This window comes from Danio aesculapii, chromosome 6, assembly GCF_903798145.1.
Source record: "Danio aesculapii chromosome 6, fDanAes4.1, whole genome shotgun sequence".
Lineage (NCBI taxonomy): Eukaryota > Metazoa > Chordata > Actinopteri > Cypriniformes > Danionidae > Danio > Danio aesculapii.
Window position 1 is genome coordinate 53,027,031 of NC_079440.1, and position 134,531 is coordinate 53,161,561.

The window sequence follows — 134,531 nt, forward strand, 5'->3', positions numbered from 1 at the left end:
TTTGTTTTGGACCCGGTTGTGGTATTGTTCAGATGGCATGTCAAACAGACACGGGCGCTCCTGCCAAATATACACTAGTTTTTCTTCCATTTCTTGGGTCCAAATAAACGGAAAATGAGCACTTTTAACTACTCCCCCCACCTCCCGCTGGCCTGCAGATACTCACACTAGTGGATGCTGCTCTCTCATTGGTGTCACATTGGTGTCCGATGCTTTTATCAATCAGAACACATTTCACAGGTCGCCGACAGGTCCAGATATTTAGCATGCCACATACGCTTTTGGATTACCCCCATGATATCGTTGGTCCTGTTTTGACCATTGCTTGCCTGACCAAGCTGTAAATAAACGAGAGGGGCTGGATGCAGACCTGGTGCAGTGCAATCTGAGCTGCATCCGATGCTTTTTAATGGGCTCACCTAACCCCACCCCTAACCATACGCCAGTGACGTCACTCCACTGAGTGCATTATGTCTGACATTGCATTGCTGAGTGATGCAATCTCAGCTTGCATCATAAAGGCTGAATCCAGATACTATTGAAATAAACTGCATTTTGACCCTCAAATCTGTTGTTATCCTGACCATTGTTACACAGGGAATTCTGGGAAAGTGAATTTTGCGTATATTTTTACCGTACATATTAAGAAAACTTACTGATAAACAGGTTACGGATTTTTACCATAGCATTTTTACAGTTTTAATGTAATGTATTCATAATTCTAATAAATTAAACATATTTAATACAATAATGGGTGGTTCATTCCGCTGTGGTGCCCCTGATAAATCAAGGATTAAGCCAGAAAAAATGAATTAATGAATAATTAATACAATAATGATTGATGACTTTAAAGATGATATGCGATTTATTTCTGAATAATTTATAACATTAATTTGTTAAATAGGTTTAAAACTGAATTGATCGACAGCCCTAAAATATATACAACTGTCATGCATGTAAATCTATTAAAAAAATGTTTTATTCCAGGGATTGAGAGCTGAATTTGTTGAAGGTAAACAACAGCGTGACAGGAAGCTGGTCTATCAGTTACAGTCTGCGACTCCTGATATACGCCAGCATCTCAGGCTGATGCACAGCAGTGTTTTCTCACTTCACCATTACTGTTACTATCAGGGATTTACAGGTTTCTGAGGAAAAAGCTGTGGCCGCTGGTGTGGCAATAGCTGAGCGCTCAATGACTCTCAGTTAATCTCCATTTATCTGCTGCTCTTCCTGTCCTGCAGCGTCACTGTATTATCAGAAGCAACAGCCAGACCACAACATGCCACCATAAAGCCCACTTTCAACACCTTACACTGGAGCTCAGTGTGAGAAAAACTGCTGTCCATCATCAGCTGAATCAGCGAGGTCAAAAGTCACCAAAGACAAGAGTCTTACTATTCCTGACGTATCTGTATAAGGCCAAAACAGTGAGAACAGAGGGCTATTTTAAAACGAGCTGCATTTGTGTGTAGCAAAAAGTTGCAGAAAATGTTGATATAATCGTCACATTTTATTTTATATTACAATAATAACTTTTAATAGACTATTAACTAAGATTTTAGCGCAATAACCTACTTATTAGCTGTTAATTAATAGTATTTGGGTTTAGATATTGGGCAAAATTAAGGATGTATAAGATCATACTCATGTTTATTAAGTGCTAATAAACAGCCAATAATTAATCAATAGGCAGATAATAAGCCTCTTACATATAATATAATATAATATAATATAATATAATATAATATAATATAATATAATATAATATAATATAATATAATATAATATTTTAAGATACAATTATTGGTATTAATAGACTATTAACTAAGATTTTAGCACAATAAACTACTTATTAATAGTTAGTAAGGTGGTATTTGGGTTTGGGTGTTGGATAAATTTAGGGATGTGAAATTAAATTATACTTCATTTATTTATGGGTTATAATAAACATCTTACTATCTATGTAACATCTCATGCCAATAAATATCTTATTAATAGGCAGGTAAAAAGGCAGTAGTTAATAGTGGTAAATGGTACTTAAACTTACTTAGAGTTACATAATATAATATAATATAATATAATATAATATAATATAATATAATATAATATAATATAATATAATATAATATAATATAATATGTTAAAGTACAATTTTTGCTATTAATAGATTATTAACTAAGATTTTAGCTCAATAAACTACTTTTTAATAGTTGTTAAGGTGGTATTTGGGTTTAGGTCATGGGTAAATTTGGGGATGTGGAACAAAATTACACTTTATTTATTTATACATTAAAATAAACATCTTATTATGTATGTAACATCTTACATATCTATTAATTATAACTATAGATTTGTTATTTATTGTATAATATATTTGCCACTTATTATTTAGATTTAGTCCTTATTATATTTAGACACATCCATATTATATGTGTCTCTTTTATTCCTGCTTATGTAAAGCACTTTGAATTGCCACTATGAAATGTGCTATATAAATAACTTTGCCTTGCTTTTAAGAGCAAAGATGGGTCGAGGATTGACAGTTTGCCAACAAATACATGAGAAAATTATAGAAATGTTTAAAAATAATGTGCCTCAAAGAAAGATAGAAAGACAAATGGATATTTCACCTTCTACAGTGCATAACATCATGGAAAAATTCAAGGAATCTGAAGGAATTACTATATAGGTACCTATACTTCGTCTTCTACAGCAGACTTGCAGTTTTTGTCTTTGTGGAAGTAGAGTCATACAAAAACATGTGTGCGTTATTATCAATTACAGCATACTATATATATATATATTTTCCACATGTATATTTGTCCTCCATGATCCATGATGGTTCATTATTTGTAGCCCATACCTCACGCTTAATAAGTATATAAGTGTAGCTTATTTTTCTAAAAGTACTGTTAAGTGCACTAGTTTTTGCTTTAAGCACTTCTAATATAGCGATTACAACAAGTTTCGAACATAATAAGTGGTGTCCTGCTTTTAAAAGACCATTAACTTTGCTTATTAAAAGTTTCAAGTGGAAATGCTCTTTGCTCACTTTATGATTATCTTTATAAGTCTGTTTCAGTGTGTTCTTCAGTCCTGATAAGCGCAAAAAACTCATTAGAAGAGAGTAAAAGTTAACGATTTCTGTAAGCGGTGCTGATGATGCAGTCTTTCACACAATAGCATGCTTTGTCAAGTAAGCTCAAGTCATTTCAGTTGCACGAAGCTGGACGGCATATGGCAGCGATTTTAGAGATCGCTTGAAGCAACGCAAATGAGTGATGCAAGACATTTAAACACACTCCTAGACATCAAGAAGCCTCCTGTTGAGTTTAACCAACACTAATTGCACAAAAGCACAGAAAAAAACTTTCTCTGAGGTCTATTCTCATTTTTATATTGGACTGTGTCCGGATAAACCTTTTTTTTTTGTGCGAAATGTAATGACTATTACATCATTAATCTTATATAACATTATTTAGAAAAGACACTCATAACAATGTCATTCAGTGTAGAATTAGTTTATATTGACCTTATTCTGCTTGTATTTGTGATTGTTTTAGAACTTCTGATTCAGTTGCCTATGGGAGTAATGACTATAGGAATCATTAACGGCAGAAAACGGTCAAAATACTTGCTCTACAAACAAGTGTGTTCATGACAATGCATAAAAAGTACAGTAATATAACAAGGAAATATGTGTTTTTAACATCAAGCAGCACAACAAGCTGTTTTTAACATTTAAAAATCAATGGAAGTGAATGAACCCAAAGGTCTAGAGCCAAAAATATTCCAATGGCTGCGTCCACACGTACATGAAAAATAAAGTCGATAGGAAAAACAAAATATGGGTTACACTTTATTTTAAGGTGCTCTTGTTACAGTGTAACTACTCATTTAACCACTATATTAACTAATTACATGTACTTAATATGGTTAGGGTCAGGGTGAGGGATGGTTTCATGGGATTGTTTAATTAATTGTAATTACAATACACTCAAATTTTTTTGCTGTGTGTTTAAAGTACTAATTCAAAATGAGCTGAAACAACACAATTATTGAAATCTTTGCGGGGCAACTTAATTATTTTATGTTGAATGCACTTATTAATGAATAAATTAAATGAAAAGTGGGTAGCACAATCGCCTCACAGCAAGAAGTTCGCTGGTTCGAGCCCCGGTTGGGTCAGTTGGCATTTCTGTGTAGTTTGCATGTTCTCCCCATGTTTGCGTGGGTTTCCTCGGGTGCTCCGGTTTCCCCCACAAGTCCAAAGACATGCGCTATAGGTGAATTGGGTAGGCTATTTTGTCCACAGTGTATGTGTGTGAATAGGTGTGTATGGATGTTTCCCAGTGGTGAGTTGCAGCTGCAAGGGCATCATCTGGGTAAAACATATGCTGGATAAGTTGGCGGTTCATTCCGCTGTGGCGACCCCTGATGAATAAAGGGACTAAGCCGAAAAGAAAATGAATGCGTGAATGAATTTTTAATTGAACTCTACTGTGGCGACCCTGCTAGTCAAATTATTATAATTTTTTATTAAAAAAGTAAGATCAGTTAAAAAAACATTTGCCATAAACTTGTGCCATAAAATGTGTGAAAGGCAGGCTCCAGTATCAGCATGGCTGTGCACTGGACAGAGTTATAGAGGAGCAGCTGCTGAGAAAGGAAGCAAACGGAGCAGTGTCGTAATGCTGTGCTTCTGTCTGGAGTTCACTGGGTCTTTGATACACTAAACCTCATTCAGAGGCCTCTAGAGGGCAACATCTACAGGACATTCCAATTACATGCAGTTCAGTTTATTCCAGCACAATGGCCATTTCCCAAATTCTTTGTGCATTTACAATAAGAAATAAGAAATAGAGTATTTCTGTTTAACAACATATGAACATATAAATGTTACCATAGATTAATAAATTATATGATCATTTTCATTAAATTATGTATAAAATATTACGTTCTGGAATGTGAATGTGAAACACAGCAGGCAAAAATACCTTATGTTCATGCAATGGGGTATATCCACACAGACTTTTAATTTCAGTCAGCCAGCCCCAGGGCTTCCGGTAAATGGTCATCCCATACCAAATCGGCACATTTAAAAAACAGCAATCTGTTTGAGATATGATATAAAGTGGGTATCAGACCAAACAAGAAGTACTGCAATAAATTATATTTTTCCGCACCATGTCTTTAAAATATGGAAATTAATTTCACCCCAGTATTTTCAATGGAATTTCTGCACTGACCTGCGACTAATGACAGCGCCTGCATTTTTTAAAACAGTCTTTTGTCTCTTTTTACGCTTTAACAACCAAATGGATGCTTGAGTCTGTTTAACTGGTTATATTTGAATGACATTACAGCATCGATGCTGTAAAAAGAACCTTATGAAATTGAAAATAGTCAAATAAAGCTCCTACCAGAAGTTCATCATTGGCTAAAAAACACTAGCTGCGATAGCCCATAGTCAGATTTTAGATTTTGGGCTTTTCTACTTTTTTCACCCCAGTCTAATGAAAAAAATAATCTAAATATCTAGTAGAAACATTCAAGATGCATTTTAATGCTTTTTTATTATAATTTAATTATATTGATTGTAATCTACAGACACACATTTTCTCAAAAATATTTATTGTCATAAATCTATATTTCAGCATATTTGCATACGTAAACTACATTTGAGAACTTGTAAAAAACGTGTTTGCATTTATAAATACAATTAATCAACTAAGGAGGTAAAGTAAAAACTATTATTTAACATGTTACCCTATTCATCTACAGTATCTCACTCTAAATATCATCAAATGTAATATGAGAGCATGAAAACGCCACGACACATATTGAAGTTGCATTATAAAGAACGTGTATGGGAACTATTTGCCTCTTTGTTGCAGGCAGTCTGAGCGCAGCGGTCGTCAAGAATGCAGGATTCCTCCCATATGTCGAGTTTGCGGGAGACTCATAAATCATTCCCGCCACCTGAGAGAAAGGGGTTTACCCTGCACGTGTTCAGCCGGATGCTATTCTTTTGTTACGTAACCCACGCCTATATCGCTCTCATATGCTTCTTAAATTCACATTAATATCCCCTAGCGTCGCGCAATATCAGTGTGTATATAAGGAGTGCCTGTTTGAGAACAGTATGTCCTTCAGCTCCTGTACATACATTACCCGCCAAAACAGACCACAGTGCAATGTCACGTGCTTTCGCTCTATTTTTTATAGACACTACTATGGTAATCGCATAGCGAAGCCGGCATTTGTGAAGTGGCGCACGTGTGTGAGCTACTACCCTCCTTCTTTTTCTTGGAATTGTACGGTTCATTGAGTGCACGAGCGCTCCGCCGATTTCTAGAGCGGACCTATACTCGTCTCATTCCGCGTCGGCTGTTGCACCGCTTTTCCGTGAGGGATTTTATTGCACATCGAACTACGGACTATAATTAGGCATAATAACACCAACGGTTTTCATTCAAGATTTGTCGAATGAGTTTTGGCGCGAGTTTTCTGAGCGGAAGAGTCAAGGCTGTGCGTCGCCCTTTAAGATTAAATGGTCTCCATCCGTCGCCACACCCACTGCCACCCTCTGTCCGCGTGGGCTCTGACATGCCGCAAGGAGGATCTGTGGACTTTCAGCGATTTTACAGATAATTTTACGAACGGTTGTTTTAGATTCGCCGACGTTTTCCGTCTACTTTTATCATCACAGTGTTGAAAAAAAGGTAAGGGCGCGACTTTTGGGCTTTCCTACATGTGTTCTGTCTGTCTACCGGCTTCCTCCCCATGATCGTGCAACGTTAATCTCTCGCATATCTGTGCATGAAGTGCTTTACTTGTGAAGGAATTAGAGAAATGCACTTCAAACTTGCGTTTATGCCGCTTTTTAAGGGAGTTGTGCGACTTTTCATCGGTGTTTTTAACAATTAATGATGAGTTTTAATGCACATTGTGACTGGTCATCTATTTAATCACTCACGCGCATTGGTTAGCTTTTATACATTATTCATACAAGAATGCGTTTGCGTTAAGCAGTTGAGTTTTTGGTAGTTCATGCATATTTGAACTTTTGTTTTAATGCATTTTAAGCTATTTTTGCAGAAAACGTGGACATTAGTATTAATATAAAATACTTTGATCACTGCAACGAGAATATAGAAAGTGTCTTTGTAGAGTTCTGACTAGAAGTATATATTTCTAGTAAGAACCCTACAAAGACATTTTCTATATTCCTGTTATATGTTGTAAATACATTTATAGTTAAAATATTTCCTTAAATCTAATTGTTTATACGTTTTCTAAAAGTTTAGACCTGATTTCACTTTTTCAAATGTGAGGAATTTGGAAAGGACGAAGAGTCTCGTGCGGGACCTTTCCAGCTGTTAATGACATCACTATTCTGACGAGCCCGACTCCACCCACGGGGCGGTGCAAATATTGTAAACAAGAATAAAATCAACGCGCGAGCCGGTAAACTTTACAATCGGCAGTGCTCGACAACAACGCACAGCAGGCCGTTTAGAAACAACACGCCCGCTGAAAATTGGTGGACTTTTACTTTTGGATGCGCATTTTCTCTCATTTTAAAGGATTCTTTTCTCGTGCGTTTTTCTAACAGGTTCTGTCAAGATGCTTCAGGCGTGTTCTCCATCGCACGACTGGTTCTGCGACTCCGAGCCGTTGCTGTTTGACGATGAGTTCTGCATGAGCCTCATGAAGGACCTGCAGTGCATCCCCACACCGCCACAGTCTCCTCCCATGAAACCCGGCCTCGCAAAGAACATGTCCACGGTGGACCAGCTGGAGTTAGTATCTGAACTTTTAATGGAGGACAGCGACTTTCTCCAACTGGACTGGAACTTTACCGGACCCGCTTCTTCAGCAGATGACCCGCTTTCAGAGGACTGCCTGTGGCGCCCCGACGGGGACAAACAGACGGATGATAAACTGTCCGCGGTGCTCTCCACGAGTCCCCTGCTCTCCGACATAGACACGCAGATTTTCGCGGAGATCGCCGGCTCTACGCTGGACTGCCACACCGCGGCGCTCGCCTGCCAGGCACTGGAGAGCGAAGACTCCCCGCTGGACAGCCAGGAGCAGATCGAGTCCACGTCTGACTACGGTTCACTGTCCACGGGAGGAGAGTCATCCACTAGCGATTCTGGTGAGTCTATTGTTACCTTTACAGTGCTTATCATTGCTGGGTGTTAAAGTAATCTATTGCAATTTTAAGCCTATCATGCTTAAAAAAAAAGAGCATAACACACTTTAACACGACTTAGTTTATTTAAAAAAACAAATTGACCTAAATGTATTTAATTTAAGTGATTTTTAGATCGAAATATAACTTTTTTGCCCCAACACGGTGTGTGTGTTTAACACTGATATTAGTGTAAAGCTCAGGTTGTAACGGTTGTTGTGCTCCACAGAGGAGGAGATTGATGTGGTGACGGTGCGGCGCTCCAGCACCCTGACCCGCTCTCAGCACCAGCAGCAGCTGGAGGACAGCCGACGGGAGCAGCAGCGTGCACTCAAGCGATATCACTTTGAAATCCAGCAGCAGCACAACTACGCCGCCCCACGGCCTGCCTCTCCTCCGCCCCCGCCCTCACCGCCTCTCAAGCGCACTCGGGGCTCTGGGGACTCCCAGCGAGGTATGCAGATCCCCGGGCGCTCTCGCGGTCTGGTCGTCCGGCAGCCAGTGGACACGGAGGATGAAGAGGAGAGGAGGAGGACGCACAATGTGATGGAGAGGCAAAGGCGCAACGAGTTAAAGAACTGCTTTCTCAGGCTGCGGGACAACGTCCCCGAACTGTCCAACAACGACAAGGCGTCCAAAGTGGTGATTTTAAAGCGTGCGAAAGAAAGCATCAGAAATCTGGAAACAGAAAACCAGAGACTGACCAGCAAAAAAGACAAACTCAGAGAGCGACAGGAACAGCTGGAAGCCAGACTGCAACAGCTGAAGAGACATTGAGCACCCGGGACTAAACTGTAGCCACTTGATAGTAGTCGAGTGCTCTGCTGGTTTGAGGACTGAAACACATGTGACTGATTGTAAAGAGCGCAGCAGCATCTCTTGAAGAGATAGTGGAGGTTTTTCTCGTTTAGCAAACGTGCATGGTCAATGCAAGAAACGTTTTCAGTGTTTTGGCTTGCGTAAAGTCATTTAGTTCATGAGTCTTACTATTATGAAAGCGTTTCATATAGTGTATGGTGGACGAATAATCAGTTTAATGCATAGTTAGCCTTAAAGTCCACACACATGTTCTACCTTGACGTTCTTGGCATTCATGTTATTTCTTGTAATGTTTTGGGCTGGATCCAAAGGATGTTAGAAATAAGGGGTTGAATGTATCATTAGCATATGATGATGTTTGTTTTTCATAGAGAAGGTTTGCATTTAATGTTGATGTTCAAACTGGAACTATAAATGTAAGAATTTCAGGTTTGGAGTTGAAGAGTTCATACACTGTTTTGGACTCCATGTGTCTTTTACAATCTGTCAGTTAATGTATGTTCCCTCCCATTTCTTTGTTTATCTACCTCTGCCAGGAAATAGTCTGGCTATTTTATTGCCTTCATAATGGCAAAGTGTATATAGTTTCCTAAGTTTTTTTTTTTTCTGTAAATATCTCGTGTTAATTATGTATAATAAATTATTTAGTCTTTTTCTTGGTTCAATTTTCAGGTTTTTTTGAAAAAAAAAAAAGTTTGTTCATTTTTCAACTTCACTTTGTTATAAAAGTAATAAAAAATGAGCAAGATGTCATGTTGTGTTTGAATCTTTTCATGAGCACCATGCTAAAACTCGTCAAGGTGTGGTTTCTTTACAGGTGAATTTCTCACACACAGTTGCACAATGCAAAAGCTTTAAAAGTGCAGCAGGAATGTTGATGGCATTCAGGTGAAGGCGAGCGCCTGCTGACTGACATTTGCTGGAAGTCAAAAGTGTCTAATTGCTGAGGGTCAATAAAACACTAAAATGCAGGAGGGTCATAAACTCCTAAATCTTCACGAGACTCGCCCCACGTAAACTACTAAACTTACTTCATAGTAAATCAAATTAGGAAGCACACATTTCAGTGTAATGGCTAAAATAATGTATTTTCCAAGACAACCCTCAAAGTTCTCTGACTCAGATTCTGTGTTTTCCCAATAGACTATTTGCGTGTGCAGTTAAGTGAATGAATATTTGAAAGTCAAATCCTAAACTAGTATTCAAAAATGCTGGATAAATGTTTGACTCACTGGCCTAGTTGCCACTTGAAGAGCAGTACAGCTGCCTGAATAATTTAATGAAAGAAACAATGCTGCCTCATTTCACACTGTTAACCAACAATACCTTACTAAATTGCAGCATTGTTTTCATCCATTATAATAAGAAGAAATGTTTCATCAGTAAATCAATATGTCATGTGAAACGGAAGCCTGGGGAAATGATGCTGATAATTCAGCTTTGCATTAAAGGAATTAATTACATTTTATGTTTTCTACACACTGAACTTCAACTCTTAAAAACTAGACTGACACCGGTTTAGTTTACTAGAACTTATCAGAAACAGAAAATATCTTGTTTCTATTTTATATTGAATTCAATTCATCTTTATTTCTATAGCGCTTTTACAATGTAGATTGTGTCAAAGCAGCTTCACATACGAATCTTTTTTAAATATTTCCCAAATAATGTTTAACAGAGAAAGGAAATTTTCACAGTGTGTCTGATAATATTTTTTCTTCTGGAGAAAGTCTTATTTGTTTTATTTCGGCTAGAATAAAAGCTGTTTTTTTTTTAAAATCATTTTAAGGTCAAAATCATTAGCCCCTTTAAGCTGTATTTTTTTTTCAATAGTCTACAAAACAAACCATCGTTATACAATAACTTGCCTAATTACCCTAACCTGCCTAGTTAACCTAATTAACCTAGTTAAGCCTTTAAATGTCACTTTAAGCTGTATAGAAGTGTCTTGAAAAATATCTAGTCAAATGTGAATTACTGTCATCATGACAAAGATAAAATAAATCAGTTATTAGAAATGAGTTATTAAAACTATTATGTTTAGAAATGTGTTGAACAAATCTTCTCTCCGCTAAACAGAAATTGCGGGAAAAAATAAACAGGGGGCCTAATAATTCAGGGGGGCTAATAATACTGACTTCAGCTGTATCTCTGGTTTTATTACATGTATATACATCCTGGGGTATCTCTTCAAGCAAGAAAAACAAGGGAGTAAAAGATAGATCTAACTGCATCATTTTTATTATCTCAATCTTTACCTCTTGCCAAAATGCAAGTATCTTCAGGCATTCCCAAAATATGTGTGTGATTACCTACATTTCTTATCTTTTCTGCCAGATTAAATTATTTTCCCATTTGTTTCCAATTGGGTAGTTTATGACTGCAAAGAACACAAGTGTTGCTATTGTCTTCGTGTCCATTTAACCTTTTAAGTTCCTTGCCATTCAGATAAAGTAAAAAAAAAAGAAAGAATTCCATTGAAAAATGACCAAAGAGCACCACAGGGTTAAAGTGACCTTTATTGCTTTTCTCCGAATACCAAGCAAGACCGGGCCAAAGAGCTGACTGTTTTGCAACAAGTGTCAGAACGGGTTTTAGACCTCCATCACTTACTCCTCTTTCATCTTTTGTGAGTAAACCTGTTGGGTCATGGATGCTTTGGAGAGAATGAAAGCAAAGCTTGTCTCCTCACAATCTGCATTGTCAAGTCTCCATTCACCCTTTAAATATGTAAATGTGCTGTCATCTAGACAACCGGCCCCTCAAACGGGCTCAAGTTGTAGACGGAAAGGTGCTAAAGAGACCAGGCGGGTCAAAGCCAGAGTGTTACCAAAAAGACAAGATCTAACAGCAGAAAATGCCATGACACTTTAGTTTATTACCTGCCAATCATTAATATTTCTAAGGCTGTATATTAGTACTAAAGTACATATTCTGCATAATCTCTTACATGTTCCTTCAGCTTAGTCCTTTTATTCATCAGAGGTCGCCACAGTGGAATGAACCGCCAACTTATCCAGCATATGTTTTACACAGCGGATACCCTTCCAGCTGCAACCCAATAATGGGAAACACCCATACACGCTCACATTCACACTCATACACTATGCCTTATTTATTTAGTCCAGTTCACCTATAGCACATGTCTTTGGACTGTGGAGGAAACCAGAGCACCTGGAGGAAACCCACGCCAACACGGGAAGAACATGCAAACTCCACACAGAAATGCCAACTAACCCAGCCAAAGCTCGAACCAGTGACAGTGATAACCACTGAGCCACGGTGCCACCTCTGCATGATCCTATTCCACATATTCTCTAATAGCTAAACCTAACTACTACCTTAATAATGTTTAATAAGCGCAGGAATCATTCATCCAGTTGTCTGAGTTGGTGCATTGCAGTTGCAGTAATATGTGCATTTTTAATTTGCTTATTACTTTTTCTAGTTAATATCTTATTAAGACATCATGGCTTGTTTTTGTTGTTATTAATGTCTCATGTTTACTGGTATATAACCACCAGTTTATGAACAATTGTATAAAAGTGATCATAAAAGGTTAATTTAAATATTTAAATTGATATAAATAAATGATTTACTTCTAGAGTTGGGTGTAACGTGTTCCACAGTGATGCGTTACTGTATTCTAATTACATTTTTGGGGAACGCAGTAATGTAACGAATCACATTTTAATTTTGTGTCATTTGATTACAGTTACTAAAGTCACTGTAATTGTGTTATAAATTTAGTTTTTGAAAGACAAAAATGCTTTTTTAAATAACGTTTTCCGCTGCAACATTGGTTAATAGGCATGCGCTTTTAAATTGCTAGCTGAAATGGCTGCTGTCGAAAGTGGCTGCTTCTTTAAGTGGAAATACAGACATAACATTGATTTCACTAAGCATAAAAACAAAAATATTGCTGTGAAATGCAATCTTAAGAACTTTCGACTGCTTTTAACTCGACCGGCAACTTGTTTAAGCACTTGAACAGAAAGCATTCCACGATAATACCTGTTTCCAAGGAGGACACTGGCACCCAAAAACACGGCAACCCAACTCAGCCTAAACAGGCTAGATTGACATTTTTTTGCAGAATCGGGAGTGAAGGGATCTTCTGAATGTGAAGAGAAGCGTAGCTGCTTATGTGGTTGTTCACATATTGCATATTTGCGCGCGCATATTACGAGGGCTCGCATTTCCCAGGCACACCCACTCGAGTCACGCGACAAGAACTGACCGATCTGCTTCATACTATGGAATTTACACATTTAGATAAACTAATTACCTTAGGCAAACACAGAACACCCCAAAACTGCAGTGCTTTTTCATACTATGGATGTCAGTGGTTTCAGGTATCCAGTTTTCTTCTTTTGTGTTAAAAAAAAAAAGACAAACAAGTTTGGAACAAGTGAATGATGAGACGTTTTGGACGAACTCTTTATGTCTTTTGAATATGTCAGGCTGCTGTGATCAACCCATTGTAATGTTTTTGAGTGAAAATTAAATCACTGAAAGAGCTGTAGTTTATTTTGTATTTTCATAGGCATATTTTACATGTTTTAAAAGTAACTTCAAAGTAAAGTAATTAGTAATCAGATTACATTTATCATGAAGTAATTAGTGATGTCATCAGATTACAAGTTTCCGGTAGTAATCAGTAATTAGTTTTTTCAAGTAACTTACCCAACACTGTGTACTTCTGGACTTTCTAATCATTAATATTAATAAAAACATTTTTTATAAGTATCAAACTAGGAGTTCGTTGAGGCAATAATTCATAGTAAATGATTTGTTAATCATGAAAAATGTAACTCACTGAAAATACTCCCTCAAGTCCAGTTAAAATCATGCATCTCTAAATTTCATTCATTCATCCACTCATTTTCCTTCGGCTTAGTCCCTTATTTATCAGCGGTCTCCACAGCAGAATGAACCCCCAACTAACCTGGCATATGTTTTATGCAGCGGATGCCCTTCCAGCCGCAACCCAGTATTGAGAAACACCCATACACAGTCACATTCACACACACTTTTACACTACGGTCAATTTAGTTTATTCAATTCACCTATAGCGCAAGTGTTTTGACTGGAGCACCCGGAGGAAACCCACGCCAACACAGGGAGAACATTCAAACTCCACATAGAATTGCCAACTGGCACAGCCGAGACTCGAACCAGCGACCTTTGTGCTGTGAGGCAACAGTGCTAACCACCAAGCTATCGTGCTGTCCCCATCTCTAGATTTCTTAAGGATTTCAGATAGTTTTTTTCTTCTCTCAATTTAATTGCAAGCATTATTGTGGTAAGTGTTACCTTGCATCAGCTGTAGATGAGCACACACATGTCAGTGCATGTCATGCTGGCATCCTGAGGCTCTTCAGTATAGGAAGGTGTAAAACGTCCTGACAGAGATTCCAGAGAGTTTCATCTTTAACCCTCAGCCCACCAAGAACACTGGGAACGGCCTCAGGTCTGATCCTACAGGACAGAAAAAGATAATAACAAAGATAAACATCTGTTTACTTTATCACAACCATCTCTCTAGTGCTTCCACCTATCCAGACAAATCATCTTTTGCATATCAGGTTTGTTCAGTGAGTTAAAAAAATTCTCACCATGATACCACAGAAGACTTTCTGCATGGGTTTTTTTTAGAGAATGGTTATAGAACATTTTCATCTATATGTAACAAAGAAATGGATCCTAATCCTTTGACTTAAATTTTTAGTACAGTGCCAAAAGAAATGCCAGCTAATCATGCAGAAATCAATTATTATTGGCCAGACGCCTGAGCCTTCTCAGGTGGAAAAAAGCAAACCCACCATCCCAAAAACACTGGATATTAGACGTGTTATCAAATCTTGAACGCAAGCACCTTAAATACACCATCCGGGGCTCTAGAAAAAAAACGTTTTATGAGGTTTGGCAGCCTTTTCTATCCTACATTGAATGCTCAGGGGTTATTATATCCTAAGTGAAAGCTTATCCTCAATTTAATTATTTTATTTATTTGTTTATTTACTATTTTTTCTCCCTCTTTCTTTATGGTGTGTTATTATGTTGTTTAATATGTGTGTTGTGGGAAAATTGAAGACTTGAAAATAAATAAAAGTATTAGAATAAAAAAGGGATTCATTATTAAAGGGTTAGTTCACTCAAAAATAAAAATTCTGTCATCATTTACTCACACTGGGCTTGTTCTAAACCAGTTTCTTTTGTTCTGTTAAACACAAAAGAAGATAAATTAAAGACTGTTGAAACCCTGTAACCATTGACTTCCATTTGTATTTCCTACTATGCATGTCAATGGTTACAGTTTTCCAACATTCTTCTTAATGTCTTTTTTTAAACTCAAACTGGTTTGGAACATTTTTCAGAATATCTATAAAAAATCTAACTGGTCTGGAGAAAGTTTCCACACTAAAACATAAACATTAGGGTTAACTTTTAACATTTTAAAGCGACCGGCTGCAAAGGAATTTTGAGTTTTTAAACTCCAGTGGTTGAAGTTGCACCAAATTATTTTTTTAAGTTGTCTACTTAGTCCATAAAGTATACTTGACTTAAACCAGTCTTTTCAGTCAACTCAAAATAAGCTAAAAAAAATAAGCACCTAAACCACTCAAGTAAAACTGAAGTTAAATAAACTCTCAATTTCTTTGCAGCCAGTTGCTTTTAAAATTTAAGTTAACTCAACTTAAAAATATTATTTGGCACAACTGCAACCACTGAAAATTTCTTTGCAGCCAGTCGCTTTGAAATTTTAAGTTAAATTAACTTTTTGTTTAGGGGTGTCACGGTGGCCCAGTGGGTAGCACGATCGCCTCACAGCAAGAAGGTCAATGGTACAAGCCCCAGCTGGGTCAGTTGGCATTTCTGTGTGGAGTTTGCATGTTTCCTCCACAGTCCAAAGACATGCACTTCAGCTGAATTAAATAAACTAAACTGGCCGTAGTGTATGAGTGTGTCTCAGTGTTGGGTTGCGGCTGGAAAGGCATCCGCTGTGTAAAACATTTGCTGGATAAGTTGGCGTTTCATTCGGCTGTGGTGACTCCTGATTAATAAAGGGACTAAGATGAAGGAAAAGTGAATGAATGAACTTTTTATTTTTTGCAGTGCAACATTCTTTTGAATATCTTAAAAAAAAACTTAAACTAGTTTGTAATAACTCTAGGGTGAGTAAATGATGACAGAATTTTCATATTTGGGCATTTTAACCCTTTAAAAGAACTGTTTAAATTAAATTCCACTAAAACGAGGATTTAAACTCTTCTTAATGCACCATCAAAGCCTATATGAACCTTTATCTTTAAGATTTAAAAATGCTAAAGCTTACGCAATCATCAAATTTGCTGAAACACACCCAACAAACCATTTTGCAGCCTGTGTGAAAGTGTATTTATCAGTGTTTGGGTTTCGGCCTGTTGGTCTGATGTGGATTGACACTGTTGTGTTTGCTTTCATCACACTGACGTGTCTCTGGCCATATGTTCCCTCGCAGGAAGGTGACAAGAGACAGGAGCCATGTTTGCCAGAGACATTCCACTGCCTTCCTACTGTCATTAAGACATGAAAGCAGATTTAAGAGCTGAAACGGCCTCTTTAAACACTCTTGACCATTAAGGTCACACACACACTTTCATTCGTTATAATAATTCATGCTGGAGAGGTCAGAAAGCGCTAGCATCCCATATAATGATTGAAAATTCATGTTATGAAAATTATACATTTATGGCAAACTTCTTTTTTTGGTCTGAAGATAACACAGTGAGGTAAAGATGCAAGAAAATGACCATGGTGAGAAAAGGCATCCAGTCTCATGTCACTTTCATTCATATAACTTTATACAAAATAAAAGCTTCTTTAGTAGCAGAATAGCAAAGTTCACTTTATTTATTTGCATTCTTCTTGATTGTGTTAGCATGGGAAACATTTCATTTTAGCATTCTATCAGTATTATGAGAACGATACTTCTGAAAGCTCTGAAACATGTAGTTACATTTAAAAAAATATGGCTTTTGTTGGATCAAATATGGGTTGTTGCTATAGGAGATACAGCTGTGGCCAGAAATTACTGAGAATTATGTATGTTATTTATTAAATTACCCATTAATAGGGTATATGCCGAAGCATGCTAATAGGACTTTTAATTTGCCAGTAACCTGGGTTAATCGTTTCCGGTGAATTGTATGCCAATGCAAAATCGGCACTTTTTTTTCTTTAAAAATCAGCAATCTCCATTGGCTGAGTGATATCCGATATAAAGTGGGTCTCAGATTGTACAAGTAGCACTGCATTAAATTACATTTTTCCCCGTCATGTCTTTATAATATGAGCATTTATTTTACCCCAGTACATTCAATGGAGCTTGTGTGCTAGCCTGCCAATTCTGACGGGCGTGTGCGAGTAAACGGCTTTTTGTCTCGTTTTACGCTTGAGCAACTAAATGAATGCCAAAGTCTGTTTAACGGATTGTATTTGAATTACACTACAACATCGACGCTGTAAAAGGAACTGTATAAAATAAAATAAAAACCTCAGAATAACAGGTCACTGGAAGTTTATCAGTATGGGAAACGCACTAGCTCGGCATATACCCTATTGCATTCTATTAATGTCTACCCTTACCACAATCCTAAACCCAACCACCACAGTAATGTAAAAACTAATTATACAGAGTATTATTTATATTATTTATTAAATTACCCATTAATTGTACTTTATTAAGGTTTACCCCTATCCCAACTATCACAGTAATGTACAAACAGTCATTACACCAAGTATTATTCATATTATTCATTAAATTACCCATTAATTGTATTTTATCACATCTACATCTACCCTAATCCTAAACCCAACTATCACAGTAATGTAAAAACAGTAATTACACCAAGTATTCTTCATATTATTCATTACATTACCCATTAAATTTTAGTTTATTTACGTCTACCCCCCTAACCCAACCATCACAGTAATGTAAAAACAGTCATTACACCAAGTATTATTCATATTATTCATTAAATTACCCATTAATTGTATTTTATCACATCTACATCTACCCTAATCCTAAACCCAACTATCACAGTAATGTAAAAACAGTAATTACACCAAGTATTCTTCATATTATTCATTAAATTACCCATTAAATTGTATTTTACTACTGCTTACCCCCACCTCAACCCAACTCTCACAGTAATGTAAAAACAGTAATTATTGTACAGTGTCACACAAATGATCCTATATTGATGTGAGTATCCACAGCTGTATCCCTTCTAGACTTTACCTCGAATATGGGCATATTTTTCCAACAAAACACTCCGTAACCCTACGACTGGGTTTATCCATATTGGGTTAAAATAACCCAGCATTTTTTTAGAGTGTAGACAAATGTCCAACTAATAGCACAGCCTATTATTTTGTACACAAAGTACAAAACCAATAAATTATGAATGTTGCCTTGGGGGTGACACAGTGGCTCAGTGGTTAGCACTGTCGCCTCATAGCAAGAAGGTCGCTGGTTCGAGTCTCCTGCTAGACCAGTTGGCATTTGTATGTGGAAGTTTGCATGTTCTCCCCATGCTGGCGTGGGTTTCCTCCCCTTCCAGCAGTCCAAAGACATGTGCTATAGGTGAATTGAATAAACTAAATCGGCCGTAGTGTATGTTGGGCGGGGAGGACTAGCCTTAAAGGCCCAGTACACCAAAACAGCAACAAGCTTTTACCAACTATAAAACAGAAACATCCGAAAGCTATAATAAATAATCTGATGGGTGTTTTGAGCTGAAACTTTACAGACACATTCTGGGGACACAAAAGACACATTAAATCTGGAAAAAGGGGTAACCTAGGTGCCCTTTAAATCAAATCTGCTAATGGGATAAGCTAAATCTTATAATCTAGATATTTGCATTTTCTGTTGGCAGATTATTTAGCTTCATTTTTTACATTTTTTTTTTACATTTTTTACTTCATTTTTCACTTAAATTTGACATATTATTTCTAAAAATAAAAAAATAAAAAAACTTTTTTTTACTTGTAAAATGCTTCTTGATTTAAGAATTTTTAGATATTTTTACGCAAAACATGACAAAAATTCAAGTAGAAAAGTAGAAAAACATTTTTATCACTTAAAACCCAAAAATATGACTTATGAAAGCATTTTTGACAAAAACCAATTAACAATTGAGGTATTTCTTGGGAATTATATAAGTGATTGACACATGAATTAGTTTTTGAGACATTCAGTTTTCTGAAAAAACACATTTTGAAAAGTAGCTGTCAGTGAAGCGCTCGAGGTCTCAGCACAAAAATCCCAAACAGCCGGTGAAATGGACACGTTTCCCGACGCGTGAGGATTTGGCAGTGCTGGACAAGGACAGGTGTGGGGTTTGGGTTTGAGGCTGGGGATTCACCCTCTGGGCCTGGTTGAAGACCACCACCCTGATGCATGTGTGGAGCTGGGAAAGTATTTTGGGGACAGTTTGAGATCAATGCATGTGTGTTCTGAGCATGATTTATGAAGACACACCATGCACAAACCACAGGGCTAAAGTTAGGCAATTCCACAGCACATCAACCCTGCGCTCAAAACCATCATCAGAAAACACTATAACTAGACTCAATAGAGAGTATCTCAAAGAGGCCATTTGCACCAAACACATTAACATAAAGAGATTGTTCAATCAAATATCAATGATTTAATCACCTTAATGAGTTTCTTTCTTCTGTTGAACCCAAAAGAAGATCAACTGAAGAATGTTGAAAATGGGAAGCCATTGACTTTTGTGGCGCGAGATGAAAATACGATGGAAGTCAACGGCTACTCTCACTTTACCTAAACAATTCATTCTGAATTAATGTCATTGCGGCTATTTCTCATGTTAACATGATTGGATTATGCTCAACCTACTTGAAATTGTCACTCTTTGACTGCAAAATATGACACACAATCGATTTGTGTTGAGACAATGTGAAGGAATTAAGTTACCTCAGATTTTACAAATTTAAGTAGATAACAGTTGAACATAAAACAATTAAGCTGTCCCAAAATAAATCTCAGGAATTTTGCTTCATTCATTCATTTTCTTTTCGGCTTAGTGCCTTTATTAATCTGGGGTCGCCACAGCGAAATGAACCGCCAACTGTTTTACGCAGCAGATGCCCTTCCAGCTGCAACCCATCACAGGCAATCATTCACACACATACACTACGGACAATTTAGCTTACCCAATTTACCTATCGCGCATGGGGCAAACCGGAGCACCCGGAGGAAACCCACGCGAGCACGGGGAGAAAAAGCAAATTCCACACAGAAATGCCAACTGACCCAGCCGAGGCTCGAACCAGCGACCTTCTTGCTGTGAGGCGACAGTGCTACCCACTCCACCATAGGGCTGATATTCATTATGGTATAATGTCTGTTTCCAAAATTATTTTTAAAAATCCTCTTTTGTGTTCAACAGAAGAAAAAAAGCTTTTTAAAAATTGACTGTAAATTTACAGTAACATACTGGTAACTGAAATTCAGAGCTGCTATATAGATTTTAGAAGTTGAGTGTTCACCCAGTCAGAGGTTATTTACTAACTTAAAGGTCCCATGAAATTAAAATACTTTAACATTTTTATTTTCCTGGGGTGTCACGGTGGCGCAGTGGGTCGTACGATCACCTCACAGCAAGAGGGTCGCTGGTTTGAATCCTGGCTGGGCAGTTGGCATTTCTGTGTGGAGCTTGCATATTCTCCCCGTGTTGGCATGGGTTTCCTCCGGGTGTTCCGGTTTCCCCCACAGTCCAAACACATGCGGTATAGGCGAATTGAATAAGCTAAAACTGGCCGTAGTGTATGTGTGTGAATGCAAAAGTGGGTGTTTCCCAGTGATGGGTTGCGGCTGAAAGGGCTTTCGCTGTGTAAAACATGTGCTGGATAAGTTGGTGGTTCATTCTGCTGTGGCGACCCCAGATTAATAAAGGGACTAAGCCGAAAATAAAATAAATGAATGAATAAATTTTTATTTTCACCATGTTCAAGTGCTTTTATAAAAAGGGGAGGAGCTACACTATGTCCCACCCTCTCTCCATGTTTCAGTTGAGATTATGTTAAACATGGAACAAAACTGCATATTTCAAAGCACTGCACAGGACTTTTAAACCAATTTTAGAGCACCAATGGTTTAATTTGTCAAGCAGTACTTAGAAACAACAAGCCATGATATAATGTGTTTGAACAAGCTGAAATCAGTTATAAAGCACTTGTTTTTACTAGGGATGCTCTGATTGATCATCCTGAGATCGATATCGGCTGATAATCACATTAAATGACTCGATCAGTACTCGCTAATCTAACCGATCTCATGAACTGATCACAAATGTTTGTTCATGAGTTTACAAGCAGAGGACACATAAGAACTTAAATATTTTTACATATCAGAACTGAACAGAACTTCTATGTTTTCAACAATATTGTAAATTCATTAAATCCTGGCTGGAAATGTTACTTTTTTACTCTTTACTTGAATATTTAATGATATAACTTATTGTAATTTACTTATTGTAAAAAGCAGTAGTTTATGGACCCATTTCCTCTGCGTAAAGAAGTGATGGATTTATAGGTGTGCATTTTAACTTCTTATGCACTCCAAACTTCATTGACATTGAGATTGCTTTATTAGTGATTTTTCTTGCCAATTTTTACATCTTTTTTAATCTATTTTGTTCTGTAAAGCTGTTTCTGACCATGACATGTCCATACTAAATGGTTATAACTGACACGTTTAAGAAATTGTATGACTGAAAATGTGCTTTATGCATTATAAAGCTTGAAGCATCAGAATCGGGCCGATCACCATGAAAAGGAATCAGTACTTGGTATCGGCTGCAAAAATCCTGATCAAAGCATCCCTAGTTTCTAAACAAGTAAAAAGTTGGGGTTTTAAATAACTATTTAAAATAAATGTTTATCCAAAGAATTAACATCATGTCATCATATACTCAACACCATTCATTGTTAAAAAACCTGAATGAACATTTTAAAAAATATATTATAAAGAAATTTCGACTGTGTTTGTTCATATAAGACAGCAGTGAACCCTGCTGACCTTGAAACAAATCACTGTATAGAAAACAAAAACAAATTTTAAAAAAAACTACTTTTTTTAAGTATCTTGATTCACTGAACAACAGAGAGAGTCATTTGACCTAATGTATCCCTAAAAGCTTCAGGGCAATTACTTCCATAAGCAATCACAATTGACCTATTTATGCACATTATTGCACATGATTCATCGGTTGAATGTTGTTTTGCAATCTTATCAAAAGCTTTCACAACCTCTCCCTTTCCAACTACCTGTCATAAAGTAATCGCCTGAAACAATCCAATAACCACAAAAAAAATAGAATCAAACATTTTCTCTCACTATATATATCATACTACACTCTGAAATACATACAGCGGGGAAATAAGTAATGAACACGTCACCATCTTTCTCAGAAAACATATTTCTAAAGGTGCAGTTGACTTGAAATTTTCCCTGGATGTTGGTCACAACCAAAGAAATCCATACATGCAAAGAAAACAAATCTAATTAGTTTACAAATGAAGTTAAGCGTAATAAAATGAAACGACGCAGGGAAAAAGTATAGAACACATGAAGAAAAGAAGGTTTAGAAAGCGAGTGAAAGCCCAGACAGCGGTTGAAATCTCTCATTAGTTCTTCAGCAACCTTCTGCCCTTCCTCATTGTGAATTAATATTAGCTGCTTCAGTCCAACATCTACATCAGGATGATGAAGATGAAACCAGTGTGGACATTTCAGCAAGACAAAGATCCAAAACACAGCCAAGGACACTCTCAAATGCTTTCAGAGAAAGAAAATAAAGCTGTAGAATGGCCCAACCAATCACTTGAATCCAATAAACCCCACAGAAGCATCAAGATGTTTACACTCTGTTAAAGTCTGTGAGTCTTCTCCACATGAGAAGTGTCTTTAAGGTGCCATCACCAAAAAAGACTGTAATATAAAGTATTAAATATGTTTCAGTAGTTCAGGTCTTTCTCCTTGTGTCATTGTATTGTTGTTACACATAACTATATATTTTTTCAGCTTTTTTGTTTTGTTTTGCATTATTTTTATGTTTGTATTGTTTGTGTTTTTACCGAAATCTGGTTCAATTCCATGTCAACAGCTCCTTTAGAAATATTATTCTCTGGAAAAAACGTGACACGTTCAATGCTTATTTTCCCCACTGAAATACAACTAAATTAAAATGGACTGTCTTCATGATGTCACAAAAAATTGTTCCTATTTCACCCTTCATCTCATAAAATATACTGTTAAAAATGTACAGTAAAATTTACAGTAACTTACTGACAATTTTGTTTGCCAGTAAGAATGTAAATTCACAACAAACTGTACATTAATTATAACAATTTACTGTCAAATTTACAGTAACTTATTAGCAATTGTGGTTGCCAGTAAAAATGTAAATTTACAAACACATAGGTAATTAATTACAATTTACTGTCAAATTTACAAGTTACTTACTGACGGTTTTGTTTGTCAGTAAAACTGTAAATTTACAAACACACTGTAAATTGATTATTACAATTTACTATTAAATTTACAGTAACTTATTGGCAATTTTGGTTGCCAGTAAGAATGTAAATATACAAGCACATTGTTAATTAATTACAATGTAATTGTAACATTTACAAGTAACTCACAGGCAGTTTTGGTTGCCAGTAAAACTGTAAATTAACAAGCACACTATAAATAAATAATTACAATTTAATGTCAAATTTGCAGTTATTTACTGGGAATTTCGGTTGCCAGAAAGACTAAAATTTTTAAGCGAACTGTAAATTACTAAATATATTTTCAAATTCACAGTAACTTACTGGCAATTTTGGTTGCCAATAAGAATGTAAATTTACAAGCAAACCATAAATAGATAATTAAAATTTACTGTCAAATTTACAGTAACTTATTGGAAATTTTGGTTGTCAGTAAAAATTTAAATTTACAATGTAAAAATACAGCACAACTGTAATTATTTATTTACAGTAATTTACAATTTTACAGGCAACCAAAATTCCCAGTAAGTTACTGTAAATTTGACAGTACATTTATTACAGTCTAGGTCATATTGTTATGTAATGATTCTCAAGAACAGATGTTATGATTGGTAATTGATATATAAGTCTTCATCTTGATAATTCAGATATGAATCATTCACTTAGTGTTTTGACTCAGCAGGTAGATAAAAAGTATGGTTTTAAAGGGACAGTTTACCCAAAAATGAAAACTGTCATCATTTACAGTACTCATCCTTTACTTTTTTCCAAACCTGTTTGATTTTCTTTCTTCTGATGACAACAACAGCCATTGACTTCCATAGTATCTTTTGTTCCTATGGATGTAAATGGCTGCTGGTTTCCAACATTCTTCAAAATATCTTCCTTTGTGTTCAACAGAAAAAGGAAAAACTCATAAATGTTCAGAACCACTTGAATGTGAGTAAATGGTGAGGAGATTTTCATGTTTAGATGAACTATCTCTTTAATACAATAACCTAGGACATAATCTTATCAGCTCAGAATCAACTAATGCTCATTGTCACAGCGATTAACAGTTTTAAGAAATTAACAGCAACTTCCCTGCAATTTTGAAACAAAGTGGCTTTATCTTAATCCCAATTTAAGTGCAGAATGATTTACTCTCAACACACCTCAGATCCCTGCCTCCAGTGTAAAAAAATATTGACAGTCTAAATGAAAGATTATCTGAGGGTGTTTTACAAGAAAATACTATTTAGGGTTAAATTTTTAGTTTTTTTTAATTAGTTTTATTTACTTTATTTAAGAAACCTTTTCTTGAAATTAAGATAAAAAAAAAACAATTAATAATTTTTTAAGCTCTAGTTTATTTAACAGTGAATACAGACCATAAATTTAGGTGCATTTAACAGTTAAAATAAGAGTTTGATCACCAAATATAATTACACTGTTTTTGTAAATGACACAGTATTTAACTGTAAGCTGAACTGTATTTTACTGTTTGACTGTTATGCAGTATGTTACTGTATTTTAAAGTTGCATCGTTAAAATTACAGTACATTTTACAGTAAAGATATACAATACTCTACATGCATATTAGAGATTGTATTTAACTGTAATATTAACTGTATTATACTGTAGAACTATTATGCAGTATGTTACTTTTAAAGTTGCATTGTTAAAATTACTGTACGTTTTACAGTAAAGATATACGATACTCTAAATACATAGAGCAAGATAAGTTGTGCTGTAAATGTAAATACAGTATTTTTGCTGTAATTTATTTACAGTAAGATACTGCAGATTCTACAAGACATTGTTAACAGTGCACCATTAAAGATTTATGTAAATGGCACAGTATTTCACTGTAATCTGAACAGTATTTTACTGTAGCACAATTATGCAGTATGTTACTATTTTTTTAATTTTGCATTGTTAAAATTACTGTATATATTACAGTAAACATATACAATACTGTAAATGCATATAGAGCAATGTAAATTGGTGCTGTAAATGTAAATACAGTATTTTGCCGTACTTTATTTACAGTAAGTTACTGCGTATTCTACAGGACATTGTTAACAGTGCAGTATTAGCGACTTTTTTAAATAACACAGTATTTAACTGTAATATGAACTGTATCAAACGGTGGAACAATTATGCAGTGTTACTTTTAAAATTGCATTGTTAAAATTACTGTACTTTTGACAGTAAAGATATACAACACTGTAAATACATAGAGCAAGATAAGTTGTGCTTTAATTGTAAATACAGTATTTTTGCTGTATTGATTTACAGTAAGTTACTGCAGATTCTACAAGACATTGTTAACAGTGCACTATTAAAGATTTTTGTAAATGGCACAGTATTTAACTGTAATCTAAACTGTATTTTACTGTAGCACAATTATGCAGTATGTTACTGTATTTTAAGGTTGCATTGTTAAAATTACTGTACATTTTACAGTGAAGATATACATCACTGTAAATACATAGAGCAATATTAGCTGTGCTGTAAATGTAAATACAGCATTTTTGCTGTAATTTATTTACAGTAAGTTACTGTAGATTCTACAGGACATTGTTCACAGTGCACTATTAAAGATTTTTGTAAATGGCACAGTATTAACTGTAATCTAAACTGTATTTTACTGTAGCACAAATATACAGTATGTTACTGTATTTTAAAGTTGCATTGTTAAAATTACTGTACATTTTACAGTAAACATACAATACTGTAAATGCATATAGAGCAATGTAAATCGGCTGCTATAAATGTAAATAAAGCATTTTTGCTGTAATTTATTTACAGTAAGTTACTGTATATTCTACAGGACATTGTTAACAGTGCACCTTTAACTATTTTTTTAAATGACAGTATTTAACTGTAATATGAACTGTATTCTACTGTAGGACAGTTATAAAGCAGTAGTAGATTGCTGTTTTTTAAAGTTGCATTGTTAAAATCACTGTACATTTTACAGTAAAGATATACAATGCTGTAAATGCATATAGAGCAATGTAAATTGGTGCTGTAAATGTAAATAAAGCATTTTAGCTGTAATTGATTTACTTTAAGTTAATGTATATTCTACAGGACATTGTTAACAGTGCACTATTAACACTTTTGCTAAATAACACAGTATTTAACTGTAATATGACTGTATTCTACTGTAGGACAGTTGCATTGAGAAAACTACTGTATATTTTACAGAAAACTTTTATAATTTTTTTTGTTTCTATATACCTAAAATGTGTATTAATGTATAATGTATATATATTTTTTGTCATTTAGTTATAGTTAACTACCATAATCCTGTTCCGTAGTTATATGTATCCTTACATTTTGCAATATTTTGGAATCCAACCATATAAACAACTAAACAGCCAACATAATTAGACTAGTTAAGTTCTTTATTGGAATTAATGGTTTAATTTAGAACTTGAACATATGTGGAACCTTTCAAATGTCCTTCATTTTCAAGAGTCCTTCATACTAATATTCAGTTGTTAAATTTTTTAATAATAGAAAATGGTCCTTTTGAGGTTGTGTAAGGAACAAAAACATTTCTTTAAATGCAGTACTACAAAACCCCCATTATACAAACCTGTATTTTAAAAGTGTACCTTAATGTTAAAGATCAAATGTTTACCATTACTATTTAAGCCTTGTTTAAAGTTAAGACCAGTACAAACACACACACCCTACACATTGATAACGTGCTTGTAAATGGCCACAGAGCCTGTGGTCAAAGATCAGTAATCCCAGAGAGATGAGCACACGGGTGGACTGAGGTTTTAGGGTCGCCTCCTAATGAAGCCTAATCCCCCGAAGGCCAAAGGTCAGCCTGTATCCACTTTCCTGACCATCAGAAGCCTCTTTCTTTTGTGCATGTTAAACCCCCTTTTATTCGTGCCCTCGGAGCATAATGAGAGTTCAGTCACAGCGAGGTTAATTAGGCGAAGAAGCCGATCGAGTGTCTTTAAACATTAATGGAATTTATGTGGATTTACTGCCACGACGTCCAATCGTGTCGCAAAGATTCTTCCGCGCAAAAGCTTTCAGGCTGACAGAGGAATGATAGAAGCTTGTGTTGACATGTTAACAGCTTTACGCAATATATTACTTTTTTTACATTCTTAAGTGCCAAAATGCTGTTCAACCAGTCAGTCACACGGGTATATCACACAGTCATGTGCACGTGCAAAATAAAAGAAAAAAAAAAGAAAAGGAAAACTCACTCTTTTTCATAGTGAATGTGACATTCATGCTGGCTGTCGTGAAAAAAGATGAATGGTAAATCACTGGAGCTTCCAGGAATCTTCCAAGAAGTGTGATTGTTGGGGAGCCGCGGGGCCCCTGAGCCTCCAGCATGAGGCCTTTGCTCGGGGCCGCTTCCTCCACTGCGGGGGTGCAGATCTGAGCTCCTGGAGGTGAACGCCTCTGTCAGATTCACAACAGCCTAAAGCACATGGACGAACACAGACACACACTGAGGTCAGGGCACACTGAAAAACTAGAACAAAAATGACTAGATTCTAGACTAGACTAGAAGTTCTATATTATACAAATAAAAGTTATGCAGTTTTATTTACAAATATAATATAATATAATATAATATAATATAATATAATATAATATAATATAATATAATATAATATAATATAATATAATATAATATAATATAATCTTTTAATTAAAAAATAATCTATAATTTAACTTAATGCAACATAACAACCAAAATAACATTACGTAACTTATCGCAATGTAATTTAATGTAACACATCTTAACGTAACTTAACAACCCAAATAGCATAACTTACCGTAACATAACTTAATTTATCGTAATTTATCGTAATTTAACATAACTTAACGTTACACCAAAATAACGTAACCTACTGTTACTTAATGTAACATAACTTAACGCACTGTAACCAAAATAACATAACTTACCATAATTTAAAGTAACTTAATGTAACAACCAAAATAACGTAACTTAATGTAACAACCAAAACAACTTCACATAACTTAGAGTAACATAACACAACATAACATAACATACTGTACGTAACATAATTTTACGTAACATAACTTAAAGTAACATAACTTAAAGTAACATAACTTTACGTAACGTAACTTTACGTAACATAACGTAAGTTAACATAACGTAACAACCAATAACATAACTTACCATAAACTAACGTAGCATAACTTAATGTAACAACCAAAATAACATAACTTAATGTAACAACCAAAATAACGTAACTTAATGTAACAACCAAAATAACGTAACTTGACATAACGTAACATAACACAACATACTGTACGTAACATAATTTTACATAACATAACTTAAAGTAACATAACTTTACGTAACGTAACTTTACGTAACATAACATAAGTTAACATAACGTAACAACCAATAACATAACTTACCATAAACTAACGTAGCATAACTTAACGTAACAACCAAAATAACATAACTTAATGTAACAACCAAAATAACGTAACTTGACATAACGTAACATAACACAACATAACAAACTGTAACATAACATACCGTCACATAACATAATGTAACGTAACTTAACATAATGTAACATAGCATAACGTAGCGTAACATAACGTAACGTATCATACCCCAAAAAACGTAATTTAATTTAACTTAACATTACATAACGTAGCATAACTCAACTTGACTTATTGTAACATAATATACCATAATATATTCTATACTTCCAAAAAATGATGAATTATTTTAAAAATATGGACAAACTCAGCCACTGCTTCAAGCTACATTGGGTTTGTCCATAATTTACCAACATTTGGGTTTAAATAACCCAGAAATTTCTATACTGTTGAATATTGCAATATAGCACAAACACAAAAAAATAACGTTTAATGACAAATCTTATAAATAATCTGTAGTTTTGTATCTACAGAGCTTCCTGCAAGCTTAAATAGTTTACATTTTTGGGGGGGTGCCAAATTAGGCAGCATTATTTCCCTTCATTTCTCTGAGTGAAACACATTAGCGGGTAAAAAAAAAGGTGAGATTTATATTTCATATCAGATTTCTGAATTACAAATTTAGAAAGAGGAAGCAAACCAGAAATGCACGGCAAAGAAAAGAAAAGAGAAGTGATGGGGAGGTGTGAAGAGAGAACAAATATTAGAGTTTATCACTTCTCTGATGCCCTTTAACGGATTAAAACTAGTGTTATGGTTAAAACAACAATGCAATGTTTCAGGTCTGTTATGGTTCACGTGTGTTTGTGTGTGCAGGAGTTACACATGATTCTAGAGTTTTGCATCATTCTGTTGACACACACACATACATTCACACACCCAGTATATTTGTTCAAAGGTCAGTCTTTCCTTAATGGAGGCAATTTGCACACTGGTACAGAGTGTGCGACCTGGTCACAGGCAGCAGAGGTAAGATTATATGAGTGTTTTACTAGGGTAAGATTGGTTTAAAGATGTTCTGTTCTACCTCCATGTCACTTCTTGTGCTTTCTCAATTAAAGCAGTAAAGGTAGATTATAAGGATGCAATATTATGACATGACAAACTGTATATTGCTAACTGTTAGCATACAATAATATCAGTAGTAAGCAACATTAAAAATAGTTTGACTGTTGGAGGACTGATAAAAGAATGTTGAAAATCACAGCAACATTAAAATTATGCTAAAATTAACTGCAATATATGAAACAGTCAAATGCATCATTAAAATAGCAGGAAGTGTCATAATTATAGTTATTTTCAGTTTAGAAGTGGGGTTTTTAGTGTGAATATTCTTTTAGATGGAGATATTAACAATTGCAGCCAATATTTAATTTTTGTTGTTGTTGTTGGGAATTTTAAATTAAATGTAGCCCATATATAGCTTTATATTCGTAACAAAAATGAACATAACTTAATAAAAACCAAACATTTCCACAATATAGTGAAAATACAACATTAGTAAAGAAGAAGATAACTCTGAAAATGAAATAAAACAAATTAACAAACAAAAAAGCAAGGAACATCTCTTATGAGTCCACCTTCAATGTCTTTTTCTGGAGAGTTAAGGTGTGGAGAAGCCCCAAAGAGTACCACCCAAGAGTGAAGCACTGAGGTAGAATAGTGATGGTTTGGGCTGCAATATCATGGCATTCCCTATAGGCCCAATACTTCTGCCAGATGTGCATGTCACTGCCAATGACTATCGAACAATTCTGGAGGACCATGTGCACCCAATGGATCAAGCATTGTATACTGAAGGCACTGTCGTGTATCAGGATGATAATGCATCAATACACACAGCAAAAGTGGTAATGGAGTGGTTTGATGAACATGAAAGTGAAGTTGAACATCTCCCATGGCCTGCACAGTCACCAGATCTAAATATTCTTGAGCCACTTTGGGATCTTTTTGAGGAGTCAGGAAATGTTTTCCTCCACCATTATAAGTAGTGACCTGGCCACTATTCTGCAAAAAGAATGGCTCAAAATCCCTCTGGCCACAGTGCAGGACTTGCATCTGTCATATCCAAAAAGCTACTAATAAATCATTGTGGTCTAAAACCTAATCAGTTTCATTGTACAACCCCTGTATATTCTGAGTCTCTTTGTTAAATACAACCAGAAACACCGGTTAGAAGAATTCTTTTTGGTCTAGTTATTTAAGACATGATAGACTGAGTTGAAAAGAGATGGAAGAATGAGTGCTTTTGGCTATCAGTGAAACAGCGCACTTCTGTCAGAGGTGTTTCAATATTTTTGAACTGATAAAACTGTGCTTACTGAAGAACAACTTATAATTTAGAATGATAATGATAATCCTAAACACACTGCTAATACAGTTAAATCCAATTTGCCACAGCCATATCACCCTGCAGCCCAAGACCGGTTACTCGCTGAAGCTAAGCGGGGCTGAGCCTGGTCAGTAGCTGGATGGGAAATCACATAGGAAAACTAGGTTGCTGTTGGAAGTGGTGGGGGCGCTCAACATGCAGTCTGTGTGAGTCCTAATCGCCCAGTAAAGTGAAGGGGACACTATACTATCAGTGAGCGCCGTCGTTCAGATGAGATGTTAAACTGAGGTCCTGACTCTCTGTGGTCATTACAAATCCCATTGCACTTCTCGTAAAAGAGTAGGGGTGTAACCCCATGTCCTGGCAAATTTCCTCTATCATGGCCTCCCAATCATCCCCATCCACCAGATTGGCTCTATCACTGTCTCTCCACTCCAATAGCTGGTTAGTGGAGAGTGCACTGGCGCCGTTGTCCTGTGGCTGCCGTCGCATCATTCAAGTGGGTGCTGCACAGTGGTGGTGCTGTGGAAAGACCCCTCCTCATGATTGTGAAGCGCTTCGGGTGTATGGTCATACACAGTAAATGCGCTATATACATACACATTACTTACTTACAATTTGGAGAAGAAACAGCTAATGAAATACAGACAGTCATGAAATGGCCTCCACAGAGTCCAGACCTAAATATAAGAGGTGGTTTTTAAAAGCATAGTTTTTAAAGTTAGTTTTAATAGGACAAAAATGAAAATGTTCGCACAATTCACTCACCCTCAAATCTGTTTCTAAATCAGTATGAGTTTCCTTGAACGCAAAAGCAGATATTTTGAAGAATGTTGGAATCCTGTAACCATTGACTTCAACAGGAGGAAAAACAAATACTATGGAAGTCAATGGGTACAGGCGTCTATACCTATATTCTATATTAAATAATAAGTAAATGAAGAGTTCAGATACAAAAACCTCTAAATGCCGTCAGAAATTATCTTCTAAAATGAGCATTTTTATCAATCTCCAGTGTATAGGTTCAGTAATTTCACTTTCATGGCAAATAATAAGTTCTTTTCATGGTCTTTAAAGTGAAATAACTCAACATAAACAAAGGAGGCTGAGAATAATGCTCATTTTTGATGGAGATTTCAGACGGCATGGTTTTTGCATCTGAACTCTTCAAGTAATGGCTTGTGTTTGGGTGAACCATCCCTTTAACAGAGGCAAAATTCAATTTTGTGTGCATTTTTCCATTATTTTATGTTTAAATTAATAGAGACTGAAAATGAAATATGGATACAGTTTTGTAAAGTCTTAAACAAACAAAAATTGTATATAAAAATTGAGTACTGCTGAATACTGCATGTTGAAAATGTTAAGTATGATGGAAACTTGCGAACAATGCTTTGCTTGCATATTATTAATTATGTTCATTTAAAATAAGTTCATTTTCAATGACACAAATACAACTCAGCCACTGGCTCTCAGCTAAAGAGACCTGTTTTTTGCTCGCTCCTCCATCAGAGTGTGTGTTCCCTGGAGTCTCTGGCAGGTTAATGGCTCATGACAGCCGGAGGTCTCGCTCTGTCAGCCAGATCTGCAGGGGTCTGACCAGCGCCTCTTCAGGGGAATTGTTGTGGTCGTTCAGCCCCCTTCCCTCTCAGGCTTTAATCCCACGGTGGGTCAAGGTGTGTGAGGGGGGAGAAGAGGAAAAGGGAGAGCGTGTGAGAGAATGAATGCAGGAGCAGTTGCTGTTTCTAACTAATTATAACTGCATGTCAATGTAATCGCTGTTCTGCACGCCACCTCAGAGACACTTCCACACTTCATCAAGAATATGTGTGTGTGTGGTTATGTAACACTAGAGTACAGCGTTTTAGAAAAAGTTGAATGCACAGCCATGCATTGTAAATATGCAAAAACAAATGTTCTGGATACACGCAGAGAAAAGAAGGATTCATCCTTGTCAAGAGTCTGCACTTATGTATTTATATATATATATATATATATATATACATAGCAGTTTATCAGTTTAAATTAAGTAATGAAATCCATATCTGTGAAGGATATGTTAAAGTAGTTGGGTAACGTAGGTTGATTTAAAATTTAAGATCATTAATAAATATTATTTATATATATATATATATATATATATATATATATATATATATATATATATATATATATATATATATATATATATATATATATATATATATATATACACACAACCTGACAAATAATAACTTGACTTCTAGTTGATCATTTGGTATCAGAAGTGGCTTATATGAAAGGCAAAGGCCTCTAGATTACGCTGATTTTACCTAAATACAACATGATCATGTCTTGATTTTTAATTATTTAATTAGGACAGTAAGGTCTGACTTTGCTTAGACAAAAGTCTTGTCACTTAACAGAAATAATGTCCAGTATAGAATATAAAGTCATGGTGCAGTGAGAAACAGAATTAATATTATGTATGACTCCCATGAGCTTGGACGACTGCATCCATACATCTCTGCAATGACTCAAATCACTTATTAATAAAGTCATCTGGAATGGCAAAGAAAGCGTTCTTGCAGGACTCCCAGAGTTCATCAAGATTCTTTGGATTCATCTTCAATACCTCCTTCATCTTACCCCAGATTTGCTCAATAATGTTCATGTCTGGTGACTGGGCTGGCCAATCTTGGAGCACCGTGACCTTCTTTGCTTTCAGGAACTTTGATGTGGAGGCTGAAGTATGAGAAGGAGCGCTATCCTGCTGAAAAATTTGCCCTCTCCTGTGGTTTATAATGTTATGAGCAGCACAAATGTCTGTTGATGTTGCCATCTACTGTGCAGATCTCTCGCATGCTCCTATACTGAATGTAACCCCAAACCACAATTTTTCCTTCAGGAAACTTGACTGATTTCTGTGAGAATCTTGGGTTCATACTGGTTCCAATATGTCTTCTGTAGTATTTGTGATGATTGGGATGCAGTTCAACAGATGATTCATCCGAAAAATCTACCTTCTGCCACTTTTCCAAATGATCAACTAGAAGTCAAGTTATTATTTGTTGTTCTAACAACTGGGATCGATGACCAGACTTTTGTTAGGTAGTGTATATGTGTGTGTTTACAGTTTAAATTATCAAAGGTAATCTGTATTCTTTAAGGTTAGTTTAAGGTAGGTAGGTTAAGAAAATGTAAAAATGTACTTTTTATCAGATTTTTCCTCTTAGCTGTGTGGTTGCAACATTTTTCTTGGTGCTTTTAAAATACTTTAACAGCAATTCGGTTAAATTAGATTTTTAAAATAAATAGATTAACAGAGTATTAAAAGATCAATAAAACGAAACTAAATAAAACCTGCTAGGTGATATAAAACTAGTAGCCTCTTTTAAAGAACTTTTAAATAACTTTTCTTTGTTCTTTAAAGAACTTTTCAACCTGCTTTAACTAATAAAACATACTTTTGCTGGTATAAATGAATGCATTACAGTTGATTCCTCAACAATAAGTACAATGTATGACTTGATTAAGACTCTGATGTTACCACGTCTTCAATGGAATTCAAGAGACTCTGCACTAGTCTATTATTTCCATTATGCGCTCCTTTCTTCCTCTTTGTTTCTAAAACACAAAGGCTGGATCCAGCAGCTTGAGCTAGAGTCAGTGAGTTCTCCAGCTCTGTTTTTGTTGGTCAGCTCGGGCACCTGTTAAACATTGCCCAGGACGGAGACATTCTGTGAGGCTTTTCCCAGAAACTCAGCTCTCTCCAGTTCAGCTGAAGAAACACTTTTCTGCATGTATGTAAGCGGTTCAAAACAGGGGGGCGGAGAAAACAGCCCCTTTCCAGCCAATCAGAGGAGAGGGTGTGAGTCCAGGCACGTGGCCCTCAGTCCAGGAAAACTCACAGAAGCACAGAGACATACTGTACATACTGTACATGAAGAAACAACGGCTACTCAGAGGCGGGAGGATCGCTGTGTGCTCATGATATAGAGAATCATAACTGCGGGATCATGTGGGGAAACGGATAAACCTTTTTTTGCATACATTGGAGGTTCTTTAATAGCACACTTTAACATTTCAGCGGAAACTGCAAATCCTGTCATAATTCACTCACCATAATGATGCCATTTGGTCTTATTTCCTCTGCAGGACACAATAGGAGATGTTTAGCAGAATATCAGAGGATCTCTTTATCTTATGAAAGTGAATGCTGGTCATTGGTTGCTATTGTCAGGAGCTGAAATACAGACAAAAAGCACAATAAAGAAACATTAAAATTCATGCCTTTTTATTTTAACTATGCATTTCCACACCTCCCTTTAAAATGCACCATTAAAATCCACAGAAAATGCTTTAATTTTAATTTAACAAAGACTAAAAAGCACAATAAAGAAACATTAAAATTCATGCCTTTTTATTTTAACTATGCATTTCCACACCTCCCTTTGAAATGCACAATTAAAATCCACTGAATATGATTTATTTTTCATTTAATATTTTATTTTATTTTATTGATGCATTCTCAAACATCTCAATAAGGGATCATCGTTAACTTTTATTCAACTTTGTTTGATTTTAGCTCAGCAAAACATCAGAGGATCTTTACATTATGAATGTGATTAGAAGAGAGTATGGTCGGGAGCTGAAATACAGAGGAAAGCACAATAAATACATTAAATTTCATAAAACATGCTTTATTTATTTTAACCAAGCATTCCTACACCTTCAATATTTAAATTAAATTTATTTTTAATTTGTTGCATTGTATTGTATTGTATTGGGGGTGACGCGGTGGCGCAGTGGGTAGCACAATCGCCTCACAGCAGGAAGGTTGCTGGTTCGAGCCTCAACTGGGTCAGTTGGTGTTTCTGTGTGGAGTTTGCATGTTCTCCCAGTGTTCGCGTTGATTTCCACCACGTGCTCCGGTTTCCCCCACAAGTCCAAAAATATGCTCTATAGGTGAATTGGGTAAGCTAAATTGACCATAGTATATGTGATTAGTGTGTATGGGTGTTTCCCAGTGATGGGTTGCAGCTGAAAGGGCATCCGTTACGTAAAACATATGCTGGATATGCGGTTCATTTCGTTGTTGCAACCCCAGATTAATAAAAGGACTAAGCCCAAAAGAAAATGAATGAATGTATGAAGTTGGCGGTTCATTCCGCAATGGCAACCCCAGATTAACAAAGGGACTAAGCCGAAAAGAAAATAATTTATATTTTATTTTATTGATGCATTCTAGGGTTGGGTCAATAGACGAAGCCATCATCCATCGTCAATGGGCGATAGACATCATATTGCTGAGCCGGCATCATGATCCTCTGCCCCATCCCAATTGCAGCAGCAGACCGCTTACGAAAAATACACACTTAGGCCCTGTTTACACTAATACGTCTTAAAAATGGCATTTTATCTAGCATTTCTAAAAGGCCCTTTGTCCACACTATCCCACTGAAAATCCACATCACATGACCACACACACACACTGTCATGCGCTCTAGCATATACGAATGTCTGAGCTCCAGGCAGTCAGCGGGTGCTTTGAGCACAAAACCCCAGAGAGCAGGGCACGTTGCGCAGTAACGACACAGCTCATTCTGCCTATTCATATCAGAGTCCCGCAGAAAACGTGATTGACAGGTGGTAATTTGTGTTTAACTTAAATTGATTTATTTATGATTTGTTTATGGGTAAAACAAAGACGATGCAGGTCAGGTAGTTGAAACGGTAGGCTACCAATAATTAATTTGTTATGAATGAATTAATTATTCATAAATAATTAATTCACCGCCGCCTACGATGACATCAACATTAACTTTTATTCAACTTTGTTTGATCAGAGGATCTTTACATTATGAAAGTGATTAGAAGAGAGTACGGTCAGGAGATGAAATACAGAGAAAAACAATAAAAACAACATTAAAATTCATAAAACATGGCTTATTTGATTTTAATCAAGCATTCTTCTGATTAAAATGCACCACTAAAATCTGATATAATTTAATTTTAATTTCTGATTTTACATTTGCATTCTTATACAACACTGTAAAATTGTACCATTTGTTTTTATTTCATTATATATGTGATTATATCCGCCTTTATTTTTTTTCTGCAACTATGCACTCCCATACCTTTCATTAGGAAAGTCTATGGCTAGATAATGACGGCCTTGAGTGACATTTTTAATTACTTCAAGGAAAAACAGCTTACACAGGCCGCTCTGCCCTTGTTTTGCTGTAATTTCAGCGTCGTTCCAGCATGTGTGGTCTGCGAACGGCCAACAAGCCTGAAGATGGAAGCCTTGAGAAAATCTGGGTGACCAAAAAAAGGCAGTTTGGATGAAAATAGCAACATCTCCTAACCATTCTATCATAGCTCATTTACTTTGTCATCATAAAGTTATGGTTATAAACAACATGAAACCATCTGTATCAGTCAAGCCACCGCTGAGCCTCTGTGTTTTTAGCTAAACTGTACTTTACACAAACCTACGCAGGTCTGGTTGCTCAGGGTGCTGTTACGTTTGTTGTTTACAAGGTTGTTGTTAGGTTAGGTGATTGCAAAGTGTTCTAGGGGTTGCTAGGGTAATCTACACTCACCGGCCTCTTTATTAGGTACACCTGTCCAACTGCTTGTTAACGCAAATTTCTGATCAGCCAATCACATGGCAGCAACTCAATGCATTTAGGCATGTAGACATGGTCAAGATGATCTGCTGCAGTTTAAACTGAGCATCAAAATAAGAAAGAAAGGTGATTAAAGTGACTTTGAACATGGCATGGTTGTTGGTGCCAGACGGGCTGGTCTGACTATTTCAGAAAACTGCTAATCTACTGAGATTTTCTCACACAACCATCTCTAGGGTTTACAGAGAATGGTCAGAAAAAGAGAAAATATCCAGTGAGCGGCAGTACTGTGGGTGCAAATGCCTTGTTGATGCCAGAGGTCAGAGGAGAATGGCCAGACTGGTTCGAGCTGATAGAAAGCAACAATAACTCAAATAACCACTCTTTACAACCAAGGTACGCATCTCTGAACACAACACATCCAACCTTGAGGCAGATGGGCTACAGCAGCAGAACACCACACCGGGTGCCACTCCTATCAGCTAAGAACAGGAAACAGGCTACAATTTACACAGACTCACCAAAATTGGACAGTAGAAGATTGTAAAATTGTTGCCTGCTCTGATTAATTTTGATTTCTGCTGCGACATTCGGATGGGAGGGTTTAATTTGGCATCAACAACATGAAAGCATGGATCTATCCTGCCTTGTATCAACTGTTCAGGCAGGTGGTGGTGTAATGGTGTGGGGGATATTTTCCTGGCACACTTTGGGCCCATTAGAATCAATTGAGCATTGTGTCAACGCCACAGCCTACCTAAGTATTGTTGCTGACCATGTCCATCCCTTTATGACCATAGTGTACCCATCTTCTGATGGTTTCTTCCAGCAGGATAACGCGTCATGTCATAGAGCGCAAATCATCTCAGACTGGTTTCTTGAACATGACAATGAGTTCACTGTACTCAAATGGCCTCCACAGTCACCGTTTCTCAATCCAATAGAGCACTTTTGGGATGTGGTGCAACGGAAGATTTGCATCATGGATGTGCAGCCGACAAATCTGCAGGAACTGTGTGATGCTATCATGTCAATATTGAGCAAAATCTCTGGGCAATATGTCCAGTACCTTGTTGAATCTATGCCACAAAGGATTAAGGCAGTTCTAAAGTGAAAAGCATGTCCAACCCGGTCCCAGTAAGGTGTACCTAAAAAAGTGGCCGGTGAGGGTACATTGTTGCTTTTCAAATCATCCCTATGCTTGAAACCAATCTTCATTGCAAGTCAATAACACATTTTTGACAGTTTTGTTAGATTTAGAACAATATTTCCCAAATGATGGTTAACAGAGCAAGGCATTTTTCACAGTATTTCCTATAATGTTTTTTCTTCTGGAGAAAGTCTTATTTGTTTTATTCATTCATTCATTCATTTTCTTTTTGGCTTAGTCCCTTTATTAATCAGGGGTCGTTATTTGTTTTATTTCGACTAGAATAAAAGCAGTTTTCAATTTTTAAAAACATTTTAAGTTCAATATTATTAGTCCCCTAAAGCAATATTTTTTCCTATAGTCTACAGATCAAACCATCATTATACAATGACTTGCCTAATTAACCTAATTACCTCTTTAAATTGCACTTTAAGCTGAATACTAGTATCTCATGTCATCAAGAGAAAGATAAACATCAGTTATTATAGAGAAAAGTTATTGAAACTATTATGTTTAAAAATGTGCTGAAAACACTTGGGGGGGCATGTAGGACATGTATCTCATGTCCTCGTAAAAGGTTCACTTTCATTGTTTCAGAAATGAGCCCTAAATTAGATCTGGGTCTTATCGGTGGGTGTTTTAGAGCCAAAAACTTCCATTGCTATCATGTATGTCAGATGACGGGTCTTGTTTTTGCTAAGGGGCTTCCCCCTTATCACGTTGGTGTCTGACGACTCATCTCTACCCCATGATCCGACCGATACAGTAATTGATCTGAATCCTTCGCGGTTTGCAAAAAGCACAGGACACATAAGACACCACAGCATGATTAATGAGTTCACTGAAAGCCTTAAAACATCACAGACCATTCATATTTAGACCAGTTTAGATGGTATTTTTAGTTGCAAGTTCTTGTCATGCACAATCAACTGTGAAGGCACAGTCAGACTTGGTTAGATGATTGGACTGATGGCAGATCACAACACACACATAGGAAGCCAAACACTTTGAACTCTTCTGGTAAGAGGGTGGGAGCCTCAGTTGGCAGATTACTCAACCAGACTGCCATTAGATTGGTGCCATTCTCATAAAATACTCTTCTTTTCTTTACTTGTCAAGATCAAACCAGAGATGTCTCACTTGACAGTAAGCCTAGAAAAACGTTGCACCACTCGCTTCCTGAAGATTATTCTGCATTGAAGGCTCAGTTTGAACATGGAGTTAGGCACCATGTCCATCACAAGGTGGAAACAGTCTCTGCAACATTTCGAGATGGTCCAGTTTAGATCATTTCCAGAGGAAGTTAAAAATGCATTCAATCGAATGCATCTGAACGACCACAAAAGAGATTCATTCATCCATTATTTATTAGGGGCCACCACAGTGGAATGAACCACCAACTATTCAGGCAATTAGTTTTGTTTATGCAGCAGATGCCCTTCCAGCCCCAACCCAGTATTGGGAAAGCACAAAGGGATTTAAAAAACATAAACAGGTCTCATTTTAGATTAGATCACAAAACTGCAAGAATCCACTGTTAAAAAATCTATCTGGCTTTAATTTTTTTATTTATTAAATTATCTTTTCTTTACGTAACTTAAAAATATTTAGTTGAAATCTGATTATCGTATTACAATAAGTTAAAGTAACACAAAGACATTTGTTGTTATGGCTTTTTGTCAAATAATTCTTTACAGCGTACAAAGTCACTATGTCCATATGGCTGAACAATAAGATATATAAATGTTGATTTGATTTGTTTATTAATCATTTACTTACTCATTCGGAATGAACTTAAAAACCACTGGCAACTTTTAAATAACTGATAGTTTATAAATAACGCAATACTTAATGTAGTAATGAAAAATGAATTATTAATAAAGTATGAAAATACAATCATTAAGCACATTATAAATGTGCTTATAAGTCAAGCATACAGCATTTGTAGCTGTATTTATAAACTGATAAATAATATAGTCTATTAACATACAGTTAGTACTTAACAAATGACACATTAACAATTAGAAAATGCTTATTAAATGATCCATAGTGTGCAGTTATAATGAAGTGTTGCCAAATTTCGTTTTTGGAAGTACACTACCTGATGATAGCCTTGTCGTCGATCTCAGATTTAAGGGGAACAAATAATACCTTGACTTCATAACTTAACATAACTTCTAGCTGATCATTTGGAAAAGTGGCAGAAGGTAGATTTTTCTGATGAATCATCTGTTGAACTGCATCCCAATCATCACAAATACTGCAGAAGACCTATTGGAACCTGCATGGACCCAAGATTCTCACAGAAATCAGTCAAGTTTCCTGAAGGAAAAATCGTGGTTTGGGGTTAAATTCAGTAAGGGGACGTGCGAGAGATCTGCAGAGTGGATGGCAACATCAATAGCCTGAGGTATCAAGGCATTTGTGCTGCCCATTACATTACAAACCACAGGAGAGGGCAAATTCTTCAGCAGGATAGCGCTCCTTCTCATACTTCAGCCTCCACATCAAAGTTCCTGAAAGCAAAGAAGGTCAAGGTGCTCCAGGATTGGCCAGCCCTGTCACCAGACATAAACATTATTGAGCATGTCTGAGGCAAAATGAAGGAGGAGGTATTGAAGATGATTCCAAAGAATCTTGATGAACTCTTTGCCATTCCAGATGACTTTATTAATAGTCATTGCAGAGATGTATGGATACAGTCCTCCAAGCTCATGGGAGTCATATACAATATTAATTCTGTTTTCACTGCACCATGACTTTATATTCTATACTGTACATTATTTCTGTTAGGTGACAAGACTTTTGTCTAAGCAAAGTCAGACCTTACTGTCCTAATTAAATAATTAAAAATCAATTCATGATCATATTTTATTTTAGTAAAATCAGCATAATCTAGAGGCCTTCGCCTTTCATATAAGCCACTTCTGATACCAAATGATCCACTAGAAGTCAAGTTATTGTTTTTTGTTCCTAAAACTTGGATAGGCAACAAGACTTTTGTCAGGTAGTGTACTGACATTTTAATACCAGAACTAGACAGGTCACATTGTCCCTGCTATGCATCTTAAGAGCTTGCTTTGATATTTCATTAATCAATACAAAGCAACCAAACATTTTTACGTGCTTCTTAAATATCAAAACATTTTGTAGATAATTATATATATAATAACAGGTTTTCCCAATCAGCTTTGTCCTGTTTTCAGCCACTGCAACAAAAGCCCACATTCTAAGGTCATTCCGATCTCAATTTGGCCCTGAGTCAGCTCCTGCTAACGTCATTTCATTCAGATTTTCTTTTTTTTTTTTTGGACAGGATGCAAGTATTATAGAGGATTTCTTAAATTACCACCACTGAATTATTACAATATCCTGAAAAAAAAGCCATGATTTATTGAATATTTTTATGACAGCTTAGAAATATTGAACATCTAAACGTGATGTTAATGCATGAAATAAAAATATACTGGTAACATTTTACAGTAAGGTTGTATTAGTAAATGCTAGTTAATGCATTTACGAACACGAACTATTTATGAACAATACTTGCACAGCATTTATTAATCATAGTTCAACATTAACTTCAACATTCATGCTTATTAACATTAGTTAATTCACCGTGAGTTAACATGAACATTGAACAACTGTATTTTCATTAACTAAGGTTAACATACAAACAAATCCTGCAGTAAATGTATTGTTCATTATTTGTTCATGTTAGTAAATGCATTAACTAGCATTAACTAACACAACCTTATTGTACAGTGTTACCAAATACTACACGTTTTGGAGATTCTATCTATAAATACAGTTTTCTGCAGCAAAAAAAAAAAAGAAAGTGTGAAAACCAGTCTAAATACATGCACTTCCTGTTGAGTGATTTCTGTTAAAGCAGAAGGTAAAAAAAAGAAAAAAAGACAAATCAAATGATATGATGTAATTGTAAGTCTCTTGGGCCTTAAACTTTTACATTTGGGATGGAAATCATGCAAATGAGATAAACACTGGTATAAGCAACAGGAAACACTTCTTTTTATGTTAAAACCCATTTGGGGAGCTTCCCCTCAAGTTTCCTGTGAGCAAAGTGCAAGCACAAGGGCTACAGCAAAAAAAAAGTACGGGGTGAGAACCTGCATATGACATTCATGTGAAATTTCCCTAAATAGCTCCATTGCGTGGGGTGTGCTCAATTCTTGAAGCGCTTCAAGTGTTTTAGAGTGAGAAACCACAAATTTGATTTGTCCCAAGAAGAACTGTAAGCCACATTTTACAAGAACATATATATGCATCTGCACTATCGGCATTATCTGCTTTGGGAAATCATTGCCATTTTAAATTTGAATAAAATAGATTTTTGTCATCATCCTTTAAGCATGGAGTTGTACATGCTTATATAATTATAGAATATCATTAATATCAATATCAATATTGCTTATATAATGCTTTTCTTACTTAAACTTTTTTAATCTTGTTTCCAGTCTAAATATCTACAAATTCTTAAATCAAGCAGCATTTAAGTAAAAAATTGTCTTGTTTTTCTAAATAAAACCAACATAGGCTCATTTTGAAAACTTAGCCCTGTCTACATTTCTGGAGATCGCAAATTATGTAGCAAGAAGTTCGTATGGCTGCATTTTGTCTTTAAAACGAACGTTACGAGGTGGTATCGCGCTTACCAGCTGACCGCTTACCTCCATATGGATGGCTTTCCTGCTGTAACCAGCTTGTCCAGTGGCTCGCAGCATACGTTGGCAGACTTGAGACACAAAAAGGAGTTGGCCACATTGACAGGGTTTGAGTCCGGTGAAGAACGGTTCTAGAAAGCAGGTAAGACAAACAAAAGCCAAAAAAATTAAATAAACTGTGATTTTGAAAACACTATTGGTTGGGTTTAGAGGATTCAGAAGGTGGGTCAGACAATCGGTCAGTCAGTCGACAGCGACCTCTGGTGGAATTACACGAGAACAGCAGGCGCGAATAGCACTCGTGAGAGTTATTTGGGATCTCAAAAAGCGTACACAGCGGCCTCTGGTGCATTGGTGAAAACAAAAACAGCAAAGAAAGTACCTCCAGGGATGTATTTGGCGCTCTCCAGAAATATATATAGCGGTACATAATCAGAATGAGTCTGGGTTGAATAAAACTTTGAAATAAGATTATTTAGCTTACGTGACCGGCAGATTATTTTGCTTGTTTCAAGGAAAAACACTTCTTTTTGACATTTCATTTCTAAGAACAAGTTAATATTTTTTGCTTGTCTAGAAAATGCTGCTTGATTTAAGATTTTTTTTGGATATTAGGACTTGAAACAAGACCAAAACACCAAGTAAGAAAGTGTTTTGCATTGTTTTATTAACCAGCAACAAGTTTATTCATTTATCCATTCTTTTTCCCTCTGCTTAGTCCCTTATTTATCAAGGGGCCGCCACAATAAAACAAACCGCCAACTATTCAAGCATATGTTTTTTACGCAGTGGATGCCCTTCCAGCTGCAACCCAATGCAGGAAAACACCCGTACACTCACATTCACATTCGCACTCATACACTACAGCCAAATTAATTCATCCAAACTCAAGCAAACTCCATACAGAAATGCAAACCTGCCTAGCCAGGACTGGAACCAACGACCTTCTTGCTGTGAGGCGACAGTGCTAACCACTGAGCCACCATGCCGCCAGCAACAAGTTTTTAACCATTTAAAATGTTAAGTATGATCACATATTCCTTTATATATTGTTATAAACACAAGGCAGAATAAGCATTAATGATGATCAAACATGATTTTACCCATAATTTGGCATTTCAGGTACACAAATGCTATTAATGATCACATTTTGGCCTTGCATTTAGGCTCAATGAATTTAAATTCTTTTGTAATTTCACGCAGACACTGAATATGCATGTAAAAACTGTCGCCTCACAGCAAGAAGGTCTCTAGTTCGAGTCCCGGCTGTTTGGAATTTGCATGCTCTCCCCATGTTCATGTGGGTTTCCTCCGGGTGCTGGTTTCTCCCACAGTCCAAAGACATGCGGTATAAAGGAACTGGATAAACAAAACTGGCAATAGTGTATGAGTGTGTGTGTGAATGTGAGTGTGTATTGGTGTTTCCAAGTCCTGGGCTGCGGCTGGAAGGGCATCTGCTGCGTAAAACGTTTGCTGGAATAGTTGGTGGTTCATTGGTGGATGAATAACGGACTACGCCAAAGGAAAATGAATGAACGAATGAATGAATGAAAAGGTTACCTAATAAAACAGAGGATATTCCTATGAACATATGCTTTACTGTTGTTTATGCATGATCATTTTCTTGCAAAATAAGTATTTTGTTTAATTTTATTTTAAATGTGTTTACTTATTTATTTATTCATTTATTTGTTTATTTATTTATTTTGTGTTACTTTTTTCACAAATAAATATTAAATATCATATATTTATATGATATCATTCATTAATTTTCTTTTCAGCTTAGCCCCTTTATTAATCTGGGGTCGCCACAGTGGAATCAACCGCCAACTTATCCAGCATATGTTTTTTACGCAGTGGATACACTTCCAGCCACAACCCATCACTGGAAAACAGCCATACACACTCATTCACACACATACACTACGGACAATTTAACCAACCCAATTCACCTATACCACATGTCTTTGGACTTGTGAGGGAAACCGGAGCACCGGGACGAAACCCACGCAAACATGGGGAGAACATGCAAACTCCACACAGAAACGCCAACAGACTCAGCCGAGGCTTGAACCAGCGACCTTCTTACTGTGAGGCGATTGTGTGCCACTGCTTCGCCCCTTATATGATATCATATATACAGTATATTCTATATTAAATAAACATTAAAATCACTCGCATCCAGAATAATTCATTTGTATATTTGCAATATATTTGTATATTGCAATTTTACAAGAAGCAGGCGACAAAAAAATGGGATGTATTATAGAGATTTAATTATTGTTTTTATCTTAAGTTAAAAAAAATCATTCACACTTTATTTGAAGATACAATTCTCACTATTAATAAGCTATTAATTAAGACTTGACCCTTAATAATCTCCTAATTTGCTTCTTATTAATAGTTATTAAGGTAGTGCTTAGGTTTAGATATCAGTTGGGATTAGGGATGCAGAATAAGATCATACAGAATATTTAATTAATAAGTACTAATAAACAGTCAATATCTTAATAATAATAATAATAGACAGGTAATAAGCCACTTAGTAATACTGAGAATTGTTACTTAAACTTTAAACTATATTCCCCAAAATGTCCATTACTTTACTTCCTGAATAAAACCGATTTACCGGCGTTCATGCATCAGAGCTTTCTGTTAATTATACTGCAACTGTTTTGCATAACACCACGTCAAGACGCTCTCCAGATTAACGGTTTTGGTTTGCACATGGCCCCCAGTTCCGTTACATCTATGAGTGATGTGTGTTTCCATCGCGCAGCCTCTGAATAGGAGGATTTCCCCTTGTTTTTCAAAGCTACACTCATGACTCACTCTTTTTCACTCGCTCTCTCCGTCATTCCATTCCTCGCTCTCTCTCTGTCTGAGGGGGAGCTTTTCTTTGTTTTGTCCTCTGGAGAAACAAGCAATGGGGGAGTTTCAGGAGTGAAATGACTAAACTGTAAAGGTGCAAATGTTTCACTGTAGGCAGGTGGTTAGATGCACTTCAGTGGTCTCAGATGTGTGACAGTCTGTGTGTGTGTGTTTGCTTACGTGATGTTTGAATCATGGGAATTATTTACAGTTGAAGCCAGAATTGTTAGACCTCCTTAATTATTAGCCCCTCTGTATATTTTTTCCTCAATTTCTGTTTAATGGAGAGATTTTGTCAAGACATTTCTAAACATAATAGTTTTGATTAGAGGTGTCCAGATCCGATCAGATGATCGGAAATTGGGCTTGATTATGTGGTTTCAGACTAGATCAGAATCGGGCATATATACAGTTGAAGTCAGAATTATTAGCCCCCCCATGTTTTCCGCTACATTCATTCTTTCATGGCGGGGCGGCACGCCAAAATTCATCCCGCCACGGCTACATTACAGCTTCTAATTCAAAACATTTCATTTTTTAAATAGCGGGTGATAATCGCACCAAAATGTATTAAAGGGTAAGTGAATTATAACAGCGCGAACTTTTCTGTAACCGTAGTAGTGCTGTGCGTCATTTGTTTAACCCTTTAAGGTTATGTGCTGACTGACTGACTCACTGACAGGTGCATGATGCGTGAGGCCAGCAAACACGACGTATAGCTGTTTCACTTTACTTCAGGACGCATTAATGGCGCTCTGTAGGTCTATTGGAGACATTCACAAATATTCCTAGCAAATCTAATAAATGTTGGAGACATACTCGTTACATAAACGCACTAAATCGCACTTCAGCAGCGTTCATTTGAGAGCGCACAAGAAGATCTGGGAAGATTGAGGGGGCGTGCAAGAAGTTTTGTTCACGAGCAGAGGAAATCGGCATGCAAGAAATTCGCATGCTCGTAGGCTATTACATAAATGCGATCTCGACTTCTAATACTGCGCTCACGACATTTGTAATTGAAATAACGCCACAGGTAGTTTGTAGATCTGTGTAAAAAAGGCCTGCCGCCACAGCTGGAAAGAATCCTGGAGGAAACACTGCCTCCCTGTTTATTTTTTCCCCCAATTTCTGTTTAACGGAGAGAAGATTTTTTCCAACACATTTCTAAACATAATAGTTTTAATAACTCGTCTCTAATAACTGATTTATTTTATCTTTGCCATGATGACAGTAAATAATATTTGACTAGATATTTTTCAAGACACTTTACAGCTTAAAGTGACATTTCAAGGCTTAACTACACTGTAAAAAATACGTAATTTTATGGTTTATTTCAGGCAGCTGTGGTGCCGGAAAAAAACGTAAAATAACAGCTGTTAAAATACAGAAATTTACTGTAAAATAACAGAGGTTAAATTACAGAATTTTACCAGAAATTAAAATTTAAGCAAATTTCTGTCTATTTACTGTCCGTTATTTTACAGTAAATTTCGGTAATTTAACGGCTGTTATTTTACGTTTTTTTTCCTGGCACCCAGCTGTCGGAAATCAACCGTAACATTACAGATTTTTTATACAGTGTAGGTTAATTAGGTTAACTAGGCAGGTTAGGGTAATTAGGCAAGTTATTGTATGATGATGGTTTCTTCTGTAGACTATCGAAAAAATATATAGCTTAAAGGGGCTAATAATTCTGACCTTAAATGGTTTTTAGAAAATTAAAAACTGCTTTTATTCTAGCCAAAATAAAACAAATAAGACTTTCTCCAGAGAAAAAAAAATCAGTCATACTGTGAAAATTTACTTGCTCTGTTAAACAATTTGGGAAATATTTAAAAAAGAACAAAAAATCATAGGGTGGCTAATAATTCCGACATCAATTGTATGTATGTATATATGAAGAGTTCAGATGCAAACGCCGCTAAACGTCACTTCCGTCAAAAATGAGATAATGACATTGAGTGAATGCTTTAGGCACGTAGTACATGTTCAACAAATAGATTTGATTCAAATCATCTAAATCGCAGCGTCAGCTCATTCAGAAATATAGTTTGTTGGCAAAAGCCTCTAAACGGCACTTGCCTTTGACAGTAAAAGCACCACTGATTCGATCCAAGACCACTGACGAGATGATCCCAAGGTTTCCATAATCCTGGACCAGGCCGTATCCTGAGCAGCTGCTGTGGTGGTCATGGAGGAGTGGAGAGCATGAGACTGATTCCTGTGAGGTTCCAGGGACAGACAAGTCTTGCGATCGTCCAGCTCCTCCAGCACCTTGACTGCAGCTCTGCACAAGACGCTTGGCCATAGGAGAAATGGTCGTGCCCAACTGAGCTTCTCTCGAGGTTTTTTAATTCTTCACTTTCGCCAATTGGTGAAGTTTTTTCCTCGCCGCTGTCGCCACTAGCCTGCATTGTTCGGGATCTGTAGAGCTGCACATCGATGGATTTACTCTTCAGTGTTTGGACTCTCAGTATAAAAACTGAACTGAACCGTTTTCAGATGTCTTAGTTTTCCCCCATCCACATTGAGATGGAGCAGCAGTGTTAAGATGAAAACGGCCTCTTCAGCGTTTTCATAACGCTCCGTTTTCAGCGCTTGAAAACTCCGGCGTAGTGTGGATGGATGGCATAACGTAGCAAAACTTATGCTTTTTAAAACTAAAACGTATTAGTGTAGACGGGGCCTAAGTCTGCGGTCTGGAGGTATTACAAAGTTGATGATGACAACATTGCCATAGCAAACTGTGAGATACGTAAACTTGGGATGGCAAGAGGTGGAAAGGAAGAGGCTACAATGAACACAACAAACCTGATAAGGCACCTGACAAAAACAAACACCCGACACAATACAGCAAGTTTACCCAGGCAACCCAACCGCAGACGAGTCAGCTCACACTGCAGGAGAGTTTGAAGAGGAGAGAAAAAATGCCCTGTGACAACGCGAAGGCACATGATGTCACAACCAAGATAGCACAAATGACAGCATTGAGTGATCTGCCAATCACCTTTATGGAGAACTCTGGATTTCATATGCTTATGGACCACGTAGAACCTCGATTTGAAATTTTTAAAATTAATTATAGTAGTATCGGGTCGGGTTTGACTCAGATCCAAGGGCAAAAAACCTGATTGGGACCTGATTCTTTTCATGATGACAGTAAATAATATTTTACTAGATAATATAATTCAGCTTCAAGTGACATTTAAAGGCTTACCTATGTTAATTAGCTTAATTAGGCAAGTTAGGGTAATTAGCCAAGTCATTGTCTAACAATGGTTTGTTCTGTAGACTATCGAAAATAAAATAATGCTTAAGTGAACTAATAATATTGACCTTAAAATTGTTTTAAAAATTAAAAACTACTTTTATTCCAGCCGAAACCAACAAATAAGACTTTCTCCAGAAGTAAAAATATTATGAGAAATACTGTGAAAAATTCCTTGCTCTGTTATTCATCATTTGGTAAATAATTGAAATAGAAAACAAAATCTCAGGGGAGGGCTAATAATTTTGACCTTTAACTTTATATATAAAAACAAAAACTTCCAGTTGCATTACAGTAGTGTGAATCTTGTCCCAAGTAAAACTACGGTAAAACTTTACAATAAGGTTCCATAAGTTCATATATTTGCTAACATGAATAAACAATAAACAATACATTTACTGCAGTATTTAATCATCTATACTTGTTAATGCTAGTTAATGAAAAAGTTGTTCATTGTTAGCTCTCGTTAACCGACAGTGCGTAAACTAATGTCAACAAGCATTAGTTTGCAGTTTGGACGACATGGTGGCTGAGTGGTTAGCACTGAGTTTGTATGTTCTCCCCTTGTCGCCGTGGGTTTTCTCCAGGTGCTTCGGTTTCCCCCACAGTCCAAAGACATGCGCTATAGGTGAATTGGGTAAACTAAATTGGCCATAGTGTATGTGTGTGAATGTGAGAGTGTAAGAGTGTTTCACAGTAATGGCTTAGGGCTGGAAGGGCATCCTCTGCATAAAACATTTGCTGGAATAGTTGGCGGTTCATTACTCTGTGGTGACCTCTGATAAATGCGATGTAGCAAAATGATGGACATCATAAGTTAACTTAATTCCTTTCATATCGATTCCCTCATAATGGATTGTGTGGAACCCAGTGTTTTTAAAGTGTAAATTAGTATGAATATTGTCTTGAAGATTACAAAGTAAGACTTAACATTTGTTAATAATGTCTAAAGGCATGAGATTTACCTGTGTATGCTTCACTGCAGTGGAAAAAACAGACTTTTTTATGAATAACCGTCCACATGTTTTTCTCAACTTCTTCAGCTTGTTTCTACATCTGCAAAGATCAGAAGAGCACGATAAGAACTTCAGCCGTCAAGAATGTGACAGGATTCAGAACAATTTGCCTACAGGGGATTATTTTGTGGACATGTATGCAAATAGAGAAGATTGCGCAATAAAGATAGCAGAGAGCTGTTTATGACTCAATCAATTTACCCTCAGGCATATTCAAAGCACCATCTGATGCTTCGTTTAACGGTTTATATTTAATATATTTAAATAACATTAAAAAACAAAAATAATGATAGTTTTACTACTGAGATGTTGAATGCTTGATTCTGATTGGCCAATGAACATTACCAGGTGTACAATTATTTTCAGATAAATGTAATTCAGATAGAAGTAATTTTGACTGAATTACAGATCCATATCACTTTACACTGAATGATTTCAGCTACTTTAAAGTCTACAATGGTCAAAAATAAAATCTAAACAAACAAGAGTTTGGATGTGTTGCGTAAGAAACTAGTATTACACACAGGAGCAACAAATATCTTAAAATACAATATCTGAACGTTGTGCGTGTCATTGTGTGTGGTAGCTATAGTATTCATTCATTAGTTTTCCTACAGCTTAGTCTCTAGAGGTCACCAGCTTAGAGGTCTAGAGCTTAGAGGTCACCATAGCATAATGAACCGCCAACTATTCCAGCATATGTTTTACACAGCAGATGTCATTCCAGCTGCAACTCAGTACTGGGAAACACCCATTCACACTCATACACTATGGCTAATTTAGTTTATTCAATTCACCTATACCTTATGTCTTTGGACTGTGGGGGAAACCGGAGCACCCAGAGGAAACCCACGTCGACTCCACACAGAAATGCCAACTGGCCCAGCCAGGACTCCAACCAGCGACCTTCTTGCTGTGAGGTGATTGTGCTAACCACTGAGCCACCATGCCACCCCGTAACTATAGTATAGGTGAAATAATTAACTGCAGTACATTGAACTATTTGAATATAATGCACAACTGAGGTGTAATGTCAATGACGTCGCATCAGTTGTGCATTATTTTTCTAATTATCTTCTAATAAATGATTCCTTACATAACTGATTGTGACTTCATTTATTTAATAAAGTAAACTATTTATTTCCTTCAAAATTAAGTCTGATACAATAAATGACAATATATACACAGTTATGAAAATGGTTTTCTAATTGTGTTTCCAAGCAAAACTGTAAATATAATATTATATTATATTATATTATTATGTTATATTATTATATTATATTATATTATTATGTTATGTTATGTTATGTTATGTTATGTTATGTTGTTATGTTATGTTGTTATGTTATATTATATTATATTATTATATTATATTATTATGTTATATTTTATTAGCATTATATTATACACAATCCCCTCACAGCAAGAAGGTCCCTGGTTCGAGCTCCAGCTGGGTCAGTTGGCATTTTTGTGTGGAGTTCTGTGTGCATGTTCTCCCCATGTTAGCGTGGGTTTCATCTGGGAGCTCCGGTTTCGCCCACAAGTCCAATAAATGAATTGGGTAAGCTAAATTGTAAGTAGTGTATATGTGTGAATGTGAGTGTGTATTGGTGTTTCCCAGTGATGGGTTGCATTGGAAGGGCATCTGCTGCGTAAAACATATGCTGGATAATTTGGCGGTTCATTCCGCTGAGGCGACCACGGATTAATAAAGGGACTAAGCCGAAAAGAAAATGAATGAATGAATGAATGAATTATTATATTATATTATATTATATTATATTATATTATATTATATTATATTATATTATATTATATTATATTATATTATATTATATTATATTATATTATATTATATTATATATGAAATTGTATGCATGCATATTGATTTTTTGACAGAAAAATGCGAATTATATTTGAATACATATATAATATTCATTTTATTTTCATTTGTTATGACTGCAAATCAGTGTTGTTCTACCAAATATTGATTTTTTATCTCTTCTGAAGTTCAGTGAATCATTAATGATAAAAATTAATATACACATGCCTAAAAATGACACCTTCTTTGTTATTTTCTGCAACAACAAGAAATATTTTGAGAGAAATATTTTGAATAAATATTATTGTTCTGTAAAATTTATGTAACCAACAAGGATTTTTTTTAACATATATTCCTATTTCTTGGTATTTTTTCACGTCACGTCTCTATTTCTGAGTTGAAATCAACCATTTTTCCAAGCACATGTACATGCTGTGCATGTCACTGAATTAAAGGGACCAAACAGACCTCCTAAATACTGGGGCAAAGTTCAGTAGTGCATGATTACAGTAGTCAGCAAAGCTTGGTTTACGTTCCCTGCTGATTGATATGCATGTGTGTGTCTGACGTATCACTATGATTTCAAGGCCAGATGAGGTTTTCTGAGAAGAGCACAAACACGAGTCTCTAAAGTGTGTGTGTGTAGTTTTAAAGCGAACTTTACTGATCAGGTTATTGTATAAATGCCAGCTTGATAAAAACACACAAGTGCAAAGATAGTAAGAAGTCTTGGCTCTGCTGCATTACAGCGACTTGGTTCCATTCCAGTGGTTTGTTTCAGAGAAGTCTGTTTTCTCTGTATTCACCATGTGGCACACAGAACCTTATCATAAAGGTTAGTGAGAACGAGTCCTTATGCGAGTCCAGCATATTATCACTGGATACAGGGTATAATTTTGGAAGATTAATTCGACCTGATGTCCAGCTAGTTCCTCGAATGCTGGCTGATGGCTTTCCAGCAAGTTTTGGGTAACACACTGCTCTATATTTGTGAAGCGCATTTCCCTGGTAATAAGGACATTAATTTTCCAGCATGAGCCACACTAAGTTTGCTGAAATTTAAGCTTGGGAAGTGTTTGTTAAAATACTGATTTGGCAATGAGATATGAAAAAAAGACTTACGATCCTGCTTCTCATACAAACTGATCTTGTTTTAAGAGTTTTTAAATCATTCATTCATTCATTTTTCTTTCAGCTTAGCCCCTTTATTCATCAGGGGTCGCCACAGCCGAATGAACTGCCAACATATCCAGCATTTGTTTTACACAGCGGATGCTCTTCCAGCTACAACCCAGTACTGGGAAACATCCATACACACTTATTCACACACAAATACTACGGCCAATTTAGTTTCTTCAATTCACTTATACCGCATGTCTTGGACTGTGGGAGAAACCGGAGCACCCGGTGGAAACCCACGCGAACACGGGGAGAACATGCAAACTCCACACAGAAATGCCAGGACTCAAACCAGCAACATTTTTGCTGTGAGGTGACAGTGCTAACCACTGAGCCACCGTGTCGCCCGTTTTAAAATAATTTTAGTGGAAAAGATACAATAACTCTTTAAAATATTTTCTGTGTAAATTCACCTTTAAAAAGTGATTAGTTGACTTTCAAAATGATTAGTTCATTTAGTAAACCCATTGCTTTTGCAGTAATTGCTTTTTTAACAGGGTAATTAAGCCCTTTGTTTTAAAAGAGATTAGTTGACTTTAAAAGGGTGATTAAACATATTGCTTTAAAAGCAAGTAATTGAGTTTACTTTAAACAATTAATAAACACATTTCTTTAAAAGTAATTTGTTGAGTTTACTTAAAATAGTGAGTAAACTGATTATTTAAAAACAATTAGTTGAGTTTATTTTTAAAAAAAATGAGTAAAACCAATTGCTTTTAAAGCAATTAGTTGACTTTACTTAAAAATAGGTGATTAAACTTATTGCTTCAAAAGCAATTAGTTAAGTTTACTTTAAGATAGTGAGTAAACTCGTTGCTTTTAAAGCAATTGGTTGTCTTTACTTAAATAGGTGATTAAACCCATTGCTTTAAAAGCTATTAGTTTGAGTTTACTTAAAAAAAGGGAGTAAACCCGTGTTTTAAAGCAATTAGTTGACTTTACTTAAAAATGTGATTAGTTAAAAAAGTAATTAGTTGAGTTTACTCAACAAGTGGGTAAAGCTGTTGCTTTTAAAGCAATTGCTTTAATTAAAAAAAGTGAGTAAACGTATTGCTTTAAAAGTGATTAGTTGACTTTACTTTAAAAGGTGAGTAAACCCATTACTTTTAAAGTGATAAGTTGACTTTTCTTAAAGTAGTAAGTAAATTAGGGATGCTCTGGTCAGGATTTTTGCAGCCGATACCGAGTACAAGCTTTATAATGCATAAAGCACATTTTCCCTCCAAGTATGATACTTCAGTGGAGATCTCTCCTTACCTAAGAGAATACATTTAGCATAATGCATATAATCCTTTAAACCTGTCTCTTATAACTATTCAGGTTTGAACATGTCATGGTCAGAAGCAGATTTACAGAATATAGTATATGGCATAAATGTAAAAAATGGTAAGCAAAATGAATAACAATGCATTTGAAAACATTGCAAATGATAAAAGAAGAATTCAACATGTCTCAATCAAGAAAAGGTTTGGAAAGCATATTTGATGCATAAGAAGGTAAAATGCAAACCTAAAAGATGTATTACTTCTTTACTAAAAGGAAATAGGTCAACAAACTACTGTTTATTGCAATAAGTAAATTACAGGAAGTTATTAAATTATTATATTATAATTATATTATGAAATACTCATTAATATGCGTGAATATTCATATACATTTTTTACATGTATCTAATATTTTCAGCCAGGTTTTAGTGAACATGCAATATTGTCAAAAGCAAAAAGGCCTTTAAAAATGCCTAAATACATGCAAGATCATTCAAATATTTATCTCCAACTAACTCAAACACTTGTGATCAGTTCATGAGACCGGGCAGATCAGCGAGTATCCAGAGTCATTAAATTGTGTCATTAAATGATTATCGGCCTATGCTAATCTCTGATCGATCGATCGATGCATCCCTGGAGTAAACCCATTGCCTTAATTTTTTATAAATATGCACAGTCATTCAATGTTTTAAGTCAACTTAAGAGTTCCAAGCTACAATGGTTTAACTACATTTTTAAAGTAACTAAGTGAAGTGATTAAGGTCATTTCAGAGTCAGACTGAGCTCTTATTACTGAAGATTAAGACAAAAACTAAATCTAAAAATGTTTATCAATGGATCCTTCACAGGAGGTCAGTTGTGATTTCCTGTGGTGAGCAGAATGTGTGTGTTGTGTGTTTCTGGCACGTGTGTGAGCTGTCAGACTGAACATGTGCGAGGAGAGATTTGTGGGAAACGTCCAGTGACAGCAGCATGAAATGGCCTGAGTGACAGTGAACAGCTGAGGGGCATCCAAGCAGACAAAAGGACAGTATATATATATGTGCGTGAGTGTGTAAGATGAGTGTGTGTGTGTGTGTTCAAGCATCTGTGTATCTGCCTATGTCTGCTGTGTGGCAAACCATTTCACATTCCTGGGACGCAGTTGTGTTTTGCGTGATTTATAGTTCATCTGAATTTGGTGGAGAGTAAAAGGCATAATTACAGAACGTTCTGTACAGGAATTTTATGTATGGAAATACAAACGGTCTGGGCTGCGGATAAAAGGGGATCATTCACTTAATGACGGGCTACAGGAGATGTTTTATTTAGAGAACATCAAACTGAGCTTGGTGCGCAAGGTTTGGCTAAAGTGCTTATTATGCAAATGATCTTTAAAGGGACAGTTCACTAAAAAAAAGACACTCAGCCGTATGTTGTTCCAAACTGTAATTCTGCAGAATGTTCCAGGCTGCTCGTTTCCATTCAGTGAAAGTACATAGGGATAGAAGCTAAAATGAAAAAAAATAAAATGCAATCAAGCAGGAAAATTTTATATTGTTAAATCAAACTGAGTACATTCATTTAAACCAACAAAATGGGTTAAATTAAGTAAAATCTATGGTAGTTTATTTGTACCACAGGATTTACAAAAGCAACCCAGGCTCATTCTGATTACGTACCCCTATATACATTTCCGGAGAGTGCCAATTACGCTCCAGGAGCTACGTTTTTTGCAGTTTTTGTTTTTTTCGCGAATGTGCCAGAGGTCGCTGTTTGAGATCTCAAATTTCTCTCGCGAATGTCATTCGCACCTGCTCTTCTCACGTAAATCCACCAGAGGTCGCAGTCAATTGAATGACTGACCAATCGACTGACCCACCCTCACCCTTCCCTAAACTCAACCTATAGTGTTTTCAAAAGCAATCCAGAAAAACAAAAGCACTCAGGGCAGCCTGTTTTTACTTGTACTTGTTGTTTACAATGTTATTTACTTGTTTATTTTATATTTTGGTTTTTGTTTTTGTCTTTCCCGATTTCTGCAACCGTTTTTCGCCGGACTCAAACCCCGTTGCTGTGGTTAGCTCTTCTCTGCATCTCAAGTTTGCCGAGTTACATGGCGAGCTACTGAACAAACTGGTAACAGCAGAAAAGCCGTCCATACGGAGGTCAGCGGTCAGCTGATAAGCGTGAAAAGGAACAGCGTCATACCGCCAGATGCAGACAGATGCAGAAATGTATACAGGGCTACGTTTTTTAATAGAGCCTGTGTCTATCTCACATTTGCATCGTTTTTAGAAAGAGTCAGAATTTGAGAAAAAGATGAGATTAAAAATTATAGCAGAATTGTATTTTTGGTGAACTACCCCTTTAAGCAAGATTTCGTAAAGCAGGTAATAACTGCAGATTATGAATTTCTACAGAGTTGCATCATAGGTGGATGTTTTTTCAGCTTTTCGTACTCATTAAATACTGTTATAACACACTTTTAATGGTCATCAATATCTGAAATCCTTGGAAGTTTTTAATATTTAGATTTTTTTTAATTTATGTATATTTAAACAGTTGAAGTCAGAACTATTAGCCCCCCTGTTTATTTTTCCCCCAATTTCTGTTTAACGGAGAGAAGATTTCTTCAACACATTTCTAAACATAATAACTTTATTAACTCATTTTTAATAATTTTTTTATTTTATCTTTGCCATGATGACAGTAGGCATGGGCCGGTATAAGTTTCTGACGGTATGATAACCTTGGATGAAAATATCACGGTTTCACAGTATCACGGTATTGTGATTACTGCTCTAAAATACATATTTTTTAAATGTCTGGGTAAAAAACTAAAACTTTTTTCCATTTTAAGCACAAAAATATTTTATTTTAAGCCACATTTGAAATATTTTGTAACAGTAAACATGTCAGGCTAATTAATTCAAATGAATTATTGACTTCTGCTGTCTTCATTTGAAACCTTTTTTTTTTACAATTTAAAACGGCATCTTTGGATATCTTTTATGCTGGAGATACTGTTGACCTAAAAAAACTAAACAAAAAAAAGTAAATAAAAAAATCATACACATACCTTAGGAACGGTATTGCAGGAAATTTTGACGGTTTTAAAACCTTGACTTTTCTAAACCGCGGTATACCTTGAAAATGGTCATCATCCCATGCCTAGATGACAGTACATAATATTTGACTAGATATTTGTCAAGACACTTTTATACAGCTTAAAGTGACATTTAAAGGCTTAACTAGGTTAATTACGTTAACTAGGAAATTATGCAAGTTATTGTATATAATGATGGTTTGTTCTGTAGACTATCGAAATAATATAGTTTAAAGGGGCTAATAATTTTGACCTTAAAATGGTTCTTAAAAAATTTAAAACTGCTTTTATTCTAGCCGAAATAAAACAAATAAGACTTTCTCCAGAAGAAAACATATTATCAGAAATACTGTGAAAATTTCCTTGCTCTGTTAAACATCATTTGGAAAATATTTAAAAGAGGATAAAATATTCAAAGAGGGCTAATAATTCTAACTTCAACTGTATGTATTTATGCACGCATTATATCATCAAAAACGAGGTGTGCAAGGTGTTTCTAATGCAGTGTCTATGGGGCTGGACAGTTAATATGACATTGTTCTCTCATTTCTCTCCTGTTATCAGACTCACACAATTTCTTTTTCTTCTTCTGAAAGTCTTGATTACACCATCATAAAGTTTTTCTTTTATTATTTCAGCAAATAGGATTGCAAAAAAAGTATTTGTTGCACTCTCCCATTCACTGCACTCTAAGTTTACCCAGCTATGACGACTATTACTACTGAGAAAGCCGGAAATGTGAAAAGGGTACATTGAGCTTTCATTAATTTTCCTCTGGCCTAGTCCCTTATTTATCTGGGGTCGCCACTGCGGAATGAACTGCCAACTATTCCGGCATATGTTTTACGAAGCAGATGCCCTTCCACCCGCAACTTAATACTGGGAAACACCGATATACTCTCACATTCACACTCATACACTGCAGCCAATTTTGTTTACCCAATTCACCTATACCGCAGGTCTTTAGACAATGGGGGAAACCGGAGCACCCAAAGGAAACCCACACCAACACAGGGAAAACATGCAAACTCCACACAAAAAAACTCCAACCAATCCAGCCAGGACTTAAACCAGCAACCTTCTTTCCTGTGAGGCAACAGTGCTAAGCACTAAGCAATTGTGGCGCCCCGAGCATTTACAGTAAACGTTAAAGACTATTACTTTCTGTAACAAAGATGAAATAACACTATATGAGTTTGGTGAAACCCTGCTGGGTAAAATAAAATAAATGAATGAACAAATGCTTTCATTTAGCACAAGTTCAGCACTTGCAGACTGAAGCTCGGTTACAAACTCAAAATGACTGATTCTCCTTATCTGGGTCCAGATGTAATCACTGTGCTCCTGAATCCGGCTTTACAAACAGTTTACAGTTTATCAGGACACTGACAGCTGAGAAACGTCAGGAATCTGAAGTTCACTGAACCCTCTTTGTGCAGTAATGAGGATCCATTAGCACGTAACTCGACACTGTTCCTGGATCAGAGGCAGCAGATGCTGATGTCTTTACACGGCTATTAGCATGAGGTGTAATCTGTGCTCTCAGCATTAAATGAAATTAAGAAGAGCTGAAACACTGGAAAACTTGCAGACCTCAAGAGCTTGTTTAAAACCACATATGTTGTGCTTTAGAAGCTCATATTCACTTGAATTCATCGCTAGCTGTCAAGTATAACTACCAATGGGTAACCCATTTGATCTGACAGTGACAACGCTGGTTGATCAACTTCAGCAACTGGTGCACAGCAGGGTTATGATGATCAACAAACCAGACCAGCACCAGTCCAGCAAATAAAAGCCTTTTAACTATTAGGTTTAAATGTAATTCTGAATAACAACATTCAAATATACAATAGATTGTAATAATAATAATAATAATAATAATAATAATAATAATAATAATAATAATAATAATATTAATAATGATAATAATAATAATAATAATAATGATAACAATAATAATAATAATAATAATAATAATAATAATAATGATAATAATAATAATAATAATAATAATAATAATAATAATGATAACAATAATAATAATAATAATAATAATAATAATGATAATAATAATGATAATGATAATAATAATAATAATGATAATAATAATGATAATGATAATAATAATGATAATAATAATAATGATAATAATAATAATAATAATAATAATGATAATAATAATAATAATAATAATGATAATGATAATAATAATGATAATAATAATAATGATAATAATAATAATGATAATAATAATAATAATAATGATAATAATAATGATAATGATAATAATAATGATAATAATAATAATAATAATAATGATAATAATAATAATAATAATAATAATGATAATAATAATGATAATGATAATAATAATGATAATAATAATAATAATGATAATAATAATAATAATAATAATAATAATGATAATGATAATGATAATGATAATAATAATGATAATGATAATGATAATAATAATAATAATGATAATAATAATAATAATAATAATAATAATAATAATAATAATAATAATAATAATAATAATGATAATAATAATGATAATGATAATAATAATGATAATAATAATAATAATAATAATAATGATAATAATAATGATAATGATAATAATAATGATAATAATAATAATAATAATGATAATAATAATAATAATAATAATAATAATAATGATAATAATAATGATAATGATAATAATAATAATAATAATAATAATAATAATAATAATAATAATAATAATAATAATAATAATGATAATAATAATAATAATGATAATAATAATAATAATAATAATAATAATAATGATAATAATAATAATAATAATGATAATAATAATAATAATAATAATAATAATAATAATAATAATAATAATGATAATAATAATAATAATAATAATAATAATAATAATAATGATAATAATAATGATAATAATAATAATAATAATGATAATAATAATAATAATAATAATAATAATAATAATAATAATGATAATAATAATGATAATAATAATAATAATAATGATAATAATAATAATAATAATAATAATAATGATAATAATAATGATAATGATAATAATAATAATAATAATAATAATAATAATAATAATAATAATAATAATAATAATAATGATAATAATAATAATGATAATAATAGTGGTCTTTGATGAACCCAAAAGAGCACATGTCACTCCGCTACTCACCCGTTTGCACTGGCTGCCAGTTGCTGCCCGCATCAAATACAAAGCTCTGATGTTTGCTTACAAAGTGACCTCTAGCTTGGCTCCTTCATATCTGCTCTCACTTCTGCAGATTTATGTGCCCTCCAGAAACTTGCGTTCTGTGAATGAACATCGCCTCGTTGTTCCATCCCAAAGAGGGAAGAAATCACTTTCCCGAACTCTCACATTCAATCTGCCCAGTTGGTGGAATGAACTCCCTAACTGCATCAGAACAGCAGAGTCACTTGCTGTCTTCAAGAAACGACTAAAAACTCAACTGTTTAGTCTCCACTTTCCTTCCTAATCTGCAATTGCCTCTCTGGCTATACCACTAACTGTGCCCTCTCTCTCTCTCTCTCTCTCTCCAAAAAAAAAAAAAAAAAAAAAAAAATTTTACTAATGTTTTGCTTCTTAGACTTTTACACACCTGAAACTTGTCTATAGCACTTGTTCACTGCTGCTCTTATAGTTGTGTAAATTGCTTCCTTGTCCTCATTTGTAAGTCGCTTTGGATAAAAGCGTTTGCTAAATGACTAAATGTAAATGTAAATGTAAATGTAATAATAATAATAATAATAATAATAATAATAATAAATAGTAGTAGTAAAAGATTGTAATAATTAAGGCCAGACGGATCTGTGGACATTTTTTGCTATTTCTGCACAGAATTTGTTAAAAATCTGCAGATTTATGGGAGTATCATAACTAAAACCTTAATATTTGAAATAAAAAGTAATACCTTTTTAACTTTTATTTAATCTTTACAATGAAAATCCAATTAGATCCACTTTATTTGATAAAGACTACTAAAAGACAGAAAATATTTTACAAACAGTATTGTAAATAAATCATATAGACAATTTCATATTTGTCAAAAATATTACTGAAATTAATTTAAAAACTGAATAAATAGAAATTTACACACACTTACACAAGTAAATAAACAGAATCAATGATTGGGCTAAAAATTGGCGGAAATCTGGGGAATTCTGCGCACACAGATTCCGTGTGGGTCTAATAATAATAATAATAAAAAAATAAAAATAATACTTGTAAAACATGTATCAATTCCAAATGTAGTACTGTTAAATAAAATATTTTTTAAAAATTAATAATATAAGTGAAAAAACAACAACCTTTTTAAGCACATTACATGCATGCAAACCTAAAACGTATTTAACTAAAGCTATAATAAAAATGGAATAATGTAATAACGTAAAATGTAATAATAACAGTAAAAGATTGTAATAATAGTAGTAATGAATCTTTTAATAATAATAATAATAATAATAATAATTATAGTAATAAAAAAAGTATCACTTCCAAATGTAGTACTGTTAAATAAAAAAAGAAAAACAATTATAATATAAGTGAAAAAACAACAACTTTCTTAAGCACATTACATAATTGCAAACCTAAAACTCATATAACTGAAGCTATAATAAAAAATGTTATAATGTAAAATTTAATAACAATACTAGTAAAAGATAATAATAATAATATAAAAAAACATTACTTCCATATAAAATAAACTAAATAAATAATAATATAAGTGAAAAAACACTCCTAAGCACATAACATGCATGCAAACCTAAAACTCATACAAGTAAAACTACTGAATATATTTTCAAATGACTTCTATATGGGACAATCTAATCTGTGTAAAATAAATATAAATAGTGAAGCATATATGTTTTCGCCATATATTACATTAATTGTGACCCTGGACCACAACATTACTCATCAGGGTGTCGATTTTTGGAGTTCAAACCTCACCTGCAAGCTGAATAAATAATCTTATTATAGGACAATATTTGGTTCTGAAAATCTGTAATCTAAGGGTTTAAAAATATATAAATATTGAGGCAATTACTTAAAAGTTTTCTAAAATAAGTTCTTAGAAATACATTATAAATCTAAAATTAAGTTTTAATATGTTGACAGTAGGAAATTTACTAAATGTCTTCACTGGACATGATCTTTAATTAAAATTATAAGGATTTTTGGGGGGCAGCACGGTGGCACAGTGGGTAGCACAATCACCTCACAGCAAGAAGGTCGCTGGTTCGAGCCCCAGCCGGGTCAGTTGGCATTTCAGTGTGGAGTTTGCATGTTCTCCACGCGTTCGCGTGGGTTTCCTACAGGTGCTCTGGTTTCCCCCACAAGTCCAAATACATGTAGTATAGGTGAATTGAAGAAACTAAATTGGCCGTAGTGTATGAGTGTGAATGAGTGTGTATGGATGTTTCCCCGTTGATGCGTTGCAGGGAATCAGCTAAAACATATGTTGGATAAATTGGTGGTTCATTCCGCTGTGGCGACCCCAGATTAATAAAGGGACTAAGCCAAAAGGAAAATGAATGAATGATTTTTCGCCATAAAAGTAAAATAAATATCAACCTGATTTTGTAGTCCAGGGTCACAATTACTTAACCAAAATTATCATGATTTAGAATGATGAAATAATAATAATAATAATAATAATAATAATAATAATAATAATAATAATAATAATAATAATAATAATAATAATAATTGTAAGAATGTGTGTAAGAATGCACATTACTATCATTAAAATAAATATTAACGATCTTAAAATTGTATTTTTTGTATGCAAAATTTTAAATAATATGTTTCGTTTCTAATAACAATCACTCAACAACTAATAGGAAGAACAATCAGTTCATTACACAATATATATTCATTTAGCAGACATTTATACCTGAAGCCATTTACAAAACAGGAAACAGACAATTCATCAAAGAGTCAACAACAGGCGTAATACACAACACCAGCTTTACTTGACAACAAGATTAGCCAACAAGCTAGAGAAAAGAGTGTGTATTAGTGAACCACAGGGGTTGGACAATGAAACTGAAAGCTCCTGGTTTTAGACCACAATAATTTCTCAATATAATGTAGGGCGTCCTTTTGCAGCCAATACAGCATCAATGCATCTTGGGAATGACAGAAGCAAGTCCTACACAGTAGCCAGAGGGATTTTATATCATTAATTTTGCAGGTCACTATGTGATGCTGCTGGAGGAGAAAAACGTTGTCTGTCTTGCTCCTCCAAAACACCCCTAAGTGGCTCTATAATATTTTGTTCTGGTTACTGTGCAGGCCATGGGAAATATTCAGTTTCACTTTCATGTTCATCAAACCACTCTGTCACCAGTTTTACTGTGTGTATTGGTGCATTATCATCCTGATACACGGCACCGCCTTCAGGATACAATGTTTGATACATTGGGTGCACATGGTCCTCCAGAACGATTCGATAGTCCTTGGCAGTGACGTGCCCATCTAGCATAAGTATTCGACCAAGGGAATGTGATACTGCAGCTCAAACCATCACTGATCCACCCCCATGCTTTACTCTGGGCATGCAACAGTCTGGGTGGTACGCTTCTTTGGGACTTTTCCACACTGTAACTCTCCCAGATGTGGGAAAGACAGTAAAGGTGGACTCATCAGAGAACAATAAATGTTTCACATTTTCCACACCCCAAGATTTTTGCTGCTGGTACCACTAAAACCAACATTTGGCATTAGCACGAGTGACCAAAGGTTTGGCTATAGTAGCCTGGCCATACATGTTGACCCTGTGGAGCTCCGGACAAACAGTTTTGGTGGAAACAGAGAGTTTAAGAGCACATTTAATTTAGCAGTGACTTGGGCTTCTTTTTTTGGATACAATCCGGATTAACACCTGGACATCCCTTTCAGACAGCTTCCTCTTGCATCCACAGTTCCTCCTATTGGATGTGATCCGTCTTTCTTGGTGGTTTGATGACATTACTCTGGATACTGTGGCTCTTGATACATCACAAAGACTTAATATCTTGGTATCTGATGCTCCAGCGAGACGCCCACTAACAATTTGTCCTCTTTTAAACTCTGATATGTCACCAATAATGTTTTTTTTTTTTTTTGCAAAACTGTGCTATTAGCCTGTTAACTAAACCTTCACACTCTGCTCTTACCGCTGAAATGTGCAATCAATGAAGAATAGTCACTAGGCTGCTCCTATTTAGCCATGAATTTCAGTTTCAGTGTCCATCCCCTGTAGCTTTAGAGTGTTTGTGTGGCTCATCGTTTTCTCCAATTTAAACGAAATGCTCATGTCTTCAACACAGAAGCACATTTGCCTCTTTCTGAGAGTTTGACCTCCCCCTGTTGGAGAAGTGTATGCTGGAGTCCAGGGTCAGAAGGTGAAGATCCGACCAAAGAGCAAACACAAAGAGCCTCGTCCTTAAAAAGACCAAAGAAAAGCAGACGCGATCCAGACAGATGCACTATCTCAAACTTAACTCATTTATAAAGTAAAGCGAAGCCTTTATCTATTGTACCTTGAAGACAATTCGTCTTTTACTCCTCAAACAAAGAGTTCACCTTGATGACGTGGCCAGATTGCATGAATCAAAAGCCTTAAAGCTAATGCTATCCTTCCTTATCTGTGAGTGAATTGGGTGTTTGGTGATATCTAAAGGTAAATGTTGTTGTTGCTCAATGTGTTTCTCTCTGTTTAAGAGCACATGAAAGTATTTTTGAACATTAGGCCTATAATAAATATATTTAAGGTAGCCTATGAAATATTTTGCTTGTGTTCAAAGGTGCATGCATATATAGTATTGCAATTTGAGTTGATTGTGGTTAGAGCTGAAGTTGACTTGATCTTTCGGTTTGTTGGGTGAATCATCAGAGCCACAGAACATTCTCAGCGTGCGGTTCATTCTTAGAATCTTTCTGACGCTTCCCTTCAGAGAATTTAGAGGTCAGGTATAATTTCTACTTTAATCCTAAAACAAATTAACTCAACAAATTAATTATGTCAACAAAACATGCATGAAGGAAGCTCAGAGGCAACAAAAGTACAGTTAAAGGCAAAATTATTATCCCTCTTGTAAAATTGATATTCTTTTTCAAACATTTCCCAAGTGATGTTTAACAGAGCAAGGACGCTTTCTATATTTCCTATAATATTTTTATTGTCTGGGGAAAGTCTTATTTATTTAACTTGGCTGAAATAAAAGCTGTTTTTTATTATATATTTTTATTATATTCCTAGCGAGGCAACACTGTGGCTCAGTGGTTAGCACCTCACAGCAAGAAAGTCCCTGGTGGAGTTCCGGCTTGGTCAGTTGGCATTTCTGTGTGGAGTTTGCATGTTCCCCCTGTGTTGGCGAGGGTTTCCTCCGGGTGTTCCGGTTTCCCCCACAGTCCGAAGACATGCAGTATAAGTGAATTGAAGAAACTAAATTGACCGTAGTGTATGTGTGTGAATGAGTGTGTATGGATGTTTCCCAGTACTGGGTTTCAGCTGGAAGAGTGTGTAAAACATATGCTGGATAAGTTGGCAGTTCATTCCTCTGTGGTGAATGATGATGAATAAAGGGACTAAGCCAAAGAAAAATGAATGAAAGAATATTACTAGCCCCTTAATTGGCTATAGAACAAACCATTGATGTCCAATGAATAGCTTAATTAACCAAACTTGCCTAATTAACAGAGTTAAGCCTTTAAATTGCACTTTAAGCTAAACAAATCTTGCAAAATATGTAGTAAAATTATGTACTGTTGTCATGGCAATCATAAAATAATTTTGTCATTAGACTATTTAAATTATTACACTTGACTTCAACTGTTTATATTTTCAATAAATAAATAAAATCTCGCAAATATTTTTCTAACATTCAGAAGAATATGTCAAAAGCCGATAGATCTAGATCCCCTTATTGCAGTTCAAGGAATCACTGATTTTGTCATAGCTAAAACAGTACAGAACAAAATATTATTCAATTTGTCAGTCTACTAGTGCGGTTAATATTATTAAACTGGAAACAGAAAGCTGCTCCTACATATATACATCTAATGAGGGATGTATGAAACATTTGGAAGAAGGAAGACAAATTCTATAAAATCTGGCAACCCTTCATGGATTATTTTAAAGATATAAATTCTGATGGAAATAGATATATTGAAGAGGATTAGACTAATTTAGATTAAAATTGAAGGTCACTATTTCGTTTTTTTATTTAATCTTTTTTGTATTTATTTTATTTTATTATTATTTATTTTCTTTTTTTACCTTTTTATTATTATTATTATTGTATTTATCTATTATTATTTTACTTCTGTATGTATTGTTTGTATATTGTATGGTTCATAGTAAATTGTTGGGTGAATGTTTGTAGGACCAAATTTGTTGGTCGTTGTGTTAGAATATTTAAAAAAAACCTTAAAGAAAGTAGGGTGGCGCCGTGGTGCAGTGGGTAGCACTGTCCCCTCACAGCAAGAAGATCGCTGGTTCAAGCCTCGTTAGTTGGCATTTCTGTGTGGAGTTGGTATGTTCTCCCCATGATAGCGTGGGTTTCCTACAGATGCTCCTGTTTCCCCCACAGTCCAAAGACATGTGGTATAGGGGAATTGGGTAAGCTAAATTGGCCGTTGTGCACGTGTGTGAATGAGAGTGTATGGGTGTTTCCCAGTGATGGGTTGCAGCTGGAAGGTCATACGCTGCGTAAAACATATGCTGGATAAGTCGGCGGTTCATTTCGCTGTGGCGGCCCCAGAATAATAAAGAGACTAAGCCGAAAAGAAAAAGAATGAATAAAGAAAGTGTTTAAAAATAATAATAATAAATAAAATCTCTATTATCAAAATTCCATTTTCCAAAAATAATAAGAATTTTTATTTGCACTAAAAAATGACATATTATGATCATTAAGATTTTAATGACAATTAAGCAAAAAGGTTCTCATAGTATTATTATTATTATTTTATTTTGTCTTTATTTTAAACAATGATTGTCACATACAATGATTCTACATAATAAAAAAATAATCAGGGTAAAGAATAGAACATTTTTTTAAATAATTTAATTATAACTAGGATATTATAACTAAAGATAACTAGGATTATGTTCATGATTCAATTCATTACTGTGACACCATTTTAAAACTCGGGGGCAGATTATATTTTGCATAAAGGAATTTAATTTAATAAACAAACAAATATGATTGGCTAAGATTAAATCCTCCTATCACCTAGTGTAAAAAAAGATAAACAGATATCATAATATATTTCATTATCATACATTATTATAAAAATTATATAATAGTTATGCCATCAATCAAAAAAATAAACTACCATAATGGCATGTTTAAATACTTAATATATTAAAAATATTTAAAGTTGGGGCGACACGGTGGCTTAGTGGTTAGAACTGTTGTCTCACAGCAAGAAGGTCGCTGGTTTGAGTCCCGACTGGGTTAGTTGGCATTTCTGCATGGAGTTTGCATGTTCTTCCCATGTTGGCGTGGGTTTCCTCTGTGTGCTCTGGTTTCCCCCACAGTCCAAAGACATGCGCTATAGGTCAATTCAATAAACTAAACTGTCTATAGTGTATGAGTGTAAATGAGTGTGTATGGACGTTTCCCAGTACTGGGTTGCAACTGGAAGGGCATCCGCTGTGTAAAACATTCAATTAAATTTAATTCATCTTTCTAAAGCTCTTTTACAATGTAAATTGTGTCAAAGCAGCTTAACACAGAAGATCATAGTAAATTGAAACAGTGTCAGTCCAGTTTTCAGATAGAACATATGCTGGATAAGTTGGTGGTTCATTCTGCTGTGGCAACCCCTGACGAATAAAGGGACTAAGGGAAATGAATAAAAATAAATATTTATGCTTGCCCAGCTATAAGTTAACTTCACAATTACCTCTGAGCAAACAAACTCATTGAGTGCTCCCCTTTCTGTGGTCCTTGGTTTATCTGCTAAATCTAAAAGTGAAACGCTGCTAGCATCCGTCTAATATACCTAAAATACCACCCGTCTCAAAATAACCTGCTTCATTCGTCATCACTACAGAGGGCAGGTGTCTATAAGCCTGTGTCAGATATAAGCATGCATATTTTGGGCCAATCACTTTCCATCCCCAAATCTGAGTTGGTCACATTATTATTAGGTGTGCTTGAGCTGATGAACTGTCACCTTGTTCCCTGCGGAGAGAAGCTCCTGTCCAAACAAAACCCTGTTAGCGCAGATCATCTGGACAAACGCTTGTGTGTGCCACTTCTCTGAGTGCTGGAGAGAAAAAAACAGGAAAGAACGAGTGAGAGTGATGGAGACAGAAGGGAAAGTCAAGCATGAGTGACCCCTTTATGATGGCCATCACAGACGCGGAGCCACATTTCACTTTCTGCGCACTCTTGCAAAACTCCACCAGCATGATGTCCGCATGTCGCTAGCTGCTTGCTAAGATATTACACTCTATTAAGTTGCCAGGGTGATTTGAGTTGTTTCTAGGTAGTTGCCAAAACTTTATTAGTAATTCTATGTTGCTATGCAGTTGCTAGATTGTTTTAAGTGGTTTATAGATAGTTGCTGAGGTATTATTAATTATTCTAATTATGTTGATATGAGGTTGATTGTTTTGAGTTGTTTCTAGGTGGTTGCTAAAGCATTATTAGTCATTCTATGTTTTTAGGTGGTTGCTAAGGCATTATTAGTGTTTCTAGGTGGTTGATAAGACATTATTAGTGATTCTATGTTGCTATGCAGTTGCTAGGCTGTTTTAAGGGGTTTATAGATGGTTGCTAAGGTGCTATTAATGACTTTTATTATGATGATACAAGGTCGCTTGTCTGTTTTGAGTTGTTCCTAGGTGGTTGCTAAGGCATTATTGGTGATTATATGGTGCTATGCAGTTGCTAGGCTGTTTTAAGTGCGTTTAGATGGTTGCTAAAGTATTATTAATGATTCTAATTATGTCAAAATGAGGTTGTTTGTTTGTTTTGAGTTGTTTCTAGGTAGTTGCTAAGGCATTATTGGTGATTCTGACCATGACTTGTAAAACTGTCACGCCTGGTTCACTACAGGAAGGCACCCTTCCTGAAAAAAACAGCTTAAACCAGCCTAAGCTGGTTGGCTGGTTCTAGCTGGTCGACCAGCCTGGTTTTAGAGGGGTTTTGGCCATTACCAAGCTGGTTTCCAGGCATTTCCATCCTGACCAGCTAAGACCTGGTTTAAGCTGGACATAGCTGGTTTTAGCTGGTCATCTCCCAGGCTGACCAGCTAAGACTTTGCTGGAAATGGCTGGAGACCAGCCTGAAAGTGGCCAAAACCCCTCTAAAACCAGCCTGATTGACCAGCTGAAACCAGCCTAGGCTGGTTTAAGCTGTTTTTTTAGTAGGGACAGGATCTCAGGATTATCAAAACAGGTATATATTTTCAATAACTTACAAGGAAGACCACTGGAAAGACATGAGGTGAAGACAGGTATCAACGTAGCGAATACCAGACAACGAATGACTAAACACAGGGACTTAAATACACCGGGGATGATGACAATGATTACATACAGGGGATGAACACAGGTGACACAGATGACCATTAACAAATGGCGGGAACCGGAACAAAGAAGCACATGGGGAAGGTCACATGATGAAAACAAAACACACAAGAAAGACTTGGTGTGACAAAAACAAACTTCCACTATATATTAGATCAGCTTCCGCTTTGGTCTTCTAGCCATATTGACCTAGAAAATAGCAGCTATTCATTTTCTGTCAGTCTTATTACACAATATAACTACAGAAGAGGCAAGTTTAAAAAGGAAAATGATCAAAACTCTGGTTACGTTAAAGTGATATGCTAATGGCCTAATCTGATTCAATGATTCATGCTAAGCTTAGCTAAATGTGCTTCCACCAGACCTGGAGATTGGCTGCATGAATACAAAAATAGTGACTTAAACAAACATGTTAAGTGGTCCTTTAAGCTTTTTATGCAGTTTCCAGGGTGTATCTAGGTCATTCATTGCTTTCTGACCCATTCAAAAGGGTCAATGCTCTTCAATGCTCTTCTCATATTCTGGTTTCTACGGCTGAAGTACCACTTCTAATATACAGTTGAAGTCAGAATTATTAGCCCCCCTTTGTTTTTTTTTTTTGTTTTTTTAAATATTTCCTAAATGATGTTTAACAGAGTAAGGAAATTTTCACAGTATGTCTGATAATATTTTTTCTTCTGGAGAAAGTTTTATTTGTTTTATTTCAGCTAGAATAAAAGCAGTTCTTAATTTTTCAAAAGCCATTTTAAGGTCAAAATTATTAGCCCCTTTAGGCTATATTTTTTTCAATAGTCTACAGAACAAAGCACCATTATTCAATAACTAGCCTAATTACCCTAACCTGCTTAGTGAACCTAATTAACCTATTTAAGCCTTTAAATGTCACTTTAAACTGTATAGAAGTGTCTTGAAAAATATCTATTATTATTTACTGTATTAGTATTATTTACTGTCATCATGACAAAGAAAAAATAAATCAGTTATTAGAAATGAGTTATTCAAACTATTATGTTTAGAAATGTGTTGAAAAACACACACATCTCCTCTCCGTTAAACAGAAATTGAGGGACACAATAAACAGGGGGGTTAATAATTCAGAGGGGCTAATAATTCTCACTTTAACTGTACATGTGTGAACCATTTTGACCATGTTATTGTAGATTTTACTGTTTGATAATCCACCAGAATGTAATAACATCATATCTAAACACCATAAAAATTCTTCATCAAAATGTATAAAGGAGAACTTATCAATGAACGTTCAAAACTTCCAACATGAACTTCCTGGACTCCAAGCCCCTCGTCATGTTAACCACACTGGAAACTTCCTCTCAGGCCTCTGCAGCTCCGCGGTGAGGCAAAAAAAACAGCGACCCACAAAGCTAACACAAATAAACACATGCACACGAGTGCGATTTCCCTTTAGTGTAGGCTTTTGCTGTAATACGTAGGCTCTTTGTTGTTTGTTGCGTAGGCTTGCTCCCGTAACCACAGACAGATGCTCTATTTACATTTATGCCTCTAGTTAGCTCGTTCTTGAAGAGGACACATTGACTTCCTCAAAGAAAGATGAAGATTATGAAAAGTTAAATATCAAGTGTTTATAGTTTTTCAGTGCTTGTAATTAGGCAGGGTAGGGTCTTCTTCTCTTCACACCAAATGCCATTTTAGAGACGGCTGCCTTATTTTAATCTCAGGTTTTCCAACACCTATGTGCGAATGACGACAGAGATCAAAGCGGGGTTTGCAGGAATTGATGTGGGTGTGAAAAACGTTTGTATGAGTGGTCTTAAAGACCCGATGTTCTCATAGTGAAGACCGTTTTCATTCTTCATTTTTTTTTTTGAAAGGTTAGCTTTGGAAAGGGAGATTTGAATGGCTAAACCAAACTCCAAATGAACTTCACTTTGGCATCGCTCCAGGTTTTTCTTTGATTTCCTTTGAAGTATACATTAAAGGGGGCTATTCGTATACATTAAAGGGAACTGTACTGTATTATTCGTCCACAGGATCTTCTTATCGTAAGGAAAGCAGTGAAGACTTACATCACTTCTCTTTTTGTCCTTCTTTTAAAAATGACAACAGAGAGCTGCACATTGTGACATGTATAAATATTTGTATTCTGAGTTGTGTTGCTGTAAAAATATCTTACACCAATATCTTACAGCGCGCAACCATTTAACATCAAGCACTGTGCACCTAAAATAATTCCGGCTCCCACAGTCCAAAATGAATGTGGATTTTTTTAACAACCTAAACATTTTACGGGTTTTATACTCGATATTTACAGGGTTCCCACACTTTCATGGACACCAGATTAATAGACTCTTAAAGAGTCTTAAAGCACCATTAATTTTAAATAAAGCTCATTTGTAATTCATACCACAGCATATGTAGTGCCATGAAACTCCTTAGTGTACTTCAGTGGTTCTCAACCACGCTCCTGGAGGACTGCATGTTTTGGATGTGTCCTTTGTCTGTCACACCCGTTACAGGTTTTTCAGGACGTACTCACACTATGTACAGTTGCCTTGGACCGGGCAGTTCATTCCGCTGTGGCGACCCTTGATTAATAAAGGGTCTAAACCGAAAGGATGATGATGATGAATTCCACAAATTTTTATTAAAGTTCTTTGAACATGACTGTTTAAAATGGTTAGTTTTTTAAAATTACTCTGACGTTTTAAATGTAAATATTAAGTGTAAGTGAGAAGTTAAGTACAGCAGTGTTTCTCAACCACATTCCTGGAGGACCGCCGGTTCTGCACATTTTCCAGGTCTCCTTATCCAAACATACCTGATTCATCTAATTAAATATTGTCGGACAAATAAATTAATTACAACAGGTATCTCAAACTGTCTGTCAACAAATTTAAATGTGAAATTCAGCGCAGCCTCTTTAGGCAGACAGATATGTCACTGGCGTATTCATGTGAAGCACGGATCTACCGCTGACAGAGAGACATCAGGCAAACTCTGCATCAACCTGAACTTCTTTCTGAAAGACCAGCATGGCCTTGTATGCATGAAAAGAAAGATTGATTCTGAAAGGGCTTCTGCCAAAAATGCAGAATCAAAACTTTTCTAAACCCTGAATCCTTATCGGAATTACTTTTGCACGCTGGAGGGAAATGACATTATGCAGTTCAAAACAATGATCTGAAGGGGGACACCACGGCTGAAGTATTTCTTTTAGACAGGTATGTTTCAAAACTATTTTAGTCACGCAAAGCTTATGTAGATTGTGCTCTTGTTTATGAATAGGTTTATATGCACGGAAGTGTTGTTCAGCCACTGAAAACGTCCAGCAAAAGATTGGCAATTTTCAAGTTCATCGAGAATCTTTTACAGCATTGATAGTCGGTTAAATAACCCTGAGCATTCGTTTAGTTCTTCAAGTTGAAAACAAGCGATGTGCGAGGATTGGCAAGCACAATTGAATAAGGCACAATAGCCTTGTGGTTAGTGCGTCCACACATGGCACCTAGGTGTTCACGGCGACCCGAGTTCGATTCCCGGCTCGAGGTCCTTTGCCGACCCGTCCTCTATCTCTGCTCCCCATACTTTCCTGTCTGCAAAATCGTCACTGTCCTATCACAATAAAGGTGAAAACCCCTAAAAAAAATAATTATAAAGAAAATGAAGTGGCACTCACTGTCTTGGTAACGTAAACGTAAGTGTAATGTAAAAAGATGACAGGATGTTTCTGTTTTTAGCACTTTTTTTTCTGATCTAATTTTTATTTAGTTTAAAAACAAAACATAGGTAAATGTGCTCTTCCACCTAACCAGCTTTATTAAGGTGAAGTTTGATTTATATTCACATATTTGTTCATTTTTGAACAGTGACAGCCTGTGACACAACTACCCTTGATAAAGTGCGTTTCTCCATAGAGTTTTCTAACTGGTGAATGACATTAGCTAGTGTTATATCCAATCAGTGCACAATCAGTGCGTGTTCATGACTTCAAGAGGCATGGCTTTGGACAGCAGGGGAGGAATGTAAAATTTTTAAGCTATTATGCTAATGCTAGCATTCTGGCAGATCACATACTGCAGCTTTAAACAACATCTTTGTTAGTTTGTAAGTACTTTACAGGCCTTGAATCTATATGTCTAAAATTCAATTACTTTCAAGAAATGAGGGAACCCTGTATTTAACTAATCAATATCATTTACATTACATTAAGCCATATAAGTCTCAAGGGTATGTGCATTCATCACACCAAAAAAGGTGTAATTTCCACTGAAATGTCAATCAGTTTTTAACGGATGGATTTTATTAATCATACTTTTTTATATGTGATGCACAGCATTCATATTACTAAGTAAAATCCTATGTTTTAGGTGTGACTAACTGGTAACTTACATATACTGTACTTTGCTCTTCCCAGGCTGAGCAGAGGAGGGTGTCCTTTTCAAGTCCTTTCCTCCTACGGTTTCTTCAGAGTTCTGTGTTTTCCCTAATATCAAGACCAGTGCACAGAAACAATATAAATAAAAAAAAAACAGAAACAACAGAAAAAAGCTTAAAAGTCAGCATGAAAATGGCCTAAAGTCAATTAAAGTGTCATATTAAATGACAAAACCACAAAGTTCTACTCACTTTAAAGGGCATCTATTATGCAAAAATCACTTATATAAGGGGTTTAAACACAATTATGTGGCAACAGTCTGTGAATATAATCAGCTTCTAATGGTAAAATTGTAATAATTTTATCTTTTATAATCACACTTGATAAAAACAGTTTGCAGAAACACTTTGAATGACATTCTCCTTTTGTATGTGACATCAGAGGGGGAAAGCCCCGCCCATTGTTGATGACCTCTCTTTCATTAGCATAGGACGTTAGTCTTGTTTTTAAATCTGCCACTATGCTGACACACAGGCATTTGAAGCGCCGCCCTCTTTTGAAAAGAGTACAATCTCACTTGAATTTAAGGCAACAGGCACAATTTTGATCAAAGCCTAAATGAGGCCATTTTAGAGAGTTATAAAACAACATTTGTGCGGTATTTTGAGTTGAAATTTCACATACACACTCTAGGGACATGAGAGACTTATTTTACATCTTGAAATATAAGGCATGCTAGGTCTCCTTTAAATACAGTTATATTATCCCTTTAACAGGTATCTTCATTGCCTGGTTAAGCTTTTGTGCATAGGTTTTCACTAAAACAAACAACTCAAAATTAGCTTAAAGTGCAAGAAAAAATTTGATCTACAGTGTTTAATGTTTTAAAATATCTATTATATACAGGGTTTCTACAGGTTTTATCAAGTCGAATTCAAGACTTTTTAGGACCCTTTTTAGACCATTTTAAAACCAGTCTAAGACCATAATGAATGAAATTTCAGACTTACACAAGGCTAAACGCTAAAGATTTTCTTTTTTCAAGCTAAAACCTCAGAAAAACATTAAAAACAAATATTATTTTAAGGAAAATAATTAAACCATATTAATAAGTAAGTAGAGTTAATAAACAAACACTTCTTAAAACTTTTATTGATAATTGTTAGCGATTGGATGGATGTTGGCCCAATTGGGTATAGCTTTACATGGACATAGGACATTTCAGTGGATTAAAGTCTTTTTAAGACCTAAAATTTGGTACATTTTACAACATTTTAAGACTTTTTAAGACCCGGCAGATACCCTGTATATATTTATTTTACAATTTTACCTCTAAAAAAATATAAAAATGCATTTTTATCTCATTAATGCTCAGAATCACTAACAGCATGGGCCATCAGTTTACTGGTGTTTGCACCTTTATTGAACTTCCAGAAAAGCTTTGTGTTGGTCATATTAGTAGATTACACACACCGTATCATCATGACCTCGGCTTGTTTGTGTTCTAATTTGTGCGTGTTTTACAGAAAGGTCATATATAGTAAAACAAAATTCATACAATTAATGTGTAACCGCAGGATCCGCATAAAAACAGGAAGCACTAGATTCGCTTAGGGAACAGGAAGTGGGTGAAACGCAGATGTTTACTGCTTGTGTCTGCATTTGGAGGCGTACGACAGTGTAAGATGAGAATTTGTTTTGTTGTATTCACATGGTAAGAGTAAACTGCGTCATGCTTGTGTCTGAGAACAAAATCTAAGAAGCTCTGAGCCACATACGGTTTCCTGAAACACCTTTCCCTGCAGCACTTTTGCTCTTATAGTGCAGCTTTTGTGTAGTAGTTTTACACACTTTTTGTTCTTTATTAAATGAGGGTAAGTACACATCACTTCTGCTATTGTTTAGTGTAGGGTTAGGGATTTTTACAATCACCCAACCTTAAGCAGGCCATTCATCCTTTCACCATTACTCATTTTACACCAGGTAAAGAGGTGTGAGGTTGCTATTCTAAGTGACCAAATGTATGATTCCAACTTATTGATGATAAAACTGAAAAGAAAATGCCCATGACACACACCAGAACTTTTTCTGGCATTCACCCAAAACCACTTATATAGCATTATCCTTGCAAATACCCAAAACGCCTTAACAACGCAATTGTTACACATTGGCAACCACAGAAAACACCATAGCATTTAAAACATCACATCAACTGAGTAGCAACAACCTGGATACCCAAAATAGCCTAAAAACTCAACCTAGGCTCATTGTGATTACATACTTCCACATACATTTCTGTAGATCGCCAAATACGTCCCAGGGGGTATGTTTGTTTAGCAGTTTTTGTTTTCACGAATCTACCAGAGGCCGCTGTGCTTGCTTTTTGAGATCTCAAATTTCTCGTGCGAGTGTAAGTCGCGCCTGCAGTTCTCGCGTAAATCCACTAGAGCCCGCTGTCAACTGACTGACTGATCGACCTATAACCCCAACCTACCCCTTCCCTAAACCCAACCAATAGCATTTTTAAACGTATCCGATTGACCCACTTCCCTAAACCCAACTGTTTTCAAAAGTAATCCAGAAAAAGAAAAGCCCTTGCGGCAGCCTGATTTTTACCATGTTGTCAGATTTTACCACATTTTCACCCAGTTATTTACTTGTCTATCTTATTTTTTGGCTTTTGTTTTTGTCTTACCCGCTTTCTAGAACAATTCTCCACCAGATTCGTCAAGGTCAACTCTGCTCTGCGTCTGAAATCCTTCGACATACATGGTGAGCTACTGGACAAACTGGTTAAAGCAGAACTGCCACCCATAAGAAGCTAAGCGGTCAGCTGGTAAGCCTGGAAATTAATGGCGTCATACCACCCTGTAGTGTTCATTTTAAAGTGAAAATGCAGCCATACATTCCTCTGGCTACCTAATTCGTGATCTCCAGAAACGTATACAGGGCTATGTTTTCAGAATGAGCCTATGTTGTATAACTATATAGTAACACCCTGGGAACCTCCCAAAACACCAACTATAAAGCTATGCCTTGGCAATTGCAAAGAGCAACCTAGCAACTGCATAGAGACAACCAGTCCTCCATAACCATCTTAGCAATTGGCTAATAAAACTGACAGAATACTCCATCTACTCACTGCATAGTAATGTGCTAAAACCTGACCACTAAGAACACTGCCATGGAAAACAATACCATTGAAACCACCAAAAACATTCTACAAACCCGCACAGCAACAACCTGGACACCTATAATATACCATTATCTACATAGAAATGCATTGGCAACCACATAAAACACTACCATCTGCACAGAAACAAACTGACCGACTAGAAAGACTTAGCAACTGCATAGAAATGCCATGCATAGAAATAGTTTTTCCATGGCATTCCCACTGCATAGAAATGGCAAGGAAAATGCTCTAATATCTGCATCACAAGAACAAAAAGCCAATAGGTGACAAGGCGAAAATCTTCAGCTGAAAAGACATAATGGCTAATGCTAATGCTTCCAGTCTGCCATGCAGTGCGTGGAAAAGGAGACCAGAAGCCATCTTTTTAATGTATGTCAAAGGAGGAGAGGAGTCACTATGCTGGATACACAGATTTTGCTAGGAAATAGTTCATTATTTATGCTATTTTTTAATAGTCTTCAACATGTTTTACATTAAACAACATGTTTATAGTAACCCATATGTATATTTTACCCTGAGAAAAAATAGTTTGTGTTTTAAATGTGTTTAAAATTGTTATAAGTGTTAAATAAAATGTTATTTTTTAAGAGTAGTCAGAGAAGGGAATGCTGTGACAGCTAGGACTCATATCCAATACAATAAAATACAATAATAATATCTGGTGTAGTGTTAATATTGCACATTATCTAAAATGTCTTCATCTATCTTTGGCTTTAACATCACCTAAAACTAGACTTCAATTGCATTATTGCAATAATGACTACTCTACCAGAGCCTGATTTTATATTACTGATAATGCGTTTAAATGAATAATGGGAATGTTTTAATATTTAATGAATAAATTATATTACATTTAATTAAAAATATATGTAATTCAAAAGGCTTTAATGTTTTAATAGATGTGTAACGACTTGTATAATCATAAGGTTGTATAAGTTTCATATGATGATGTTCATGATGATATAATTAAATTAAAAAAAATAATAATAATAAAAACACTGTTCTTTCTATGGCTTTGTTGTATTTTATTATATGCTGTTAAAAAATATTAAGTTGCATTCATATTTCTGAGTTCAGTTGCCGTGGTCCCCTTTTTGTTGAGTGCTTTCCATGATAATCACTTCACTTGTGCAAAATGTAAGACGAGAGAACAAGACCACAAGATTAAACAGTGAACACCGGCCACAGATGCCATTATATGATCTCCAATAGTCCCAACGTATTTCCTGTTGTACATTTTTAATTTCAATAGCTTCCGAGAATTCGAAAAGAGTCACATATTGATATATAATATTACAATAGATGTTTTAACATTAAGTTATGAATGAATTGCCTCTTGTTACAGTTATGAAATAGTTTGATAACACGCATGAAATGTTCATAGGCCAATGACATGACCACATTGAAATGGTCTATAATAATACACAGTTTTTCATCTCCATTTAGTAGGAAAACCTCTGCCAACAACTTGACCACCAACAGCAACTGCATAGCAACCCTCCAGTGCATGCTGCAACAACTAAATAGGCAAAATCCACTCATTTTTCTTCAGAAAACGTAAAGTAAACGCAAATATGACTGACTTTCAACCCTTGTGTATTATTTAAATTTAATACCTTTCGTTATGTTTGTGGCTATTTTTACCCTGTCCAAAAAAGTTCTATGGAGTAAAACAAATTTGAGCGCATAAATACACTTACTTTGTTTACTATGTTCTGAGAGCTGAGCTGCTTATTTTGATTTTTAAGTCAAGTCAAGTCAAGCTTTATTGTCATTCCGCTACATGTGGACATACATAGGAACCAAGATTCGTGTCTAGCAGGACAACGATGCTACATAAATTAATCATAAATACAAACACAAAACTTTTCCTTATTGAGTCCTTGTAAGATGGAGTTTAATAAAGTGTCAGGTGCATAAGAGAGAAGAGTGTTTCTATAGTGTTTCTACAGGGGGGTTGTCAAGCCTACTCAACTGTATGAAGCACAATTTGAAATCCACAATGTTTCCAAGAGACATGGAGTGATTAAAAAAAGCATCTATAGTGCAAATGTGCAACCTGGTGCAAGAGTCAGAGAGATGAGAGGGTGTCTTTTTGTTCAGACATATCAAGGTAAGTGTGCAAAAGTCTCTCTTACAGTCTCTGGGCCCTATCATACACCGGCGCAATAAGGCGCAACAAGTGTTTTGCATGATTTGTTGCTATTTTCAGACCAGTGCAACCCTAATTTTCAAGTTTTGCGCCATGTTGTTTAAATAGCAAATCCATTTGCGCTAATTTGTGAGCTCATAAGTGCCAGTTTATAAAGGAGGCATGTTAAGGTACATTGTTGGCATGTTGCTATTTTGAGAAACTGAAATAGACTGCGCTATTGACCAGCTAAAAGCTGCTCTAAAGTCCAGCACAGAGCCTGTTAGTTATGCACATATGAAGGTCTAAATGCTTAATACACACAGGATGTACAGCAATACACAAATATCTTTACATATGAAAGAAATAAAGGATTAAAATTTTACAAAAATATTTATTTACTACATCGATACCATTATGCCTTCTTCATGCCTTTTATTAGTTTATTCATCACATTTAGCATTTGTATAATGTTATTATTATTAGCAGTATTGTTTATTATATGCATATTTATATTTGTTTATTAGAAACAAGTTTAGATTTGTCCTCCTGTCAGGTTTTGGAGACGTTTGCATGACTATATGGGGCATAAGAATAGAATGTGTGTTTGGATATAACTTATTTTTTACTCCACTTTATTATTTTTTTTGTTCATTTATTCGTTTGCTGGAAATTAGAACTGAATTTAGACATAGTTTTGAAACAAATCTTTGCGCTTAACAAACTAAATTAAATATGTAGGCTCATGGATGTCTTCAGTGGAGTGTGTACAACACCTTTTCTTACTTCAGGAAAGTAAAGGAGTAAAGAGTAAAAGTAAAGTAAAGAGAAAATAAAGAGGCCGAATGCAGGAGTCTCATTCTTTATCCTCACGCTGCAGATAATCTGTTTAACTGTTTTCTCGCAAGTGAAGCGTTCAGTTTTTCCACTTACAAAGTCCACCATGTAAATAGCAAATGCGCCATGGCGCGACACAACTGTCTCTTAAAGGGAATGGGAGATGAGACTCTGATTGGTTTAATGCACGTTATGCTCAGAACGCACCCATAACTCATTAAAAGAATAAGCACAACCCTGTTAGACCATGCACCGGGGTGTAGAGCATTTTTCCGTCCTTAAAATAGCAAAAGTGGATTCAGACATGCCCTTAATGCTTTTACGCCATGCACTTTAGACTTTGCGCCTAGATCAGAAAAATAGAGCCCTCTGTCTCTCACACACACACACACATGCACGCACGGACGCACGAATGAAAGCACACACGCACGCACTATACTTCATATAAAAGCCAGAAACTAAGCTTTTTTGCAGTGCAACTGTAAATAAACAGTTGCAATTGCTAATGTTACCGCTTCACAACAGGAAAAGACACTGACAATCAAGAATACATAATAATATGGTGTCATGGCTTTGCAATCAAAAAATTTTGTTTTAATAGAAGTCAATAGGACATAAAAATGTGCAAGAATAAGATTTGTCAGCAAAAATCATTCCATTTGCTGAAACACAGAGAAAGTTGTGGCCAAATTAAGACTCAAAATCACCCCAGAGTGGATGAAAACATCCTCAACAGCACATAAAAGTAAAGTGGACAAGACAAAATGTCAACGTTAAGTTGCATGACTACCATTCCCACTTGTATACTGGATATATTCACTTATTTAAGCTGCAGCTTCATCAAGACTCGGTCATCCTGAAAGTAGGTCAATTCATTCCCCTCTGCCAACACAACTGTCACTGTGTCCTTGCCGCTCCTTGTCCAAACAGAAGGGAGATTTTCAAAGCGCTTCGGTTCATCCATTATGTTTACACTTTGAGTCACATTAGTCACGGCTCTTTTCAACTTTATGAGTCACTATGGTGAAGGCATATGACTAGCGCTCAAGCCTTACAATATACAAGGATCCAGTTTTGACCTCCCATTAGCCGGCTGTTGAGCTTCTCTTTTTACCTGTGCCACAAAAATCTCGCTTATTACTGAAAGTGAATGCCTTAGCATTGGATATCTTCACCTATTGTGTTTTACAGTCCTTAGCTCTGGCTAAAATTCCAAGAAATCACATTGTTGCTTACAGTGTGTGCTTGGACCTTTACTATCAACCTTTTCTAATAATATTTTATACGCCTGCACTGTTATTCTCAGAACAATGAGTCATCTATAGCTTCCAGACGTTTGTTGTTTGACTGTTGTCCTTATCTTATTCTAGTTAGTTTATGCCATATTGTAAATGACTGTGGCATATTGCGATAGTGTTTCAGATGCCTCTGGCCAGTGGAGATACAGATAACCGAAAACCTTTGTCCTTAACCGAATCTGTGAAAAAAAAAAACAATCACACAAAAAAAGAAACCAAAGTGTCAACATTTACTCAGCCTTGCCTTGTGTGTCATCCCATATTTTACTTCCCTTCAAACATCAAACAGGACATTTTACCCTAATGAGCATAGCAAATCTTCATATAAAACGAATCCTTGTCTTATCAGGTTTAAATATGCAAAGATCAGCAGTCAAAAATGATTTAAAAGGACAAATTAATGTTTTATCTGCAGACATGAAAAAACAACAAACAATATTTAATATAGTTAATATAGTACACTACCTGACAAAAGTTTTGTCGCCTATCCAAGTTTTAGGAACAACAAATAATAACTTGACTTCTAGATGATCATTTGGTATCAGAAGTGGCTTATATGAAAGGCAAAGGCCTCTAGATTACGCTGATTTTACCAAAATAAAATATGATCATGCCTTGATTTTTAATTATTTGATTAGGACAGTAAGGTTTGACTTTGTTTAGACAAAAGTCTTGTCACTTAACATAAATATTGTACAGTATAAAATATAAAGTCATGGTGCAGTGGAAACAGAATTAATATTGTGTATGACTCCCATGAGCTTGGACAACTGCATCCATACATCTGTGCAATGACTCAAATCACTTATTAATAAAGTCATCTGGAATAGCAAAGGAAGCGTTCTTGCAGGACTCCCAGAGTTCATCAAGATTCTTTGGGTTCATTTTCAATGCCTCCTCCTTCATTTTACCCCAGACATGCTCATAATGTTCATGTCTGGTGAGTGGGCTGGCCAATCCTGGAGAACCTTGACCTTCTTTGCTTTCAGGAACTTAATTGTGGAGGCTGAAGTATGATTTGCCCTCTCCTGTGGTTTGTAATGTAACGGGCAGCACAAATGTCTTGATATCTCGGGCTGTTGATGTTGCCATCCACTCAGCAGATCTCTCGCACACCCCCATACTGAATGTAACCCCAAACCATAATTTTTCCTTCACCAAACTTGACTGATTTCTTTGAGAATCTTGGGTCCATGTGGGTTACAATAGGTCTTCTGCAGTATTTGTGATGATTGGGATGCATCTACCTACTGCCATTTTTCCAAATGATCAATGAGAAGTCAAATGTATCATTTTTTGCTTTTACAACTGGGATCAACAACAAGACTTTTGTCAGGTAGTGTACTATAATTAATAGCATTATGGATGAAGTGTTACATGTATATACAGTAATGTATTGTTTGTTGCAAAGCGTTGTTATCATAATATGGCTTTAGGTTGAGTGTTTAAAGTCACATGGCTTTCTTTTTTAAAATACTTTTCATTTTTTTGGTCTTTTTTGGAGATTGAAAATCGCCATGCGTTTTTACTGTATGTATATATAAGTGCAGCATTTACCTTCTTAAAAATGTCTCCTTTTCAGATTTAAAGATATGGAATTTCATGTGGGCGAGTGGATTATGACAGAAGCTTTATAAATACGTGTTCAAAAATCAGTACTTTTATATTATTGCTCTTTTTCAAGCTAAATGAGTGCAGCATTAACATGCTTCATAATGTCTCATATTTTAATTACATTAATATAAGTTTTGATCAACACAATGATGAGTAAATAATGACTGATATTTTTTAAAAGGATACATCATCCAAAAATAACATTTACTCACTATTTGCTCACCCTTTCTTCTGTTCAACAAAAAAAGATGATATTTAAAAAGAGACAAAAACAGGTAAGCATTGACATAAATAGTTAGAAAAACAAATACCCCCTTTTAGACTCTATAAGGGTACATGCCAGGGCTGCCTGCTCTCCCCCCTGTTTCATTCTAGCGATTGAACCATTAGCTATGGCAATCCATAACCACACACACATATTTCAGGTATCACAATTGTCTCTTTAGAACAGCGTATTTCATTGTACGCAGATGATATAATTCTATCTTCTTCCAATCTAAAACAAGTCTATCCCAGCTATACTGAATTTGACTGAAATGTTTTGGTGAATTCTCAGGGTATAAAATCAATAATTCTAAATCTGTGTTGCTGTTTCTCTATAAAGCAGAAAGACTTTCCCCCAGTTCAGTCACCCTTTACTGTTTCACAAGATGGTTTTACTTACCTTGGGATCAAAATTACGCCAACTGTGAATGAAATTGTATCAGCAAATTGCAAGCACATAACAGAAACTATAATAGGTCTGTTGAATAGAAAACTTACCATCTTTCTGATGGGTCTTGTTAATATTTTTAAGAAAAACAAATACTATGGAAGTCAAGGGTTACCAGTTTCCAGCTTTATTCAAAATATCTACTTTTGTGTTCGACTGAAAAAAAAGAAAACTCAACAGGCTTGGGAAAAAGTGTTCAGCAGTTAATGCTGACCGAGTTTTCAGTTTTTCATGGATTACTCACCCTTGTGTGGATCCAAATTTATAAGTTTAGTAATATTAATCACAAATATTACATTTTGAAAAATGTTGCTGCTGCACTCATTTTTAGAAAAATGTAAAAGTATTCATTTTTGATCACATAAAGTTGAGTCAAAATGATCAGCCCCACCTTTAAATATATATTTTTTTCTTTTTTTAAATATTCCCCAAATTATGTTTAACAGAGCAAGGAAATTTTCACAGTATGTCTGATAATATTTTTTCTTCTGGAGAAAGTCTTATTAGTTTTATAGGCTAGAATAAAGCAGTTCTTAATTTTTTAAACACCATTTTTAAGGTCAAAATCATTAGCCTCTTTAAGCCATATTTTTTTTCAATAGTCTACAGAGGAAACCATTGTTATACAATAACTTGCCTAATTACCATAACCTGCCTAGTTAACCTAATTAACCTAGTTAAGCCTTTAAATGTCACTTTGAGCTGTACAGAAGTGTCTTGATAAATATCTAGTCAAATATTATTTACTGTCATCATGACAAAGATAAAATAAATCAGTTATTAGAAATGAGTTATTAAAACTATTATGTTTAGAAATGTGTTGAAAAAATATTCTCTTTGTTAAACAAAAATTGGGGAAAAAATAAACAAGCGGGCTAATAATTCAGACGTTAACTGTATTTATGAAAATTCTGTCATAATCCCTAATTTATCCCTTTTTCATTCATTTTTGTTCCGCTTAGTCCCTTGTTTATCAGGGGTCGCCACAGAGAATGAACCACCAAGTATTCCAGCATATAATTTCTGCAGAAGACGGCCTTTCAGGTGCAACCCAATACTGAAGAAACACCCATACACTCTCCTATTCACACACGCGCTCATAAACTACAGCCTAGGGTTGGGTCAATGGACGATGCCATCGTTGATCGCCGAAGGCTGATAGAGATCACAATGCTGAGCACGATCAGCCGCCCTGCCCCCGTCGCAACCCCGTGCGTGAAAAAATAAACACTTAGGCCCCATTTACACTAATACGTCTTAGTTTTAAAATGGCTTTGTTTACTTAGCATTTCTGAACAGCCCTCCGTCCACAATATACTGCTGAAAACGCATATTACGTGACCAACACACACACACACACACACACACACACACACACACACACACACACACACACACACACACACAAGCTCGTCTGAGCTCAGACAGTGTTTTGAGCACAAAACCCCAGAGAGCAGTGCACATCAGGCAGTTTATCAAGGATGTACCGCTGGATCGCGTCTCACTATAGTTGTTACACAAGATATTTAATTAAACTTGTCTCTATCTAACCACTCTTCAGTCTTACATCAATTGAATCTGTCAGGTTACATGTCACAGCGTCAGTACACTGCTTCAATCTTTTGCTTTCACGTGTCTACTTAGTAATTTTAGCAAAAACCTCAGATACTGTTGGTTGGTTGTTGGCTACCAATAATTGATTCGTTATGAATTAATTAATTACTCATAAATAATTCATTCACCACTGCCTATGATGATGCTGCCATCGTCCAACGTGATGTTTCACATTAGACATCGTATTATGCCAAATTGGTCGATATCGCCCAATCCTACTACAGCCTATTTTGTTTTACCTTATTCACTTATACCACATGTCATTAGACCAGGGGTCACCAATCTTGGTCCAGGAGGGCCAGTGTCCCTGCAGGGTTTAGCTCCAACTTGCCTCAACACACCTGCCTGGGTGTTTCAAGTATACCCAGTAAGACCTTGATTAGCTTGTTCAGGTGTGTTTGATTATGGTTGGAGCTAAAATCTGTAAGACACCAGCCCTCCAGGAACAAGTTTGATAATCTCTGCTTTAGACTGTGGGGGAAACCGGAGCACCAGGAGGAAACCCACACCAACACTGAAAGAACATTTTATCGCTTTAAGTAACCTATTTAAATATGAATTATTCATACATATTTTGTACTTTCTTGAGCTTTAAAATATAGATCACCACACATTTCCACAGTATAAAATAAATGCAGCATTAACATTCTTTGAAATGCCTCTTTTTGAGCTTGACAGAAGTGAAAGCATGGGTCTGGAGCAACACAAAGGTGAATAATGGTGATAGCATTTTCATTAACATTAATCCGACGTGTGTTGTGTGTGTGATAAATGAGGAATGTGCACCTCTGTGGCTGCTGGACTGAATTACTCAAGCTGTCAAACTGCAGGTGGTTTCAACCGAGGTTTATAGTGAACAGACAAACACGTAAAGAGGTCATAAACACCCTAGAAAGTGTGACCACGGACACACGAGCGCATCACACATTGATTTTACCACCCCCCCTAAAATGGTAAAAGAGCCAATGACGCATATTAAAAAGACCAAATTGGGCAAAAGACCAAACGGCAAACTAAGGTGTGAGCTACAGGGAAGGAAACGGGCCAGAGATAACACACCTACTAAGGGAGTGTAAACGTTTGTGTGTGTGTGTGTGTGTGTGTGTGTGCTGTGGTTTTTAAAGGATATGGGTGTGTGTGTGTGAAAAGCAAATTTACTATGTAAATAAAACAATAAACACCCAACAAACACAACAGCTCTTGATTTTTGCATGATTGTGCTTTGTGGTAAGACATTCTGTTCAGATCAGTTCAGTTATTCCAGGCATGCACTTCTCAACAGTCATGAAGCAACAATGTTATCAGCGAAAACACATCCGCAAACGTTACCCAATCCGAAATCCATGCCTCTATATCTTAACCCACACTAATACACATACAAGTTAGTACTGCTCGCACCAATCAAACTCACTCCCACACAGGCCCAAATTCCTTGTGCTGCATTAAGATTGGTGCCAGAAACAAACCACCAAAATTCTGTTAGTACATGTCATCAAATAGCTTCAAATGCCCCCAAGCCCAATTTCCCTGTCCGTTTTTTTGTCTTTCACACTCTTTCTTTTGTTCCATCCGGGGGTCTGAATGATTCACTGTTTCGGTGAGCATTTCTTGCATGTAGTTGATCCATATCGAGAAAAAAAAAACATGGTGTAGTCTGATATATTCTTAGAGTATCTCTTTAAAAGCATGTGTAGGAAGCTGGTTTAAATTGCTTTCCTAGTTACAACTTGTGATCACATTTCTTTTCTCCAGCTCCAATTTACAGTAATCTGACCATATACAGTAGTTAATAATATCGGGCATGTTCAGACTTGGTATTAAAGGTTAGTTCACCCAAAAATGAACATTCTGTCATCATTTACTCAACCTTTACTTGTTTCAAACATGTATGGATTGACAAAAATGCATCTTTAAGGGATAATGCACAGTGCTAACCACTGAGCCATCATGTTGCTCCTTATATTCATTCATTCATTCATGCATTTTCTTTTCGGCTTAGTCCTTTTATTAATCAGGGGTCGCCACAGCGGAATGAACCACCAACTTATCCAGCATATGTTTTACGCAGCGGATACCCTTCCAGCTGCAACCCATCACTGCGAAACATTCATACACACTCATTCACACACATACACTACGGATAATTTAGCTTACCCAATTCACCTGTACTGCATGTTTTTTTGACTTGTGGGTGAAAGCGGAGCACCCGGAGGAAACCCACGTCAACACGGGAACAACTCCACACAGAAATGCCAACAAACCAAGCCGAGACTCAAACCAGCGACCTTCTTGCTGGGAGGCGATTAGGCTACCCAATACACAACTGTGCTGCCGCCTCCTATTCAATTATGAGATTTAAATACTGCATATTATTGGTATTTTTAGATGAATTAAACATTTATTTTAAAAAAATTAAATAAAGAAATATATATAAACTTTTTTAAATACAAATGGATTACATATAGCATTAGAAAAAAAATATGAATCTGTTCAAGTTTTAAATTAAAAACTGTGGTCTGTTGTGACTAGTTAAACAAATATCAAACTAGCCAGCACATTCAACTGTCCTCAGTCAGAATTTGGCCATTAGAAAAAAAAAAACATAATAATAATAATAATAATAATAATAATAATATTCATGGATGACAAGAATAGCCTAATTAGTATTCAAATTCATTTTAAGAAGAGACACTTTTGGTGCTTCACACCTTTTTTATTGGCCATAATTTTATTTCAAGAAAGAGGTCCAAGATTTAGAATAAAAGTTACTTGTGAAACGTATTCTCTATTTAACAACAATACAGTAGTGAAATAAGACTTCTCTTATCTCGAATTGTATGTTTTCTTGCACAGCTGGATGTTGGACTTATGAAAAAAAAAAATTGCATTGTCCAAAACTGATTAGTTGAAGTCAAGATTATGTTTGGTCCTAAAGCCGTTTTCAATTTTCACTATTTATGATGACATAGCAGTCAAAGTAGGACAAATGAGCTCATGTATGAGACAAGCTCTGGACCTTCATCAGTGAGGGGTGGGTCTTTCGAAGGCCACAGGCCTGTGTTACTTGTTTGGATTGACAAAAATGCATCATAGTTCACACAAAAATGAGAATGGTCAAGTGGTTCTAAAGCTTTATAGTTTTTTTTCTTTTGTTGAACACTAAAGAAGATATTTTGAAGAATGTTGGAAACCTGTAACCCTTGACTTCCACAGAGTTTATTTTTCTTTCCATGGAAGTCAATTGTTACAGACTTGCAACATTCTTCAAAATATCTTCTTGTGTTCATCTGATAAAAGAAAACTATAACGATTTGGGACCCCTTGCTAAACAAATACAGGTGTGAAGATTTTGGGTTTGTCCACTTACTACTATTGTAAAAAAAAAAGTATTTTGATTATTTACACAGTGTAAATGCTCATGTTTTGAAGGAGTTCAACGAACCACAAAAGATCACCTACTCTTGCCCTTTTGACCTAATTAGTCATTATGGGATGTGTTATTGAAACGTGCATGCCACACAGGATTTAACCTGTGCTGTCGATAATCCTATGTTTGTTTTGAAAATGATGAATGTAAAAAACACAATGTTCGCTTAGCAGTCCTGACTCAAACACAAACACACAGTGCTCTGTGTAGTTTTGCAGAAATAAGAAAAAAACTTGCTCTGTATCATTTTCAATTGTTCCTTTTACATTCATATTGCATAAGCTTATTAGATCCTATTATTTTAGTCCACAGGCGGCACGGTGGCCCAGAGGTTAGCACTGTTGCCTCACAGCAAGAAGGTTGCTGGTTCGAGTGCCAACTTCCCGAGTTTCCCCCATAGTCCAAAGACATGTGGTATAGGTAAATTGAGTAGGCAAAATTATCCGTAGTGTATGAGTGTGATGAGTGTGTGTGGATGTTTCCCAGTGATGGGTTGCAGCAAGGGTATCCGCTGCGTAAAACGTGCTGGATAAGTTGGCGGTTAATTCCGCTGTGGCGACCCCTGATTAATAAAGGGACTAAGCCAAAAGGAAAATGAATGAATGAATAAGATCATACTTTTTAAGTACTCATAAACAGCCAATATCATAATAATATGCAAGTGATAAACAAGTTAATAGTAGAAAATGGTACTTAAAAATGTTACTGCACAATCTTTTAGAGAAAGATTTTGGTATAAAAAAATCACACTCCAACGAGTGGTAAAGTGTAAAAGAAAAAGAAAAAAACTCAAACATAAAACCACTGTGCAGGATTAAATGAAAGTAAAGAATAAAAAAAAATCCAGTGGTCTGAGGTTAACTGAAAAACAGATATTAGCATCCTGTTATTCGAAAACAATTCATATTCAGCTACCTAATGAAATCATCCACAGCTCCTCTGCAGAAAATGACACTCATTCAATTTAGTAATAGCTCCTGAAACTGTGCTGTTGACTCAGAGAAACCACAAATGCTGTATTCATAACAGCACTCACACTGACACACAAAGCTTGAGTCACTTCACCTGGGTCAAAACCTGCAGTACTGTCACTGAGTCACTGAGGTTATATAATGCTAACCCGAGTATGAATACTTTAGTTCAGCTCTACTCCAAAACCCACTCAAATTTACATTAAAGTTTCTATAACAAGGGTCTACCAACTGTCTACAGTCTAGCTATCATAAAAACTTATAAAAGACTTAGGTTAAACAAATATTTAGGATGCTCTACACACTTGAAAGTCTTACCAGATGTTTATAGCAACCAAAGAAATCCATATATGCAAAGAAAACAAATCTAATTAGTTTACAAATAAAGTTATGTGTAATAAAATGAAATGATGCAGAGAAAAAATATTGAACACATGAAGAAAGGGAGGTGTAGAAAGGCAGTGAAAGCCCAGACAGCAGCTGAAATCACTCATTAGTTAATCAGCAATCCTCCGCCCTTCCTCATTGTAAATTGAAATTAGCTTCTTCAGTCCAACATCTACATTAGCAGATGATGAAGATGAAACCAGAGCGGACATTTCAGCAAGACAATGATCCAAAACACAACTTTCAAATGCTTTCAGAGAAAGAAAATCAAGCTGCAAAATGGCCTAGCCAATCACCTGACTTGAATCCAATAGAAAATACAAAATAAAGATCAGATTTAATAGACAAGACCCACAGAAGCATCAAGATTTTTACACTCTGTTGAAGTGAGTGATAAAATCACACCTGAGCAATTCATATGCCTTTATTCTCTTCTTTATTCTTTATTTCCCCACTGTAAAAAGAGCTGAAACAACATAATTCTTGAGATTTTTTTGGGACAACTAGATTGTTTTATGTTCAGTTTACTGAATCGTTAATAGTTTACTTAATCAAGTTGTGTTGGGACAACAACAATGAATTGTGTGGAACTCTGCATTTTTTTACAGTGCATAGACAACAACATTTATTTAGATGATATAAACAACAGAAATGGAAACAAATGTTGGCAAGTAAAAAGTCTGATAAACAAAAATACATTAAACAACAAAACATTCAGAAAATAAATCTTTGTCAATAATTCACTGGAAAAAAGATTTTGCTGGTTGTTCATACTTATTTAAAATGAGCTGAATCAACAAAATTTCTTGGGGACAACTTAATTGTTTTATGTTCAAACCACTTAAGTGTCTTAAGTGAACTTAATCGATCTGTGTAGGGACAACCTGAATGAATAGTGTGGAACCCAGCTTTTTTACAGTGTTCTCAGTTTCAAAGTGAATAAACATTTATAGTCAACATTTATTTTGGTTTGTTCACCCAATTAGAATGCATTTTCTTTGCAATTATATATATATATATATATATATATATATATATATATATATATATATATATATATATATATATATATATATATATATATATATATATATATATATATATGTCTTATATTTTAGCTACAGTGAGGTATCATTAACAAAATGTTGATGCCAATGCTGTAATTATGCTTTAAAATGCAATTTGGATAGACATGGGTTAATCAATTCAGAATGGTGTAAAAGGATCACTGTCAAGTTTATTTGTCAGTCCAATCCATGAGTTATTTGGCAGTCCAATCCATTAATTAGACTTATAATTAAGGAAGCACAATTATAATTAAAGACCTTAACTTAGAACATTGTAATTGCTAACTAAAAATTAAATAATATCTAAATATAACTAAGCCATAATTTGCTGCACAGTAAGAAGGTCGCTGGTTCGAATCCCGGCTGGACCAGTTGGCATTTCTGTGTGAAGTTTGCATGTTCTCCCCATGTTCACATGGGTTTCCTCCGGGCGCTCCGGTTTCCCCCACAAGTCCAAAGACATACGCTATAGACCATTTCAACCTGGTCATGCCATTGGCCCATAAACATTTCCTGCTTGTTGTCAAACTGTTTCATAACTGTTACAAAAGGCAATTCAATCAGATCTCAGTGTTAAAACAGCAATCATAACATTATTTATTGATATGTGGACCTTTGTAGATTCTCAGAAGCTATGGAAATAAAAATATAAAACAGGAAAAACATTGTTATTGTTTACATCCCTCAAAATGATCAGGTGAATTGAATGAACTAAATTGGCAGTAGTGTGTGAGTGTGTGTGTGTGTGTAAATGTGAAAGTGTATGGGTGTCTCCCGGTAATGGGTTGTGGCTGGAAGGGCATCTGCTGCATAAACATATGCTGGAATAGTTGGCGGCTCATTCCACTGTGGAAACCCCTGATAAATAAGGGACTACGCTGAAGGAAAACGAACGAATGAATAAGCCATAACCTCCCCCACCTGAAATAATTGAACTGAACTGTTAAAGTCAAGATAAAAAAAAGGGAAAGAATGTGTGTTTTATAAATGACGGCAGTTTAACACCACAACCACTCCTTGAGAAATGCAAATACTGCCCACCTTTACCACAGGGCTCTCTCTCTCTCTCTTTCTCCCATTTACAAAGATATCATCACCTATTCACACCCTCATGTCTTTTCCTATGGGAAAGAATGTGCTCATTCATGTTCTACCAAGGATATCAGTTAATCCAATTGAGCGTAATCCAGCTAAATCATCTGCGCTTTGCCATTATCCAACATAGAACTGGGAGAGGCGGCACTTTATTTGTATACCGAGGCCTAAGGGGTTAGTTATTTCATAAATGACATGAAAGAACAGTAAGAGTATCCAGAGAACACACACACATTATATATTAATGGGTTCGGCATTTACAGGATGCTGCTAGTAAAACAAGCCTGTGCAGATCAGAACTGAATCACGCATTCCTCCATCCGTGAGAATCAACTTTCACACACTTTCTCACTTCCTGCGAACCAAACCTCTCTGTATTATTTTATTCACTCACTGTATTTTCACGTTGCTTGGTAGAGCTGTGGTGATATATTGAATGGAAATATTATTCTGCATCATTCATTCATTCATTAATTTTCCTTCGGCTTAATCCCATATTTATTAGAGGTTGCCACAGCGAAATGAACCGCCAACTATTCTGGCATATGTTATATGTTTCCCAGCCACAACCCAGTACTTGGAAACACCCATACACTACGACCAATTTAGTTTACTCAGTTCACCTAAAGCGCATGTCTTTGAAATGTGGGTGAAGCCGGAGCACCTGAAGGAAATCCACGGCGTCACAAGGAGAACGTGCAAATATTTGCCTGTGTAGTTATTATAGCCTGAGGTGGCGATAAGGTGGCGATGACAAAACCCAAAACTCGCAAATGAAAAGCGCGAGCCTGCGCTTTCTTGTCAATTTTCAATTCCATTTGCACTCGTGCACCTCTGGCGTCTCCCGTAACTAAAGCCGCCTTGCCACTGCACATCACAAAAGACAAGTGACAGACCAGAAGTCTTTCATTTCCAATAGAGAGTAGTCTGGGAACTGTGTGGAGTTCTGATCATCTCCATATGTGGAAAATTTGGATGCGATTTGAGCTGCGAATCTGTTAAAATATTTGAACTCCTGCGACTAGACTGTATGCGACCGGCCGACCGGATGTGAATTCCAGTGTTGTCTAAGCAAGTCTCTGTGCGTGTAATAAAAAATAGTAGTTTTTTTTGTTATTTTTTTAATCAGAAAAAAATTCTATATTAAAAAACATTTTTATTTATAAATGAGTAATAAAATATATATATATATATTTTTATGTTGTCTCCACACTCCCTCCAAAGTTTTTAGCAGTCTATGAGTTTCTAGTATTCATTCATCCAACCATGGTGAATGCACAGAGAATAAAGGCTCTTGCTTTTGCACTCCTTTATTTCAGACACCGCGAGAATCAGCTTCACCTCCATGATGCACGGCAAAACTGAAAATTCTGTGTGACTGTCACAAGCGGGGCATAATCCGACATTTTTGTCCTAATGTCATGTGCAGTGATAAGGGGGCTTAAGCGACCATCAACCGAAGATTCTCAGAAGATGACAAACGGACAAACCATTGCTGCAGTTCCGATCAGGAGCGTGCACAGTGGGTGCCCCGGTGGCTAAAGCCACTGCCTCTCTGCCCATTAGCTGAGGTGACCCTCTCAGCCTGTACCCCCTCCAACAATCCCCTCACTTCACGATCTAAAATCTGAACGTGATGTTAACCAATCAGGAGCTTGCTCTTGTAGGGGAGTGATTTTTGGTGTCCCAAGGGGAAACCCTCTTGCAAATGAAGCAAGTAAACTCAAAATGCTCATGCGTCTATTTACGAGCATTCCACATCTGGTGTGAACACAGCATAAGAGTCTCTTTAACATTTATGTTTATTTTATTATAAAAGATTAGATATTTTTTTATTGTTTTTTTTTTACTGTTAAAACTATTTGCTTTAGTAATGTTGGTAAATTAAAATAAAGTGGTTAAAAAGTTCTAATATATATATATATATATATAGGTTATTGAAAAATATTCAATAATTATCGATACTAAATGATATAAAACATTATATCGTGATAATTTTATTGCAATATCGCCCAGTCCTAATCAGGACATTTTTTGGTAACACTAGACACTATGATCCATTCATTAAGCATTAGCAAATAGTTAATTCATTATGTGTTAAGCATTAACTCTACATTAAAACATGTTAGTAAGCCATTTACAAATACATCTATAAATGCGGTATTCTTGACTTAAAAGAACATGTAAAACGCTTAATGATTGTGTTTTCATACTTTGTTAATGATTCCCTTATTGTTACTAAATTATAGCATTATTTACAAACTTGCATCATTTATTAACTCAAGTTGAGTTAATAAAGCATTTATTAACATACAAAGTAACTATTAGTATATGCCTGAAAAATAACATATATAAATGTTGATTTGAATAATTAATAAACTATTTACTTACGCATTCTGAACGATCTTGAAAACCCATTAACTATTCTTAAATAACTGGTTTGTAAATAACGCAATACTTAATTGGGTAATGAAAAAAAGAATCATTAAAAAAGTATAAAAACACAATCATTAAGCACATTTATAATGTCAAGAATACATATAAGTCAAGAATACAGCATTTGTAGCTGTATTTATAAACTGCTAACTAACATCTATTAATGTAGAGTTAATGCTTAATAGATAATGAATTCCCTATTTGCTAATGCTTAATAAATGATTCATAGTGTGCAGTTATTATAAAGTGTCATCCATTTTTTTAACAATTAGCAAAAGAAAAAGAATAATAATAATAAAAAAAACACTCCATCCGTACAGGGTATAACCGTCACACATTTTGTCAAAACATTTCTTATATTGATGTTACATAAAGATACAGTTGCAATGGTTAATGGTAATAATAAATAAAAACAATAATGTTCAGAAATGATGCATGCCTCTCCAAAATATATGGTACATCATTGTTTCATGTGCAAAAGATGTCAGGCTTTTAAGGAGTCTGTTTTCTCCCAGCTGTTGGAGCCCATTTGACCCAGTGAACCATTTACAGCAGACATTTGCTATTGTTTATTTAAGCTGTTTATATAGTTAAGAGCACTGCCCTATAGATGCTGACCCGAAGATTCGGGATGTAGACTCACCTCCATCTTTGTGAAATATGCATACCAGGTTCTCGAACATTACACACATAACAATATGAATACAGAAATAGAGTTAGTTTACATACATTCAAGCAACACAAAACAATTGCTCAAAATGGTTTCTGCACTGCAAAACAATGCTTTTCTTAGATTTGTTTGTCTTGTTTCTAGTCCAAATATCTAAAAATTCTCAAATCAAGAAGCATTTACTAGAGCGGCAAAACATATTGTCTTGTTTTTAAAAATGATACGTCAAATTTCAGGACTGTATTATAGAGCCAGCGCAATAAGGCACAAGACGTGTTTGGCGCAATTGGTTGCTATTTTCAGACCAGCGCAACCTCAATATTCAAGTTTTGCACCACATTGTTTAAATAGCAAATCCATTTGCGCCACTTTGTGGACTCATGGGTGTACTGGTCTAAAAAGGAGCTGTGTTGAGAAGCACTGTTAGTGCGTTGCTATTTTGAGGAACTGAAATATACTGCGCCATTGACCAACTAAAAGCAGGTCTAAAGTCCAGTGCAGAGCGTGTTAGTTATGTGCTGATGTGGTTCAAATGCTTACACATTGCTTAATACACACAGGATGTACAGCAATACACAAATATCTTTACATGTGGAAAAATTAAAGGATTAAAATGTTACAAGAATTTTTTTTTTCTACATAAGAATAAAAACCACTACATCCCATACACTCTCATTCACACACACAAACTCCACACAGAAATGCCAACTGGCCAAGCCGGGACTCGTACCAGCAACCTTCTTGCTGTGAGGCAACAGTGCTAAGCCACCGTGCTGCCCCTGTTAAGAAATTATTATTCATAAATAATAATATTATTTATTATAAGACATGCTAATGATTTGTCTAATATTTTATCATGTTATTTACACATTGTTTTTGTCTATTATAGATTTCCACATTCAAGAAAATAAGAGCCAATGGCCTTTTGAGATGAACTTCCATGAACTTCAGCTTATTTATTTAAGCTAAACAATAAGAAGCTGTCATTGTGTGACTGATATGAATGCAAATTCACATGCAGGATATTCAAGTATCATATCTGCAGTTAACAGATACGGTTGTTTACATACTTCATTTAACCACATACAGTAGAGAGAGCTGTTTTTACCTGCTTTCTGCCCAATTCCTAAAGGAACAGTTCAAACATGAGTTGATGAACAATCTGTCATCATCATCACCCACACGTCGCCACAAACCTGTTTCATTTTCCAGTTCTTGGAAAAAAGAAATGAACAAAATGTTCCTCTGAATGTCCTAACGGTTATGTAAAGAAATAAGATATTGGCTTCAGTGGTTTGCATTAATATTTACACTCCAAAAAGTGCTGGGTTGCTTCTAACTATTTAAAGGCACAGAAACTGTGCACAATTTCACTGCGTCTGTGTATGCTGGACAGTCTTTCACTGACACTTACAGCAGAATAATTTCACTGCGATTGAGAGAATGAAAGTAAACTTCATTTCTCTCTCTCTCTCTCTCACTGTGGCTCATTTGACCTGCTGGCGTCACTTTTCCTGGAAAGCATCGTCAATGCACCGAGATATCGAATTGAACCAAATCGATGGCATGATAATCGTAACCGAACCGAACGGTGAGGCCAGTGTTTACACCTCTACTCTATCACTGGGTGACAAGCTGTTAACTGTTAATATAACTTATCTCTAATACAACAACAAACTCTGCACCACATCGGATGTCATTCCCTCGCTGTAGCGCTGTAGTGCTAGCGCTCCCAGTTTTTTTCTGCAGCCACGATGCGCGCGCATCAGGAATGTTTACAAACCGGTAATTCGCCTACAGTGTTTTAAAAAGCACCGATTGACCTGCCCACCCAATACCCTAAACCCAATCGTTTTCAAAAGGAATCCAGAAAAACAAAAGCCCTCGTGGCAGGCTGATTTTTTACCACGTTTTCAGATTTTACCTCATTCTCACCCTGTTATTAACTTTGTTTGTTTGATTTTTTGGCTTTTGTTTTTGTCTTACCCGCTTTCTGGAACCTATTTTCGCTGGACTCGAACCCTGTCATCACAATCAACTCTGCTCTGCATTTTAAATCGTCTGACGTATGCGACAAGCCACTGGACAAAGTGATAAATGCTGAAAGCCATTTATACGGATGTAAACAGTTAGCTGGTAAGCGCGAAAAGGAACAGCATCATACTGCCTGTAGTGTTTGTTTTAAAGATGAAATGCAGCCATATGTACTTCTGGCTACATAATTCGTGATCTCCAGAAATGTATACAGGGCTACGTTTTTAGAATTAGTCAATGTTGCTTTTTGTCATTATTTTGGCGGTCGAAAAGAAATCATTGTATGGATGTCAAATAGACGTCAATGTTTTAACATCAAACCAATTTGCAATTTTGACATGTTTTTTGTCACCATGGTTTATGTCAATTTGATATCATTTTCAATTCATAACTTCCCAAATCACCCAATCAATGCCTTAGTAACATCTTGATCACTTTAGCACAGACAAATGCTTCTCTAGAACCATGCCACATTTCTCATATCTCCTTTTATGAGCCATTTATGAGCGTTCTTATTATCCACGCAATTAATGATTGACATAACACCCCCACACACTATGGCGTCTCTGGACTTTGAAAAAGCCGCCAGCCAATCAATTACACAAGCCGTTCTGATACGTAATCTGGCCTCTATCGCAACACAACTCAGAATAGCTCCGGTGTGGTGGGAAAATATGTCCTCATACACACATGCATGAGTGAGTGACTGAGAGACCCATAGACTCTACGTTAAGTGTGAGCCAACAGCATGTAATATACACCCGGTGACCCGCTCCTGCCACCATCCATCTTATCTGAAGAGTTCAATTACTCTGTGGTTACGGGAACACTACACGACTTTCATTACGTCCCATTCTGGTCTGAGGGTACTCTATATTTCAAAGAATAAACGGCAAAAATGGTTACTTTCAGCTTCTTTTAGTGTCTAATGTGGATGTTTGAGCATGACAATGATTTACAAGATAGGAAGAACTCCAAACTGGGATTATTATCGATCAGTAATGAACTGAAATGTACACGTCACAATTGTTTGAGTTTTGTATAGTAGTGTGTTTTCACAGATCTAATATACTGATATACACAACCCAGGCTCATTCTGATTACGTACCCCTTATATACATTTCTGGAGAGTGCCAAATACATCCCAGGATCTACTTTTTTTTCTCTGGCGAGTACCATTCGCACCTGCTGTTCTCATGTAAATCCACTAGAGGCCGCTGTGGGCTGACTGAATCACTGACTGACGGATCGACTGATTCGCCACACTCGAACTCCATCATCGTGGTCAACTCCTCTCTGCGTTTCAAGTCCGCCGAAGTACATGGCGAGCTAACTTGACAAACTGGTAACAGTGGGAAAACCGTCCATATTGAGGCAAATGATCAGCTGGTAAACGCAAAAAGCCCCACCCCGTAGCGTTTGTTTTAAAGACTAAATGCATCCTTACGTACTTCTGGCTACATAATTTGCGGTCTCCAGAAATGTATAAAGGGCTACGTTTTTAGAATAAGCCTATGTTGGATATACATGCTTTTGATGTAACCTTGTTTATATTTGACGGTTAATATAGGAAATATAGAAGTTTATTACTCACATGATGCTCCACCTGTCAGCCAGTTTTGCTCTCTGTGTGTGCACTTTGAGTCTTTTATCTAACAAAAAATAAATAAATAAATGAATAAATAAAAAAATGTTAAGTTTATATATATATATATATATATAAAATTAAATATTCTCATGGGGTCAAACTGACTATGCACAATCAGGGGTTTTGTTTGTTGTTGTCTGAGTAAATCAAGCACAATGTGTAAAGGCTGGGCGGGGAACATAATCAGTAATCAGCTCATTTGCATTTAAAGAGACACACAAAATGTTTTTTTGATTCAGCATAAAAAGGGCCATTTACAAAAAAGTATCATTGATTTTTGAGGTATTTTGAACTGAGATGTTGTCCCCATAATGACACCTTCAAAAAGAATAATAGGACATTGTTAAAAAAAACTATTCAAGCGAAATAATACTCACCTTCATGTTGTTTCCAAACTCATGTGACTTTCTTTTCTCTGTTAAATAAAAAAAGAAATATTTCAATAATGTGCTGGTCCCTCTTATCATCAAATTATAATAAATGTTCTATCTTTTTTTATGTAAGTATAATAAGACCAAACTTTTTTTATTCAGATTCATTCACACTAAAAATCCAACTTACAAATTGTTAACTCCGTTTAAAAGTTAGGTTGACATATTTTTGAGCTCAGAGTTGAATTTACTACAATTTAACAGCATGTTTGGAACTGTTTGTTCAATGAAAGTAAAAAAAAATCAGTTGAGGAGACTTTTGAATTTTGATTTCTTCATTTGAGTGTAAAGACATTTTGAGTTTATTAAGTTTCAGTGGTTGAAGTTGTGCCAAATTATTCTGTAAAGTATACTTGACTTAAACCAGCCTTTTCAGTCCATTTAAAAAAAATCATTTGGCACAACTGAAGCTTAATAGACTCAACACTTATTTGCTGCCGGTTGCTTTAAATTAAATAAACTCAACTTTTAATTTTTTTAAAGAGCACTTCTTAAGTTCAGCTTGAATCGATTTGGTGGCCACAGTAAAAAAAAATACTAGCACTATAGTTAATGTTAATGTATTTACTAACATTAACTAAGCATAAATAATCTTGTAAAGCATTTATTAATCATAGTTCAACATTTATTAATGAATTATTATAATCCAAAGTTGTGCTTGTTGACATTAGTTAGCGCACTGTGAAAAACATCAACTAATGTTGTTTAACTTAAATAATATTTAACAATAAATGCTACAATAAATGTATTACTAATAATTTGTTCATGTTAGTAAATACATTAACCAACATTAACTAATGGTAACCAATATAACTTTAATACTTCAGTAATATCAGTTTATTTTGAGTGTAAAAACTCAATGGAATAAAAGAGTATGAGTATACATTTGTTAAATTTGGAGTTTGTTTCTCACATGAGGGTATCATATGATTTGCTAAGACTTAATATACTGTGCCAAGACTTTTATGACACTTTTATGGTGTTTTTGTGTTCTGTGCCAGCTCTTGTTCAGTAAATCATATTTATTTTCACACTCGCTCTGCTATTATGCAAGTCAAACCTTAAATGTCCCCAATCATACCGGTACATAAATAAAACCTTTTTAGTACATCATTGGCTAATGTTCGATATCAGTTGAAATAACCAACATGATAAGGTTGACATGCACTTGTTCTTGTTGATTAGCAGAGTGTATTATTACAACAGTAATGTTAGTTCATTACCCTTGTTTTTAAGCTAGTTGTTATTGCAATCATGAACAAACACAGCCTGGTATTCTCTTAGTTTTACCTTGGATTTCTGCACATGAATGTTCATTTTCAATTGACAGAGCAACATCTGCAGTCAGCAGTGTCACTGTGACATTATCAATGTTGATCATGTTCTTTGTACATAACATTCATTGAACATAGTGCAAAGTCAGGGCAGAATGACCATTAATTGCTGTCCTACTCTTACGCTAATATGTTCAAGTATTCTGTGGAAATAAGAAAGATTATTTAGAAAACAAAATAGTTTTACTCAGAAATGACGCATTATTCCCATCCAAGTGTTAAATGCTGTTGTAAAACAATAATAAATAAAAACAGATATAACAAATTTAATGATGTTCTTTTGTAGCAATAAACTGATTGAAAAATACTTTTACACTGTTACAAATACCCAAAAGTGCTTCATATAAATGCTCTTATTTCAAATGATTACTTTATATTTGATTTACAATTTAATTAAATTCATTCATTTTCCTTCAGCTTAGTCCCTTATCAGGGGTCACCATAACGGAATGAACCGCCAACATTTGTGGCATATGTTTTATGTATCGGATGGCCTTTTAGCCGCAACCCAGTACTGGGAAACACCCATACACTCTCACATTCACACACACTCATACACTATGGCCAATTTAGCTCATTTCATTCACTTATAGCACATGTCTTTAGACTGTGGGGGGAAAACAGAGCACCAGGAGGAAACTCGCGCCAACACGGGGAGAACATGCAAACTCCACACAGAAATGCCAACTGACCCAGCCGGGACTCGAACCAGCGACCCTCTTTCTGTGAGGTGACAGTGCTAAACACTGAGCCACCGTGCAGCTTAATTTAATTTAAACATTTTTTTTGACGAAACGCTTATCTTGTGTAGTGAAAATGACATTTTTTGATTATGTGTATTGCAATAACACAACTGAAATTGCAAATATGTCGAAATGTTTGAAAAGAGTGCACTTTTGATGATCTGTGGTGATATAAATACGAAGAGTTTTGAAAAAGTATTGATTTTTTGTGAAAATTGCACCAAACCAATAAAAAAACTAAGATTTACGACAACTTATTTCACTCAATATTTCTTTAGAATTCACTATCACTATCTTAAAATGTACATTAATTATTCCAAGTGTTCCCATTATTTCCACAATTATACATTACCTGACAAAAGTCTTGTCGTCTATTCAAGTTTTAGGATCAATAAATAGTAACTTGACTTCTAGTTGATCATTTGGTACCAGAAGATGCTTATATGAAAGGCAAAGACCTCTAGATTACGCTGATTTTACAAAAATAAAATATGATCATGTCTTGATTTTTAATTATTTAATTAGGACAGTAAGGTCTGACTTTGCTTAGACAAATGTCTTGTCACTTAACAGAAATAATGTACAGTATAGAATATAAAGTCATGATGCAGTGAGAACAGAATGAGTATTGTATATGACTCCCATGAGCTTGGAGGACTGCATCCATACATCTCTGAATGACTCAAATAACTTATTAATAAAGTCATCTGGAATGGCAAAGAAAGCGTTCTTGCAGGACTCCCAGAGTTCATCAAGATTCTTTGGATTCATCTTAAATGCCTTCTTCTTCATCCTACCCCTAGACAAGCTCAATAATGTTCATGTATGGTGACTGGGCTGGCCAATCCTGGAACACCTTGACCTTCATTGCTTTCAGGAACTTTGATGTGGAGGCTGAAGTATGAGAAGAAGAGCTATCCTGCTGAAGAATTTGCCCTCTCCTGTGGTTTGTAATGTAATGGGCAGCACAAATGTCTTGATACTTCAGGCTGTTAATGCTGCCATCCACTCTGCAGATCTCTTGCACGCCCCCATACTGAATGTAACCCCAAACCATGATTTTTCCTTCACCAAACTTGACTGATTACTATGAGAATCTTGTGTCCATGTAGGTTCCAATAGATCTTCTGCAGTATTTGTGATGATTAGGATGCAGTTCAACAGATGATTCATCTGAAAAATCTACCTACTGCCACTTTTTCAAATGATCAACTCGAAGTCAAGTTATTATTTGTTGCTCTTACAACTGGGATCGACGACAAGAAAGAAAGATGGCAGAGTCTTACAGTTGTGCGATGGAAAATTCTCATTATTATGAACACATGGAAGACAAGTAAAAGAGAATAATCTGAACGGATAGTGATTTTCCTTTTGCACATTGTTTTAAACTTTAAACTCTGGGGTCAGGAAGTTCTCCAAAGATAACATTATCCTATATTATTTTTATGTGTGCTTTTTAAGGTAAATTAAGGTTATACAGTGTGTTGTTAATTGCAGAGCTCCTCTATTTAAAAAAAAAAAAAGAAGAAAGTTCTGCAAGTTCTGAAAGAGATCAAGTACCAAGTAATTACTAATATTACCAAGTAATAAAAAGTAACTCAAAAGTAACGTAACACATCACTTACCATAAAAAGTAACTAACCCAGCAACCACACAACATCATAAGACATAAATATTAGGTTAGATTTAGGTTATGACGTCAGGTGACCAAAACTAAACGCCTAGCCAGGGTGAAAGGACATTATTTTGACATCCGATAACAACGTCAAATTACGTTGATATTTGGTTGATTTTAGGTTGTGTTGGAAAGTGACCAAAATCCAATGTCTGATTTCATAGTGGTAACGTCCACACAACACAAGGTGTATCATGATTAGACGTTGATATTTGGTTTTTGTTAGATTGATTTTAGGTTGGATGTTAGACATTGGGTTCTGACGTCAACTCGATTTTCATTTTAAAGAAAATCCAAAGTCCCCACAATGTTGGGGTACAACGTCAATATGACGTCATGCTGACATTCTGTGCCTGCAGGGAACACAACTAGTTACTTTTTTGGGGAGTAACTCAATATTGTAATGCATTACCTTCTAAAGTAACTTTCCCCAACACTGTTTATTCCCACAGATGTTGGCAGAAATTTAGACTGACAATCGGCACAACAATTTTCTGATGCTAATAGCGTAAAAGTGACTGATATTGGTTAATTAATCAGCATGGAGGATCATATGAGCTTTTCTTTAGTTCTTTACTTAGAACGTAATAAAAGAACAAAGAAACCTCATTTTTCCACTGAGCTCTGACAGGAAGAGCCGTGCTGAGGTCGAGCACTAGAAAGCTGAAAGACAAAAAAGCTTTTCTGACAATCTGAAAAACTTTAATAAGGTTGCCAGTTCTTTTTGGAGACGAAATTAAACCAAATCTCATGATTCATGACAGAAACCACTCTGTGTACATTGTGGTAACATATGCAGAGGATGAGGCTGTGCAAAGCCTTTCAATCGCCCATAAAGTTTTCACTGCCTGTGCTTTAAATTCCTGTGTGAAAGCGTGCATGCGTGTGGCGTACGTGTTTGTGTGGGACAGCCTGCGAGCGGCAACTTTTCCGCTCTTTCAGCGAGGCAGGGAAGAGTGTGTGTCGGTGTGATTATAGACTGTCTTTCCTCCCACTCGGTGAGAGTCTCGTGTGGTCTCAGTGGAGCTTCACTGACTGTGTTCCATCTCACAAGGCTGGACCGACACGACCGTCAACACACACACACACACGCAAATGTGACTTAGGCAAACTCACACAGTGCACACACTGAAAAAAACAATGATTCATTGGATTTACTTTTTTTTTTTAAAGGTAAGTGGTTGCAAACAAGTTATATGGGCTGAATTTGAACAAACAAATGAAACTAGTGCTCCTGGCCAAATGACTAATAAAGGCCAGGAGCGACACTGCTTAAGGGTGATTTATACTTCTGTGTCAAGGGGACGCGTATGCTATGGCTGTCGCTGGTGTGCACCTCTCAAAATATGTAACTCCACGTCGCAACGATGCATAGCGCAAGCTCTGTAATTGGTCGGCTTGGTAGCACTGACAAGTGTGGGCGGGACCGAGATCCACGCGAGCCCGATGGAGCGATTGTTTACAAGTGTGGAGTCCCGTGAGGGAGCTCCAGATGGAAAGTTTTGTTTTGTGTTTACCTCATGGTTAAAGTTGTTGCATGTCCGCCGGTTCCTGCCTCTAAATGAGCGAGTTTGTACCACTTGTACATTAAGGAAGCATTCGGAAAAAACAAAACACCAGCGAAGAAACTCGACATAGAGGAACATAAATACCTCACTGCCAACTAGCGTTTCGGAAGTGTTATTGCAGAGCAACAGAAACAGCACGCAGAAGCATCTAACCTGTTTAAGAAAACCTAGGAGCCATTTAGGAAATATATCCAAGAACATGTTTTATTGTCAGATATAGACTGAGTCCTTGTACCACCAAATTGATTTGTTTTCTTTCCTAAGTTCAAAGTAGAGTGTATTGTGTGATACAGATAGTACAATTGTATTTTTCGTTAAGCCACATTATTGTTAACCTTTTTTTTTGTTGGTATGGTTTTTTTTTTCAGTGTTTGTGCTTAAGTTGATAATATCTACTGTATACTGTTTTTTTTTCTGTAATTTGCCATCAAAATTATAAATAATTTTTTGTGTATTTTTTGTTAAGCCACATTCTTAACTTTTTTATTTGTTGGTATGTTTTTTTATTTCTGTGTTGAGACTATCAATACAGTTTTTTTATTGTAATTTGCCATGAAATTTATAAATAAAAAAAATTAAAATACATTTTGTAATCTTTAATTTATTTGCTTAAATGCAGTCCATTTAAATTGTTTGCAACCAATTACCTTAGAAAAAATTGTAAATGCAATGAATTATTTTTTTTCAAGACTGCACCTAACCTCTCTTTAAGTCATGAGAAATCAAAATTTCCATTTCTCTTGATATGTCATTAATTGTGGTAATAAAACATCCTATAAGCTTCAGCACTCAAGACTTTTTCATTCATCTAAAAATCAGCTTATATTTAAGACAATCTGCTAAAAGGAGAGGCTTTTATTATGTAACAGTGTGTCTAAACTCCGCCTCCGCAGAGAAAGATCAAACCCTGCTTCTACATCACTGGCTGTTTAGCTCCACCCACTGATTCACACTGCAGTAGGTAAATAATGAGAGGCAAACGCAGGTCTATCCGAAATATAAAGATGCTTAGACAGCAAAGAACTGACAAAGTTTGGAAAACCAACAACTATGAGCATTTGCATTGCATTATTTATGATCAAAACATTAGAAATTCCAATTAAAGAAGTTTTTGCTGATATTCCATCAGAATAACCAACATTGGCTCCACAAATAACTTTTAATAGTTGATAAAAGGACAGTTCTTAAAAATCTGATTTTTTTTTATGGAACGCAAAGCTCAAAGTATTTCCAGATGAGTTTTAGTAAGTCACATTTTCCAGGTTTCTCTAAATGTAAAGTGTGGGATTTCTGCACCACAAACAGTACCAACTAAAACGGTAAAAACAACTCATATATTGTTTTCCAGAGAAAATGTAAGAGGTGTTCGTCTTTGTTAAATGTCCCATCACTATGTTGGAGTGTTGTTAAGAAGGTGTTATGAGTCACTGTATCAACTGTGACGTGGTTGCTAAGATGTTATGGTAGGTTGATAGGCTAGGATGTGCACGGTGGTTTCTTGATTGCTTGCTTTGAAGTAATTTTGTGGTCTCCAGACATGGCTTGATGCTACTGAGTGAAAGACAACTTAAAGGGCTCCTATTTTACCCCTTTTACAAGATGTAAGATAAGACTTTGGTGTCTCCAGAATGTGTCTGCAAAGTTTCATCTTAAAATACCCATCAGATACTTTCCTATATCCTACTTAATATGTGCATTTTGGAGTAGAGTTAGATTGTAGCTGTTTTGTAGTCTATGCCTTTAAATGCAATTGAGCTGGTTCTCCCCGCCCACCGTTCCCACATGATGGTCCCTCACTTTTGAGATTCAGCTGATCACAGAGAGTGGGAATAGATCTTTTAATCTCAGTTTCATGGCAAATCCTGGTTTCTAAGCTGTTATGGTTGGTTGCTAGGTTAGGATATGCACGGTGGTTTCTTGATTGCTTGCTTTGAAGTAATTTTGTGGTCTCCAGACATAGCTTGACACTACTGAGTGAAAGACAACTTAAAGGGCTCCTATTTTACCCCTATTACAAGAAGTAAGATAAGACTTTGGTGTCTCCTGAATGTGCATGGCTCAAAATTGCGACCGTTTTGGTCGCATTTGCGCCCGAAATTTTATCTATTCAACCTCAAAATATATTTGGGAGCATTTGTGCGAGTGGATAAAATTGTTGCGTGCCACCAGTTTTCAGAGCAAAATGTTCACCGCATGCACAGATTCAGGACACATTCACGCAGAATGCATCTTTGCACTTGAAACGCAGCGCTCAGGAACACTTTAAAACTGTTGTCATGTCAACTTGCCGCAGTAAACAAAACCCGCAATGCCTGTCCCACCTTTGAGCTCTTCTTATTGGCCCACTGCTCTAGAACTGAACACGAATGGATTGGTTAAAATCAGCTGTCAATCACTGTCAACGCCTTCTACCTTCAGATGACAGAGAGAGCTATAACCGCGAAAATGTAAAGCGCTGAAGATGAGAATGAAAACAACACTGACAGATTTTGTTTTAGAAATCACCTAAAGCTACAAATAATGGCACATCTGATTACTGATCATGTGGTAAATGTTAATCCACCATCTACACTTTTTGAAAAGTGGATAAAAGAAATCCATTGGCTTCAAGTCCGCTATGAAAATAACTAAAGCATTCAAGTCTGTGGGACGGAACTTTCAGGTAACTATTTGCCACATCTACACATTTTAAGCACGAGAGGGTCTGTTTAATCCTTCATTTAATCGCCAGATGCTGTCAGCCGCGAAAGTGGCAGCTATATGTCAAATTTAACACCACGTACACTATCGCAAAAGAGCTTGCACTGGCTAAGATTAAACTAATACTGCAGCTCATGAAAAGACTGGTATTGCTATTAAAATGACGTATGCAAATAATAAGGTATATGTCAAAAGTATCTGTGCAACATCAGACACCACCCATGAGAACAGCACAGTTATCGTTAACAGATTCATTCATGTCAAGCAGTGCGTGCAGTGCCGATTAGCGGTCTGTGTATTTTTTGGTCACTCAATTATGTTGTAAAAAGTTATTTTCTTGTGATAACGGGATTTCGTTGAGACATATTTTCCTCACGCATGCATATATATTTTTTTGCTTGTTAGTTTTGATTAGTGTTGATTTCAAACGCAATAAATCTGTTTATATGAAACTTGTAGTAATGGTGCTCATAAGGTGCGACTAAATTTTGGCTGGTGCGCTTAAATATTTAAAGTTAGTAGCACCAGTGCTACAAAGTAAAAAGGCTAGTTTCGAGCCCTGATGTGTCTGTAAAGTTTCAGCTCAAAATACCAATCAGATATTTATTATATCCTGCTGAATATGTAAATTTTGGAGTAAAATTCAATTGCATCCGTTTTGTAATCTATGCCTTTAAATGCAAATGAGCTGGCTCTTCCCACCCACCGTTCCCACATGTTTGTTTCTCCCACTGCGTCACAGAAATAGCAGTCAGTGACAGAAACAGCAATGAAGCAGATATAGTTCAGAGTCAAAATACCAAGTAAGGTTGTTTGTTGTGGAGTTTATTCAAGCCTGTCTGAAACGATGAGTCACACACAAATGTTGTTACAAAGTTTGCAATAAACACACAAACACGCACAGACATTTGATTTTGCACGTCTAGATGCAGGAAATTTGACAGGATACAAGTTAATATACACTGTTGTATTGTTATCCATTAATCTACGGTCCAAAATAAACCTAATTTAATGTCCACAAACAGGGAGACTTGTCGAAGCATCTGTGGCTGTGGTGTTGCAGTTATGAATTACATAGTGATTTTACTCTCTTTTCTTTATTACAAACATTCATTCATTCACTCATTTTCTTATCAGCTTAGTCCAGCGAAATGTACCGACAACTTATCTAACATGTTTTATACAGCGGAAAATTGCAGAAAAATGTCAACTGACCCAGCCAAGGCTCGAACCAGCGACCTTCTTGCTGTGAGGCGACAGCGCTAACCCACTGCAACGCCTATTAAAAACATGCACTGTTTTAAAAATGTTTTAAACATGTAAAACTCATTCTTGAGGTGCATCTGATCACAGAGGGTTGGAACAGATCTTTTAATCCTACTTTCTTTGCAAATCCTGTCTTGTGGACATGTTTATACACGTTCTACGGAGACATGCTAACACAATTCTATCGATTCGCTCGATAAGTTCACCTCAAAATCACTGGGATTTGGATCCTATTTTAACGTCAGGATAGTTTAAAAAGAGACTTGTTGTGTTTATATCATTTATTCATTCATTCATTTCTTTTTCAGCTTAGTCCCTTTATTAATCTGGGGTCGCCACTGCGGAATGAACCACCAAATTATCCAGCATATGTTTTAAGCAGCAGATGCCCTTCCAGCCACAACCCATCACTGGGAAACACCCATACACTTTCATTCACACACATACACTACAAACAATTTACTTACCCAATTCACCTATAGTGCATATAAGCACCCGGAGGAAACCCACGCCAATACAGGGAGAACATGCAAACTCCACAGAGAAATGCCAACTGACCCTGACGTGGCTCGAACCAGCGACCTTCTTGCTGTAAAACGACAGCACTACCCACTTCACCACTTATTACAAACATGCACTGTTTTAAAAATGTTTTAAACTTGTAAAACTCATTCTTGAGGTGCAGCTTTTCACAGAGTTGTAACAGATTATTTAATCCCAGTTTCTTTTCAAATCCTGTCTTGTGGACATGTTTATACATGTCCTACGGAGACATGTTAATATGACTCTATCAATTCGGTGGGCGGGAAAAACCACACTCAAAATTTTATTTAATTTCACCTTAAAAATCGCTGAGATTTGGATCCAATTTAATGTCAGGATAGTTTAAAATTTTTAGATCATTCATATGAAAGTTTTTTGTTTATAAAATTGTGTTTCTCAGAAAAATGACATTTGCTCAACAATAACAAATGTTGATATGTTTTCATTTGTTGTTATTGAAAATCAGGGTTATTCCAGTAAGTAGAGATTAATTAACTCATCCAATAAAATATAAAATATGAATATATATAAATATATATAATATATATATATATATATATATATATACACATGTATGAAAAAATATGTGCATGTTTTTGTTATGCAACTAATTGTACTTCAATGCAAAATGCTCTAAATTACAAAATTTTTTGCTAAAAGTGGGAAGAAATATTAGAATGCACAGAATAAATCTAAATAAACTTAATAATTGAAGAAACCTAAATCAATTAAAATTGTGTTTTAATCAATACAGTATGTTGTAAACATACTTAATTTTTGTATGCACATACAAATTCTTTCTAAATCTCCATCTATATCCAGATGTTCTCTTTACTTGTCATCACAGCACCGCCATTCGCACCACAGAGCCCTTATAGGGGTGTCTCTGTGGGCCACAGTAATGACAACTGTTGGACAGATCAAATGTCTCAGCCACGTTGCATTACTTTGTAAAAGACAGGGAAGAGTATGACAGAAAAATACAAATGTTGTGTTAGCGATACAATTGTTCACTCTGTCTTTTTTTAAAGGGCAGTGACGTTAGTTATGTGGAAGAGGAGGGTCTATGAAAGACACACCTGGGAGTTCACACGTGCACAGCACACAGCAAGAGCGTGGTGGAGAAATGACGGAGCTATCAGTTATTCACGGGTGGGATCATGCAGATGGTGTAAAGGCATCTTTCGACTTGCATTCGTAATGTGAGAAGGGGGAGGTGGGCTTTTCTGGGTAAACGTAAAGGCTACTCGAGTTCTTCCATGGAAATGTGACACGTTGACTGTTGACTGTGCCAACGGTACCGCAGTGTGCTTCTGTTTGCAAAAGCCGATTGGCTTTGGAGATACAGCCTAAGCTGCAAGCCCATTCATAGCGTCTCGCAACTGGATTTACTACACAGTGAGCGAGAGGCCCATGCTGGCAGACTGAGTTTCTAACTCTCATCCCTAGTCTAAACACTTCTTTCTGGAATTCTGCAACACACAGAGTTCTGCTTTTTAGACTGGTTCTTTATATGCACAATTAAACAGCATTGCAAGAAGTAATCGTCAGACTAGATGTGTGGTAAACCGCTTCTGATGAAACACTCAACGTAGCTTTCAAACAGAAAGGGGCATAAAAAACATGCAGTACAATGCAGCCGGCACACTTTCTCATTCTAACCCCGCGCTTCGCTTTCTCTGAAGGAGTCTTTCTCTAAGGAATGTGCTTGGAAGTCTGCCAGTGTTTTTGCATAGTGCGGGAACAGGCCCTCCCTTTGTCAGAACTGTACGCCATTGTAGTATTCACTGCCAGCTGCCGCGCCGCCACATGATTGGCTGGCGTTTCGCGCGCTTCCCCTTCTCTCACAGCAGAGTAGCACAGAACAAAAGGTCAATGAGTGCTTTCTGAGGGGAGGAACCTCATGTGATACGCCATCGCTCTCTCTCTCTCTCACACATACACTCTCTCTGTAACACTTGTTCCAGAAGCATCTACACATGAGCCAACTTTGAAAAAGTTTTTTTTAGTCTCGGCCATACAAAACATACAGGTCAGATTTTGTACTTTTTAAAGAAAAGAAAATATTTCTTTACATTTGAGATGGACAGAAGCATAAAAAAACTAAGGCAACAGAAAGGATAAAAATAATGATAGGTAGAACTAACAAATGATTAAAAACCCCGTTCAATACACTGATAGATAGAATAGCACAAAGAAAGAATGGTTTAATTCATTGTAGATCAATGAATACATTGCTCTATTGATTGCTCTTGTCTGCTGACAGACAGATGATAGACAGATAACACAAAAGACTGAAATATAGGCATAATAACTGATAATATGATGATGAGACTATGGACCGATGGGCAAAATTATGGACTGATAAAAGAATGATAGAATGAAAAGCAGAAACAACTGTGCAACAATGGATGGATAGATGGATGGAAGGATGCATGGCTGGATGGATAGAGGAAGTATTGGACAAATTAATGGATAGATGGATGGAATTACTGGAACAAATGAAGGGAAAAAAAGAGTAAATGAACAAATTTGATGGATGGAAAACTAAAAATTATCTAATCATGGATGGATGGATGGAAGTGTTGGACAAATTAATGGATAGATGGATGATGAAAAAAATGATGGATGGAAAAACTAAAAATAATCTAATCAAGGATGGATGGATGAATGGACAGACGAATGGATGGATGGACGGACGGACAGACAGATGGATGGATGGATGGAAAAAACAACAGAATGATTTAGCGGATGGATGGATGGAATTACTGGAACAAATGAAGGGAAGAAAGAGTAAATAAACAAAAAAGGAGGATGGAAAAACTAAAAATAATCTAATCATGGATGTATGGATAGATGGATGGACACACATACAGTATAACATTATAAACAGGCATAATGATAGAACAACAGATCAAAAGAACTATTGAATGATGCTACAATAATGCATGAATGAAAGAAATGATAAAACGGACAGAGAGAGAGAAACTTAAAGATTAAATGATAGACCGAAACGCAATAAACAATAGAAAGAGAGATGACTGAATGCATGGATGAAAGAAAGAAAGAAGAATGAAAGAAAGAAAGAAAGAAAGAAAGAAAGAAAGAAAGAAGAAAGAAAGAAAGAAAGAAAGAAAGAAAGAAAGAAAGAAGGAAGGAAAGAAAGAAAGAAAGAAAGAAAGAAAGAAAGAAAGAAAGAAAAACGAGAAAAAGAAAATAGAAACAAAGAAAAAAAGAAGAATGAAAGAAAAAAAAAAGAAAGAAAGAAAAGAAAGAAAGAAAGAAAAAGAAAAAAAGAAAAAGAAAGAAAAAAGAAAAAGAAAGAAAAAAGAAATGGAAAGAAAAAGAAAGAAGAATGAAAAAGAAAAAAAGAAAAGAAAGAAAGAAAGAAAGAAAGAAAGAAAGAAGAAAGAAAGAAAGAAAGAAAGAAAGAAAGAAAGAAAGAAAGAAAGAAAGTAAGAAAGAAAGAAAGAACATATGTCTAGCCAAAGCAATATAAAAACTGGATGGACAGACAGAGCGATAATTTCCTACATAAAAAGATAGACTGAAAGAATGTCAGAACAAAAGAATGATGCTGGATGAACAATAGAGATAGGGAAATGGACAGCTAAAACATATGGACAGACAGATAAAAGAAAATAACGATAGATTCAACAACAGTAGAACACTGGACAATGGATGGACAGATGGAAAGAAATACAGAATGACTGATAAAATGCAGACATACCACATGGATAAACAATAGCAAATTGGAATGAGAATGAGGAATGAGAGAATGGTAGATCAATAGAACAAACAATAGATAGAGTGAGGATAGAACAATGGATGGATGGAACTATAGATAAAATGAACAGACACACAGACAAATTATCAGATAGACAGACAGACAAACCGACAGACAAGTTGACAGACAAGTTGACAGACAGACGGACGGACGGACGGACGGATGGATAGACAGGTAGACAGACAGATAGACAGACAGACAGACAGACAGATAGATCGATAGAAAGATAGATAGATAGATAGATAGATAGATAGATAGATAGATAGATAGATAGATAGATAGATAGATAGATAGATAGATAGATAGATAGATAGATAGATAGATAGATAGATAGATGGACGGATGGACGGATGGACGGATGGACGGATGGATAGACAGATAGATAGACAGATAGATCGATAGAAAGATAGATAGATAGATAGATAGATAGATAGATAGATAGATAGATAGATAGATAGATAGATAGATAGATAGATAGATAGATAGATAGATGGATGGATGGATGGATGGATGGATGGACGGATGGATAGACAGATAGACAGATAGATAGATAGATAGATATGTTTTGCTATGTCAGCTGAGTAAACTGAGAAACTGGAGTTTCTACCTGTGTGTCGTTTTTTTTAGTATCAAGGCAACGCAACACACTCCTGACTAACATCACAGGGGCCTCTAGTGGTGGAGTGGCACCATGACGACCATCAGCTATTATTTTACAGTACATTCACTGACTGCCAGCGTCTATTAAAGGACTTTTATAATTCCGACCCCATTGTGAAGATGTTGTTTGAAGTTTGAGAAGGAACATGTAACTCAAGGAGCACAGAGAGGTGGTGAGGGCTCCTGGGGATCTGCCAAACTTCATTACCTCAGCATGACACACACACACACACACACACACACACACACACACACACACAAGAGAAGAGTTCATGTGGCACTGACTAACACCCTCAGAGTGTGTGGCACTGTAACCGAACACACCGAACGGCCTCCTTATTCACGTGGCACCGTTACCATGGGAACCGCAGACACTGGATACAAGGCCAGCTGGGTTTTGGCGGGAAAACTCCCTCGAAAAAGCTTTTGTGCACTTTTAATGTTCGTTGCACTGAAAAGAGGCGAAGAAAAGAGATCCCATTTCCATTCTGAGGGCAGAAGCAAACAAGACTGTTTTCTTTACTTTCATTACTGTCTGTCATATTGACAATTTTATAAAATGTAAAACACACATGCAGTTGAAGAACTATTAGCTCCACTGTATATGTTGAAAGAAGATTTTTCAGCACATTTCTAAACATAATAGTTTTAACAACTCATTTCTAATAACTGATTTATTTTATCTTTGCCATGATGACAGTAAAGAATATTTGACTAGATATTTTTTAAGATACTACAGTGTTTCCTCCAGGATTTTTTTTCCAGTTGTGGCGGCAGGCCTTTTTTACACAGATCTACCAACTACCTGTGGCGTTATTTCATTGACAAATGTGACCGCAGTATTACAATTCGAGATCGCATTCATGTAATATCCTACGAGCATGTGGATCTCTTTGCTTGCGCGTCGATTTCCTCTGCTAATGAACAAAACTTCTTGCACGCCCCTTCAAATACACGCTGCTCAAGCGCAGAACTTCTTGTGCGCTCTCAAATAAACACTGAAGTGCGATTTAGTGCGTTTATATAACGAGTATGTCTCCAACATTTATTAGATTTGCTAGGAATATTTGTGAATGTCTCCAATAGACCTACAGAGCGGTATTAATGAGTCCTGAAGTGAAACGGCTATACGTCGTGTTTGCTGGCCTCAAGCATCATGCACCTGTCAGTCAGCCAGTCAGTCAGTCAGCATATAACCTTAAAGGGTTAAACAAATGACGCACAGCACTACTACGGTTACAGAAAAGTTTGTGCTGTTATAATTCACTTACACTTTGATACGTTTTGGTGCGATTATCACCCGCTATTTAAAAAAAACCATGACTTAATGTTTTGAATGAAAAGCTGTAATGTAGTCTTGGCGGGATCAATTTTGGCGTGGCGCCCCAACATGGAAGAATGAATTTAGCGAAAACCATGTACTAGTATTCATCTTAAAGTGACATTTAAAGGCTTAACTACGTAGGTTAAAGTTAGGGTAATTAGGCAAGTCATTGTATAACGATGGTTTGTTCTGTAGCCAATCTGAAAAAAAATTCTTAAAGGGATAATAATATTGACCATAAAATGTTTTAATTAAAAACTGCTTTTATTCCAGCTGAAATAAACCTAATAAGACTTTCCCCAGAAGAAAAAATATTATTGGAAATACAATGAAAAAATCCTTGCTCTATTAAACATCATTTGGGAAATATTAAAAAAAAGAAGAGAGATAAAAGTCACAGGAGGGTTAATACTTTTTATTTCAACTGTATATTTCCCTCAGAAAGTTAACCTTTGCCAAAAATAGTCTATAATATGGTAATGTTCTGGTCTGGTGTGTAAGCTAAATAAAAACAGTGTTAGTCTAACCAAAACTAATATCACGCATCTTCACTTCATCAAGACTTATGTTTCAGTCTGTGCTTTTAGCTGTTGATGCATCCTATTCCACTAACCCAATATTCCTTTAGTTTTGTTAATTTTGGAAATAATTGTATAAATTTTATGACAAGGGGCGGCATGGTGGCTCAGTGATTAGCACTGTCGCCTTACAGCAAGAAGGTCACTGGTTCGAGTTATGGCTGGGTCAGTTGGCGGTTCTGTACGGAGTTTACATGTTCTCCCTGTGTTGGTGTGGGTTTTCTCCAGGTGCTCCGGATTCCCCCACAGTCCAAAGACATGCGGTACAGGTGAATTGAATAAACTAATTTGGCCATAGTGTGTGTGTGTGTGAATGAGTGTGTATGGATGTTTCCCAGTACTGGGTTGCAACTGGAAGGGCATCCGCTGTGTAAAACATATGCTGGATAAGTTGGCGGTTCATTCCGCTGTGCCGACCCCTAATGAATAAAGGGACTAAGCCAAAGAAAAATGAATATTATGACAAAATTTGATTCGTAGATAAGGTTTCGAGACTCTTTGATGTGGCTAAAACTTGGCAATACAGCCCCCTTATATACATGTATGTGTGTATGTGTTCTTCATCTTTACTACCAGTTATAGCAAAAAATAAACAACATACATAAATGTCATGCCTAATATTAATAAACTGCTAGCAAACAATTCCACGCATCGTTCTCTTATTAGATTTCTTATTAGAAAACTGTAATTATTAATGAGTTTATTTAAAGACAGAATCATTTATTTAATTAAACCACTTATATTTGTCACCCTGGTGCAATGCCTTCAAACCTGACCTGCAAAATCAGATAAGTTTTGAGAACAACTTTTCTACTGTACTATTAATATATCTTCTAGTATTCCAATCTCTTCAATGTATAATGGTATAGCATGTTTTTGTGCAATAAAGTTATATCCATATGATTACAAATACGTTTAATACTAATTACTTACCACCATTACATACCACGACTTTAAAAACACACACTTTGATACTCTATACTGTGTGAAAATACGGCAATAAGTCATGACAACAAATGTTTTTATGTTAATTTTACTTGTTTTAATAAGTTAGTTAATCATGTTAATGTTAATAAAAGTTAATCATGTTCTGGGCGGCACATTGGCGCAGTGGTTAGCACTGTCGACTCACAGCAAGAAGGTCGCTGGTTCAGTCTGGGTCAGTTTGGGTCAGTTGCCATTTCTGTGTAGAGTTCTCCCGATGTTGGTGTGGGTTTCCTCCGGGTGCTTCGGTTTCCCCCACAGTCCAAAGACATGCGCTATAGGTAAATTGGGTAAGCTAAATTGGCCATAGTGTATGAGTGTGAGAGAATGAGAGTGTATGGGTGTTTCCCAGTAATGGGTTACAGCTGGAAGAGCATCCGTTGTGGCGACCCCTGATGAATAAAGGGACTAAACCGAAGGAAAATGAATGAATGAATGACTGAATGAATGAATAATCAGGTTCCAACTTAATAGTTTTAGTTATTTAATTTTTAACTTGATATTTTTAGTCAGTTTGAGATGACAAGAAAACTTCATTTGATTAATCTAAACAATTTAAGCAAGTAAGATTTGTTTACAGTGCAGTAGCAAACAAATAAATGAATAAAGCACTCCATTTAGTGTTTTCCACAGTGCTACCATGGTACAATTTCATAAGTGTTACAAGCAAAACATTATGAAATGCAATTGGGTAAGCACAATCGTAACATTTGTCAACCTCATAATTTAATTAAACCCATTTTATGGCGATATTGTGTCACAACACATGAAATGCATAACTTTATCAGCCGTTATCGCAATGTGAGGAATTGTTAACGCAATTTTAGGAGGGTTGTAATAAAACACACTCCATTGACAAACTGACAAACTGCCTCCTTCATACTGGGATGAATTCCAAAAGCAGCAAGTCATATGACACTGCTTAACCATAATGCCTGCGGGATATTTAACCGATTCACACTTCAAACACAACCCTGGTGACTTATTAACTCATTTATTGTACAGTAAGTATAATAACAGTGGTGTCACGTCAAGAGTTTGCGCTGAATAGGTCGGCAAACAGAAAGCGTGTGCGCGAGTTAATCTAACGGTTAGGGTCGTAAAAACACTTCCTCCCTGAAGGTGTGGATTGCAACAGATGCCTCAGGGGGGGTTAAACTCTCATTCATAAACACATAATTCTCTGTTTATGACCAGCCTGCTTATTATGAAGACTTAAAAAGGATTGCCTACAAAAAAAAGAAAGACACTTCTGTCATTATTTACTCACCCTCATGTCACTCCAGATCCGATTAACTTTCTTTTTCTGTGGAAAAACAAAGGAGGAAACGTTAAAAAAATACTAATCTTTTCCTGTCATTTTAATCAATGAGCGATTAAACTGTTAAGCTCTGAAAAATTATGCAAATGTTCAATGGAATCGGTTTATATGACTCATCGGTTAAATTAATAATTCTCTTGAAGACATACAATAGCATTAAATAGAAAGCTGGTGTATTTTTAGTGTCACTGAGACAGTATTATTGTTTCGAATTGTCTGTTCATTTGAGGTAATAAAATTCAGGATATGAGTTTTAGGTGTACTAAATGAAACTGAATGAAAATGAGACAGCTTTCCTTGGCTACATATACTAATTATTTGAATTATAGTGGTCCCTCATCAATCGAGGGAGTTACATTCTAAAAATAAACCGCAATAGTTGAAATCCACGAAGTAGTCAGTTTTATTTTTTACAATTATTATAGATGTAAAACCCCTCACTACACTATTTTCTCAGATAGGCATTTCATTCTTTTATCTCGTTTAAACACTCACGTAACTTCTACCTTTCCTTTAGCATGTCTAAAAGTCCAACTTTTTGTGCGATGGTTAGCATCATCCTCTGCTATTTGGGTGCTATCGCAGGTGCCTTTGACGGTGCAGAATGTTTCGTCGACATTATGGGGTTTGTTGGGGAGGAAACTTGCAAACATTCAGTCCAGAGCTTCAGAGTCACACTGCTAGCGATCAAAGATTTATGTAAATTTGGCAAGCTGAGCGCATTCTGTACTGTACAGGAGACACGGCATGGAGATTGATTGACAATGGTCTACAGCCAATCAGGACACAGAATACATTGCGCTATAAAAGATGGCGGCCATCTTTGAAATGCCTCTCGGATTGTATACTCGGGGATGCTGTCTGAATGGGGAAACATCAGATTCTCCAAAATTGCTTGCCAAGCTTATGGGTAAATTATTTATTAGGAATCACAAATAAAATCAGACAACTGTCTTTTTAGTTTAATTTCTAAACGTTCTAATCGCACAAAATCTGCAGAAACTCAAGCCTGGTTCGAGCCCCTCCCTCTGGGATTCATCAGTCTATAGTGATTGCTGATCTGTACTAGAAGGTGGGAACTGTTACACTTTCCCCATTCAAAACTGTACGAGTGACACATCTTGTGTATTCCATAGTGTTTGGTTTGCCAGAACTTTACTGTTGAAAATACGGTAGAAATCGCGAAATCCTTTTCTAAATTTTACAGTAAACTACTATATTTCATAGTTTTTTAAGTATCATACACCAGTGTTTTGAAGTATGAACATCCACACATTATACCTTTTTTGTTACACAAAAAAACACAACCATAAGCAGGCATTAAAAAAAAAGACTTTTGCTGCTTGTTCAAACTACTTATTTCAAATGAGTTGAAACAACACAATTCTTAAGCTTTCTTTCAGACAACGTATTTTTTATGTTCAATCCACTTACATTTGTAAAAACAATTAAGTAAATTTTTTGTGTTGGAACAACATGAAGGATTTGTGTAAAACCCAGCATTTTTTACAGTGGCTGAAAATGAGAAAATCATATGACCCAAACCTCATCACAAACAACTTTTCCCAGGAGCAGAGAAACATACTAATATATTGAAGGAGCTTAGTGTGATTCATTCATTTTTCTTCGGTGTAGTTTCTATTTCAGAGGTGGCCACAGTGGAATGAATCACCAATTATTCCAACATATGTTTTACGCAGCAGATGCCCGTTCAGCCGCAACTCGAGGAGAATATGCAAACTCCACACAGCCGCAGTGTGATTCACACAACTATTAAAACACCATAAAGGTAACACACATTAAATGAAAATAATGCAATATGCATTATTTATCAGCATTAGATTTAACATAAAATCCTAACGTAGATCACTGATGAGATAAAAAACAATAATGTCAACAACAAAGCATAAAAATTAAGTGTCACACATGGGATTATTGAAAAGTCAATTTACAGTTATTATCGTAAATAATAAGGGAACATACCGTTAACCAGGTTACAGATTTTTACTATAGCATTTTACAGTTTTTACCATTATTTTAAATTTGACAGTAATAGTGAGAAACAGGCAGGTATTTTTATTATTGAAAATCTGAAATCTTTTCTTAAAACCAAAGAATACTTCAGATTTAACAATGGATGTCATAATTTGTCACTTGTGTCCAATGTATGCATCCATAATAAATAAAGAGATTTTTGTTGCTTATAAGCAGAACCAGACAAAATCCGCAAATTATTTTGTTATTTCTGTGCAGAATTTAGCAAAAAAAATAATAATTTGAGAGTGTAGGAGCTGAAAACCTAAAATTAAAAGTGACTTTTTAAATTCAGTTAGAACCACCTTTTTTTTAGATAAACAAAGATACAGCAGTCTATCATAAAATACATCGACTAAAACAGTGGTCCCCAACCCCTGGGCCGCAGACCGGTACCGGTGCATAGATCAATTGGTACCATGTCACACAAGAAATCATTAATTCCGTTTTATTTATTATCGGAGTCTAAATGGCTGTTTATTTTGAAAAATGACCATATTCTATTGCTTACATCTCAGTCACTTGAGTGCCAAAGTTTAACCCAGAAGTTAGCAAAATGAGTAAGAAACACACATCTATGGAAAGTTTCTTTGCCCAGTGAATGAACTGCCAAAGAATGGATCAGCAACCCATTTCACGAGTTCACACTCACAGACATTTGACTGAATAGAATATGCTTATTTGGCGTGCTGTCTGGGGAGAGGGCTCTGAGCTCGGAAGGACACCCTAACTCGTGTTATTCCCCTTATCAGGATAGAGAGATAGGATCCGAGCGCATTGTCTACCCCGGCTCCAGAAGGCTCCCCCCTCAGATTTAAATAGGTATCAGGTTTAATCATGTGGAGTTGGGGTGGTAGAGGGATGCTGAAGTCAAAAGAAAACAGAGGTGTTTGACTATTTATAGGGGTTTGGTCTTGAGCTGATTGAACAATAGAATGACTGTATGTGATGAATTAGCCTCGTCAAAGACTTATCGTGCTCCTCACGAAATTTATTTATAAAACATCACTTGTCAACAAATGAAGTGAATCCAGCATGTCTCTGCAAGAGAATCAACTGCTGGAGATCGCAAATGACGGTGGCCTCAGGGGCCGTTCACATATTGAGCTTTTTTGCGCACAAATTAGTTATTTCCAATGGAGGCAAGTACAAATTGGGAGCGACGCGTTCGCATTTTCCAGGCACATCTACAGTTGCTGAAAAAATCTCAGCTTTTCAGAATGGTGTGAGTGCACCGAGTGCAAGAACTAACCAATCTTCAAGAAGCTTCATACTTTGTATAGAATATACACATTCCGATAGAAATACTGAATGCCCTTTAATTTTCTCCATATATAAAACTTGTATCAGAGTTGCAGCAATATTTTGTCAGCTTGTCATCCTCTGAGAAAACGGTTGATGGTCGCCTAGCATTCTATGTGCACCGCCCAAGAAAAAACACTGTGTTGATGCACTCAACTTTAAAAATGTTGTGCATTCAACCTTAAAAAAAAAAAATAAAATAGCAATAGTAGTGTCAGTCTGTTAATCACACAAAATGCATCATTTCTAAATCTTAGGATTACACAGAAGTACACACACTTTCAACTAAACAGAAGTTTCCCCTTTGTCATTTGACTTTCATCCCTCCCAACAAAATGAAGTGTGAGAAACGTCACCCACAAATGAGATTCGGACACCCTCACACTCACACGTACAAACACACAAACATAGAAGTGCTCACAAAAACAAGGCCGAAAAGTAGCACTACAGTGACGTCAAACACTTGACAGTTTTCTAAAACCGAGTATGTGTGACAAGCTTCAATAAAGATGGAAGAGGGTTTTATGAAGACTAAACTAAATATTCTGAAGAATGGTGGAAACTAGCAGCCATTGACACCCATAGTAAGAACAAAAAAATACTATTAAAGTCAATGGCTGCTGCTTTCCAGCATTCTTCAGAGTATCTTCTTTTGTGTTCGACAGAAAGAAAGAAACTCAAACAGGTTCAGAACACGTGGAGGATGAGTAAACGATGACAGAATTTTCCTTTCATTATCCCCTGATTTGATCAGCTTGAGTTGGGGGGTAAAATCCATTAGCATTAAAGCCTAAATAAGCATGCAGTCATTCTCAGATGTGTTTTTGTGTCATCATGAGAAAGTGTTTTGTGCAGCAGCATCTTTAAAGCTTGTGATGAGACAGACGCCGGCGTGATGCGGTGATCAGGAGGAGATGAGGACAGCATCACGCAGTGCGTCAGAGATCACGGCCATGACCAATCACAGATGCTGGCAGCACTACAGAAGACACAAGCAGACACAAGTTCATTCACACTGCCTAATGAGAAGGAGAGAAAGAGAAAGAGCTCCACTTCAGCTCTGGCACCACTTAAAGGGATTGATCAGACAAAATAAAAGAATCTCTGGCATCATCTGCTCACCCTTAAGTCGTTCCAAAGCTATACTAGACACAAAAGGAGACGTTTTGAAGAATGTGCTGTTTTACATATCTTAAAAGTGAATGGCTAGTAAAATGATAAATAAGCACCATAAAAGTATCACATGTGAAGTTATTTTAATCTTAAATATATATACACAGTATACTATTGTAGTGTTTATTAATAATTTCAATATATTAAATATTTTCAAAGTATATATTCAGTTTTATTTTTATTTAATTATGCAGTCTTGTCACTTTTATTAGGATGCTTTTAAACAACATTATTAAAACTAAAATCTGAATATTGCATTTGTATTTGGTCGTTCATGCACATGGAAATTTACATGTAATGTACACCCTGACATTATGTTATTATTATTATTATTATTATTAGCTAATATTATTTATAGTTATATTATTATATTAGTTATTATTTTGTAGCTTTTACAGCTATTTGACAAGACAATATTTATAAATTGTATTCATTACGCTTTAATCTAATAATTTAATAAATTAATCGTATATTCACATTTTATTACAACAACTTTTGTAGTTTTAATTAACAATACAAATAGTCACTATCGAGTAGGGCTGCAATATTTACCATATTAAACATTACGCTATATATTTCGATATAAGTTGTTAAGGCTTCCACATTCAAAAGAGTAGCCAAACAATTGCTGAAGCCATAAAAAATAGAGGGTCCATTCAACGGCAAAACACATGTTCAGCTGATAAATCTTCGGTGGCCGAAAATTTGGTACATCTCTAGTATCAACATACTTCAAGATTACAATTGTTGCACATTTCTGCTGTGTGATTAGATCAATATACATTTAAAAAATCCAGAGCTTAACAGTGTTATTGACATAAATTATCACGATTCGATTTAATATTGTTCATTGGCCTAGCCATTCTATCGATGAATTGTTTATCAGCAATGTTATTGGTACAATAAGAAAAATAATTATTGGACAAGACATCATAGATTATTTCTTCGAATTTAAACGGTAAATTTGAATATAAAACGTTAATATCGGTGCATCCCTACAAGTCACTATACAGTGTGTACAGAAAGTATTCAGACCCTTTTAAATTTTTCACTCTTTATTTTTTTTTTAGCTAAAATAATGAAGTGAGTGGCTTCACAACAACTCTGTGACTGTTCTTGAATGGCTCAGCCAGAGCCCTGACTTAAACCCAATTGAGAATCTCTGGACAGAGACCTAAAAATGGCTGTCCGCCAACGTTTACCATCCAACCTGACAGAACTGGAGAGAATCTGCAAGGAGGAATATTCTATTTAAACAGTTATTGGTATTGACCACAATGTTCATATCGGTTCATCCCTACTAGTGATGTTCATATCGGTTCATCCCTACTAGTCATTACATATAAAAAAAAAAGAGAAAAACCCAATTTTATAGGTTAGTTTTGCTGGTGGATCCAGTTTAGATGCTTGCTGTTAGTTATAAAGGTTATCAGCTTTCAAATGTACAGTTATTAGTGTCCGCTAAAATATACAAATCGGTGTATCCTTACTAGTCATTGTATATTAAAAAGAGAAGGCAGATGAATGCTTGTTTTAATTGTATCGCTGTCTGTCTAGTAAGATCATTAATTATCAGCCAATATGGATTATTTGTTGAAGATGACCGATTTTCGAATATATCGGTTATCGGCACATGACAAAATTTCCACATCAGTGAATCCCTACTAGTCACATATGAAAAAGAGAAGCAGAAACATTTCCAATAGTTTACCTCCAATAAAACCTCCAATGGTTTAGAAATGTACTAAGGTTTGTAATGCCATAAGAGTCAGCAAATGACAAAAAAATATCAGCAAATGACAAAAAATGTACTTAGTCAGTGAACAAATCCTTGAATCAGCCTATGAAGTCAACACTATTGAATGCTACTTCCGAAAGTTATAAAACACATCAAAGATATGTGTGGATGTGTCACACCAACACAAACACTCACACAAGACCCACAAGGTCACAGACGAGAGGATTTACTTAAGCGTTAGGCATGGAAATCCCAAGGGAAGTAAAGCAGGTGGTTTTGGTTTAGTGTAAAGCATACAGGTAAAGATAAGGAAGGGGGATAACTGTTCAACGGATATAAAGTTCAAGTACAGGGTTGTTTGGTGTGTGTGCGTTTGTGGTCTGGGAAGCTGTCCGTGGATAATCTAACATTCTGGAAGTGAGTCAGTGCACGAGCCTCAGTAATGGGATAATATCTTACTGACTCACTCTCCCTTTTAAACACACACACAGAGAGAGAGAGAGAGAGAGAGAGAGAGAGAGAGAGAGAGAGAGAGAGAGAGAGAGAGAGAGAGAGAGAGAGAGAGAGAGAGAGAGAGAGAGAGAGAGAGAGAGAGAGAGAAAAAATATCAGAAAAATTCAATACACTGTTCCTTCATGGTGTCCCAACACAAATCAATTAAATTAATAATTATTTTATTTACAAATGTAAGTGGTGTAATTGTGTTGCGTTGTGATTTTAGTGTATGTGTAACATTATAATTCATTTATTCTTTTATACTTTTTTTAAACATCATACTAGAATTTTTCTTGTTTTTTTACATTTATATGTTATGTAAAATCCTTACTTTATTTCTTGTTTATGTAATGTGCATTGCTTTGGCAATACTTGACAAGTCATGCCAATAAAGCTCATTTGAATTAAATTGGAGAGAGAGAGTTAGTTTGATTCATTATTATTATTATTTTTTATTTGTATTTTTATTTATTATTATTTTTACTACTACTTCTCCTACTATTTACTGTTTACTGTGTTTTTTTTAATATGCATGTTCTTTTTAGAGTAAACTTTATGCTTTGTCAATACATTTGTCATGCCAATAAAGCAATTATTGATTTAAACTGAATTGAGAGAGAGGAGACTTCCTCATTGCTTCAGAGACTTCCTTACTCCTGTGTTCCTCAGGAGACCAAGAAAACATCAGCGATGCGCTTGCAAACACACACACACTCAGACACATGCACGCACACATCTAGATTATAATAAAAATGAATATTTGTAAATATACTGATTTTTATTATTATTATTATTGTTTTATCCATAAATATTGATTGTTAAATGTAAAGTTTATTCTGATTTATTATTATTATTATTTAATTTTTATTTGTGTTTTTATTTAATTATTATAATAAGTATTATTATACTACTTTATGTTATAATACTAATATATATATATATATATATATATATATATATATATATATATATATATATATATATATATATAAAATTTTATATATATGTTCTTTTATTCATTGATTTATTTTTATTATTGTTTATTTGTATTTTTTTATTATTATTATTTATTTTTACTCCTACTACTATATACATTTGCCATGCCAATAAAACAATTATTGAATTGAATTGAGAGAGATCTAGATTATCATAAATTAATCACTGTAAACATACTGATTATTATTGTTTATTACTGTTTTATCCTAAAACATGCATATATATATATATATATATATATATATATATATATATATATATATATATATATATATATATATATATATATATATATATATATATATATACACACACAGTTGAAGTCAGAATTATTAGCCCCCTGAATTGTTAGCCCCATTTATTTTTTTCCCCCAATTTCTGTTTAACGGAGAGAAGATTTTTTTCAACACATTTCTAAACATAATAGTTTTAATAATTGATTTAAAATAACTTATTTATTTTATCTTAGCCATGATGACAGTAAATAATATCTTACTAGATATTTTTAAGACACTTCTATACAGCTTAAAGTGACATTTAAAGGCTTAACTGGGTTAATAAGGTTAACTAGGCAGGATAGGGTAATTAGGCAAGTTATTGTATAACAGTGGTTTGTTCTGAAGACAGTCGGGAAAAAAAATTAGCTTGAAGGGGCTAATAATTTTGACCTTAAAATGGTTAATATTTTTAATAATATTTTCATTCTAAACAAAACAAAACAAATAAGACTTTCTCCAGAAGAAAAAATATTATCAGACATACTGTGAAAATTTCCTGGGGGGCTAATAATTCTACTGTGTGTGTGTGTATGTATATATATATATATATATATATATATATATATATATATATATATATATATATATATATATATATATATATATATATATATATATATATATAAATATATATATGTATGTATGTATGTATGTATGTATACATGTTTACCATGTTTTTATTACATAGGTATGTTCTTTTAATGTAAACTTTATAAATGCTTTGACAATACATTTGTCATGCCAATAAAGCAATTACTGAATTGAGAGAGAGACTCTAATGCCAGACTTTCGCCTCTTCTCCTTTTAGCAAACAGGATTATATAAAGTCAACATGTGGAGTTAGAACAACATAAAACAAAAAAACAGAACAAACCTCGGTTACAGTTATCTTGCATCAGATGGTAACTGCGGTCAGTGACCCTTATGTTGCAATGCAATGTAATCTATCAGTAAGATAATGTTTACATAATTACAATGGCACCAAACATATTTGGAATGCCTGGATGTCAAAACAACAGATAAGCACATATATACATCCAAACAGCATGTGTAAACAAACGATGTCATATTAGCTGGTGTCAGTGTTTAATTGCATTAACTATCGACATATCGCATTAAATACAATTACTTGTGTAAATAAAGTGTACTGACATAGAGTAACTTATATTTATGAACATTTTATCGTGTTAAATGCTAACTTGATAGCCATTATGACCGTTATAGTACTTTAGCTAACGTTACTTATGAAACATGAAGCCTGAAATAAGTTAATTGTGCTTTGTATTTTACTTAACAATAAAACAATATAACTGTGGTGTCTATATTTAGGGGGTTTTGTAGCTATTTAACAATAATATTAAGTAAAAAAAAACAAACTGACTAGCGTCCAAATACCAACGCCAAGTGATTATCCGCAGACCAACTCCTCTTTTTACAGTAACTCGACATTTTTCCTCACATCCGAACAGCTGACAGGAAATGTCGGAAAATAAATAGTTTTCACATGACCACTTACGCTGGAATCGTGGTTTACATCCCCCCAGCGCCACTTCAGATCCCCCTCTTGCTATTTTGGGCAGGGAAAGCGGCCGTTGTTCCTGGAAGTGATGATGGATAGACGGTTTAGGCCGCGGTTTGCAGCGACACCACGCGGTTAACAGCGGAACTGCAGAGGGTGAGTCAGCACATGCTGCAATCACTCAGCAATACCGAGCAGTATTCAGGTCAGATGAGATCACCGAATCAACGCTGACCGGTAAAGTCACACGGCTTCGATAAAACGCTTAGTCACTGTGATACAGCCCGGTGTTATGTATTAAACAGAGCCTGTTTTGTTTGTTTGTGTGAGAGTGACTGAATGATGAATCACTTCAGCCATCGTCACCACTGTCAACATTATATTATAAGGCTTAAAATAGCTGGAGTATTCCAAAATATCAGTATAAAATGCCCTAAACAAAATAATCAGTAACATTATATAGCCTATAGACCGGGGTGCCCAAACCTTTTCTTATGAAGGGACAAAATCCAATCCCGATTGAGAGCTGCGGGCCGAAAGTAAAGCAAACTGTATTAAAGTTGCCATGGGTAATTTCCTAACTTATTTCATAAAATTTATAAATACACAGAAAAAATACTTCAACCATATTTGCTAACGCATAATTTTTTTGAAAATGTATATTATTTTAACGAACCTATTACAACAAAACCTTAAAAAAAACATTTAAAAACTCCAAACAATGGAGTTTAATGCTGAATACACTAGTTATGCTAAACTTGCCTTTGCCTGCATGCTGATGTCTTCTGCTTTGTCCCCTATTCGTTAAGTGACATTGTGTACATTTAAAAAAAAAACGATTCATTTACAACATTTAATTGAAACTTTTAATTTTAGTTTGCTTTTTGTAGCTTAACAATAAAACAAACAAACAAAAGGTTGCATTAAAATAGAAATGAGAATCTCTTTTAAAGGCATTCTCCAACCCATCCCAATCATTTTCCCTCTGGCGGGCCAAATCAAAGGACACAAAGGGCCAACTTTGGCCCGCAGGACCTAGTTTGGGCATCTCTGCTATAGACTAAACAGAATACTTCTATATTTGCGCTCAAATAACTTATGGAAAAAAGGATAAATGAGAATTGAAAAATCAGATTAAAAAAAAAAATCGGGAGAACAGAAAGGTTTCAAAAAAATATATTTTTTCATTGTGAATTGTAGTCTCCAAACCAGAAAACGTAGTAAGCTTTCTGTACATTTACTGCAGTAATTCCTATTTTCTCAATTTTCATTTTTTTCAGCATATATTTCTTAAGCCTATACCAAATAGCCTATATAAACATTTAGAAGATATGGATCATGCAACTAAAATTATAAAGCTTAAAATAAGGAGCATTTCATTTTTTAAAGTAGGAGTATTTAATAATATCACCAGAAAATGCTCAGACCCTATTAAAATGTTCAGCAACATTGTATATATAGACTTAACAGCATACTTATACAGCTCATAGAAAAGCCAATTAATGTGAGAATTGAAAAGGCTGATTTTATTATTATTATCATTCTTTTTCATTTGTATGCCAGAAAACATTTGATTAAAAAAAATCATTGTCAGCAGTAGTCTCCAAAACAGAAATCAAAGTAAGTTTTCTGTACATGTACTGCAGGAATTTCTATTTTCTCAATATTAAATGTTTCAGTTACCCTATTGCTCCCAAGATGGAAACTCTGATACTCCCAAATGTTGACCATTTGTGAGTACCCAGCAGACACAGGACGTCAACATAACATCAGATTGGAAATTAAATCGGGGTTGACATCAGATTCCAACATCAGGCCGACATCAGTGTCCAACGTCGAACAGATTTTGGATTTTGGGTACTTTCCAACACAACCTAAAAACAACCAATTATCAACATCTACTGATGTTACAGCTTGGCGTTGTGTGGATGTTACCACTATGACGTCTATCAGTTGGATTTTGGTTGCCATACCTGATAACTCAATGTCAGTATTTGACGTCAATATGATGTTGGTTTAAGATGTTTGCTCAACGTTGGATTTTGGTCACTTTCCAACACAACCAAATATCAACGCCATTAGACATCTTTATTGGACATTAAAATAACTTTGCCCTTAGATGCTGGGTAGACATTGAGTTTTGGTCACCTGACATCACAACCTAAATCTAACCTAATATTAACATCTTATGACGTTGTGTGCCTGCTGGGTATTTAGAAGATATGATATAAAGACAAATAGCCTGAGGATATCACCAGACACACAAAAAAAATAATTCTCAGGACCTTCAGGATAAAACTTTGCCCTTAGATACTAATTTAAAGTGCCATAGTTAAAATGGTCATAAACATTCATTGTTGGCAGGCTTCAATTTTTCTGGAATAAGTCCCAAAATTGTAAGCTTATGTTTAAAAAGTGTAAAAATATATATAAAAACTTGGCTCATTATTTTTCCAGGAATGCTCCATCGAGTCAAATTTTATAATAAATAATATTTGGTTCTAATCGTTGACAAGGACTGAAAAAAAGCAAAAAAACATGTACCCTACAGCAGTGTTTCTCAACCACGGTTCTGGGAGACCAGCTGCTCTGCACATTTACCATGTAACACACCTGATTAAGATCATCAGATCATTAGCAGAGATTGAAAAACCTGTAACAGGTGTGACCGGCATGAGAGGCATCCAAAACATGTAGTGTTGGTGATCCTCCGGGAACGTGGTTGAGAAACACTACCCTACAGTATGGGGAAAGTAATATATTTTATTGGTTTAAATAAAAAGTGGCATTATGCAAATAAACTCCAAACTTTAAATCTTTTAAATGAATTATTATTTGGTAGTTATCACCAAAGCTGATGTGTTTTTTTCTTCCTATGGACATCCACTTTACAGGAACCTGTGTATTTTTTTATTTAACTGACACAAAAAAAAGTTAATTACTACTAAGAACATGTCAAAACAAATTTTAGTCAATGAACAGAATCTGAACGTTCACAATAACTAACATGTCTTAATTTCAACATTTGATCCCTTTCCACTGATTTTTGGTAGATTTGATCATGATAGGGCTGCATATAATCAAATAAAGGGACAAACAACACTGAAACATTCACAAAACAAACTAGAAAGTAAGTAATGTGTATTAATATAGCGCATTTATCGCGTACGACCACACACTCAAAGCACTCCACAGTCTCTCCACACCACCACCAGTGTGCAGCATCCACCTGGATGATGGGACGGCAGCCACAGGACAACAGTGCCAGTGTGCTCTCCACACACCATCTTTAGATGGAGTGGAGAAACAGTGATAGAGCCAATCAGTGGATGGGGATGACTGGGAGACCATGATGGGTAAGGTGCCGATGGAGGGAAAAGGGCTAGGACACCGGGGTTACGAGAAGTGCCATTGGATTATTAATAACCACAGAGAGTCAGGACCTCAGTTTAACGTCTCATCCCAAAGACAGCGCACACTGACAGTATAGTGTACCCTTCACTATAATTGGGCATTAGGACTCGACCAGACAACAGGTTGAGCGCCCCCTGCTGGCCTCACTAACACCACTTCCAACAGCAACATAGTTTTCCTATGTGGTCTCCCATCCAGGTACTGACCAGGCTCAGCTTCAGTGAGTAACCAGTCATGATATGGCTGTGAAACTCCTAAGCTAATTCCTTCCTTCCTGTTTTCCATAAAAAAGACTCCAATTAGGTCAAGCGAGATAATAAATCACTATACAGCCAAGACTATCATATGATCATCATCTTCTCCTCAAGTCAAATGCTTCAGATATGAGTAGCACTGATAACAATGAACATAAATAGGGGGAGAGAAAAAAACACCCCGTCCAGCTCACCTTTCAGTGTAAACCGATATTCTTTTAGACTGGAGGAGCGCCGTACAGCAGCTGCAAGCTAATCCTACAGTAAAAGGCCTGAGGAGAGAATGTCCAAATCACTGAAGAGACACAGGACAATTGAGAAATCCTAGACTCCGCTCAGACAGGTGTGAAGTAACCTGAGATTCAGAATAACCTGAAAAGTATACAAAAATAAGGGGGTGGCAGTAAAGCGGCAAGAAATAAAGCAATACGTTTTGTGGTGAAGGGAAAGTTGAAAGCACACCTGCCTGAATGTCAGTGATGGATATGATGAATTATTAGACATCAAAGAGAGTTCAGATGCTGTCTGCATGAAGAAGCACTTGAGAACATCTGGTTCATTATGTTCAGCATCGTATCATACAATCAATGCTTGATCGTTTAATGTAGATGCTAAAAATAATACAGAAAAGTGCTAAATAAAAAGTTAATGTCCAGCATTGGCTTTCATTTAAGAAATGACACCATAGTAAAATTATAGTAAACACAAGTGCATCATCCAGACTAACACAATTTTGGGTAATCCACTCTAGAAAAAAAAAAAGACAATACATGAACGAATGTGGCCAAGTACAGGGATATCCTGGATGAGACTTCCTTCCAACAAGACAGTGACTCTAAGAACACATAAAAAATACCAAAGGAGTGGCTTCACAACTACTCCGTGACTGTTCTTGAATGGCCCAGCCAAAGCCCTGACTTTAACCCAATTGAGCAGCTCTGGAGAGACCTAAAATGCCTGTCCACCAAAGTTTACGATTCAACCTGACAGAACTGAAGAGGATCTGCGAGGAGGAATGGCAGAAGATGCCCAAATCCAGGAGTGGAAAAAACTTGTTGCATCTTACCCCAAAAGACTCATGGCTGTATTAGATCAAAAGAGTGCTTCTACTAAACACAGAGCAAAGGGTCTGAATTAGGACCATGTGATATTTCGGTTTTTCTTTTTTAATAAATCTGCAAAAATATCAACAATTCTGTGTTTTCCTGTCAATATGGAGTGCTGTGTGTAGATTAAGGAGAAAAAAAGAAGTTAAGTGATTTAGCAAATGGCTGCAATATAACAAAGACTGAAAATACCAGCCTGATCTCACAAGGAAACTTAACTATTTTACGTTTTGTCAGTTTCAAGAGATCAAACTTAGATATGCTTACCGTTAATAGCAGATTTTGCATGTTGTGCCGGGAGAGAACCCTGAGCTCAGAGATATTCAAGCCCAAGGCTCCCGCCTGGTCAATAAGTATATAATCCACTAAATCAAAAAGTTACGAATTGCCGCTGGATCATGAGCTGCTTACATCAAAACACTGTGCTTCAATATAATATAAAACACCATTTTATAAAACACATTGTAAAATCTCAAGCCATCACGATTTGATAATTAAACCTGTGCAAGACCGTTTTAAGACCATTGTGCATTAAACTTAAAATTTTTCAGGGCTCTAGTTGTATATACCTTTTTTCAATATATATATATATATATATATATATATATATATATATATATATATATATATATATATATATATATATATATATATATATATATATATATATATATATATATATATATATATATATATATATATATATATATATTTTTTTTTTTTTTTTTTTTTTAATGACAAGTTTAACATTGTTAAAAGTATATTTATTTTGGAGGCAATTACATAAATAATAAAAAATAATGGTGCAGTGGTTAGTGCGTTGACCCATGGCACTCCGGTGTTCACGGCGACCCAAGTTTGATTCCCGCCTTGAGGTACTATGGTGATCC

General features: G+C 35.6%; 1 protein-coding gene and 2 long non-coding RNA genes across 4 annotated transcripts; 1 reads left to right on the forward strand and 2 right to left on the reverse strand.

Annotated features, from left to right (window-relative positions):
• Positions 1-6,324: 6,324 nt before the first annotated feature.
• Positions 6,325-9,770, forward strand: mych (myelocytomatosis oncogene homolog). 2 transcript variants are annotated; one of them, XM_056460521.1, is made up of 3 exons: positions 6,325-6,728; positions 7,622-8,167; positions 8,433-9,770. In XM_056460521.1, the coding sequence occupies exons 2-3, from the start codon at positions 7,633-7,635 to the stop codon at positions 8,978-8,980; spliced, it is 1,083 nt and encodes a 360-aa protein (XP_056316496.1). In that variant the 5' UTR covers positions 6,325-6,728; positions 7,622-7,632; the 3' UTR covers positions 8,981-9,770. The 2 variants fall into 2 exon arrangements, with proteins under 2 accessions (XP_056316496.1, XP_056316495.1); XM_056460520.1 differs by lacking the exon at positions 6,325-6,728 and having other exon boundaries at positions 7,474-8,167.
• A 4,578-nt stretch (positions 9,771-14,348) lies between these two features.
• On the reverse strand, positions 14,349-69,654 carry LOC130230209 (uncharacterized). The gene is made up of 6 exons (XR_008837930.1): positions 69,568-69,654; positions 43,832-43,956; positions 35,479-35,601; positions 32,863-33,029; positions 27,817-28,037; positions 14,349-14,503 (listed from the first exon to the last, which is right to left on the reverse strand). It is a non-coding gene; the product is annotated as an uncharacterized LOC130230209 (long non-coding RNA).
• Positions 69,655-75,303: 5,649 nt separating this feature from the next.
• LOC130230210 (uncharacterized) lies at positions 75,304-119,317 on the reverse strand. Its single transcript, XR_008837931.1, has 4 exons — positions 119,282-119,317; positions 100,796-100,833; positions 100,365-100,422; positions 75,304-75,389 (listed from the first exon to the last, which is right to left on the reverse strand). It is a non-coding gene; the product is annotated as an uncharacterized LOC130230210 (long non-coding RNA).
• Positions 119,318-134,531: the final 15,214 nt, after the last annotated feature.

Bases quoted from the DNA above. Each gene is read 5' to 3' on its own strand.
- mych (XM_056460521.1), top strand. From the start codon at position 7,633: ATGCTTCAGGCGTGTTCTCCATCGCACGACTGGTTCTGCGACTCCGAG. The intron at 8,168-8,432 runs GTGAGTCTATTG...TGTGCTCCACAG, and splicing joins GTCATCCACTAGCGATTCTG to AGGAGGAGATTGATGTGGTG.